The sequence below is a fragment of the Cyclopterus lumpus genome, chromosome 11 (assembly GCF_009769545.1).
Source record: "Cyclopterus lumpus isolate fCycLum1 chromosome 11, fCycLum1.pri, whole genome shotgun sequence".
NCBI lineage: Eukaryota > Metazoa > Chordata > Actinopteri > Perciformes > Cyclopteridae > Cyclopterus > Cyclopterus lumpus.
In genome coordinates, this window is record NC_046976.1 from 8166148 (window position 1) to 8278556 (window position 112409).

Here is a 112409-nt window from a genome sequence, read left to right on the forward strand (position 1 = left end):
GGCCTGTGACAATATTCTTCAAACAGCACGGTGATGACAGTGACAACGTGAAACGAAAAGAAAGTTTTGTGGGTGTCATCACAGGTAGATGTGTCATCCACAAGCAGGATCGCTGCACTATAGTATTACCTACACCCCCCTATTGTTGAGTGCAGGAAACAAAAGATGAAGATTTTCTTTACCAACGGGACAACATGCGTTTACGATAAGAAAAGGAAACTATGGGACGGGGGTAAACAATCTACGTCTCGAAGAAGTAGTTGAGGAAATATAATGGAGGAAGGCAAGAAAATGGGACATTTTAAAAATAAATCCACGGGACGTATATGTGCAAGACTCGCGCGGCAGGTAGCAGGTGTATTATTTCTTCAATGTGACTTTTTTCTCTGTGGTCCGTCCAAAGCCTTCACCACTCAGGAGGTGGTGGATCCAGCAGTGTTTGCCCGGAGGCTGCGGTATTGCCTTTGTTAGCAAACAAATCTTACCTTTGGCTTTTGAAGGTCAGTGTTTTCAAAAAAAAAATTAAAGATTCAGAGTCCTTTCCTCCCTGTGGGGCAACGGGAGGAGGACTGTGAAGAAAGGGTAAGGGACTTAGCCCACAGCCGGGTTTTCATACCAAGCTAACAAGGGCATATTCATTATTTATGTCACTCCCCCCCACTCCCTTCCTGTAAAATAGTCTTTGATTATTTTTGCATTATGGCCACCGCAAGGAAAGTCTGTAGGCCTGACTGAATATAGCCCACAAAGACATGAATCAACATTTACAGCCACGTACCACTCGTCCGTCAATGGCGTCCGCTGTTGCTGTTTAATTTCTACGTTATGGATACATTAAAAGCATCCTTTTCGCCCGTGGTGTGATTCTACTTTGCACTGGGAATCCTTTAATGTCCAGCATCAAGTTTGTCACTGCACTCATTTTCTGTGTGTTGTTACTCGTGCAGTCGGATTCTCTCAGCACCGCGGTGGTCTTTTGAAGTCCTTTTGACTTCACATTTGACTTCTGCATTTCATGACGTTTTCCATTGAGATCAAGGATAAGTGGTTAGGAACAGACGTAGTTGCGCCATTCTTTGACTACTCAACAGTGTCCCAGCTGCGCTGCTGCCTGCTGGAAAAAAACACCCTCCTCAGGTGCAAATCACTGCACCTTAGCCAGAGGCTTTATGCTGCGTGCCTACTACGTTGTGTTTGTCTTCTAACTTCATTTGATATTTGATTTACTTTCAATACTGCACACAATTTCTGTTGAAATATATTATTTAATGTTAATAATGTGTAAACAAGAATGACAATAAAACACCGTTGTATTTTTTACTTGTACTCCTTTGACGAGCAATGAGGTTGAGAACCTAACAACCATGCAAAAACGAGTTTTAACATTACCTAAATTATATCTACAGACCATCACAGTAGATGCACTAGCTGCCCAAGATGAAGTAGATTATCATTTTACATATCTGATGGAGATTTTGATCCCACCGGCCCAGGTGTCATTTGCCCTCGGGGAGAGGTAGTGATACCAGATAAGAGTTATTAATATGTATGCACATCTGATCTTGCTGTGTAGAGGAGAAACCACATCAAAGACATTTAACACATTTCTCAATAATCAGATCACCCAAGTTTTACAAGTGAGCTACAAAGGTTATACAACGCGGTAGTAAGATATTTGCATATGGTTCATTTTATAGGTTCATTAAATGGTCTTAAATTCTACCAGTAAAACTATCCAACAGTTGCAATTACATTATACTGTAAATTGTAGAAAACTGTAGAGTTTAGATAGTGAAATGAATATCTAATTTAGTAAATAAAGTAGTATACGTTAATATGAAACATCATTGTCTATCTTATTTTTCCTATTAACCTTAAGCTTGCTGTGCCACAAGGATATGATTAGTATGAATCAGAATTGTAATCACATATAACTGAACAATCTGAAGGGGCTATTCTTCAGAATGCTTCCTTTAGTTGTGATATTTTGGTACATTTTGCTTTTAATACTTATATACTTTTGAAAGCAGGGATTTTATTTGTAATGGAGTTTTGGTTATAATAATGTATTCATATTTTAACAGTGTGTATTTTTGCTGTACGTTAGATGTTAGTTATACTTCCTCCAATGGTAATAAATAGCCAGTGTGTTATATTTAACACTTAAAGCTACTCTGTGTAGTTTTTCCAGTAGTGCTGGAGAGCAATGTTTTGATGATCGGCTCCTAGTATTTGTTTGTATAATATGCTGTAACAGAGCTTAATGTGCCCTGGTGCACACATGAAGGACAAGAATACAAATCGACGTAAACAATGCAGGTTTCAAAACATTCAGAATAGGAAATATAATGAATATAGTATTACTTGTTATGTACATTATATAAGCCTGAAGGGGGGATACTTTATATGTGTAATAATTGCTGAGAGTAAACACAAATGTTTACAATTCAAACGTTAGTGTTCCTTTAATTTAAAAGAAATTCAGACTGCACTGCGTGTCAATTTAGTCAACTCTGTTACTACCCAACAAGTAGTTTATATGTAGTAAATTATGTTATAACATTTCCTATCACTTCAGTAGTGTTTGGGCTTTACTATTATTTGTATGAATAGATTCAATAACAGTGTGTGCCACTTTAATAGTAGGTGTTCTTAATTGTAGTAGTTGATTTGGTTTAGTATTAATGTGTAAATATACATTACAGTGTGTTTCACTTTAACTCTGGCTTCTTGATTTTGCTTGAGTAGTCCTGGTTGATTGGTTTCAGAATTGCGTAAATACGTGAGATGACAGTCAGTGTCCCTTTAAGAGTCAGTGTTTTCTATTTTAGTGTCGTAATTGTACTAACTGCGTAAATAAGTGCGCTTACAGTGTGTGTCACTTTAAGAGTCAGTCTACGGGTGGCTTCTTGATATTAATAGAGCTGCTGTGTCTTCCTCCTCTGACGTAATGCCCACAGCGTACAGAGAGACAGGCAGAGGTCCTGTCACAGCAAAGCGATAACACGAGTCTGAACCAAAGAAACCCACAGATAACGAGCTGCTCTGCTTTGGTTTGCTGTGGCCAGCAGGTCCGGGCTCCGGGCGGCTAAATAACATACTATCACATCGGAATATTGCAATACCAGAGCCAATCTCACCAATCAGTCGCTATCAGCCTAGTTTAACGTGCTACTTGTCGCGAAGCCTTAACTATCTCTCTCTCTCTCTTTCTCTCTCTCCCTCCCAGACCAAAGAAAAAAAAAAAAAGAGAGAGAGCGACAGCCAAGACACTGTCACCCCGTCCGACATCATCAACAAACAAAAAACCCCACAAAGAGACGAACCGGCCAGCCAGCACAGCCAGCACAGCCACCATCTTAACAGGCTGCTGAAAGAGACACACACTGAGAGAGAAAAAGAGGCTAATGCTTATATTGATCAACAGGTAAGCGGCACCAAAAGGAACACTACCAACACACAAATGCACACCATGCACACAGCCCTCTCTACTCGTTGGTGCAGTGGCATTGTAAACGGCACCAACAACAACAACACTCACACACACACACACAAATAGCATCGGCGATGCACGATTTGGAGTTGTAGATGGCGAAATGCATGCTCTCGGACAAGTTGTAAGATGAAACGTGTTCGTCTTTGAAAAAAAAGGAAGGAGAAAAAAAAGAAGAAGGAGAAAAAAAGAAGAAGGGGAAACCGGGCTATCAAACGCTGCGTTTGGGAGACAAAATGCTGCTGTTAAGCCGTTGGTAGTTTTTACGACGGGCAGTAGTCGGTTTGCGTCTTATGTAACTAACGGCCTGAGCAGCGTCGGCAAGGAAAGAGGGATCTGCTGAATGAGAGAGAGGAAAAGAGCAGCGCCGCTTTGAATTCACATGGCAACTTACGTTTAGGTTAGGACACCCAAACGCCACACTAATACAAATTGGGGGGCTTCTTTGGGACGACTACTGCTCTGAATTGAGACGGAGTTTGAAGTCAACGGCAAGGGGACGCGGAGTGACTTAGTCGCCTCAAGTAGGTTTGTGTGTGTGTGTGTGTGTGGTTTTGTTTGTAAGTTTTGTTTCTTGTTCTCTTGGCATTAATTCACGATAAGTGGCATCCGGACTAGACTCGCTGTACACGCCGGAGACTCCCGGAGTGGGGTGTATTTCAAACAACTTTTTACCACTACATAGTCGCCCTCGTGTAGCCGCTTGTGTGTAACTTCTAAACTTTGCTTGTTTTTTCATTGATAACTCCCCCCCCCCCAATCACTATTCTGCCTGCAAAAAAAACAACAAAACAACAACTTGATACTCAAGTTCAGATTTCTCGGTGCCGCCGAGTGACGCACGTCGCAGAGAAGAGAGGAAAGAGATTTGTGCAGAGAGATGAACGCAGTTTATTCACGCTGAACGTGGGAAAGCGGTGCCGCTTCGAGATGAAAGAGATTGTGTTTGTCAAGTGGCTTTTTAACAGCCGATATGGCGCTGTTTTTTTTGGTGTTTTTTTCCCCCTTTTCTCCCTTCTTGTTGCACCTCTTTCATTGTTGGTAAGCTCGAGGGCGCATGGTGGATGGGAAATGTCGTAAACGATACGCGAACATCCTCTTGTGTCAACTAAAGTGCTTTAATAGCTCGCATATCGCGCATATGTATTTGTTTGTTTTGTTGTTTGTGGTTGAACTTTTTCACGAGTGATGCCGGGAAGCCTGCGTTGCATTTCCACTCAACTTTGGAAAAGTTTCTCTCTCCCCCCCCCCTGCTGTCGTAAGAAACTGTGATGTTCCTTTGAGATAAGGGAGCCGGGTAGGCATGACAACTCTGTGGGGAGAGCAGAGTATGTAAAGGCAGCACAATGAGGCACACACTGCAAGGAAGCTTTTTACACAGTCCTTCACAGCTCTCCAGCTCTGGCCCCCTGAAGCCCTGCTTGTGTGTGTGTGTGTGTGTGTGTGTGTGTGTGGACCGACTTTTATTCAACAGATAACCTCAGTCATCAGGTCTGGACAAAAAAAAAGAAAGAAGCAGAGCGGCCCGGGAACCCTTACTCTGACCCAACAGTTTGTATTTCATCAAGAGCATTTTTAGCCAAAGTCCTTTTTTTAAAAAATATATAAAGCATGTCCATCTACATCTTCATCTTCAGGGCTTTACAAAAAGTCGAGCATGATGATTTGATGAAATGCCACGCCGGCTTTTTAAAGCCCCCCCTTTTTTTTCTTTTTTCTTTTTCTTTTCTTTTTATATTGATAACATTAAACACTCGCTTCCAGTTGTGGCTTCAACTATTTCCTTGAAAAGTTACAAAAGATTCTGTGACAAACTTGTGCAAGTTTTGTACTCTCGGCCACAGCGGGAGGGGAACGGTTACACACTCGCACACGCAACGTCTCCAAAACTGTGGGGATCATTCGAGGGGAAAAATAGAAATCAGCAAAATTATTCATGAAACTTTTTATGTTTTTGTTTGTTTTTGCAGGTTTTTTTTACAAGCAGCATACAAACACAAATCTAATTTGGAGGCTTATAGACGAGTGTTTGTTTGACTTTTTAAGCACTTTGCTTCTTACACGAAAGCAAAGTAAGCCATGCATCATCTGTAAGAACTAGGATTTCCACAAATGGTTGTTGGACTTTACAAAGTAACAGAAAACTTTGCGAAGCACTAGTTTGATAGCTGCCTCAGTTAAAGGTCAGTGAATTTGTGTCCGGTACAGTTCTGTTACTAAGTTTTATAAACGGTGTTTTAACATGTGCATGCTTTATGGTGCCCTTTTTTTATATTCCACAAATTCCTACAGATGTAGGAAAGTTTTTCTACTTTTACATTTTACTTTTTGTTTTTGCTAAGCTGACACGTATGGTTTTAATTGAGGAGTTTGATACTCGCGCTGTCATTTCAAGGCACTTTGTCAGTAAGTGCTTTTAACTGACAGCGACTCTAAATGTAGTTCCTTCGCTTTGTTGTCTCCTCTTTGCGGTTTTCTTTTCCCCCTGAAGACGCGACCGGCCTCGCGTAGTCGTCGCTCTTCACTTTTGAGCAGTCGCGTGTTCTTATCATGCGTACAATATATACTGCTTTGTTAAACTTTTGCAAACATTTAACAAGCTTCTTTAAAACGTGATCAGGCAATGTATCCATCTAGTTCTATAGCCTTTAAAAAAAATGTTTCCTTCGTCCAGACACTGGATATTATTGTATCTCACGGCCTTGTTCGTAGCCGCTATTAAACGTCAAAACAGTTGACGACTTCCTAAAGAGAACCTCTGCTTGTAAAACTCTTTCCCGTATGTGTGTGTGTGTGTGTGTGTGTGTGTGTGAGAGAGAGACAGAGTGGGAGAGAGCACAGCACTTTTTCCTCTGTGTGTGTGTGTGTGTGTGCTGTGGGGCCAGCCATGGCTTAGTCATATGGCTGCAATATGTGAAGTCTCTGCGGTGGAACTGGGAAGAGAGAAAGTTTAGAGTGAGAGAGAGCACATGGAGTTAGGGAAGTCAGAAATGTCCTGTTCGACTTGCTGGAATGTATCTCCTGTGTTTTATTGCTGGTTTGATGCTCTGTAAGACACGGGGAACAACTGTAGTGATTTTGTGGGCTGCCACGCATTTGTCTTTGGTCGTTTCAAAGCAGGGCTGTGTTACAAGGCCGGTTTGAGATGGAGTACAATTCTCGTCCAGTCCAGGCGGGTGGAGGGGTGATGGGGGAGGGGGGGGACTTTAGTGATTTCCATTGGTGCACATGTGACTGATCTTACTGCCTCAAAGCATCATGGTCATGAAGGTGTTTGGAAAGAAAGAGACAAGTTTGTTATGCAATGCAGTTTTTTTTTTAAAACTCCTAATGATAGTCATCATAATGGTTAATTATCAAGGTAGAAAAGAGTTTGCTTTTTGTATATACACTTTTTTTTTTGGTGTATTCTGAAAAGGGCAAAGTTATTTGCAATTTGAAATTATAGGCAGGGCTGGGCGATAATTCAATACGATAATTTAATGTCTTTCCACGTCTAAATTGGTAATAACAAGCACATACTCAGATTTCTCTGAGCAAAAGTTTAATCAAACTATTGTCTTCATCCAATTACTCTGTATTTGTCTGCAAACATAGTCAGTGTTTAGGTGGAAATATCTATTTATTTATTTTCCATAATTTCACCCCAAACAATACTTAATTTTATGATAACATACTCTGTACTTTACAATTGTCAAGTATTTAATTCAAACCATGTGGTTATTTTATATTGACTATTTATTTATATATTGAATGACCAGAAAAATCATGCTACATTGTGATATAGATATTGTTACCGAGATATGTAATGACCCATATCGTGATAGAAGATTTCGGCCATATCGCCCAGCCGTAATCATTGCCGAAGAAAGCATCAGAAAAATATGAGCAGACGTGTACATGAAATAAAATATGTAAATGGTGTGTCAATATCTGGAGAAGTTGTAGAGACCTGAATGTTACGCAGCAAAATGAATACCCTCACCCACAGACAAGAACCTAGACATCAACAAAAAAAGTGAACAGGATTTATAGAAGTTTATACAACTCATGCCAAACCTCGACCTGATAATGTGGGCGTGTTGGATGAGGTTGTGTGTTTTTATTTGCCTTTCATTGCCTGTTAAAATCCTTCCTCAGTGAAGAGATTTCAAGTAATAATTTCTGCAATAACCTCCGTCTCCGCTGTCCCTTTCCTTCTGGTGCGGACCGCCGCGTGTCCTTTCCCGGAGCGCTGTGTCCTGTTTCAGCTTAGTGTTCAACGCAAGGAACAAAGGGCCGATCTCCGTCAAGCCCTGCTTATTATTGATGTTCTGTAAACTGCTACTCCGTGTGTAGATGGCATATCAAGTTGCGAGCAAATAATCCCATTCACAGACCTGTTGCTGGCCATAGACGAGTGTGTGTGTGAAAGTAAAAAAACAAAAAAAAAACAGCTGTCTCCCTGATTTAAGGAGATAACAGCCCTCCTGAGATCAGTCGAGCTGAATACTTTGTGTTAAGACAATGAAGAGTAACGACTGAAGTGGCACCAGAATTCATTGTTTGAATCTTTGATTTCACTCTTTTAATTAAGGGTTTTTCCTTTTGTGTATTTTGATATGTCAGATAATTGAATAGGACACTTTGCTTGAATAATATAGCGCACGTGTTGACAGCTGACATTCAACGAACATCTCCTTACCTCACTGGTAAGCTCCTGTGATTTTTGCTTCCGTGCTCATCAGACCTGGCGGATTCCACTGTGTTTAAACCGGAGGAGATCGAAAAGGGTTTTAAGTAATTATTTTCTCCATGTGGACGCACTACTATTTTCTGATCCCATTTATTTTCTGAACGGGAACTGTCTTAACTCACCGTTTCCCATAAGCAGGAAAAGATTAGCATCTGCAGTATTAGAGCAATCAGCCGTTATTCATCTCAACCCTGCCTGCAGTTCAGATAAAGGAAAACATCCATTTGTCACGGATAGTTTATTTAAAGAAAAAAAAGAAGCCCCTTTGCAAGGCTTCTGGCTCTCTTGGCTCGTAGCTCTGTAGCTCACACCTCTATACCGCACCGGCTCTTCTTGTTTTGCTCATATCGCAAGGACACAATTGTTTTGATCTTATTCTACTGTCTGGGCACATTGTTCTGGCCCTTTAAAAAAAATTATTTGTGCTGCTTGTAACACGGGTGACACATATGGATTTGAGCCGATTCTCCTGTTGCAGTTACTGGAAGTCACTCTGGAAAAGAGTGTCTGCTAAATGCCCCAAATGTCATCCCCACTCTCCGTCTGTGGTTAGTACAGCCTTGTTTAGGCTTGAGTTTGTCTCTAATGTCTTTGGTCTTTTATAAGCCTGTCTTTTAGACGGCCTGCTTCAGATAACGAGCACATGGTCTTGGTTTAGAGAGAAATTATTCCTTTACTTCTACCCCATTTTGTAGTTTTTTTTTTTGTGGGGGACAGACACATCCTAAATATGGGACAATCTTTCATCCCTTTGATCTGAGAGTAAATAATCCTTCTGTCACGATGGTCTTGTGGTTGTAAAGACAAAGCTGTTACCAAATGGCGCACCTACAGGTGTTGTCCCAGATTTGAAGGGAAAAGAGGAGAAAACGAGCTCAGATGTTTATGATGGGATGTCACTTGGAGAAAAATTTGACTATCTTTAAAACAGTAGACGGTGTGTTTAGTCGTCGAAGCCTGATCAGATTTTATTGGAATAAAACAGACTTGCATGTGTTTTGAATGTCAAAGTGATCTTAATATGAAACGTTTGGGGGGCACTGCGTTATTCGTTTCTGCTCTGCATCATAAGATGATGGTCAATTATTTATTCATGTATTGAGACTTTGTAAATAAAGTCCGTCAGCTCGGATGGTGCTTTAAAAGTTAGAATTATCTTTGATTTATGTTTTCCACCGGCATTGTAGCTCTTGTTGTGGCAGCAGTGAATACAATCTTCCCCTTAACACTTTCACATTTAAAAATAGAGCGCCTCATTAAAATGTAAAGTCTCATTACAATAACTTGTGATGATGAATATTGAGCCGAAACATGCAGCAAAATTCGTGAGGGGAATCAATTTTCCAATTGAGGTGATTTATTGTGCAATTTAAAAAAAAAAGTTTTGAACCTTTACAAAGCAATATTTTATGAGGTTGTGGTTTGTGTGTGATTTGACCAAATGTACTCGCAACTGTCAGTGTGTACTCGGCAACAGGCATTTCTAGTTTGCTGTCATCTGCCTTAATTTCCTCTCTTTAACAATAATCCCAATGGGGTTAGTTTACAGAAGCGGAAACTCAAGCTGGTTTTACCACCCTAGAAAAAGACGACTGTTTCGAAAGCTAATCCATCATAGGGAAAGTGCAGCTTAAATCTGGTTTTCTCAGAGATTATGTATTTCTTCGTGCCGGTGCCTCCCCAACAGGAGTATGTACCGTCCTAAATAAGCTTTGCTCGTTGTCAGCAACGACAGGGAGTTCTGGACGTACAGTCACGCATGTCACCTGTGCGTCTTTATATTTTTAAAATGAGTTTTAACACCCTTAATGTTTCTTTCAAGAAACAAAAAAAGTAATACAAAAAACTGTTAAAATACATGTCGCATGATGTGTTTCTGAGAAATAAACTAGCACTAGGAAAACATCTCTAAATTTATAATAAGAGGTCAGAAAGTAAATTAAGATGTATGTAGTTCCTGTATTCCTGTGGTACATCACAGAGTACAGTATATTGAGGAGATGAAGAAGAGATTATACACAGAGTGATTGCGATATGCTCTACGAGCTGCAAAAAGGCATTCAAACTTGTGATGCTATGGATACATTTTTGTGGACTGTGTTCTTCCAGTTTTCACCCAGCAAGACCAGACAGCGAAAATGATCTACGGAAAATCTGACAGCGACACAAGTGGCATGAATTTTAATGTGATTTATGTTGTAAGCTTCTTTGTGTTGAGGCTGAAAAGGCTGTGTAACACGCAGATGGAGAGAGTACTGAACCGTTTCCCCCCCCAGTACTGTACGTTTAATTCAGCGAGACTTTTCTCAAGAAGAGGTGTTTCTTTAGTTTTTTAGTTTTGTTTAGGTTTTTTTTTTTTTTTATCAGGAAGCTACTTCTCTTTAAAAGTTTACTCAATCCAACTTGAGGGCACCGTCCGTTGATGCCAAATGAAAGAAAAATAATTTGGTTTTATGCACGTAAAGGGGAAATTGCCCACTGGCAAACAACACATCTATCTGTCCGGTGGTACAGAACTAAGTATTGTCCACTTTTACAGGTTCAAGATTTGTATTTAACCAATAAGTTCCAATGTGTTCGACAGCTGAAGGCCACAGTGTCTGTAGTTCACGTCACCTTCCCTTGAGCTACTTCTCTGAGCTTTCTGCAGAACTTTACAAGTGGATGTTGTCTGTTCACAGGTCATTTCAAGCCTCTGCAGCTCAATACGTTTCATTAATATGACATCCGCTCCTTCTGTTTATCAGGAATGAATCTGAAATGCGCAGCTCCTTTAGTTTCTCCTGCGTTAGATCAATGATCAGACAGTTCAGCATTGTTCTGTTTCTGTGCCAGTCTATCAGCACTTCTCTCCGTCCGTTGAGGTCAAATCTCATTCTCTGCTCGGGTATGATCGAATTCACTCACTGGTTGTGTATTTCTGTCCTGAAGGTTAACTGCCTGTTCTGTCAACAGTCAAAACAAGACCCCGCCCCCCACACACACACACACACACACACACACACACAAACTGTACACTCATTTGTCTTTCTTAGCTGACGAATATGTTGCACTGCGTTTGACATTTTCCTTTTCTCTCTCCCTCCATTTCCGGTGCGTCTTCATCTCTAAATGTCTGCCTCTCTCATCCTCACCGTGACACCAGAGACGGTGCAAGATTGCTCCGTAACCATTGTAACAAACTACTGCATTTGATTGCTATGAGAACATTTCAAGTGCAAATGCACACTGACATTTTCATGTGTTTTATTTGCGTGTGCGATAGTCTGAAATGTGATTTATGTCAAATCTGAAATCGCACATGTTGCTTAGTTATAACTACATACCTGCTGAGGAATGGGACTCATTTGTGCTGCTTTTAAAACTATTTTAGCCCCCTCCCTGCTCGCACACACATGGACATACGCATGCGCGCGCACGCACACACACACGCACACACGCACATACAGCCCCATTAGTATTGTAGTCTGGGATCTGGCTAAAACATCTGGTGGCTGAGTAACTTTTCAAAGTAGTCTTTGTCCTCACTCTGTGTGCCTGCATGCGTGTGTCTGTCAGTGTGATCGTGTGTGTGTGTGTGCGTGTGTGTGTGTGTGTGTCTGTCTGTCCATGTAATAAGGGGCAGACTTTTTACGGCGTCCCGTCAAATTAAAACTGATTTAAACAACTAACATGTCCGCAATTTTTTTTTTTTTATTAAATCGGATTGCCACACACCGGCCTCTGCAGATTTGTCGAGCCTACTTTGTACTTTGTAGTTTGTATTGTAGCAGGGACATTCAAATAAAGATTACTTGTGGGTTGAGTAGCTCTAACTCAGGAGCGGCTGGTCTGGCCGGTTGTGTTATTTTATCCATGTAACCCTGGCCGGCTTTCCCAGAGCAGAGAGACGGCAGGAAGAAAGCTCGGGGAGGTATGACACCCTTCCAACTTGCCTCTGGTCCAGCTTGACATTTGTGCCCACATTTGAAAGACCCAGTGGAATGTGGTCCGATACAGCAAAGTGTCACCTGTTCTTCACGGGATGGGGCTGTGCTTGCTTTTGTTAAATAACCCTGCAGTAGCAGCTTTGGGCTTCAGGGGGTACAGCCCTGCAGACAGTTTGAGCTGATGCCCTCAGGGCTTCGCCTCAAACCACATACACTTTGAAGGAAGCAGGGATTCATCTTCTCTTACGGCAGTTAGGAGTGCCTAATCGGCAGATTTAAAGGCGTAGCACCATGTCCTGGTACAAAAAGTTTAGTTTAATGTGTTTGTCATATATAATGTAGGGAATACTTTGATGTAAAATGAAGCGGTTGACTTTGGGCAGTAAGCCACGACCCGTTGGCTCAGCTGAATTTTTATAATTTTTAATGCCAGCGATGGGGTCGCCACGCTGGCTAACACTGATGGTTGTGAATAGTGATCAGATCACATGATGTACTGTTTTACAAAGGAGGAAAGGTCGTCTGGTTTTATTAGTCTTCTGTGTTTGTTAACTGAAGATCTTTGGGGTTTGAAGTTGATGGGACATTTGATGGACATTTCACACTATTTGTCTGACATTTTAAAGATAATCAATGAATCTACAAAATAATCGTCTGATGAATTGATTTAAAAGACTGTTTGTTCCACCCTAATCTGATGATTGGCTGTCATCACAATGGACTTCTTGTAATGACTGTACTAAACTACATAAATAAATAGGAGTTAAGGATCATTTAGGTACTTGTGTGCGGTAAAATAAAAGTGAAATAGATTCTCTGAAGGAACGGATTTATTAAACATTTCCAACGTAGCTGACATTAGGAAAGGTTGGTTTCTGTCATTTCTTTTGATTAATGGCACAGTCATTGCAAAAACAGATTAGTATTAAAGGGGAAAAAAAATCAAAACCCCGTTCTTTGATGGTCAGCATGTTAGAAAACAATCTCTCTGAAAGGGGAAATCTTCCGTTGGTAATAGCCTGTTCATAAGTGCAGCACTCGCCTTTTAGGATCTAATAAGTGATGTTTTTCATGGTTGGCTTTTCATTACATTTATTTTATTTTTTTCTCCAATTTTGTCTCACGAAAGAGAAAGAAGTCTGCTTGCTGAGGAGTGCATGTGTTTTTGAAGTGTCTGCTGTGTGTATGATCAAGTGGATCCATGGATAGATGGATGATGGAGGGAGGGAGGTGGTTCTTTTTTGAAATGGAAATTAAGGGGGCGCACATCTGGGGGTCTTTGAGACTTTTGTGGAGGGAGAGGAGAAGGTGGGTGTCAGAGGCCCACAGTCAGAAGTGTGTATGTGTGTGGGATGTAGGGGGTTGGGGGTTTAGAGAAGAATGGATGAAGGAAGAGGGAAAGGGTGTTTTTTTTCTTCTTTTTCTGGGGAGGTAAGAGGGAGAAGATAAGGAATGGGGATAAAGAGAGGTGTCTATGGTCAGTGTTGGCCTGTGGAGTGGGGAGAGACGGAGACGGGGATGGATGGAGCGAGGGAATAAGAAAGGAAGCGAGACAAAGGGTGAGGAAAGTTAATAAAACGAGGCTGTGATGGACTTAAGAAAAGAAATGCGTAGAACAATAAGGTGGAAATGGAGTAGGAAAGGCAATAAAGAAGGAAGGAAGGATGGATGGACAGATGAGGAACTCATTTGCATGGGCACAGGAGTGGGAGGAGGAAAAGAGGGGAGAGGAAAGGGGGCAAAAGATCACTTGCTATAGTCGAAAACTTTACGGCTGACAGTTAAATTTACTCGGGGCCTGTGTGTGTGTTGGGGTGGGTGGAAAAGCACAGTGGGGGGGCATGGCGTTTGTTCTGCAACATGGCTTTTGGGCTTTTTTAGTGCTTCGCACACAACGTTTTTTCTTTAGTGGCTGATTTCACCTAGCTGTGAGTATCCCCCGCTTGCCGTCTCTCCTTTTCTCTCTCTCTCTCTCTCTCTCTCTCTCTCTCTCTCTCTCTCTGGCTCTTTTTAGACGAGTCAGTGAGTTAAATGATTAGATTATACAAATGTCAGTTTCGTGTCGGCGGAGCATTGGTTGGGAGGAGGTTAAAGAAACTAGGGCACATGACGTGCCTTAATAGATCGCCCGTAAGCCTCTTCAGTCGGCCACTCCCTCTGTTGTCTTGTGTTCTGTCAGTCGCTCGGACGTCCGCCACCTTCACACTGCTGTAAAACATAAGAAGTGTGTGCTTTCCGATACTTCAGGTGCGTCTTTACTAGATTTAAATAAAATACCGTGGGACGCGTCTGTTGAGTGGCAAGATAACACGAGCGCTCCTCGTGTTTTTGTTTTTCAAATAATAAAAATCCTTTCAGGATTAGTTTGTGAAGTAGGGGAACGCTGTGGCTTTATCTTGCCTGGTACTTAAGGCAGCCTTAAAAAAATTGGAGTCATGTCTTGAAGGATAAGACCAAACAAGTGCTTCTTGCTTTGTTTTTCAGGATGTATTCCAGCAATATTGCACCACAGGCCCACAGCTTCACTTCGTCTGTGCATGTGGGGTTGTGAAGCAAAGGGTGCGAAGTCTCTCCTGAATAATCCTGCCGAGTGAGGCAGCTTCAACAGCGTTCACTTTTCTCGGATGTAAACGGAGGAGAGGGGAGAGATGGAAAAGAAAAGAGTGTGAAGAAAAACAGCGTGTGGGGTGAAAAGGAAAAGATCTGAGCAGATCACTTATCAGCGGCGGTTGAAGAAAGTGAATCAAAACAAAGGTTATAGTCACTCTGCCTCCAAGATTTAGAGAAAAACCTGTTGAATAGATTGAATTTGAGGAATCTTTGCACAATCAACCAACCCGAAGCTCAAAACCTCCGCGGGAAAATGATCTGGAGCGATGAGGTTACTTGGTTTTACTTGCAGATATTTCTTGTTGTTTTTAGTAATAATCTGATGCAACTTTGATTTGTGGGATCTGAATATTCAACTTTGGCTATGTTGAGAATCATATGGCTCTGTGGCATTAAATCAGCAATTCAGCAACGCTTCATTGGAAACATTCCTTGCTGCAGTCCAGGAAAGTAAAGGCACAAGATCAGTATTGTAGTGTTCGACGACGCATCTTATCAAAGGAAAGTATATACCACTTAAGCACTACAAGTATCTTTCATTGAGAAATTTGAAAGAATCTTTTTATAGCTGTGTATTTCCTGCATTAAAGAAATTACAGTGGATTGCCGCGAGCGTATGATCATATCTTGAATTTTGATTAAAATCCAGCTTTTGAATCGAGTCCAGCGCGGCGTTGACATCACTGAGGCCCCCCGAAAACCTCCCAGTCTCGCTTCCCAGCACTGTGCGACAGGGAAACGCTGCTTCACTTGGCCAGCGTGCAGATAGAAGGGCTCTGGAAAGGAATATAAAGTCAACATTGTGGCTTGAAAATGTTCCGCTGTGTGTCTGCACGCGCGTGTGCGTCTTTAGTTTGTCCAGACATTTCTTTCCCGTCGGGCCGGCCGCTTTGCAGAAAATGTCCGATTCTCCAGGAGTGGAAAGTGTGTGTGTGTGTGTGTGTGTGTGTGGAGCTGTGCTGCGAATGTGTAGCAGTATGTGCACGGTCACATGTATAACTGCGTGTGTGTGTGTGCACGTGTGACTGACATAATGTTTGAGCTTACCCAGACAGACCATCCAAACCATGACACACACACAAGTGTGTGTGTTTGTGTGTGTGTGTGTGTGTGCGTCTTTTTAAAATAATCAGATATGCTTGGCGGACCTGCACAGGCTGGTGAGACGTGTGTGTGTGTGTGTGTGTGTGTGTGTGTGTGTGTGTGTGTGTGTGTGTGTGTATGTAAAGTGTGTGTCTCTGACAGAGCTGTGGTTTGTTTTCTGTATTTTGCTTGGGGGGGCGAGCGTCAACAATCAACATGTTGATTTATGCAGCTACCAGTTCATTCCATTACGCCTACAACTACCACTGAAGCAGTTTGTTCGCCATTATTTTTTGATGTATGAGAGTCTTGGCTGTGGAGCACAAGGTCAAAATCAACAGTCCCGTGTTGATTTATGCAGCTCCGGGTTTCCTGCTACTAACATACATCAAGGGGGCACATTAACGCCATCCATGCAGGCGAAGGCGGATGCTGTCCTGACTGTGGTTGGTTAGTTTGTCACTACCAGCCGCAGCAGCAGTCAACCAATCTGAAGGAACGACAGCGCCTGACATCTAGCAGTCAGTCGCCAGCAGAGCAAAAATGTTTTCTTTCCAGTTCACGAGCTTAACATCATTTTATTTGTTCCATCGGCAAACTTTGTGCAGTGTATTTTTTTGTAAATAAACAGCTCTTTTAGAGGCGCTCTTTATCTCTTTAAACATGAGCTGCAAGAATAGTTTCAATTCCCCTTTTTAGGTGTTATAGATGCCAACTGGTTAAACGTTGAGCAGCCAGTATCAGCTGATTATTTAACATTATGTACCATTAACACATTTCTGTAGTGTCCAGGGACCTTTTGTTGCATGTTATTCCCTTTCACTTTCTCCTCATCAGGGGCCATTCCAGGATTTCTTAAATTAGGTGTCACAAGGGTAAGGGGGGTGGGGGGTAGAAAACAATAACCAGTGAGGCAAACTACCCCCAAAATAGTCTTAATAACTAGTCATTCTTAAACTAACGGCTGCATCTTTGCGTAAAGGATGCCTCCGTCATCAGATTTAATAGTCATGAGTTTACCCTCCACAAGAAAAAGTCCCTTTGATTGTTTAATAGGTGCTAAGAGGAGCATAACTATGACGGGAAAGTGACAGCAACTTTGACGTGTCAGAGCCAAACTTGAAAGCTTTGGGCGTTGCCTCCAGTGATGAATAGACAGGCCACTCCCTCAACCTTCACCTCGGCAGCTGAAAGATCTGGTTGGTCGAGGTATCTGATTGATGTCATTCACAAGATGGTGAAATCGGCAGCATGATTTTGTTATGACAACAAACCTGATGGAGGTGTTTCTGCTCAGTTCGCAGCAAACCCTCGCACCAGACAAGCCTGTGGGCTCTCTGCTTTTACAAATTGACATTTATTATTGCAGATTCTTTCTCTGATTAGTGAAATCAACAACTAATTTGTCTTCTCTGTTGGAACTCTGAATTTGAGTCGTCAGTCAAAAGGAACTCATGAGGAACTGTGAAATATTCAGTATGTAACCGTAGACCGCCACCCGTACACCATTCAGCTCCTCACCTGCTCATACTGGGAGCTCTCACGGTAGTGTTTTGTAGCCAAGGTCGACAGGGTTGTGTCTTTCTCCTTCATTAATTCACATGGCAGAATGCTGTTGTATCGGAGCTGCCACGCACTGATTTAAATTGGCATCGGTATCACCGTTGGGGTTACTGTGATAACTGTAGTTAAAGCTGTTTAAAGAGAAGATGATACTTTTTATCATGTATGAAACTGGCCATAACAACACTTCTTCTTTCTCCTTTTAGCTCATGATGTGCATTTTATGCTCACTTTTGAAGGCTTCTGTTAATTTCATAGTTCATGTTTAGTGGAACGATGAAGAACAGATGTACCTCCTCTTGCCTCGTCTGCCTGCTCTTTTGTCTCTTATTCATCTTTTGATGTTGGATTCGCACTGAAGTCGTGATGAGTCAACAACTGAAAAAAAGGGACCTACTTTAGCATTCCTGTCTTTTTTTTGTGAATCCAGGGCAAACATAGTTGTGCTGTAACAAGTACAACCAGTTATGAACTTTCATGTAAAATAAATACATGCATGTGTACTTTTTGATTTTTGATAACTATGTTTGGACCACAAGCAGAGCAGGCACACCCACAACAACAACAACTTTCAGATGCGGCGATGAACTAGTGTAATCATGTTCTCTTCAGATGAAGCTGTGCTCTACAGTTTATTTTATTAGTCAAGGGTAAACCCACAATTTTATGACTTTGAAAAACAAGTGTAAAAAAGTCTGTCTTAAATATCTTTTGAGACTGAGTCTTTTGGACGCCACAATACAAATAGTCAAAGCAACTGAATCAACCTTTAGATTTTCATTCGTGGCGTTTGAATAAATAACGATGTGGTTTCCTGTCAGTCCACTGAGCAATTGGTGGAAGGTGGAACAAAAGCTTCATTACTTCTAAAAACAAACCAATGCGCTTCCGAAAAAAAGCCCTGTCTGTTGGCTGTTTGTTTTTATTGATACAAGATAAACTTTTGCATGGCAAAGCTCAGTGTTGTGTATTTGAAATCCAAACAACAACAGTGACTTAAATAATCAGTTTCGGATGGAACAGTTGAGTTAAGTATAAAACAATGTGCTCTCTGTGCCCTAATTGATGGAACATGGAGCTCAACACTGTCGACATGACATCGAAAAACGCAACGGGACACATAATAATAATAATAATAAAAAAAAAGGCCTTTCAAAGACAATATTTCCGGGTGACAGAGGGGTAAGAAATCGCTGAAAGACGAGGAAGAAATCCAGCATAATTAATTTGACCGCCGTGTCATTTGAAAAGCTATTAGCAGAAAAACGCTAAAAGATGAGAACAAAGATAAATTAAAGGGCTTGTGTTTCATGGTAAATAACATTGATGGTTGTCAGCGTGCATGTACAGTGTGTGTGTGTGTGTGTGTGTGTGGGTGTGTATATTTTGATGGCAGTGAGACGGCATGTGTATATGGGTGCATGCATACATGTCTGTGTGTGAGGGAGGGAGAGTTGGTGAGTGGGTATTTGTGTGTAATCATGTACGTCAGGCCGTCATGAATGGTGTGTTTGAGACCGAGCGGAGTGTGGAGTTCCTCGGGCCGGACCAAATTGGAACCAGAAAAACAAACATTCCCTAGGAACCCCCGCTCTCCATCTCCCCCCCCCCCCCCAACCCTCGTCTGCCGGCTAGTGGCGCAGTCCAACCTGTCTGGGACAATGTAACGGTCTATAGCCGGACCGGACCACACACATTCGCGGAGGGGGGTCGGAGCACAGGAGGAGGAGGCGGCGGATCTCAGCCGTAATGACAGTTGGAAAAACAGACAGGAGAAGCATATGACAATGACAGAGGGCTCAGTGATGGATTGATGGGAAAGACAGCGGCGTGTTAGTCGGAGAGTTAACATTAGATCTGGAGCGGAGAGATGTTACAGTGAGGGAAACAGAGACGGAAGAATGAGAAGTCATTGTGGGGAAACAAAGAAAAAAGAGAGGAAAGTAGGCGATTTTAAGTTTATGAGTGGGCGATTTTAAGTTTATGAGTAAGCAGCGAGCTCGCCTGAGTCAGAGCTTCACAGGGGAAATATTTAGAGTCACGCTCACTCTTTAAGCAAAAGAAAAACTCTCAGCCTTTTCTTTTTGCTGTTGTCAGCGCCACTAATGAGCATTCTTTTTTACTTTCTGTCGCTCTTGTTGTAAGCGTTCTCACTTTCTCTCAGCTGTGACAGCTAATGCCAAATATGTGGTTAATCACGTAATAACTGGAAGTAACGTCTGTTACGTGTGATCAGTGAGTTTTCACGGTTAGTTTTTTTTACATCCTAGAGAAAACCTCCCTGTGAATGTGCTTGTGTGGGTGTTTACGTTCAGTCCTCCTGTGTTTAGTGACTTATTAGATGTTCTCATTGAGGACACTTAACACGATTACATTGGGTCTTATAATAGGTTTCATCCCAGACGTCTACCGACCATATTTATATCCTCAAAAACGCAGTTTTAACTCTCTGTTTTAAGAGGGGAGGGACTCTTAAAATGACTCATCATTTCAGTAATGACTCACAGTGTGCTTTACTTTTCATGCCAGCAGTTTTTCTTTTTCTTTTCTTCTCAAACAGCAGAGATCCCTTTTCACATAATGACACGCTCCCGTTCTCAAACGGCTGGTGTGTTGATTTTCTATCTATAGTCCAAGCAAAGTTAGAACAGGACCACACTGCACCAGGTGAACCACTCAACAGGTATCCTGGAAGATCACGATGACGGCCCTTCCTTTGCTTGTGCTGTCTTTCTTGCTAACTTTACCTCTCATCTTCTTAGGTCGTATAGTGCAACTTCTTTTGGAAACATAAAATAGTTCCGTCATGTCCAAAGAGAGGCGGTTTGATATGCACAGCCTCAGAATAACAAAGGAGATGCAACGGTTGCTTTATTAGCGACCAAGAAATCTGAAGAGTGTGTGTGGATAAAAGACAAACACACACACACACACACACACACACACACACCTACATGTGCCCACTCACACACACACACTAGTTTGACTGACCCGAGGAAACGGCTTTGTATAAATACAGACTCAGATTTAGATTTGCGGTGAGAGGGAGAAAGAGGCAAGATGGATGGAAAGAAGAAGAAGGGGTGTGAGAGAGAGAGAGAGAGAGAGAGAGCAAGAGAGCGAGAGAGAGAGGGAGGTGATTTTTGTGGTTGGGGCAACAAAAGGGGGAACTGGAGTCTGGAGTCTGACATTTAACACTAGAATTACCGAATAAAGAAAATACAACTGTCAACCGTCGCAGCTTCTGGAAACGTAATATGCAACAATGAATGTAGTTATTAATTCCTGGAAATTGGTCATTGATGACTTCTTTGTTCCGACTCATGAAGCAATCAATATTGAAATGGAGTGAATAATAATTGAGAAAGCAGAGAAAAAGCGAAGTTGTGTGCTGATGCCGCTGATTGCTCCCACAAGAGTTTTCTAATGGATTCATTCCGTGCGGTGTTATCAGTGGCTTTTGTGTCACACTGTGACTAGACCCAACATTTAAAGTGTTTTGAGCGGCTTGAATATGTTATTACCAACGTGTTTGTTTTCTAGATAGTTGCTCTTAGATTACACCAACATCTATAAGGCTGGCCCCCCCCCCCCCCCATACGCAAGAAGTCTTTGCTATGAATTGAACTCCCTTGAGTCCATGCTCCCTAAATGCTTTTTGATAAGTCGGGTGGCGAGCAGCTTTCAAACGCATTCCTTTTGTTAATTGCAGATTTTTAGAGAAAATATGAGGTTTAAAAAAAAAACATTTTAAAATAACAGGTTTCCTTTTTTAAAAAAGCTGCTTGACGCTTTCCCTCGTCAATGGCTCACATATTTTTGACCTTTTTCAATACATAATCAGCGGCTTTGCTTCATCCCGGGGCCTTAAAACAATCTTCACATGTGGAAGGCTATGTCAGCTGTCAACTATGGTGATAAAACAAAATTGGTACAATTAGAGCGTTTGACTGGCTGGGGTCTCAGCAGGGCAGTAAATATTTGTTTGCGTATCATGCACCTTTGATCAGCCAGTCAATTTGGATGTCTGGACAAAATTGTTTCCCGTATGCGTAAAATAGACAAAATGTCTGGCTCATATATGTATGTTCCAGTAAATGTTGCACAATGTGCACTTTTCTAATGTTATTTGTCTTTCTGTCATTTTCCAGGTTGTTAAGGTGATAGTTGACTCTGACAGCCGTGACTGAGGAGCCAAAACATAAATAAAAAGGTCCGGACAGCAGGAAGGGCCGCCTGCATAATACGTCTCACACGGATCTACAACACACTTGATCAAACTCAAAGCTGTGTTGCCCAGCTGTTAAGCATAAAGGAGCAGCAGCAGCCCAGGACCAAAGGTTGCCGATGCCTCGTGGAGTTTAAGACCTTCTCAAACAAAAGTCAGAGAAGCCGAAAGGTTTTTGCTCTGATGTCCACGGACCTGTGTGGAGTTACGTGGACCTGATAAAGAAATGGAGGGATATTAGTTTGGGCCCGACGCCTGGTTTCTGCTTCCCATTATCGCGTGGAGTACAGGCGGCCGGTAGCCGAACTGCTGGCTGCTGCTGGACGGTCCGGCGCTGAGTCCGATCAGACCGCTACAACAGAGCTGATGCCAAGGCCAGTCAGCCATGATGTCTTTATAACCTGATGATCAGCAGAGGTAGGACAAAGAGGTCTTTATTCATTCATTATTTGTGCACGAATCCCTCAATATTATGGTTAATCACTCGGATTACATGACATGCATCATTTGGCAAAATGAATCAATTTTAATACCGTCACTATATATGTAGGACAACGTAATGTAGAATTCATTATCATATGTGTTTTAAATTACACGTCTGCATGCTTAATTAGAGGTGGCATTATATCCCTTCTATTGCATTAGTTTGTATTTCATCCCTTGTCATTTTATATATTCTATCAGGGGTTTATTATGTATTATCATAAATTGTTCAATTTAATTATTGTTTGATGACTGAAGTTTAGCGAGACTGCTGATAAAATGGCGTTTATGCAGAGCAACGGTGCAGTTTTCTGAAACGCTGCTCTTAGTCACCGCTGTTGGAGGAAGTGACTGTGTTAGCTGCTTTGCTCGTGTGGGTGGAAAAACTGTGTGTGCGGTCATTATCCAGGAAAGAGCTGATGAATGGCTTTGACTTTATCGAGCATTACCTGCTCCTCCATCGTGCCCACTCCGGTTCAGTAAACCTCATTAGGAACACAGCTCGTTAGTTCCTTACACTCTGTAAAGTTTAGTGGTTGCCACTTGGTCAACTGTTTGATCGGCCGGGTAAGATCATATGTACTCCGAGCAAAATATGTCGGCTAGTAATTGTTACCAGGCGTGTTATTGATTTTTGACTTGCAAACACTGTAAACCTTTACTGCAAGTGTTGATAAATGTCAAAGGTTTAAACCTGCTAGAGTAGTGATATTGAGCGTGCAATTACTGGACGATGACACGGACGATTTGTTTTGCCTGCTAATTTAATTTAGAAAAATAAGTTATTTTGACTTCACGACCGATGAACGATTTGAGAAAGGCCAGTGTTTTGAAAACACACACACAGTTTGTTGTACGACAGGAAATGCAAATGTATTTGGTTGATGTTATTATTATTATTATTATTATTATTATATGGGTGTGCGCACAAAGCTGCAGCCCTGCGTGGTGAAGGGTACATTATAGCTATCGCTGGATCACAACTAGGTACACACACACACACACACGCACGCAATCACTGACACTTTGTTTAGGACTGCTGTGTTATCCTTTTACACCTGTGTCATCCCACACACACTGAAGCGCTCTTCTAATGTTTCCTCTTTTTCACACACATTCATACTCGTTTTTTCTTTTTTTTTTCTCCTTCTTTCCGTCTCAACAGATTTCACTGTAAGCTGTTTCTGCCGATTTTTCTTCTTTTTTTTAATGGTCCACAGTGAGGTTTCTGTATTATCCACGATAACTGGGATATAGTATCTGGAAAAAGATGAAGTTTTACAAAATGTATTTTGAAACCAAAGTCACTCTAATGGCATTGGCATGGTGGCAGAAGTCTTAAAGGAGAATTTCTCCAAATCTCTTCAAACAAAGTTAACTGCATGGCTAAAAAAAAAAGAGCTAAGTGGAAAATTTTTTTTCTTTGAGTGTAATTCTAGTGAACTGACCCTTGAAGGGAGGTTCGTCGGCTTACTTTGTGTTCTTGCTCATTTGTGATGGTATCAGATTGGGCTTTTTTAAACTGCCGTTATTTCTGTATTTAAACAGAGCTTTGGTGTTTTTTTTTTATGGATGTCTGTCATTTCCCTGTGTTTGCATAGTGCACGTCTGAGTATATGATACTGACTACGTTAAGCACATGTGTGCGGACATATGTGACATGCATGTTTGTCTGTGTGTTTGAGTGTGTTTCTCATCATGCGGTGTGGTGGCTTCGCTCGCTGATGCTGTTCAGCAGGGAAGATTGCTTTGAGCTGCTCGATGCTTTTAGCTGTGGTCTGCGTCTGTGAAGTGTCTGACTGTCTATGGTGTACGCGTTTGCATGCCATCAACCGTGCACACACACACACACACACACACACACACATGCATATATACGTGCACGCTAGCATGTGTGTGTGGTGTGGTATATGTCGCCTTTGATGTGCTTGTACGAGTCAGATTTGGCAGAGTTTTAGAAAGCTGAGGAATGTTGAGTAGGGACAAGCAAGTTTCATTTGCATGCTGCACTCAAACACACGCGCGCACACACACACACACATGTATACACACACACGCGTTACTAAAATAGTCAGTTTATATCTGTGCCCTCGTGACCCACAAAAGAGTTGCGCTCCTCCCAGGCAGTGGGTCCCCAAGCGTTTCTTTTCTTCTTCTTTTTCTGTCAGTAGATCTCTTTGATTCTATTTCTTTTCTTTCTGCCGTCCCCTCCCCGTCTGTCTCTGCGTGTCACAGTGGAACCTGGTTCAGGGCATGTCATTGTTCGTACGCGAGCTACCTGTTGACCTGTTTGAGCAAAGATGAGTCATCAGGTAGCTCATTGTATGTCCCACACACACACACGCATACACAGAGGTTTCATTCTGTGTGTGTGTGTGACGGTAACAAATACCCATTCATCATTCCGTACAGAGCGCATTACACCTCTGCCCCTCACACACTCTGACACAGCAGGTTTTCCCATTTTGTCCCCCACATCCCAAACCGCAATTAATTATAATTAATTCCATTTAGGGCTTATTACTTATGGCGGCAAAGATTAATAAAGGAGGTGTCAACAGCTGCCATGGCAATTAATGACTTAATTTGTTGGTTTGTTAATGATCGACTCATTTAAGGTCAGCGAATCAATCAAAAATCAAAGTGACAGGTGTGTGCGAGTGTGTCTGTATATCATGCCCCAAGTCTGGTTTTCTGTGTCTGTTCACATTCTTGTGTTAAAGTTCTTTGTATCAAATTGAGGCAGCAGGCTGGTTAGTTTTCTAGTTATCGACCACCACCAATCAACTAGTAGTACAATTTGGCCTGCCCTAAATTAACCAACGGCTTTACTTTGGCCAGACTCTTGACACATTCATATTGAATGAATGGCTTTACCTTCGTACACGTATGAGTACGCCCACTCTGATTCTTGGGGCCACGTCCATGGGGCGTATGTGTCCCAAAGCTAGCCCCAGTACTGCTAACTGGAGCGCATTCTCGGCCCAGGTCGTCCCCACGTTTGCACTCGCAAAATCTTGTCGAAGCTGGTAACCACACATGGATCCTATTTGGATGGAAAAGTCGACCGAGTGTCGGGCTGATTGCATTAACGCACCGCACAGTCGACACGACTTGTCTCCTGATTTACTCGTACAATTAGACTGTGTAACGCCGCAGTCGCCTCTGAAATTCACTTACTTCTCCTCGTCTGTTAGGACAACTTTACACAAAAAACTCAAAACTGCCATTTGTTGGCTGCTTAATTTTCCACCGCTGTTTCGAGGGTGCCTTTTACTGTGCCGTTTTTCGAGAGGGGGCGGAGAGGGAGGGAGGGGGGGGGGGGGGACGACGACTAAGCAGGAGTAATGGAACCAACCTAGTTTTCAGAGCTTCTAGCAATTGATCTTTGTCTCTGTCTGTTTCTGCAGGGTTGGGGTTGAAATCCATTAATCAGATTAGGTTCGCAACTGAGCACATAGCTACAAGGCCCCGACTATTGGTTCAGTATTTCAGTGTTCTTGTACCACAGAATTACTGTCTACTCCAAGCCGGTTCCCTCTCTGTTTCTGAGGCAGAGGATTCTTTTGTATGAAAGTCTCTAGACCCATGTGTGTGTGTGTGTGTGTGTGTGTGTGTGTGTGTGTGTCTACATGAGACTCCCGACAGTGAAGTAATGCTGATAACTGGTTAGGTGTTGTACCACATTAGCGCTCAAACCCTTGCTTTATCAAACGCTTTCTCCCCATGAGTCCATTAGTCTGTGTGCCTGTCCGTGTGTGCTTTCCAAGCCATTAGACCTCCGTGTGTGTCACTACTTGCTCCCGCAATAACCAGCGCTACACCCATCCACAGGCAAATTTACTCTTTCGGGATGTTTGCTTGTTTGCGAGGCTACCTTTTTGAATGCAATGCGGCTCGTGTGGGTGTGTGCAGATATGGGTGTGTGTGTGTGTGTGTGTGTGTGTGTGTGTGTTTTGTTCAGTTTGGCTACAACAGTGTGAGTGTGCCGTAGCCAAGTGAACAAGTGTTAACAAGCTCTGTGCAGACTGTATTTATTTAATCCATATGCTGGTGAACTATACAGCTGTGTGCTGCTTCTGGTATGTCTGGAAGGAAAAATCACTCTGCAGATGCAGCCTTGTCTAAGAGGTGCAGCGACTTATGCCAAGTCAGCTCGAATGTCACTGCCGATTTTGACAAACTTTTTCCTTTTCTTTTCTTTTTTTCTTCCTTTAAGTTGCAATGAGTCCAATCTGTTTTGACATTCAAAAAAATTAACTGACATTATCAACAGAATGTGAAAATGTGACCACAGTCATGTCAGAGACATATTTGGACTGTTTTGCAGAGATAGCTACTCAAGGGAGCATCCTAACCGACGAGCCTCAAGCCTTCCTGCATTGTAACACCACTTGTCCCTCCTGAGGCATGAGTTAGTCACTTTAACGTCCAGTCTGGCCTCAGTCCAACACGACAGGGAGTCCAAGAAGTATCTCTCCTCGAGGGTTATGGCCAGAAAGGATACGTCTTGTGTAAATATGATGTCACATTCTTGTTGTAATCGTAGCGGTCCCAGGAACACATCAAACTCAAGGGCGTATAGCACCTTTTTGGGGGAGAGAAGATGGTTACTGTAGTATTAATGTTGGATGCAGAGCTCAGCGCCTGCTGAGGCTTTCCAAAGGGACTAACGCAACAACACTACCACTCGTGTCCACAGGGACCGCCAACATCAACACAATATGCAGGAGTTTTCCACAAGACGGATCCTTTTTCAGGGCTTGTCAATGATGCATCCATGGTCTGTGTCCGTTTTGATAGCTGGTGTATTGGATTTCAAAGCGGCAGAAATGGGAACACCACCCGCGCCATCACCTTGTGCTCCTTGCAGAGGGAAGGCTGCTTCCCTGTCAGGAGAGCAGGCGGCAGCTCTGGGAGATGTGCCATAGCTCTAATTCAGCCAGCACCTGCAGTTAGTTATTAGACACATTGCACTTTCTTCATGATATTCAAAATGTTCTTCCGTGTATTAGTCAGGGATGACATGCCTTTACGGGCAGTACTTGTGGATGTTATCTGTATCACTGTAGCAACTTTCACCACTTATTTGTATACCCTGACATCATAAGACATGGAGTTTGACCGGGATCAGCCAGCTGCCAATTATACATGCACAGTGGCTTTTATGGATTACTTCACATATTACAACATGTTGTCAGACTCTATGCAGATTTGTGTGAGCCAGAGTCCACTACTGAAGGGAAATGCAACGAAGACGGGCAGAGCCTCGGGCTGCTGCTGCTGCTGATAGTCCTAAGCCAGATCGGCAGCACCAGCTCGGCTACCCGAGACGATAAAGACGAAGCTGCTGGGAGCTGACAGGCTAGTGGCTAGCGGCGACGCTGCCGCTAGCAGCCAGCACGCCCGGCTACAGCAGCCAGGCCGCCTTGCAGCGTTGGCACCTCTTGCCAGAACAATATGAACAGCGTAGCTGGGGGCTGACAGATAGTTCCAAATGTTAGTTTTTCTTCTTCTTCCAGATCCAGATGGCCCACTAAAGCCAAATGCAAGCGAGACAGCCACCGCACTGCAGTGGGTGTCGCAGTAGAGCGGCGCGTGCGTTTGACTGCGTTGCCAATGCCAGCGCAGAGGGAGTGCTGGTGTGTGGAACAATGCGGGCACAGCATTGTCCTCAAAGATGTAAGCAGGAAGAAATAAGCAATGCCAACAGGAACAAGAAGCTGAGGTGGTGAACAATGTGAGGTTATCCTTACTTAAGCTTCTCGCAACAGACAGTTTGACTTGTCTTAGGTGGTACAGCATGTCTTGCTTGGCCTTAAAAAAGATGAATGATGATATTTTTCTCCACTTTGCTTTGACTTGGAACATATTAATGTAACTTTGATTAGAATGGTTAACTGTGCTAAAACTAACCACATTTAAAATACATTGCATGTTGTTGCCATCATCCATACATGTAAAGTGGTATTTCGTAATATTGTATCTAGTTCTTCTTATGAGAGGGAGTTTAGCTCGGGCTGAGGTGACTCAGTGCTGCTCTCCTTCTCTGCACCGTGTCTTACAGAAGTCACTTATTGGGTCTTAATGAATCACCGCTGAGTAAGCCGACCTGGAAAATCGGACGTTCTTGCTGCTTTGAGTCCCTCGGATACGTTTGACTGCAATAACAAACACTGTTGAATTTAACTCCTGAATCCTTTCAGAGCCAATTGTCAGTAATGGAACATGAAATGTTCCATATTGTTAAGAATATTGGCACCCCTGCTTTGTCTTTGATTACAAGAAGGAAAAGAGACATCGAGAGACTTGCCAAGGAATAGATTTAAATACCTTCACAGATAATAAAGCTGTGACTGTAAGACTGGTTAAAAATGTTATTTTTACTGTTAATTCCTTCCAAAGCTTTGGCCATAATCCATATTGATGAGATTTCTAGACCTCACTGAAGAAGGGAAGAAAGATACAAGACTGAAAGTATCAGCATCAGGTTCATGTTATGATGATCTCAAAGCAGACTTAATAAGGAGGTGTTTCTGCTTTGTTTAGTTAAGATCTGCTTAAGTTTGGCATGCAATTCAGCACCAGAAGTGCTGCTGTTAAAGCTGTCATGTAGTAGTTAAATTTGAATTAAAGCTCCTATATACAGGATTCAGAGGATTAATATAGCAGCAAACTATTTGCCATGTAGAGATCTAGTTAAACAACAGCGCAGTTGCTCATCTCTGACGTCCAATCAGATCTGGCAGTTGTTTTTTCTTGCTGAAGTGAAACTTTCTCATGATACAGTCCATGTGAGCTATAGCAAGATGCTAATAATACTGTAGTAATCTGTCAACATAGTTTCTACTTTATAAACGTTCATACTTTAAGCTTCACTATCGCCAACCACTGCAGATCCCTGATCAGAGATAAGATTCACTTTGGCAGTCCGCAGAAGGTGTTAATAGACGTGCTATTTAACTTACTTTTCATTGTTTGTTTTTTTGATAGCACCATTGTTTGATGCAAAACAAGTACAATATTAGCAGTTCTATTCGCCAGGATAACTGTTGCTGTCCTGAAGACTTCCATCTTTTCACAGACATCTGCCCCAGCTGCTTAATGGAGCAGATTTACTACCGTTGGAATATTAAGTTGAATACCTACTTTTAGACGAGGGAAAATAACTAACCCCTCTAATGGGTAAGTGCCCTAGAATGCTTAATGCTGAGCCTCTGCATGTTTATGTGTGTGTGTGTGTGTGTTTGAATATGTGTGTGTGTGTGTGTGTGTGTGTGGTAATCTCCATGGCAGGTTCCTTGCCATTAGTGCACCACTGAACAAGGCAGCAATTCATTCAGCAGGTTTAACTGTCGAGTGTGTGTGTGTGTGTGTGTGTGTGTGTATGTGGTATGTCTGTGTGTGTGTGTGTGTGTGTGTGTAGCAGGTTTCTAAGTGCAGAATGTGTGTTGTTTTTAGAGAATTGTTTCCGTGCGCCTGTCTGCACCATATGGCCCAATGTGGAAAAAGGCCCCTTTAGGGGTGTGTGTGTGTGTGTGTTTGTGTGTGTGTGTGTGTGTGTATGTATGTGTGTATGTGTGTATGTATGTGTGTGTGTGTGAGAGAGAGAGAGAATATATGCATTTGTGTGTGTCCAGCGGTCTGGTCTGCCCAGAGTGAAGCTGTAAAAACAAAAACGTCTTGTGAAAAAAAGAGACGACATGGCAGTAGAAATGTCAAATAACACACCGTTCTCTCACGCTGATATGCACACACAGACACACACAACACAGTCACTGTTGTGTAGTATTTTCTTTTGACATTTTTTAAAAATATATTTTGTTTTTCTCCTCTGTTTAAAAAAAAAAAATGTATTCTTGTGATTCTCATTTGCGAGTCTGTTTTACTCCAATGATCGTTTTCTATTTTTACTTCAATAATTACTCGCTTTTTTTGATTTGCCCTATTCTCTCGTCATCTGTATTGCTCTCAAATTCGTGAACATACAATAACTTTAATTCCATCCCCACTAATCACTTTCCTTTCTCTTGTTTTTAATTTGTCAGTTATGTTTTACACTTGTCATTTATTTTTGCCAAATTGGCGTAAACCTCAGGGCTGTGGTAATGACTTCTGAGGTTAATGAGCACGCACGCACAAAAAAGAGGCCAGTGAGAATATGGTGCGATTTCAATAGAATAATGTGTACTGGCCCAATTTCTGTAACATGTATGGTTCATCTACACCTGTTTATTCCGAAATATCTCAGCAACTCAATCCAGTAGAAAGAGATGAACGTGGCTGTCTAACTTAAATACGAGCTCCTGTTCATTACCAGGGAAGGATGGAGAGCCTGACTCTGTTTTGCACACAGGGTCAATCTTGATTCAATCGCCAGCTATTGCAGACATTTCTCTTCACAACTGCAGTGACGCGGCAGTTGTAATTACTATCGCTCTGATTTGCATATCTGACTGTCATCTTTTTTCATAGTGAGTCATGGGTATTGTTGTATTCTCAGAGACTTCTGTGTTAGTATGTAGAGGGACTTTGACGAGATTGTTGAAGGAAAAAAGAAGGGAATTAATTCAGACTGGGGAAAGCGGCTCCGTCCACTTTGGAAATGTATATTTAACCGCCTAAGTTCATTGCTACTTCCAGGATCATCAACCGTCATGTGATTTTTGAGCAGCCTTAGACGATGTGTTGCATAATCTGACCGTTTTCATTATGTCCATGATGCAATAATAACTGTAACAGAGGGAACGGCCTCCCCTGAATTCAAAAGGACGTTTGTGAGATTTTAGCAGTGCTCCAATACACAGTTTCTCACTTGGATTACTTTTAAAAATGGCAGCCTCTGTGTATTGCTAAATTAAAATGTTATACTGCCTGCCTGTGAGCAAGAAGCCCTGGAGTAACGCAGGGTGTCTGGTCAGTCTTTTCAAACTTCCCCTACATTCAGCAACAGATTAAGGATTTTGGATGTATAGCTTTGTGATGCTTAATTCCACTAAGCTTTATTGATGACTGGAGTCTGACTTGAGTCCTGCTGACTGCAGTCTCCTGCGAGTTCTCCTGGTGTGAACTCTGCTTTAATCTCTCTCTCTCTCTCTCTCATCGCTCTCTCTGGTATCTTGATATGGTCTGTGTTCTGCTGTGACTTTTAAACATTTACATTTCTGCTTTCAAGTGCTGTTTATATATGGCTCTTATCTGCTATCTAACACACACACAGCACACCGCCACACACTCAGGCACACACACACACACACACACACACACACACACACTCAGGCACATTCAGACAGGGACGGATGGTGAATCAAACCGTAGGTCTTCCTGACAGCAACACTGTTGCTATGTCCATAATAGGACAGGAGGAGAGGGAAAGAGGAAGGCCGTAAGAGAAAAGAGTGCCACATAGACAGAAGGAGGGGGAGGCAGAATCATTTGGCCACCAGAGTGTTGTGTGGTGAGGTGAGGCGTGGAACTTTGGTGACTTTAGCTCACAGGCTGCTTCTCCATTGATCCCCAGTGAAATTACCCCCTTAGATTGCAGCCTTCGCGGCAGAACATCACCCCTGGGACTTGCTCAAGGACACTTTAGCAGGGGGGATTCTCTGTCACAGGGGAGATGACTTGGCCTTCTGGTTGAAGGATGGTTCAGTCTGTTAGTTACTCTGCCACCCCTCTCCTGCTACCCTTGGCCTGTGTGCTTGAACGCTGCCATATCTTGATCAAGTCTTGACAAATTTCCAGTGTGGAAAAATCACCTCTGGGATCAGTGGCGCCACCCTCCTCTCCACTCTGTAGAACAGGATGGAACAAAAGGTACCAGAGTTCTACACTATGCATATAAGGGCGGTTCAATTACAAATCCAAATATTCTAGCTTCAGTTTCACAATCCGGGGTTATTTTCTTGCATGGGTCTGTTTTGGATTTTTGTTGAGAGGTAAACGAGAGATTTGAAGACGGCACTTTTGTCTTTTGATTTACATTTTAGTTTAAGGTGGGTTTGTCTGTCTCAACGACTGCCTAGACATTTTTCTACACTCAGATGTCAGCCTGATGGTGGTGCTTGAAAAAAAAGTTGAAGGAATCAAGTTATTAAGAACATCGTCTGGGGACCACGAATGTCTGGACAAGATTTCATGGCTAGATATTTCGGTCTAGGTCAAAGTGGTGGACTGACCCTAGAACCATATCAGTAATACATATTTCCCTCACCAGAACTGCACCAGGTTTAGGTAAATTAGTCCCTACCGGCTCCGGCACAGCTGATCCTGACCTCTGACCTTCCTTTTATTATACCATGAGAAGAAGGCCAATTCTATTGGAGGGATCAGTGGAGTATAACATCAGACAGGACCGCTTTTCATTTTAACACCTACTGACACGTTGCCAGTTGGCTACAAATTGACAATATAGTTGTTGTTAACTCTGTTTGACAGCACTAATCCGTTTTCTTTTATTGAGGATGGTTGAATTTATTGCTTGAGGAGGTGGGTTGGCAGGATGATAGAGTAAGGATGGCTCATGGAGAGGGAGAGAGTCTGAAAGCCTTGTTACAGTGACATTGTGGTGAGGGAGACAAAGAGAGAGACACTGACTCCACTGAGGGTGTTCAGATCCCAATTGGATAGTGCTTGACCACATGAAAGTAAATGTACCCAAAACACGATGAAGACAGAGTGTTAGCCGATCGGCCAAAACCCCCTCCGGAGGTGGTCAGGAATGTGTTGTGGCACAACTGAACACAGGTTCGATTGCATTTAGGGACGCGCGGGTCGACCCACAACTTTGTGTTAAGATGACTAGAAAATGTCAAGGTTAAGACGGGCGGGTCAGAAAAGTGACCAAGCAGCATGTCGAGTGAGTTCTTAATACTTGCACGTTGCGTACAGTAATTACTCTCTCTCAAAACACACACACACACCACACACACACACACACACGCACTCTGCATACAAGACACATTTGAATGCGAGGTGTAAAGGGGCTCAGAGTGGAAGGAAATGGCACATAGGTGGAAAGAATCTCATCCCTGGCTCTTGTCTCACACCAAGTTTCTCTTTCTCGGTGTCTGACACACTTCAACGTGTACACACACACACACACACACACCATAATTGAACAGTAATTGAACACTTCTTGTCTGCTTATCTGTCCAAAGAGGTTCAAAGTAAAGATTCAATGCTCGTGTGTGTAGGTGCGTGCGGGAGTAGCCGTCTAATTCTTATCACACTGTTTGACTAAGAGCTGCTTTTAAGGCAATGGAATTTGCATCTTGTCCTCCCCCCCCCCCTTCCTGTTTCTAGCAGTCTTTCTCATGTCTCCAAGTCTCTTCTTGCGTATTAATCTCTGTCTCCCTTGTCTTTCTCTTAAATCGTCAATTTCAATCCCAGCTATCTTCAAGACCGTAGCTGCAACTAAAACAGTTGGCTATTAGAGATGTACAACTTTCCTGCTTGACACAAAGTGAAATAGTATGATATTAATCATGCTCTGTATGAGATATCTCTCCGTTTCTGTCCATCCACCCTTCTTTCTCTCCCACGGTTTACAGCTCTTGTATTCTTTGTTCAGAATATGCCGGTGTAAATTTGTATCAAGAAAAATGCAGAGTTGCAGGTTTGACAGGTTGAGAGATACTGTCTTTGCCAACAATGAGAGTTTTTATTCTGCCCTGTGTCTTTGTGGCTTAACATGCAACCGTATGTCTGTCTAGCTTTTGACAGGTTTGGTTCAACTGTTAGTGGCATGGAGGCTTTTCAGTTGATACGACTATAAAGGTTGAGAGGGTCTGATGTGGGAGACTAAAGCTGCCAAATAGCCTTGATACTTTCTATGTCAATCAAACCCAGAGGATAAACAATTCTGAATTGTCGAGGGTTTCTAGAGTTCTTAGTTTTTTTGGGTGTTTTTTTCACTTTTCAGATCCGAGCATTACACACAGACAACGGGTAGGGATTGACAGCAAGTGAGACAGCCGAAAGGCAGTTGGAGGAGTTGTACCTCCTGACTAATTTCCCCATTGAAGCCTTTTGGTATATTTGACTTTTTACAATACAATACGATCTATGATTTGTCCCCAGGCATATGGAACTCTCTCTAACATGCAGAAGACACGTTCAGCTGTCAATTGCAGTGAACATTGAATTTTGAAGACTGTCTCCACAGCATTTTTTCACCGGCGTGGATCAGGGAGAAGAATAAAGAGGGATGACACTAAGGTAGAGGCAGGGACTGGCTATCAAATAGGAGATGAAAGGATTTAGGGTGTAGTAACAGTTAGATTAAGCACTACACTGTGTGTTTGTGTGAATTTTTTAAGGGTGGACCCGCAGTTAGATGGGTGTGAGAACTAAATATGGCATGCCATTCTTCTTGTTACTGATCCACACCTGAGTCTCTTGACCTACTTAAGGTGTTCAGATCTAGTTGAGGACGCATGACTACGCCTCGCCACGCCCGAAAAGAGGCTGATAAGCTCCGACACAACAGGCAAGCCACGGTGTGTTAGGAGTTGTCTTTCAAGCGTTGTCTTTAGCCACGTCATTGTTTTGAGTCCTGGCGTGCTAATAGCAAACGCCTTTTGGTTATCATAAAGAAGGACTCCCAAGAATGTCTTTTGAAACGATTGCTTAATCCTTTGAGTACTATGATCGATCTTTTTCTTTTTTCTTTTTTTTTCAAGATCTCTGAGCTTTTGCAGACGACAGACACTGTATGCCGCTTTTGTTTTCATATTCACAATCCCTGTACGACGTGTGACGGCTTAAGTAAATGTCTGGGAATATTTAAAGAAGGTACAGATGGCTCGGCCTCATGTAGGAAATCGGTTTGCGGCATAGCTGTTCATTTTCAAGGCCTGCCTCTGCACCAGTAATCGTACATGATGAAATGTGCCGCGCGGATGAGGCGAGTCAGATGTAATGCTGCGTCTGCCCTCGGGTCAGAATATGGTAAGAAACCTAACTGATGTCAGGTACATCAGGTGTTTAAAGCGAGCTCTTTTGTGCTCAGTTATCATCCAAAGTGCATTGCAGAGGGGATGCCACAGCCCGCGCCACAATGCACTATTAAAGGTCAAAAACATTTTGTCGATATTTTCAGTCAGGGGACCCGTGTCAAGACAACACTCCCCGAATAATCGCCACCTTCATCCCACTTACAAAAGCCTCTGCTCCTCCGTCCTCCATAAAATCATCCCGGGACGGATAATCGCTGGGGATCGATTTTAGTTTATCATGTTGAGAATGAAGAATCGGATCAAATCAGGTCGATGTACATCGTGTGTGGTGTGTGTGTGTGCGTGTGTGTGCGTGTGTGTGAGCGGCTGTGCAATTTGATGTAGGCAGCCATAACCAGTGATTTTAGGTTAACTTGATATGTGTGATTGGCAGTTTATATGCCAGATATAATATATAAAATACACGATGCATGACATCATCTTTATTTCATATTTGGATTATGCTTTTAAACCATCCTATTTATAAACGGTCGAAGCCATATGTATGGTGTCAGTCTACTATCTTGTATTTCGTTTGATCGATTGCTTCGCATTGCATTGACAAATGTGAATCGGCTCCACGAGTGAGAAGGTGATACTTTAGGTCATGTTTCCAGTTCTGTAATCTGACCTACAATTATTGAGGATATTTCTATTGTGATCAGATGTCTCGTCTGGACCTTGAGTGGTAATGTCAGACATGTGAGACTTCGTGGATGAAACTGAGCCACTGCATCTTTGGGAGACATCTTCGTTGGCTTGATGTGTTGATTCAACATCTCTCTGCGTTATCTTTTTTCAGTAGACAACCTCATGACTGCATTACATTTCACATGCAAGTGGAATCCTAACTACTATAACAGTACAACAATACAACATGTGGATAGTACTGTGATGTACGAACATAGAGAAGTAACTCTTTGTTAAAACCATTGAACTCGACACAATCCCATACATGGGCTTACTGTGTTTGCTGCCAGCTTCTTTGCACATTTAGAAAGTTCTGGTTATTTAAAAAAAAAAAACTAAAATAAAGTCTTCAACTGAATCCTAGTTGTGTAGACGTTTGTTAAGGAGCTGTTATCTCAAACACTGATGTCGCAACGACCTGCAACTTCCCCTAGCACAGGAAAGGTGTGTGTGTGTGTGTGTTGTTTGTGTTGTGTGTGTGTGTGTGTGTGTGTGTGCGCGTGTGTACCCAGGCAAACCTTCTCCATCACTGCACCACCAGGCAACAAAGTAGAAGCTTTAACTAGGAAATAACTTTTATCGCCTCTTAGAGAAAGAGAAGATTTTCTCTTTGAATTTCTCGAGGAATCACCTTGTGAAAAACCTGCTGTTGTGAGAAAGATGATGGGCTCAAATCAAAACAAAAGCCTGGAAGAATTTAAACGCTTCAGACTTTACCTGACAGTGTCGCCCCATTCTTTTGGTGAACTACAATCCATGATTATCATTCCTTTGATCTGATTATTGTTTTAGCAATAATTGTGCGGTAAAATATATCTATTTTGTTACTGATGTAATTATTTCTTGGTAATTTAATCCAAGGCCAAATAATATTGTTCAGTCTGTCTTGTTGAAACTGGTTTTAGTACCGAATTGTCTTTTGCAGTAATTATCTTAGAGCTAGTTGTCTACAGTGCCTCTGTCGTCCCTCTGGCTAGGCCAAAAGTCTCATAACCATCCGCTCTCTGTTTGTGTTTGTGTGTGTGTGTGTGTGTGTGTGTGTGTGTGTGTGTGAATGTGCGTGTATATGTTGGTTGTTATGCAGGATAGAGGAAATGAAAGCTCAGACTGAGCCTGAAGGCTTTCTAAACTGTCCAGTGTCCTTCACATGCTTGTGTGTGTGTGTGTGTGTGTGTGTGTGTGTGTGTGTGTGTGTGTGTGTGTGTCTCAGGCTGGGCACATCTGTCCCCATGTAAACGTTTGTGTGAAAACACGAGTAAGTGACGAAAATGAGAAAAGAATACACTGAAGTTGGGTCGTCTCTGTAACGCTCAAGTACCTAGACGCACACATACACACACACACACACACACACACACACACACACACACACACATGCGTTTTGAAGTGATTGAATCTCAGATTTGATTGTGAAATATTGGGCAGTGCTGCCACCTCCTTCCTCTTTTTTGTTTGTGTGTCTGTGCTCTTTGACTATTGTCTAATAAGTGTAAGAACACACACAGAGGGAGAGGCACTTCACAGGACTTGTTTTTATAATGCTTGCCGTTGCATGTAAACTATTGTGTTCGGCAAGTGGAGTGCCTCAAGCAGTTTTTCGGTCGGGCAAGTAAAAAGTACATTTTTGAATCGTTGTAGGGCGATATTTGATAAAAAATATGCACTCAAGAGATCAGCGTTAATGGTTTGTAGTCGCTGATCCTCATAATGCTGCATTGTGAACTACAAATCTGTTGTTTTAAAACTAGCAGGAGGAGAGCTAGTGAATGTTAGCTATGGGCTAACGCTAATGGATGGTGACATTGAGTGACGTTAAGAAGCGTTCATGCTCCACCCAGTAAAAAGTGAGTGTTGGGTGAAAGTAAATCATAGCGTTATCATGATGGTTTTATCAAAAGCAAATATTTACATAAACATCCAATTGTTTATTTCCTAGTCATTTTAATTGTGTGTTTGTATGCAAATAACCACTATAAATAACAAAATAACAGGTAGACCGTTTGACCTTTTTAAAAATCTTGTTTAATTGTCAAATTGTTTTTAAAAGCCTACATTCTCTGTGGATGTAAAACATCTCAGCTACTCTTCTCAAGTCTCTGTTTCTTTACATTGCAAATAGGTGATTGCTGCTTGAATAGTCTCCGAACATATATATATATATATATATATATATATATATATATATATATATATATATATATATATATATATATATATATGCATAACCATTCACTAACTAAAAATGAATTGCATTAGTTTATTGTGTGTGTGTGTGTGTGGTGTAATTTTCCTGGTTGTCCCCCAGCAACCCCCAAGCTCTGATCACAGGAAGTTGAGAGGAAGTTGTCGTGTCTCACCACACACACACACACACACACTCTACCTCCTTCCACACTTTTACAGTAGCAGGAGAAATGACAGTGGTGAGCGAATCAAAGAGTGAAGAGCAGCAAGAGGAGGAGGGTGTGTTCAGGTGTGATGGTCTTTTTTTTCATGCGCTGCTCTCTTTCTTCCATCATGTGTGAAAAGTCTGTCCATGTCTACGCCGCCACGTCTCACTCTCTCATCTTTTCCTTTGTGCTCAGTCCTCGGGCCTTTCTCTCCTCTCGCACGTTTGGACTCCTTGTAAATGGGTGTAGGACTCATTGTGAATGGGGTATATGGGGACCTGTTGTTGCAACCCCGTGGTCACCCGCTGACCTCCCGGAGATTTAAAAAGGTGCTCTGCAGCACTTCAGGGGAAAGTTGAGAAAGGCGTAACTTTATGCAAATGTCTTCTCACACATCGTGAGTGACGTCCAGGTGACAGCCAATCACGCTTGTTTTAATGCTCATCGAATCAGACCCATAGAAGCGTTGTTTACTACTGGGACAATTCAAGAGCAGATAGTGGGCTGCATTCTCCAGTGTTGCCCGCTCCAGCAAAACCACATTTGTGGCCATCTACGACAAGCTTAACTGTTTTTGATAATGGCGACACACCACGCATGCACAACACAAAGGCCAGAGCAACAGCCGGTGGTCCAAAATAATTAAATCCTAAAAAACAAAATGTCTTGAAAAAAAACGTTTCCACAGCGGAACATCCATTAATCAAAGTCAGAAAAAAGCCTCAACGCAAGCATACGATGCAGCTCTGGAGCAGTTTTAAACTGTTTGTGATCCCACAGGAGATCAACATCTTCACACTGACTCAGGCATTGTGTCTTTGAACACAGGCACAGAAACTTCTTCATAAATATTGGACTGCCCTCTTAAAACAGGTGTTTCAGGGGTTTTAGATACACCAGTGCGTCCCGTGTCCTTTAGACGTGTGCATTAGTTGAATAGGTATTTGAGCATACAAAGAGTAATTGTTGGCAGTCGTTTGCTATGTTGTTGATATTGTGGGTAGTTCTTAATTTAGTATTCTGGGGTTTTGTTTTCTGAGAGTTATCTCCTGTTTTCATACGCGGTTTGTTGTCGTTTTTTAAAAAGGCTTTTTCAAAACAGGCTCTCTAATACAATATTTCTAGGATTATTTCAGTTATTTATCAGACGCTGCTTTTGATAAGTTATTCTATTGTGTGCATATGATGCGTCTGTATTGTGTATCTCCCGTATATTGTCAGTGTATTTCCTTCTGTATTTAGGCTGTGATTTAATACCTTTATCATGCCAGCACAGCGTGTCTTTCTTTTGGGTTTAAAGATTTCCAACACATTTCACCAGAAAAACACCTTCATTTATTGTTTATTGGGTTTGTTCTGAAGCAGGAACAGATTTTAAAACTGCTGATTGGTGTGGTGTGTGTGTGTGTGGGGTGTGCGTGTTTTATGTGGTGCTTAGTTGATGTGCAGGAAGAAACTAAATGAGGATTTAATGAAGCTGGATTGTTTTTAAATAATGTAAATGATTCGACGAAAATGGTGGAACTAATCTTTTAACGTACTTTTCATCATTAATTATGATCGTGTAGAATTTAATTGGATGTAATTGTTGTTAGGTTGACCAATCCTCATTGGAGGTGTGTGAACGTGTTTGAAGATTTGTGACTACATGTTTATGTGAGGCACTTTTCTGTCAAAATAAACTTGTGATAATGTGACTTGGTATGTTTACATGCGTCTTCTCTTTCTGTGCATCTGTGTGAGCGCAAGCCACACGGATCTTTTCTCTTTGTCAACTTCTGACTACTGGCAGCTAGTTGAACAGTAATTAATTAAACACCCTCCTTCTAGTCAGTGAGTGTGTGTGTGTGTGTGTGTGTGTGTGTGTGTGTGTGTGTGTGTGTTTGTTTTCCATACTCCACGTGTGTGAAACTGACAGTAGTGATTTATCACTCAAGTTATGAATGTGATTTCACACACATGCCCACACACACACATTTACTGTTGACCACAATTTGCTTACCTCAGTGTGATGTCATCAGCGATGGAGAGAAAGAGAGAGAGAGAGACATTTTAAAAGGAGCTTTCTTAGACGTGACCACACACACATGGTATGCTCCACAGACATATTCACACACAGACAAAGTACGCTCTAAGGACCATAGCAGGGGAGCTGTGTCTCTGTGTGTGTGTGTGTAAAGTTAGAATCCAGACAGTCATTCCAGAGGCCAGACTATTGAGTCTTATAAACTCTCAGGTCACAGATTATTGAAATAGCAGAAGAGATATATAGTCTGCGTCTGTGTGTGTCTTCTGTTGCACCGTTTTACTAAAACATCACAAATTGCTAAGACCCTGAAATACACACGTGCGCACAACGCACGCACGGCGCTCGAGCACACACACACCACACACAACACACACACACACACACCACACACACACACACATATAACCACACACCTACACGAGTGTCTGTATTTATGTGCATGAATGTCTGTGATTGTGTGTGTGTTTATTTAATTTAGATTCAAGGTGTGTTTTAACTAGCAGCTTGGATCTCTGTGTGTGTGTGCACGGGTGTGTGTGTTGTAATACTGATTTATTTGAGCATCATTCATAGCCCCATTGGGAACTGAACCGGCAACCTCTTGGCAGTAATAGTCTCACACACACACAGGCAGTCTACTGTGGAGGCCAATCTAACCAAATGTACCTTGTTTTAACCTGCTAACCTCCAGAAATGTGGATAGAAACAGCTTGGACAGCCTAATAAGTTCCACGTATTCCTTTCAAACAAACGGAGGCAACCTGTTTTTAAACTCCCTCTGACCCACCTGTGGGCCCACACTTTAAAAAACAATTTTATAGAGTGTGGGTCCCAGGGTTTTCGTGTGGCGCTCTCAAATGTGCCCAGATGAAAACAGCTAGTTTGTCATGCTGAGTAAGTCACAGTTGGAAAAGTGGGTTTTCTCTCACTTGTAACGCGTTCTTTTTCACTGTCTTTTGTGTGTGTGTGTGTGTGTGTGTTGTAAAGTTAAAGAGTTAATTGAGCTTGAAAGCCGACCTTTCAGCTGTTTCCATTTGTAGACCAGTGAAGAGAGTGTCCTGCGGCAAAGTGAGACAATCTCTCCCCATTCTCAGGAGTTTTTTTGAGGTGCACTTGAAGATACCCCCAAAGAGCCCTGTAGCCAAAAGACCATGGTTCCACTGGACAGCCCCCAGTTCTGTGTTCACGTCTGCGTGTAACCAGTGTGAACCAGTGCTCTGCCTTGAACTCCCCAGAGGGGTAAACAGCCCTCCTACAGAGCATCACACAGACTCACAGTAAAGTGCTTCCCAGACCCTGTGTGGTGTAGTAATCCAATGTATTTATTCCAGGTCAGGCTTGTAATAAAGTGTATTTGGGGGGGGCAGTTGTGAGCACTTTGCGTTTGTGCACATACATAGTTTCCTCACTCACTTTTTCCAAATGAAAACACTAGTCTCATGAGTAGCAAGTGCAACAATATTGATCAGAATGATAAACACAGTTTCTTCATATTGTTGATCAAAATCCAATTATCTTGTCTCGACGTGCGTTTGTAAGACGTAAGCTGGTATCATCCAATTTCAACCGATAGTATCAAAACATCATCAGCCATCAATCAATCTGCAAGTTTTGGCAACAAGGGTATGTGTGGAGCTCATTCTAAGCCCGCCCACTTTCAAATATGGTCCAATCAAATGCAAAGGTAGTAATTGAAATCACTCTCGTAACTGAACACTGCTCAGATATTCTGTTTCCCCGGAGAAAAGCTCCTAGTGTAGAAGCTTCTTCCCTTCATTGGGTCTAATTTTAAGTAGCATGCTTTGCTTTTACACCCACATGTACACCTATATATACTTAATATATATATACACACACACACACACACACACAAACAGAAAACAAACGCAAACACACAAGTCTCAGAGTCTTAGCTTGTTCCATTTATTTAAACATTTCTTCACTGTTTATTGAATCCAAAAAAGTCTGTCAATCACACGGTGATTGAAGCCGTCATGCTATCAAACACACAAACACACACACACAAACACACGTACACAAACCTACAAACACATCGCAGTTTATGTGAGGACAGCCCAGAAGTAAGGGGAGGTTAGAAATGGAGAGAGAGAAAGGAGGGAGGGAAATGTATCGGAGTGGATGGGAGCGAGAGATTAATAGATGGAGCTACATGAAAAGATGGACAGATAAGATGGGTTGAGGAGCAGAGAGAGAGGGAGGTGAGTTTACAACATCGGTTAGTGTGTGTGTGTGTGTGTGTGTGAGCGAGAGAGTGTGTGCGTGTGTGTGTGTGTGTGTGTGAGTGAGAGAGAGAGTGGTAAGCAGACAGGCAGCTCAAGTGAAGGAGCAAGGCGAGGGAGTCTCATAGCATGAAATGTGAACCTCTGATTAAGTTTGACATTTCAGATGACATATTTTGCATGCTGTTACCGAATTACAAATGAGACCTACACAGTCTATACGTGTGTGTGTGTGTGTGTGTGTGATTTGACTTGATCCGTGGCTGGAATGAATTGGGCCCCCGCTACCCAGCAGATAAAGAGTGTGTAGGTGTGTGTGTGTGTGTGTAAAAGACTTCTGGCATTGATTTAGGGGCCTAGCAGCGCAGACTGTAAGCTTTTAGTCTTAAAATGGCAGGGTGGAGACCTCTGTCTCGCAGTGATTTTACGTTGTCCCCCCCCTCTCTCCCTCCTTCTGTTTCTGTCTCGAACCCCTCCAATATCTTGCTCCAATTAGGACTCCTGCCTCTGCAAAATCAATTCCAAGCTGTTACTACCCCAAAACCAAAAATGTTCCCTTTAGCCGACTCCCCCCCCCCCCCCCCCCTCCTTCATATTGTTTTCACCATGCTCCATAGGGAGTGGAACTGAGCCTCACCGAGCACTTGTGGCCGATTCCTATTATTATTCCATCGCTCCAAATAGGCTCGGTTTCACGGCCTGATCTGTTTTGTCTGTGTGCTACTAAAACAGTCACGTGGGCGCTTTCATTAATATTTCCCTCAGCTGCTTTCATTTACTGACACGTAACCTGAAGGTACAAGTCTGTTCAGCGTGACTGCCATTTTGTGCTTCAGTGGCCTTCCTAGAGATGGTAATCTGTGACACTTTCATAAAAATAAATGACTGCTGTGTTATACAACACAGTCATGAAAGCTTTAACATTTGCAGCAATAACAACAACCGCAGCAGCTGGTGTCTGCCAGGTACCTCCAGGGGAAATCCTTTTTATGGTAAGGAAGTGATGCGCTTCAACTTTCTTGCAGCAACTTGGCAGCAGTGGTATTTATTTGGTGAAAAGAGACACTATTTGATCATATACCTCTTTCATGACAACTGTAATGAAGCAAATTGGACTCTAATGTAGACGATCCATTTTTGGTTGCAGCCATAATTAAGATAATCACTTGACTGGTTGATAAGTCATTTCTTTATATATTAACTCATCCATTGAGCAGACTGCAGCAAATCGGAAAGTGAAAAATATTTAGTAAATGTTGCATACATGTACCTAAAAATACTCTTTAAATGCTCATCTTACAAGTCGTATAAATATCGACTTTAAAACACGTTGAATGTGAAATAATAACTTTTGCTCACACGTCCAACCTGTTTAGAGGGAATGTAAGGAGGAAGTAGTTAGTTTTTAGTTCATTACATTATTCGACAGGGACAGGTGCGTATTATTATCCTTTCTAAATGATGCCATAAAAATGCAATCGGCGAATAAGAAAGAGCGTGCACCGCGTAGACTTCCTTTCTTCAAGTTCTCCATCACCTTAAAAAACAAATTCTAAATTCAAAACGCGACGAATTTGCAAAAGAATTATTTTATGATGTGTGGTGTGTGTGTGTGTGTGTTGTGTGTGTGCGTGTGTGGGCTACAGAACCAAGCCGCTATGCTGGTCAGTTAAAGGGCAACCAGTCTGGACGCCTTCTTTCACGTTTTGGTCCAATTACAACCCCCAAATTACTTTTATCGCAGTCATTTTGAAGGTCGAGAAGAAGTCGTCCTATGAGATTGGGGGGAAGTTTTAAAGTAGATGTTCTTTATAGTCATCCACCTTTTGGGATGCTTATTATTATGTGGAGCTCATCCTGCTCTTTGCTGCCTTCCTTCTTTCTCTCCTCCTGAACTCCCTTTCTTTGCTCGCTTTGCTGTCTATCCGTTTCCCCAGACAATCTCTCTCTTTTTTCTTTTTGAATGAAGAGCATTTATTCTCGTTCCTGTCTCCTCCTCTCCAAGCTCCTCTCCGCCTTCCGTTTATCAGCTCTGCTTTTTGTTTTCATGAGGAGTCCTTACTTTCTTTTTCCATTTTCTCTGCCTTCCACATTCTCCTCCTCAATGTGCCCTCTCTTCTCCGTTCATCTATCTTTTCATAAACCAACAATGCATGGGAGAAAGAGAAAGTGACAAAGACTTAATACAACAATATGAAGAGGCAGATTAAGAAGCAAAAAGAAAGGCCTGACAGAGATCTCTGTCAGGCCTTGGCTTTCGCAAAATATCTTCATGTGTTGCCCATTAATCCTTTTGTTTATGAACGATGGAGATGCCAATTACAGCTGACCCACGGGATGGGGTGGGGCAGAGCAGTGATATGTGATCGTGTTACAATTATGTATGAAACCCGTCAATTACAGTGACTTCATAATTGGCATTTAGTTTTGGAGTGACTGGATGTTGAGATTCATTAGTGATATTCTACTTGGTCTTTTGGTGATATGTGATGATCCTGTACAATAGCTAGCCCAACATTATCCCTGACCATTTCCTGCAGGGAAATGAAGAACCCCGATGCCAATTTTCTAACATTTTCTTTATGAATGACCGATGAAGTGATAATGACAATATGTGTTCAGCTGATGCGAGTAAATACCTTGTGGTCAAAGCTTTGTCACCAGGATGAGTTTCAGTGCAACTGTGATTAAAAACCAAGCAGCAGAAGAAAAACAGCTTTTCATTCATGACACAATCCAAATGCTCAAACGGTTCCCCTTTCCTCATCCAGATAGCTGACTCTCACCCCTCTCACTACATCCTCAACGTATGTCTGGGGCGGATTATTGGCAATTTCAGACACAAGCCTCATTTGCATTGGGGCTAATTGTAGTTGATGGAAATGATTAACCGTCACATTCATCCTCTCTGTGGCATCGGGGCCATTATGGTGTATAGGGGCTAATTGTAGCTGGTAGCAGTAGTTGTTATGTGGTATGTTGTGGTGGGTTGTACCTAATTGTAGTTGATAGTAATGGTTCCAGTCTGTGTATACAGCCTGAAGCAGACAAAGGCTGTACTGCGACACACACACACACACACACTCACACACACACACACACACACAGACACATATGGTAAACACACACCTCTTCTTCTTTCCCACACGCTGGATTCGTACACGCAGCGCAGCGGAAGTATGCAAATTAGCATGTAATGCCAGTGTAAATAAATGACCCATGACAATATCGCTTTTACTAATTCCCGTTTCCAAAATCCAACACAATTTTCTTCTCGTCGCTTTGATCAACTTTTGAAGTCCCACTGAAATCGTTCGGGGCAGATGGAAACACAGTTAGGTCAGTCAGTGCTTCTTACCGTAGGTCGGCATTTCAGCTTTATTGCTTTACCACAACGATCTGTAGTTTTCCACTGTGTGTGTGTGTGTGTGTGTGTGTGATGAATTTTGACTGGGTGTGGTGAACATCAGATGAGATTTTCCTCTCCTCCCTGCACTCACTGACACACACATAGTGAGTGCCAGGGCTGGTCTAGGCGTGGGCCCTTTCAGACATAAATTGCTTTATTTTAATAGTTGTATGGTGGAGAAAGAGGGAGAGAATAAATGGTAAAATACTAGAAAGGCCATCGAGAGAAAATTTAATTCAACAAAGAAAGCAGCCCTCTCTATGTCATTTCTCAACTCTGTGTGTGTGTGTGTGTGTGTGTGTGTGTGTGCCTGTGTGTTTTATGTTGTCTTCCTAATCCACTAGATTTCATTACAGGGTTGTTTAAAAACAACCCTGTTTTTAATTTGTTTATGTTCATCTACATGTGTTTGTTTGTGGTCATGTGATTATCTGTTGCTACATTCCCTTGTACTTGTCTTTCTTTAGAAGTGCGTGTGTGTGTGTTGATTCTCTCCAGCTTTTACTGTTTTCAGTTTGCTATCAGTAAATAACGACTAGTGTTTATCTCTCACGCTAACAGTTACAGGGTCGCACGCACGCTATCTCGCTTCCAATCCACACACATCATCACAAAGGCATTAGTCTCATTCAGACACACACACACACACACACACGGTGTCTGTACCCCTCATATTGCATTGATCTAAAGGTGATCAGCTCTTGGTATCTATCGGGCATCTTTTGGCTTTGACTGTTTACTACCACTCACACATACAAACATAGCATACGGGTCAATGGGTTGACTGTGTTTACAACTGAATAGGAACTGAATGACCACAAATAAACTCGCTCGTACACACACACACACACACGCACACACACATGCTCGGAAAACACATCCCTCAGTCATGACTGTTGTGAACAGAGTGACCACAATTGTTCTCTTTTCAAACAAAAGAAACATTATGTTTTAACATAAAACACATGGTTGGTTATTTGATGGCTTTGTATAGTGATTATAAGGCAGGGGTGGTGTGGGGAGGGGGGCGAGAGAGGGTAAGACCGGGAAGGAACTGAAAGAAACATTTTAATGATCGAATTACTCAAGTTATTAAAGCAATTATTATTGCCTCTGAAAGAGGGCAGTAGAGAATAAAACAAATTACTTTTTTTGCAAGTTAATATCGATTATAATGGTGGTGAGAGGAGGGTATGAAGGGGATTTGAAATGATAAAGAAAAGCAGAAGATAAAGAATAGAAGGGAATAAAAGAGGGACGGGAGGTGACACAGATAGATGGTGAGAGATGAGAAAAGGGAGGATTTTAGGGGCCCAGAAAATGAATGAAAGGCATGCAGAAAGAAGAAAGAAAGTGAAATTTGCAGTGCTGGAGGGGATGAATTGCAGTCTGCCGCCTCCCTCATCCATCTTTCTGATACGGCAGTGTGGTTTGATGTGGTTGTCTGTTGGCCATTCTCCCCGTCCCTCTCTCTGCTCTCTCTGTCTCACCCATTTCTCTCTCTCTCTCTCTCTCTCTCTCTCTCTCTCTCTCTCTCTCTCTCTACCACCCCTCCCTCTGAGTCTCTCTTATATGGTTTGGGTTTTGATGTGGCCCTTGCATTGAAGATTCCCATGGATGCTTTCCATAATGATAAAAGTTTCACTCCCTGGTTTAAGAGGGGGGAGAAGAAAAAAAAAAAAAGGAAAAAAGTTGCACTTATGGATGCAACAAACATCACAACATAGACCCCTGAAAGATCTCTCACAGCTGACATGTTTCTGATTTGCTGGGGCTGTTTTTCTTTGACGAGGTCTGCGGTTGAGGATCGTCACAGATTTTCAGCGTTCAAAGACATTTTTAAATTGAATCAAAGCTATTCTGTACACATACATCATTGTCAGTGTGTGTGTGTCTGTGTGTGTGTGTGTGTGTGTGTGTGTGTGTTTGGGGGACACCTTGTATCTCTTAGTGTCTTGATTTCAAGGGATTATGAAAACCTGCTTTATATTTTCTACTCCCAGTTCTTTCTGTATGCGTAAACAATATATAGTCTACATGCTCTTGGCACAAAAACATATCAACAATAAAACAAAAAATCTTTTTTTTTTTCAGAGATGGTGAGGAAGAAGAATCCCCCTATCCGGAGTGTGGGAGGTGAGGAGGAGGAGGAAGAAGAAGAGGGGAGGAGGCCTGCGGGAGAAGAAGAAGAGGAGGGAGAGGAGGAGGGTAGAGTGGGAGCAGAGGCCGAACGCATAAACCGACCCTCTGAACCAGAATCCTCCGACCGGATCAGGGGAGATGAGGAGCAGGAAGAGGAGGAGGCAGAGAGCGAGTGCGTATCCTCATCTGTCTCTCCCTCGTCCGTTGGCGAGCGCTACAGCAACGAGGAGAGAAGGGGGAGGAGAGGGAGAGGGGGGCGAGCCAACCAAGGGGGAGCGGCGTTGACTGACAGACTCGAGAGCCAGTCGGAGCCCGAGGACGGGGAGAAGGGGGTCGAGGAAGGAGAGAGGAGGGAAAGAGGCAGAGGGGGGGCAGACCACCTCACTGCTCCTCTCCTCTCTGCTCCCCACCTCCTCCCCAGACAGGAAGGAGGGGAGGAGTCGACAACGGACACCCCTCCGCTTTCTTCCAGCCCCTCTCCGAAACTCCAGGACTTCAAGTGCAACGTGTGTGGCTATGGTTACTATGGCAATGACCCCGCCGACCTGGTGAAGCACTTTAGGAAGTATCACCTGGGTCTACACAACCGCACACGGCAGGATGCTGCCCTCGACACACACATCCTGGCCCTCCACAACATGGCTCCCCAAAACACACCCCTAGGTAAGTCCTGCTCTCTGCTGAACGTGTTCCACTTGTGGGGATGCTTGTTGTGTAAAATAGATGTGAATGGAAAATAACATGGATCCAGAGCGTTACAACTCCAGCATTGTGTCAAGGTTGTTCAGTACACTTGGGGTCCACCTGTTTCTTGCAACAACAACGTTCTCCTTCTTCCCAGAAGTCGGACATGTCCTGAGATTGTTGTCCCTCTGGCAGTCTTTGTTTATCTGCTTGTAAAGCTCTGAGCCTATTCTTGTGTTTGTGCACCCCAGATGTACAGGCAGGACAGGGGCAGAGGAGCCAAGCCAAAGAGTCGGGGAAGACTAGACCAGATATGCACATTCAGCAGCACAGGACAGTTATGATGAATGGCACATATGACGTACAGGTAAGCACTTAGGAAATACAGACACATACATGATGATGCCTCGCTTTTGTGTTAAAAATGCAGTCGTGCATTTTAGCAACATATTTACAAGACGTGCATATTGACGTGCATATTGCATATTTAAAAGAAATGGGCATATTGCATATTTAAAAGAAATATTGCATATTTAAAAGAAATGGGCCACAAAACCTGTTCACGCAAAGAAGCAGTAATAATGCTCCACAATTACGAGTAAAAAACGAGAAAAAACACACACAAATGAACATAGTAGCCACAAATACAGCCACACAATGGTTATTTTGGTGTGACAACATTGAATACATTAGAAGGAAGGTAAAGTGTAAAGCTTTGGTTTGTAGCGTCTTGTTTTCACCTCCTCAGTCCAATAAAAAGCCTGCGTCATTGGAGCCGATGGCCCTGAGTAACCCTCAGTTTCACAATCCTGTTCACGACTTGAACAACGTTATCCCCTTATACGGTTTTGTCTATTGATGTTCTCAGATTTGGCAAACTACTTCCTGTGAGCATTATGCTGCAAACACAACCTACGTGGTCATTGGAGTTCACGGTTCAAGAAATCCTTTTAATGACTTAAAAAGTTCCAAAGATAATGTGCCGCCTCGATGTCACCACACTGGTCTCAGGGCTACAGAGAATTGGGCCCTTAAATATATCTAATAGGTCAGGCAACGAGCTTTGAAACTTTAAGCAGTTTTAAGGAGTTCATTAGAGATCTGCAGATGAAATGCAGAAGTCCTAATATATCTGTTTTCCATCTTTGCATCTGCTTCCATAATTACAGACAAAGGGTGTTCCTTTCTGTTGGAGAACATTCTGAAAATATGGCATTCTTTCAGGAGATATTATTACAAAGTTATTAATACACAGACAATCATATTCTTCATATTTTTCATATTTGGGGACTCTGTCAAAATGAGACACTAACTAACCACTTACACCAACTGGATAGAAGTAATATTTCCAGCATTTTATGAAAAAGTAGTGCAGGTTGTATTAAACTTTATATTTGCTTAATAACTACCTTGAAGTAATGAATACCACTAAGAAACATTGATTGAGTTCACTTTTCACCATAAGCATTACTTGTTGCCATAAATCTGTAAATCTAGGCCCGTAACTTAACTGAGTAATTTATTGGGTCAAACAATCTGCAAGTAATTAGTAACATACGTGTGTGTGATTTGGACAGTGAGGCATTGTGGGGCATGTTATAGAATTTAATAGACACAGAAAAATATGCAGAAATAATGGCTGCATGCACAAGGACACACAGTCTGCTTCATATAGCTCGTTCAGGCATTGCCTATGCACATACAAGTGCACTGCATAGTGTTGTAAATCATGCCTAATAAATCAATATTCTGTATTGTGTATGTATATTGCTCAAATGGCAAAAAATATAAGTTTAGTATCTGATGGGGGCTACTTTGCAGGATATTTTGCAAACCTTCTGGTCCAATTATTTATTCCTTCGAGATAAGCGTCATCCATATCCTGAAAAATGATTGACTTTGACCTCAGTTACTGTAATTATATTCCATCACGCCACATTAAAATGTCTGACGGAATTTGCACCTGCAGTCTGGAAATCAACAAATTAGACAATCAATTTGGGTCTTCAATGATTTAGTTTTATTGAAGGGATACTAATCAGTGAAATCAACAGCTGTAGACCTGCCGAGTTTCTGCTTAACGTTGTACACAGTTTACTTATAGTAGATAATAAAGCCTCAGACTTTATATGTCATCTGTATTTGCTTGAAACTGGCATTTCTCAGCATGCACACACATTATTTATTGCCTCATGTAAACTCGTGCAAATCTTCAGAGCTACTTTTAATAATGCATTTATATTTATATATATTGGAATATATGCAATATATATGCTTCAATGATTGAGTATTTATCATCTGTTTTTTTTGTAAGGCAGCAGAAAGGGCCGTTTTAAATGAAAGTGTCTGCCAGACCTTCATCAGGCCATCAGTTGTAAATTAGACGTCAGTAGGAGACATTGAGGTGCTCTCCAGGAAAATTAATCCACAAATTGTAGACTTACTAAAAGCAATTTTGACCTCATCAAATTTAATGAATACTTTTACCTAGAGAGTTGACATTTTAAGTTTTATGACTGCTGTAATATGTTTGTTCCATATATCACAGGCTAATTATCAGGTCTAAACCCAGACTGGTTCATGGTTTTTAGTATTGTTATCACGTCCTTTAAAAGTCCTGTCTCTCAATAGTCAATATGCCAAATAACAAGTAATTATACAAATAACTACATTGACTGTAAGTACTGAGGAATACATTTTTGAATACATATTTATTTCTGAGTTCTGTGTTTCATGATTTAAGCACATTGTCTCATCATGCGGCAGAAGTTTCAAATTTCAACATTTCATGAGTAATATATTCACAATTGAATGAATATTAATGAATTTGATGTAACACAACATTGATTGATTGCATTATCACAGAATGTGATCCAATGCAGTTATAAAAAAAAAATCATTTAATCCTTTTTGTAAAAAAAGATCAAATGTAGCCGTTTCTGCCAAAGCTCAGTTTTTGAATGACTTATTGGCGAACCGTCTCCTGAGGCTTGCGCTCTGATTGGCTGGAGCTCCCCAACAGGTCAGATGTTGAGCCTGCTAGGCGATGCATCAGCGATCCTCCCGGCCTGCGCCTTTTAACAGCGAGTGCCGAGCCAACGGCAATGCCTCTCATCTGGGGAAGCGTCTAGCAAACCAGGGCTGAAGACGTGTAGTGTGAACTAATCCAGCCATCCCAGAGGGCCACGGGATATCATGGGGTCCTACAGTACCAACCTACAGTTGTTTAATTTAATTAATTGTAATTCTTCTGCACTTGGACTACTACAGTTATTGGTAACAATGGGGTCGATGTTTAAGACTGGTGTGTTTAAACAAGATGATCTAATAAACGTGTGGATTTTTCATATATTTGTGTGTATGTGTGCGTATGAGGAATTGTAAAGGAGTTTCATTTCACTTAAACCAGGACTTTGTAATTGCCATAAGTCACGTAATGGACAGACACACACACACACACACACACACACACACACACGTACGCACAGTCAGAAATAGAAAATCCAGTGGGTTTAAGTCGTCATTATGGAGAAAAAGTGAAAGTATAAAAAATAAAAAAACGAATGAAAGGGGTCTCTATTCTCTCCATCCGTCCTTGCTCGATTTTTCTCTCCCGCCCACGTTTGGAAAATTCCATGTTGTCATTTGCTGAGGCGAAATGCCCTGTCAACCAATGACACTGCGGGGAAAAAAGACTCTGGGAGGAGAGGGACAGAGGAGAGTAGGAAAGAGCAAGAGAGATGGAAGAGGAAAGGGGAGAAGGGAGTGAAAGAGACAGCGAGAACGGCTTTGAAACCAGTAGTTATAATCGACTCTTAGGCAGGGTAATGAAACAGCTGTCAGACACATTTAACCTTCTTTGTCTAGCTGGGTTCTCCAGTTGTCTCTCTCATCATTTATCTTCGTCTTTTCTTCACCTTCAACTCAGCTCTGCTTTTTTTCTTTCCTCACTCTTTTTTTACTCCATTTTCCTTCTTTTTTTTTAAAATTCTCTCCTCAATTTGCTTTTCATCCATCTTTGGCCTCGTTCTTCTCCACCTCTCTTCCTCAACTTTCACACTTTCCCCTCAACTTGTCCCACTTGTCCTCGGCCTCTCCTCTCTCTCTATTTCCCTCTCCCTTTCATGTCCCTCTTTGTGTCTTTCTGCCTATTCTGCTTGCCGTAATGACTTGATGTTTGGCTCTTCTCTAATTGCCCAGACAGGGTCTGTGAGACGTGATGATTGGATGATTGCTTTTGCGAGATCACACACAGTAATAGCTCTCATTTAGCTTTCTGAAGTCATTCTCTTCCACAAAGTTGAAATGTACCATCTCACATTTTTATAATACTTTTTGCACTCTTTTTGTAGCACGTATAAATGTTTTGCTCAGGCAATAGCCGTTAGGTATTATCATTAGCCGTAAGTGGTTTATTGACCGAGATTTAATTTTAAAACAAGGAAAACAAAGCAATTGTCACTGTTATTCTCCCAAAAGTACAGAAGTACTCACCTGGATGGAAGAATTAATTAATAGAAGATTTCTTGGGAGTTTACAACCATGTTCAAGAGTTAAAAACACAACAAAATACGTACAATAATTTGATATTCACGATTGAAATTAGTTATATAACAAAAATTATGAAACCATATTTCTTTGCTCACTAAAAATGCAGCTTACCAGTTGCATTTCGTTCTTGCCAAACCTCCCATTACAAGGCTGCCAGCAGTCCGCCCCAAACCACAGATCCATAAGGAGACAAATCCATATTGTGCTGTAAGTCTAATGTATGTCAGTGTAAGACTCTCCAGGTCGCCTGCTCACCAATATAACAAGCAGCACACGATGATCTCCGGCAGACGAGGAGCTAAGCTAATGAAAAGCAGACGAGTGTCAGGTTGCTCACTCGGTAATCCATAATACATAAGGCCCAATTGCATACCACAGTAGAGCCTGATAGATGTTATTGGTCAGCTAATTCGATTTTGAGCAACCTTTAATAGTTAGTTAAATATACAAAATTGTGGATGATGTTTGTCGTAAACTGAAGCATAAATGTAATATCTGCTGCATAGAAATAAAACATGACAATTTAATGAGATTTTCATTTCATAACTGAGCTGCTCACGGTAGTGCACAATAAAAAAAAATGAGAACGCAACTCTGTTACTACATTCCTTGTTTTGCCTCCCCCTGACTCAAAACATAAACAATAGAATGAGATAATTTGTCAATTACATTTACTTAACAACGAATACTTCCAGTGATATGAGACAAAGAAGAAGCATACTGATTATTACAATTCAACAGTCCCTGACCTCTGAACTAACAACTTTTGTAAATGTCGTACTATACTACAAAATCTTTTATTTTCAATGGTCGGTGTGTCCTCGCGCATCCACCTCATGAATTATTTATACTGCTCTTTTCTCTAATGTAAACAATGGATTCCATAATGAACGTATTCCTTGGTGGTGATCGTGCTGTTGCCGAGTCGCGTTTCCTTTAATTCACGAACGATCTTTCACATTTGAATCGTAGTTATGATATGTAAATGTATGATATTCAGAGATCTATTTTTAAATCTGTTGTCACAGAATCCTCTCTTTCTGCTCGTCAACAGGTGACGCTGGGTGGCACGCTAATTGGGATTGGCCGGAAGACCTCCGATTGCCAGGGCAATACCAAGTACTTTCGCTGCAAATTCTGCAACTTCACCTACATGGGCAGCAATTCCTTAGAACTCGAACAACACTTCATGACCTCGCATCCAAATAAAGTAAAAAGTCCCTCAACCACACCCCTGCTGGCCACCAATAACCTGGCAATGCACGACAACCAGGGGAAGGGGGGGAGTCAAATCTTAGACGGGGCGGAGAGAGTCTCGGTGAGAGCGGAAGACGACTCTTTGGTCGGGTACGCCATCCCAGTCAGGGCGTCTCCGGACCCGTCAGGCTGGGCGGGGGAGCCCGGTCGAGATGCTGTGCAGACGTATTATTGGTGTAAATTCTGCAGCTGGAGCTGTGAGTGGTCAGGGGGCTCGGCAAAGCTTTTAGAGCACTATGAACAAAGACATAGAATGACCACGGGGGGTACGATGAGCCCCGGCAACTCTACTCCCGGGGGGATGGACAGAGAGAGGGAGAGAGGAGGGAGACGAGAGGGTGGAGAGAGAGGCCACACGTCGTCCAAAAGCCGCAAAGATCTATCATCCAACCCATCCGGCACCAGCCAAGGTAATGAAGTGGGAGACAGTATGGTCACATGTGGTTGTGCATTTCTGTACATGCTTTTTAGTGGATCAAGAGTAGCAACTTTAAATAGCAGTCTAATAGTTTTTACTTCCTCTAGTACTGTGATGCTCTTCCTACAGACTCTGACACTGCTGACTTTTACTTATCGACTGGTACAAATACTTCAACACTGCTCGACCACTGCTTTGTTATCACTTCTGGTGCTTCATACTGCCATACCATAACTGTTTTATTTAACAGACCTTTGCTCTTTGTTTTCTGCCCCTAGGAGACCTCAACACCAGTGATTCAGAAGCAGTCGTGACCAGTTATAACTGTCAGTTGTGTGATTTCCGATACTCAATGGCCCACAGTGCAGACGTGATCGTGGTAGCACCTTTACTGCTGCACTACCAGCACAACCACTCCATCCACAGATGCTGCATTCAGCACTGCATGTATTGTCCGCAGGGCCTCTGTCAGCCGCTAAAGCACCTGGGGGAGGTGAGATTAATAAAATATTCAAATGTTTATTTGCTTCGTGTATTGGTGTTTGCTTGGCAATTAGAAGGAGAATTGTGCTGTTTTGCAAGCACAAATAAATAAAAATGTAATATGTGAACAAGTGTAAAGTTAATTGTTCCAATTTTCCAGCCTAGTTAAAATTCCCTCGCTTCCCCCAAACCGCCCACACACACCCCCACCCTCCTTTTGTGCCAGCTGCCAAATGGTGCCGTTGCAGCTATTAAAAATGCTAAAAAAAGAAAGGATGGTTGACAGCCAACCTTGGGCTTGGCATCGTTCAGTTAATGATCCACATTCATACCGATGTCACCTGCACAGACAAAGACGGTCGCATCACAACAGAAGAAAACACATTCTTGACGTCTAGATTCACCTTGTGTGCACTGTGATGAGTAATGCATGCACAGACCCATGCTACTCCTCCCTGATCTCTGTCTGATTCCTCCACACAGGTGTCTCACCCCTTTGCGTGTCGGAAGCCCAGCTGCCCGAAATGCTGTTCCAAGTTCCCTTCGTCCACCAAGCAGCAGCAGGACACCGCCGGATCGAAACCTGCCACCGCCACCTCACCCAGCATGACCCCTCCTAATCTTAGAGGTGACCCAGGTGTGATTTCGGGTTCAACTTTTCTCGCCTCTAACCCTGCCCATCCTGTTGTCACACAAGGTATTCACATTCTTTTGATGTCAATAGATTCAACGTGATCCTTTTGTTTCTCGCTCCTGATTCGTCCCGTTCTCCTTTTCTGATCCCAGGCGTCACCCACTTGTGTGACCAGTGTGCGTTCGCCACCACCGACATCGACGTGTTGCTCCAGCACTACGAAGGCTGCCACACCCTGATCAACCTAAAGGGGGCACCGCCACATGTCAAGGCTGAGGAAGAGGTTGGGGGAGACAAGGAAGGGGGGAGAGGAGGAGAGAGGGAGTACTCTTGTACAAAGTGTCACTTCATCACGGAAGTGGAAGAAGAGATTTTTAGACACTACAGGTAAGAGAGGGAGATTAGAGAACACTGATTTAATACTAATATTTGTTATAAGATATTACTGTATGTATGATTCCACATAATAGTGTTCTTTTCACTGGGTTGACTCTTAGACATGAAAGGGTATTACATATTATTTTGGGAAGACTCAAAAACAAACATCGAGTTTGCCACCTTTTCTAAAACAAGTGACTGAATGTGAAACTTGATGACGTGTCATATTCCATGACTAAATGTTCTTGTTACTGGCTGACTGACTATACAAAGCTAACGCCTGTAATTCACTTTTTTTTATACCCAATTACCCACGTACCCGTTGACTGAGTGCACTCATTTTCAGCAACAAGCCATTTAAGAAATCATATATCTAAGCTACTCGTAGATCCTATTTAGACAGCTACAACTGGAAGCAACTAGGACTTCATTGATAGTCACAGATTTCTCAGAATGACAGTTTAGAAGAAGGAAAAAAAAGAGGATCTTTTATTCTCATATTATTCCTTTTCCAAACCAAATTACGCACAATGCTACTTGCCCAGCTACATTTAAGTCAGAGATTAAGGTGTGTTTTATTAGTTATGGCAAATATAGCCTCGAGCCGCTCGCCTCAAGCAAAGATTTAACATTTTTACTTTTCAGTTTTCCCCAACTGATGCAATTAGATTCCTCTGGAGCCACAAAACGGCTTTATACAACTTTACATATGCAGTAGTACTCGCCATGACTGGTAAACAGACTTTGAGCCGTAGAATCTGTCCTTATGCTCTATTTCAGAATACTTTTAGTATTTTGACTGACTTTCCTTCGTGGAGCAGATTTCTCCAAAGGGGATCAACCTGTCTTTTTCCACTTTTTTTGTTTTTAAATGATGCTAAACAGTAAAATGTTTTTGTTTTTTTGCTTGCACATGCAAATGTCTGTGTACTGTGTATACTGTACCTGCTAAGAAAGACTTGCTCGGTTGCACAGACCTTTAAGAGCCTGAGGGGTCCGACAAGGCTCCACAGCCAATTTGCTGCCTACAAAGAACATGAATACACATGTTCACTGGGTTTTCGGTGACATAGCAATCTCTATAATTTGCTGGCTATAAGTTAGGGTGGGAAAGAGAGAGAGAGAGCGAGAGAGAAGAGTGGTAGTGTGAGAAAGTTGTGGCTGAAGACAGACTGAGCAAGAACTGATGAGTGAAATATTTGTTCAAGTATTGTGTATGCAAGTATTGATCCAGATTGCAGATCTGGATTGCTTCTTGATATATGCTCACAAAAAAGGTCACACAAACACACACACACACACACACACACAATTACAGTCTGACGGCGCCATCTTAGTGAGTTTCTGCTCAGAATCAATGCAAGATTTAAAAGTTTGCTCCATTTCAGGCAGAGAAAAAGGAGAAGATGAGGAGAAAAGGGATGAAGATACGGCCGGAAAGGAAAGTGAAAAAGAAAAAGAAGCTATTGAAGGGAAACGTGAGAAAGTGGAGAGAAGAGGGAGACAGGGGGACAAAGCTAGAGGGAGAATGAGACAGTGTGGAGGGGAGTTAACAATCCACTCACGCACATAACAAAATCTTGGAGCTCAAATCAAATAAAACTGAAATAAAGCCAGAAAGTTTTACACCGCCACCAACATCAACCAAACCTTAAAGCCCAAGTTTTAGAAAAGCAAAATTCAGGATTTAATTATAGGTTTCTCCCAACAAAGGACCGGGGTGTTTGGGGGGGAGAAAAGTTACCGGCTGAAACAAACTAATCAATCTTCCTTTCAACTTTTACACCCAAACACTCTCACTGAGGTTCTGACTCTTGTGAAGCTAACACCAGCATGAGCCTATGAACACACACCTTTGTTGTGATGGCTGAGAAAGTGCATTACATACATACAGTATAATTGTAGTATTTGTATTTGTTACAGATGTTTGGGCTTCAAAATAAAAAGCAGGCCTTTTATTACACTTTCTAAACAAATGTGTAAAGCTTATTCATAAACCATGCTCTGATTGTTTCTCGGGACCTGTCACCGATTTAAAAGTCCTTAATCCACACGAAGAAGCAAACCAAATGTGAAGGTGCATATTTCATGATATTAACAAGTTATATGTGTGATTCCATATAAAGCCTAACCCACTGCTGCAAACAGAGGCCTTTTAGAGAGGTTGTCATACCAGACACAGACATTGGTATAGTATTACATTACATTGTGTATCTTCACTGAGGGATCCTTGCTTTGCTCTGTCCATTGTTATGAGTAAAATACAACAGACCTTTCTTTGACACAATATTCTCTTATTGATTAGTTTTCCTCAACAGATATTTAAAAATGATGTCTGCATTTTTTCCAAATAATTCCCACCAAGGGCAGAATTATGCAGCGACTTCTCATACTTTTGGGATGCCAGCTCGCTGTTCAAAAATATCCTAAGCTTTGATATTACATGTCCGCTTTTCACAATTTGATGTATGTTAGGTTGCTGTTGTAAGTGTTCGGGCTAAAGCTGGATTGGATCAGTACAAACTTCATTCATGCCACTGTGTCTTTGTTCAGCATCTGGAGACATTTAAGTCCACTAGGTACATGGTGCACTTTAGTCACACAATAATTATTACAAATTTCGACAATACCGAGATTAGTGTGATTTGATCAAGATGTTGTTTAAAGCCCCTCGTTTAGGTTTATTTTCTTCAGTAATTCATAGAGGTCAATAGATACACAAAGAAATATAATATATACAGAGAGAAAGAAAGAAAGATATGTATATATATATATATATATATATATATATATATATATATATATATATATATATATATATATATATATATATATATATATATACGTACCTCACATCGGATCAGGAAAAACTCCCTAAAAATAACCTTTCACGGGGAGAAAAGGGAAGAAACCTTCAGGAGAGCAACAGAGGAGGATCCCTCTCTCCGGATGGACAGAAGCAATAGATGTCATGTGTACACACACACACACACACACACACACATGCGAGTGAAATAAGTTGAAAGACTGTTCAAACCCTATTTTGAGTCAAAGTTACACACTTGACTTATTTGCCCAATAATGGTCCAAATCAACTCCTACCTCTCACACATATGCCAAGTCAAATCATTCGCAAATAATAAATAAGTAAACTCAAATAATTGAGAATTGTCTTTCTGTCATTGTCTTTAAAAGTCTACTTTCTAGCTGAATCGATTAATACAACAGTCAGGTAACTAGATTATCTACAGAGTTGTATTATTCTACTAAACATGTTTTTATTTGTATATTTTTGCTGCTTCTAGTTTGTATCTTCCCTATAATGCTAAATACAAAGCAGCTGCCCATTATGGGCCCACCAAGAGTCGCCACAAACAGGAGTCCAAGTCCTTGTTATCGATGCTCGATTGGTTGTGCTTGTTGGCCCACACAAGAGGCATCTAAACAGTTCCCTAGCCAGGAAACCCTGATGCTGTGCATCGTGTCAGTGGGGGACTTGCCAACAGAAAAACCAAGGTGGTTTGTTGAAGGGTGATTCATTTCTTGTGATTCAGATTCATTCACATTCCTCACTGTGTTCATGGTGGTTTAGTAGAACACTGAGTCACTTTTTAGCTACGCACTCGGTGTTCCTCCTGACTGGCTGGAGGAAGTTGGGAGGGGGCAAATGCACTTTAAATGCAATTTAGTCCAGGGAATAGATTTTCTTCAAAATTACATCCATGACAAACTTTTTCATTGAATATCTGTCATACGCAGCCCATTAAAAGCTGTTAAAAATGAATTTTGTACAAGTTTTAAATCGATGGACAGGAAAACAAACTTAAAATGTTAACTCTTAGCTCATCTTAGCTCATTCTCATTTGTGTTACTGGTCTGGGTTTAAATAAGCTTTAATGATAAATAATCAAGAGGTTAGGTTCACAGTGTGGTCCAGTCATGGTTTCACAAACCTAAGAATACACCATTGATGTTTATATTTTAAGCAGTGTTGGTGATTGATTGAGCTTATCAAAATTAAATTGTCTTCATTCTAATTCAAGTACTGCCCCCTCCTTCTCTGCAGGCGTGTCCACGCATGTTGCCGTTGTCGACGCTGTGACTTCACGGCACCTGATTCGTCAGCCCTCCTCGACCATTTTAACTCGGCCCACTGCCAGGACTCCTCTCCCTCACTAAGCTCATTGACAACGACCTCCTTACCCACCTCGCTGACGCCTTCGCTAACGCTCTCAGCCAATGGGTGCTCAGCTCCCTCTACCTTGGCCATCAAAGAGGAAAGCAAGGGGGATCTTCGCCTCCTGTACTCCCTCGCACCGCCTGAGGGCCGGTTGGCAGAAGGAGGCAGAGAGGAGGCGGGTGGGGTGGTAAAAAGTGAGGGAGGTGAGGAGAAAGAGAGAGAGCGGGAGAAAGGCTGGGTTCTTGGGGAGACAAGAGGACTAGGAGAAAGAGGAGGTGAGCAGGCCCACGGTTTACTCTGGGTGCCCAAGGAGCGAATGGGACCTGAAAGGGGAGTTGAACGAGGAGCAGGAGGAGGGAGCCCCTCTCTTTTCTCCTCCCCCCTCTCTTTGTCGTTTGTTTCAGCCAATCATGAGTCCTCGCAGCAGAAAAGAGGCGTGACTTCGCCAAGCATGGTTTACCTGGGAGACACCAAGTCCTTTTTGGGAGATACCAAGTCGTTTTTGGGAGATGCCAGGCTGTATGGAGGAGGGAGGTCAGGAGGTGCCACTGCAGGTGGAGGCGGAGTGGAGAAACCGAGCCGGATGCCTCAGCAGTACACGGGAGGAGGAGGGAGTGGAGGTGGAGGAGGACAGGAGAAAGGAGGAGCCGCGAAAGAGGAGTCCCAATCCCTTCTACGGGTAAGGTGGCGTGTGTGCACACCCTCCAACTCGCCTCATTCTTACCGCTCCTCTGTCTCACGTTCACTTCATTCTCTCACTCTAACACCCTAATCACCCTTCTCTTTTGTCCCATTAACACCCTGATTTGAGCTTTTAGCTACGACTCTCGAATGGAAGGCCTTTGTAGCTGGATCTCTATGGCCAGATTCTACCTGCTGAGAGCATTAGTTTTCAGAGGGCTTCTATTAATACGCCTTCATCTTCGTTTCCTTTGAATCAGATGTGAGGATTAGACCCCATGCAGAGAGCCGCTTCAATGAATCCTGTAATTCCTCCATCATATTTGGAGTACTTATGTAGATTGTCATTTGCTTGCAAAGTGTGTACGAGCGTCCTCACATGCTTGCGACTCCTCATATCTCTGAGCTCTTGTCCATGTGCGTGTAATTCCATGATGTCGTTTCCTTTCCCATAAGTTGCATTTGTTGCCCTTTAAAATTAGATTTTAACTCGCAACAGGGAGAAACTTGCTTGTTGCTACAGCAACGGGGAGGCAAACTGACAGTTCCCATGGTTACCACCTGTCAGTCTGTTCCCTCATCCTACTTTTCAGGCCACAATGCTTTTCACTTCAGTGATGTCATGGACTGGTAGGAACAGACTGTGGTTTGCCAGTGCTGCACAAAGCTCATTGGCTATGATCACATTAGATCAGAATAGACTTAACTGTGTGTGTGTGTGTGTGTGTGTGTTTGCGTGCGTGCGGTTTCAGGACACTCACACGGGTCTATGTAAGTGGTAGTATTGAGTGTGAAGTGGTGTTCGTGAGTTTAGTGTGTAAGTTGACTGTATGGCGTCTTTGTACAAGTTGTGGGTCATGTTGTTGCGTGTGTGTGTGAGGTGTTGGCAGTAACTTGGCAGTCCGGGCTGGGTGGGGCAGCAAGAGGTTTACTCATTATCGTGGGTGGGGCAGTGTGTGTCTCTGTGAGAGAGAGAGAGAGAGAGAGAGAGAGAGACTCTATGCGTGAGAGGAAAAAGGGAGGAAGACTGAGATGAAGATAGGGAGAGTCAGATGGAGATAAAATCGTGTCGCGAAAATAAGTTAACCCCTTAACATGCAGCTCGTCCCTTTGTTCCCCAGATAAGACAGGTTTCTAGGTGTTGGTCGCCGCTTTGAACAAAGCCAGTTACCAAATGCTTCCAGTCTTCATGATGAGCTAACAATGTCCTGACTCTAACTCCATACTTAACGCAGACCTGAGATTGACATGAGTCTTCTCATCTGAAAAAGAAAAGGATTTCACCGTCCGACACTATCCTTTGAGTCACTCGGTAACAGCCTGTTCTAAACTCTTCATTTGAGTTATATGATGAAATAGTCCAACCAGAAGATGCATATGTTTAATGGCCATTCAACAAAATGGTAATTTTTACTCTTCACCCCAAACTTTGGGATCTCCACCTGAGTTACAAATATAGTTCCGTCAGTTTGAAGACTTTGGCTGCACGCCGTGAGTTTGTAATGGTTAAACCATCAGTGGGTCAGTCCGGGTTGAAGCTCAAATTATAGGTTCCATGTCCGCGTGGACTTAATGCTCCGACTGCACGTGTGAACACATCTGCCTCCGAAGGATCATTCCAGAGCATTAAGGAGGTAATTTGCTCAATGAGCGATAGAAAGAAAAGACGAAAGAGGAAGACTGGGAGGGAACAATTTATTCGAGAAGATGCTGAACATGACTTATTACTTCAATAGCTTTGATATGTATATATGTATATATTGTGTATGTATGTATTGCCTTTGCTACTATCTTCCTCTCCCTCCCCTCAATACTCAATATTTATTCTCAGTTTCCATGGCATGCTCTGACACGTCCAACACAAACACACACATGTACCACATACACACAAACACACACACGTCATTACTCATCAATGGGCAGGGTAAGGGAGGGACACTAATGCAGAGGATCATATGAAGTAGCTTGGTACACACGCACACACCCACACACACACCCACATTTTGACACTTAACACAAGCAGACGTGTTGTTCAATTTAAATGTGGCCTTTGACGTAACATGGCCGAGTCAGAGTTATAAAAGGCGAATCCGCCCAAATGCAAATTGACTCTGTAAATGGCATGTGAGAAGTGGAGTGAGGGAGAAGGATGGAGGGAGGGCTGAAGGGAGAGCGATGGTGGGAGGATGCAGGAAGTGGTTAAGTCGGGGCGAAGCGAAGAATTAAAGAGACAAAAAGTCCTATTTCATCTCTACACACGTGTGTGTTTGTCTTTATATGCACTTGTGTGTGCACCTGTTCTTTTCTTTTCACCTCTGCATTGATCCGTCTCTCCCCTTTTTCTTTTCGTTCTCTTTCTTTCATTTGCCTCCTTTTCCTCAAAGTACATCTCACCTGATATGCAGGGATCGGTCCACACCTCACACACCTGGCTCACACGAAAGCTTTCAGGCGTGTACACACACAGAAGTTCTTAGTATTATTATGCGTTTTGCTCTGTAGACTGAAGAACATATTTTCTTTTGAAAGGCCTGATCTATAATTACTGCTCAGTGTTACTTTGTTGAGACATTGTCCAGCTATAGGATTAGTTTTCCAAGTGATGTATTACATTTTCAGCCTGATTTTATTCTCTGACATTTTGAGTGACTATATGAGGCAAGGATGGAAAGCATATGAGGTTTAGAGATGAAATTAAAGTAAAAGCTTTGGTTAGCATTTTAGTTTATAAATGGAATGAGACAGACTTTGAGTAATGGTGGTTTTTCGAGTTAAGCAGGGCTGAGGAAGGTCCGCCTCCGAGCCAAAACACATGTGAACACGTGAAGATACCCAAACATATGTGAATCGACCCAAAACTTAGATCATTTAATACATTCCAGACTGCGCTTTCAAAGGGAATTCCACCCCAAGGACAGCAGAGAAGAGTAGATAAATGGACGCAAGCAGGGAGAGGAAGAAATTGTGGATGTGACCTTACAAACACAATATAATTGTGCTCATCTTATGTGGTCATAATGCAATACTGGAATGTGAACCTTCAGGCTTTTAAAAGTCCCATGCGTGACATTCAATTCCATTTGAGTGGAGAGACAGAAAATGGAGACGAACTGAGAGAGATAAACGGGAACGTGTGCTTTCAGCAGATCAGAGAAGAGTTTCATTAAAGTTTCTCTCGTTTACATTTCTGCCCGACGGAGCTAATTATGTTTTAAAGACATACACACACAACGCACACAGACACACGCAGAGGTATTTCCATAAAGTCCTCATTACTTTGCGTTATATTTCCCTGCATTCATGCGTGTCAGTGTACATGTGCGTCTGTGTGTGCGTTTCACTGCTTGTGTACTTAATTATGTGCGCTGGGTCTGCATTTGCATTCTCTGAGTGTGTGTTCATGTGCGTGTGTGTGTGCGTGTGTGCGTGTGTGCATGCCTGTGTGTGTTTTGTAAGGAAATTAAAGCATGAATTGAACTTATTTTCCATGCTGATAATTTAACATCACTTCATATCCGCTACAGGAAATTATGGAGCTTATGCTCAAGTGTGTGTGTGTGTGTGTGTGTGTGTGTCACTGTGCTGTGTTTGTCTGCCTAATGCTTTTTGAAGACAGAAAAAGGGGAAATAAACTTTGGTGATTTAACTTATGAGTTGTGTTCTAAGCTGCTGTGCTATTTAAATATCCTCTATTCTATTTCCTGGACCATTCTGCTATTATGTGTTGCACTCCTACCATAAACTCATTTGAATAATCCTTTCTAATTGCCTTTAATGTACTTTTGTGTTTTGTACAATTTCTTCTGTGGGCCCTATATATTGAGGCTAGAAAAGCTCTAAAATAATATATAGTGATATGCTATCGACTCAGCCATTAAACATCCATACAGTCATCGATTAGCCATTACAATATGTTTTTGAAGTTGTCAAGCAAGACACAGGAACTCTGCTTGGGTCTTGAGGAGTTTTAGCATTTATTCACAGGCAAGTAAGCTGCGCTCATACTGCACCGCTCCGTTCACAGCTGTAACGTCGTTGTTAACGTCCTACTCATTGTCACACACATGGTGGGCTGCCGGGTTTGCGTTAGCTACACCAGTGGAAACCCCGACCCAGTCTGCCAGGGAGACGCACGGCTGACAACCTCGGAGCTAAACTGATTCATGCTGTGGGGACTTACTGGGAAAAGTGGATCTATGTGTCCAAGACAATGCACGCAACACGGTGGCTGTTGACTGTCGTTGCAGCCGGTCGGATCGTCAGGTCCTTCAAACCGCGGCAGCCCCTGCATGCACGGCACTAATCTTGTCTGTGAACTGTTAATGATCGGTTGAAGAGGGTCAGCTATTGGTTAGAAAAAAAACAAAAATAATAATTTAGCATCCCTAGTTGTGAGGAGTCTTCGTTCAAAGCTGCCTTTTCTCGTAGATGAGGATTCTCTGCTACAGCCTGTTGGCATCAAACATACGGTCCCTTATAAGCAACGGGGAAAGTCTTTATTCTTTCTGCTTGCTGAAGGGCAGCTTGTAAATGCTCGCATGTGTCTGTGTCGGAAAAATGGAAGACGTACTGATATTCACCAACCTGCTCTCCCACACACACACACACACACACACACACACACACACACACACACACACACACACACACACACACACACACACACACACAGAGACAGACAGAGTTGACTGTTCTGGGCCGTTCAGTTTGTTTGTGGAGCAGTCACATTTCCCATCAGGACGCAGACTCAAATAAACACAGCCATGCTGGAAAGAAATATAAAAGTGTGTGTGAGGTAGTGCGTGTGTGTGTGTGTGTGTGTGGTAATGTGACTAGTGTATATAATCTAGGCTGTGTTTAGTGTAAGATAAATATAATCAGACAACCTGTTTGCATTAATTTTGACCTGTGTGTTTGTGTGTCCATCTGAGGAGATACTGGTGGATGGGCTTGTGTGTGTGTGTGTGTGTGAGCGTGTATCTGCTTCTTCGTGCTTCTTCAGAGTGTGTGTCTGTGTGTGTGTGTGTTAGTGTTAGTGTTATGACCCATGTGTGGCTTTACGCTGTGTGACTGTCCACTGCAGTCTCATTGTCTGCTAGGAATATTACTTTTGGTTTGAAAAACAAATGACACCATTTTGACCACATTTAGACCCATTTGGGATATTCCACACATGCCATGCTCACCCGCACATATTACAACTGACAACATGCGTCGTGGGAAGGTCACAGCTTGGCGTCTTTTGGCTCTCATTAATCAAGAATCAGCGTATTTGCTTGACTGTACCTTGGCTCGTGTTTGGATGTTAATCCTCTTTTCGAGTTTGAATTGTCCGATTGACTGATTCCGACTTGTGTTTGAAAAAGCATTAAAAGTCGAGTTTGGGAAACTTTTTTCCACATCATACCACATCCGAAAGGGTTTATGTCAGTCACCAGTCACAGAAGAGAACATTACATTGAGTTTGAGTTTAGCAGCAGGGTGGTGTGGTGATTAGTCACATGTCCCTCAGCTCAGGCCTGATCTCCGCTGCTGAAGTGTCCTTGAGCAAGACATTGAACCGATAATTGCTCCAGTAGCTGACCCTGCAGTCTGACCTTCCTGTGGAGGGGACGCGGCGAGGAATTCCCCCTGCTGGGATCAGTGGAGTGTTAAGAGACTTTCCTGTGATTGCCGGAGCTTCATTGGCACGCGGTGAATCGTCTCTTTTCTGACAAACAAACGGCACCAAACTGGCACCGATGTAGGAAAAAAATCATATAAAAGCATTCGGATAGTTTTTGCTCCAGCGTCTAGATTAAGTATGATTAAACAAGCATCTTGATCTGAAAAGCATTCTCACAAAAAATGCAGTGGGTTATATCCTGTTCGTAATATGATATGATTAGTTTGACTTGACATGCTGTCCATTTAGATATCTCCTCTTTCCACTGAGCATTTCATTGGTTCAGACGTGTGCCGCTTCCACACTCACAGCCTTTTCATTGGCTCAACCAGTCACCCATGGCACAGATGTTCCACCCTCTCCGCCAGTGAACAAACCAGGTGTTTTTCATCATGTCGACATGGCAACGGTAAAACACAGTGGTTATTTTAGCTCCTAGCTGTAATTTAGACGTTTACATCAATTACTGTTACAATCAACTTACACACACACACACACACACACACACCACAAGACGCGTGTGTGTGTGTGTACACGCTTGCACATTTTTTTAAATGTTCCTCAGTGTTTTTCTGCAATGGCATGCACACCCAGTCCCTCAGTGCTTGTATGTTTCACTTTGTTGGTCGATCTCTCTCTCTCCCTCTCTCTCTCTCTCTGCCCCACTCTCTCTCTCTCTTTGTGTAATTTGGGAGCAATTCCCTACAGGCTGTGTGTGCGTGCGTGTGTGTGTGTGTGTGTGTGTGTGTGGGCGCGTGTGCGCATATGTCTGTGCATTCAGACGTGCATATGCGTGTGTGTTCACACATGGAACCAATATTGAGGCCAGATGATCATTTTGCTACAACAAGACCTCTACACGCAACACTAGCCAGCTACACACACACACACACACACACACATAAATGTATTGGGTACACCATTCTGGCAGCACTTGTGTAATTAGGAAGCTGATTGGTTAGATTAAATGTCCATCTGACCCCTGACCAATAGTTAATTTGAAAACCCTGCTTTTCCCGTCTCCTGGCTCTCCTGGCTCTCCTGGCTTTCCTTTCCTTCCTTCTTCTCTTCATTTAATCTAGCGTTCTTTCACACAATCAGGCCTTTTGCTTTGGTAAAAAGTGACTGACGTAATTTGTCAAACAAGAGAAAAGAGGCTAGAGAAAAAGAATAGTTTACATAAAACTGCTTCCAGTAAATGACTGAAAGTAGATTGATGAATGACTACAGTTTGTATCCATCAGTATATTCAGTATGTAATAAAAAGATGTCCAGCCAAGCAGAAACACCTAATGCACATGAATTTAACAGATCAGTTCTATAGGTTTCCTTTTCTTATTGTCTTCTCTTTTCTCTTTTGTCTTTGGTCCATTCTCTTCTGTACATTACATTCACAATGTAGTTCAGGAGAAACATTTCTCGACCTCATTTCAGTGAAGGATGCGACTATGCGATGCATTAAGGCGGGCGGGTCAGTATTAATACACAGCTGTGAATTGTGTCATGGTATGCAAGGTAGAATAAACAAAGAGTTGCCAATTATTTAACTTTTGAGGAGGCGCAGTGCAGATTAAGTCCAGTTAATCCAATCTGCATTCCCATCTGCATTTTATTTCCTGTCAGTTGCCAGCCATCTCTCCTCCCTCATAACACATCTAACATCTTCAGTGTGTCTTGCATTTTGGCAAAGTTTGAGTATTAAATATGGAATCTTCACCTCAGCAGCACACCTGCTTCACTGCAACGAGAAAGTGGATTTAGGAAAGAAGCTAAAGGTGCAGCACGCATATTCAGATTTACATAAACACACACACACACACACACACACACACACAGACAGTAAAGACATTGAGAAAGTGTAAATGTGTGTGTGTGTTTTATTAGCAGGCAATGCCGTGGCAACGTTGGCGGTCCAAGGCCCTTTTGGCTAGGTAGCAAGATGGCTCTGGGCATGTGCGCGGACAGCAGACGGTGCCATTGCTATGTGTGTGTGTGTGTGTGTGTGTGTGTGTGTGCGTGCGTGTGAGAAGAATGTTAAGTGGGGATTTTAACTTTTAAATCCTCTCGGTGGACACGCACATCCAGCCCCAAAACTTATAATACACTCACAGTGCCATGCATACTTGATATGGGGGTGAAAGCTCGAAAAGGATCCATCAGTTGTCCCTCTCTTCCTCTATCTGTCTCTCTCTTAACTCCTCCTTTTCTGTCTGTCTGTCTCCCGCTCTGTGTCCCCTGTGAGCTCTTCACTTATTAGGAATTCTCCACTAGTGGGTGTGTGTGTCTCCGTGCGTGTGTGTTTATGAATTCTGCTCCACTGGCATGATGCATCTTGTATATTCGATTTCCCTGAAGACCAGTTCTCTTCTGTTCTCTCTCTCTCTCTCTCTCTCTTTCTGTCTGGCTGTACAACACAACAGGACCAGCCTCAACTGTTCAGGACTGGAACACTCCCAGTGTGTATATATCGAAGTGTAGTGTGGTTTCGTGAACCCAGTGGGGAGAGAGCCAAAGCTAAAGACATTATAGACCGGTTGAGCCTTGTTTTGTTCAGTCTTTGCAGCTTCGAAGTTTTGGTGAGAGCCACAGAGGGACTTAGTTTGCTCAAGTTGCAACGTGAACAGAAATGTGGGGCTTTACTTGTAAACCTTGTGTGTGCTCAAAAAACGAAGCCTTGAAAGATGAAGGTTTTAATATGCAAGTTTGGATGTCAAGTCGATTTTATTTATCCAGCCCATTATCACAAATCACACAATTGCCTCAAGGCGCATAGGACCGCCTCCGTCTTCAGACCCTCGCTTCAGATGAGGAGAGATGATGGAAAAAACTTCAGGAGGAGCAGCTGATCCTTTTCTTGTTACCATGACTCAAGCATTTATGTGCTAATTATGTGCTAAGTGATGAGACACTACTCTTTTTGTGTTTTTTGTATCCTTTATTTTTTATTGTAGCTTGTAGATTGTAGTTCATAGTAGAATGATACGATTTCATTGAGCAAGAAGACGCAAGGTACGAGTACCGTGCTGTTAAATATCAGCTTAATAACTGCAATAACTGTGTATATGGTTTAGTATGCACGTGCGTCCGTGTATGTGTGTGTGTGTACTGGTACTTGTGCTTGTGCCATTAATTAGTGTGTCATTGCTGCAGATGTGTTGCTGCTGATGTTTGAAAATCATGCACTTGCGCACGCACGCACGCACACACAGACACACACACACACACACACACACACACACACACACATATTTACTCTGACACTAACATTCACACAGTCAGATCCCCTGGTCCCATCTATCCTGTTCCTTAATAGACCAGGTGCAGTCAAACAATGGTTATGTGCACGTGTGCGCGCATATGTGTGCGTGTGTGTGCGTGTGTGCGTGTCATTTTGAGCTAGTGCTGTGTTCACATGTCCTTGAGCATTATTTTTTAAAGCTGTTTATATGATTTTGCGGCATAAACATCAAACTATCTCACAAAACATTCACAGGCACATTCAGTCACACGTACATCCACACAGGGTCTATTGAGTCTGGCTGTATCTGTGATCTGTGTTTGTTTCCCATTAGAGGAAACCTAGCAAACAAAGGCTTGTGTGTCCCTTCGCACCAGATCAACATGATTACAACACGGTTATCTCCTCTTGGAAATATTGGAACCATTATCCATTTTTCTAACCGTAACAGAATATTCTTCAGTTATTTAAGTCCGAACAATTAAAAATGTTCACATTTTAAATCGTGTCCCGTTTTTCAATGCCGTTGTTGGCTTCGTTTAACGGCACATGACCACCAACCAACCCTTGATCGCTGTGATGCTGTGTGAGCGAGCGCTTTACAAAGTACAAGCACCACTCCCATCGCGCTAGTGGTCAAACAGGTCCACGTGGCACCTCATCACAGGCTGCAGTTCGATTGTGGCTAGAGGTTCGACTTTAAAATCGCATGACAAACCTGCCAATGCTGCTACAAACTAAACAGTTTGACTAATTGAGTTAATGTGTTTTTTTTTGCTGCATACAGTTAAACGTGACACACAACCACACATACATGCGTGCGTTTCGACAACACACCTTGCAAACAGATGAACACATGTGAAGGATCACCATTATGTAAAGCCCCCTATTTGCAGATCAACAAGGAAACAAGTGTTACATTACCTCAAGACCACCGAGAGAGTGAGCAGTCGAGAGAGAGAGAGAGAGAGAGAGAGAGAGAGAGAGAGAGAGAGAGAGAGAGAGAGAGAGAGAGAGAGAGAGAGAGAGAGAGAGAGAGAGAGAGAGAGAGAGAGAGAGAGAGAGAGAGAGAGAGAGAGAGAGAGAGAGAGAGAGAGAGAGAGAGAGAGAGAGAGAGAAAATGAGACAGAAGACACAGGGTGGAGGAAAATAAAGGCAAACAGAGAGAGAAAGGGGAGCAGCTGCCAAGCTCTGAGTGGGGTTAAGCATCACCACAAGTACAACCTAATAAGGTCTGAAAGTGCACACACACACACACACACACAGAGACAGACTGACTTGGACCATGTTCAACATCAGTGTTTCTGCAGTAAGCAACCGTGAGCAGTAACTCACATCTGCCTCCAAAGCTAAATACTGTTGTGATGCATCGTGCTTTCCTTTCCCTTTTCTTTTGATCCCCATCTTGCTGCTGGAAAAACGAAACGTATTTCATATTCACCGTGAGTCTTTAGTCTTCAACAAAAAGCAGTTTACGCTGCCTCACAATCAATTACGACGGTCTATTCTGTGTCTGTCGAAGTGTGTGACATGCACAAATGCAACAGATCAAAATATGCTTTTGACTCCCATGTCGATTGAATGTCACACGTTGATGGTCACAGGATGAGTTGCAACATCAGCTTGTGTGTGTGTGTGTGTGTGTGTGTGTGTGTGTGTGTGTGTGTGACCGATTTATTAGTAAATGTGAGAGTTTACTTTAAAATGATTACAATTTGAGCGTATTCTTTATCTTCACCATCTCCTGAAATATATGACCCCCCCCACCCCACCAGAACCGGAGACTTGAGTGAGAAGAGCTTGCATGTCTTTCCAATCTGTTTCATACCGTCAAGCCCCAGCAGCATTTTGCACCTTGAAACCCACACTGTTCCTGCTTCATAATCGGGTACAAAATCACATTCACCAGTCTGAGCAATAAGTAGTGATCTAGTTCTGAAGCCAAATGCAGGAGAAAGGCTCCGTGATTCACTGTTATAAGGCAGTTTTAACCTCATTTAAACTTCTTAATGTTGTAATTTAAAAGTTTTAGGTGACACTTTCGCCACCTCTTTGTTTGTTGTGATTTTTACTTTGGGGAAATGATTGCACAGACCGAAGGCCGAATGATTAGATGAAAGGGTGTGGCGTGTTTTCCACCATTTAGATTGATGGCTAGTACGATGACAAGGTCTCGCACACACAAGACTTCAATGTTTACATATTATTCCAGTATCCACATGCGATGTTGGACCGACGGCTCTTCAAGACGACTATGAAACAAACATGAACGTAACGCAGGCTGCAGCATTGCAAAGTGGACAGCGGCAGTGGAGTGGAATGTCTAAACAAACTTTGCAAGCAAAGTAATATGTGTTGAGTTCCTCGCAAGCACTAAGCGAGGAATGAATGTTGACAACGCTGCCTGCAACCCCTCCTAAGTAACCTAAGAGGCCAGGAGGAAAATCGTCAACTCCCACAGTGTTCAGACAATAAAAAATGAAATCGCACATACACGCATGTAAACCAAAGTAGACAACTCCTGCTCGCTCCGCCCCCCCTACCCACGAGGCGGGGGAAAGCAAAGGGGCTTTCAAAACAAAATGAATAATGGGTGGATGCAGAGATGGGGGATAACTTTGTGCCTCCCTTCGCTCACTGAGTGGTTATCACTTTCTCTCACTGAGTGCCTATTCTCTCTCTCGCTCTCCCTCTCTGTGTCTCTCTCGCTCTCCCTCTCTCTCGCTCCTTTTCTTCTGATGAATGAGATTAAAAGCTGATAGGAGATTGCAAAGACATGTAGCACTCCTGTTTCTGTCTCTCACACACACACACACACACACACGGAGACGGTAACATTAGCTCTTGTTTAGCTGGGAGCTCTTGATGTAAAACACATGTTCCTACCTCGGCAGTGTGTGCCGGTGTGTCTACGGCTGTTTAAACCAACTTTATCGCTCCATCAGTTCAGAGACAAGGAGTGATTCATTCAGAGGGGAGGGGGGAGGGGGGGCTAGGAAAGAGGTGTGTGTGTGTGTCTGTGTGTGTGTGTGTATGTGTGTGTCGATAGTTGTGTGTCAGTAGATGTGTGTTTGGGAGACGGTGATTGACAGAAGTTCTCCATTTCTCCTTTCAGTATTAATCAGACCGTACACACTGATTTTCAGGCTGGATTCTCCCATATGACACCTCTTTTAATTAATGTTAATGATGGATGACAATGGCTCTTATGTGTAATAAATCTAATGGATCTGTATCAACATCGATTATGTCAATGTTAAAGAAAGTGAAGCTTTGGCCGTTATGTTCATGATCAGGTCTCGGGAAACCAACCGTATGAGCATCTCTCCCAGTGAACCAAACAGAAATAACAACCCATAACAGATCATCTGATGTGGAGACAGGTGCTCAGTAATTTGTAGCCTCCTTTTCCCACCTCTGCATGCACCTCCTTAAATTCTGAATGAGTTCCATTAAAACATCAGAGCGACGCAGCAGTAAACACAGAGGACAGGATGACGGCTGTATGAAAGTTGTGTTTCAATGACCGCTGTTCTTTGTTCTTTCTTTTTTTCAACCCCCCCTGGTAGACTGATTTGCCAGATCTTCACAGTTCTTCAAATGTGATGGAAAGATGACGCGACGGAGACTGTGACTAGCTCCTGCGTTTAGTTCCTTTGGCTTCTCAGTATCTGGAACCTCTCCGCCAGAACGGGCTAGAAGCTGACTCATGTCCCCTAAATTGTAGCTATGGGATCAGGTCTGAAAAAGAGCAGCAGCCCCGACGCAATGTCTGCTTTCAGGTCAACCACCAGCATAGGTTTAGTCTAGTAGAAGGAATAAAATACAGGTGACTTCAACATGTACACATATTTGACTCTGGCTGCTCTGTGTTGCATCAAACTCCCAATTATCCCATCCTGTCCCCATAGGCATTAAAACAAAAGAAAGAAATAACAGAGACGGCTACTTGAAAGGTACAATCCATCACAGAGGGATCTGCAAATAAACATCTGAGCTACTTTCTCTCTGGCTTGTGTTGATGTGGTGCCCTGAGTTGTCCCCGGGACACCGAGTCCGAACTGGAGTCGCATCCAAACCAGTTTGCAGAGTGCTTTGAAATTAAAGCAACGAAACGCACGTTAACGTTGTGTTAAACCGCTTGATGGGACGGCCAACCACGGGGGGTAAAACCACAGATGTGCTTGATAAAGGTTTCTTCTTTCTGCCAGTCGTTCGAGCAGACTGAACTCATCTACATTTAGATTCACCGGGCAATGTGTGTGGTCATCCGTGCCTTTGATTTAGTGTGTGTGTGTGTGTGTGTGTGTGTGTGGGGGGGGGGGGGGGGGTTGTGTGGGTGTGGATGTGTGTGGGTGGGTGTGGGTGCTTTATTGACCAGCAGATGAAGGCTGTGTGTGTGTGTGTGTGTGTGTGTGTGTGATGAGAAGCAGGCGACCAGATGGACTTAAGGGAAATAAAAACCTTTTATTTATTTATACGCTTTGATTAAATGGCATTTGTTTCTGTCTCTTGGTGTGTCCGTGTGTGTGTGTGTGTGTTGGGTGTGGGCCTTGTATTTAACGACAAAAAGAATAGAGGGATCAGAGCAATCAAGTTCGAATGATTACTATGGGAACGAGGGAGAGGGCCTGATCGGAGGGAGAGGAAGGGAAGGAAAAGAGACACAGTTAGATTACAGAATCAACTAATTATTACACAACAGAAATGATTGCTTCTGTTTGTTGTCCTTTTTCTCTTTCATGTCTCATTTTGTGTTGAGTCCTTGAGTCTCTCTTTACTTATGCCAGTATATCCTCATCTCTTCCCCCTCCCCCGTCCTCTCGTTCCTATCAATATACAGTATTTCTCTGAGTCAGTGTTTCTGTAATAATGCCATTAATACATTTTTTTGTATTCTTTTTTTTGAAAGCTTTTACAATAATACCCTTGGATATGTTTTTTTTTCTAGTTCCTGTTAATACCTATTCACATGAGCTGTGCCTTGTGTATCTTCCTCATTGGTTGATTGACTAATTGCTTCAGCGCTAATGGTCGTCATTGGTAACCATCCCACATGTACAAGTAACAAGTATTTACTGCAGTGATGTTCAGTGCATAAAGTGTCAAGTGTGTAAGTCTGCTGAAAGACATTTATTTGGCCTTCTGATTTAATAGTCAGCGGCTGCCCTTGTGCTTTACAGTGCAGCCTGCAAATGTCAATACCCATTCTTGCCAGTTCATAAATATTTGGTGAATAGTGCATTAATTCCAGTTTGAGAGAACTGAGAAGTTTTTTATGCACCGTCCTCATTAGTCCGTCCAGCTGTAACTGAAATGGCTTTTTAGAAAGTGAAAAATCAACTTGTAGAAGCTTAACTCTAAAATTTAAATGTTGTTTGTGTCGGCGCGAAGACACAAGTGATGCCCATTGACACATTGATCAAGGAATCGCAATGGAAAGTGTTTTAGTAATACATATTGTGATACGTTTTAAACATGAATTAGTTCTATGTTTTTGGCTGTATTTTACATTCCTCATTTCAGAAACATTAGATTGGCCGACGCTACCAGCAAAGGCTAAAAACTCTACAGACGAGTTTATTTATCAAAAACACAGTGATGATCAAAGTAGAGGTCAGTTAAAAAAGCGATTGTTAGAGAAAGACTGTGGTGCTTTTTGTCCTGGTGGATTTTTCTCATTAAGATCATTTTGGGCTGGATGCTCTTTTAGTACCGATTTTTTGGGATGTTAATGCAACTGTTTTAGAAATATGGTTCCCCAGAGGAGCTGAAGGTTTCTGCCTTAGCTTGCCAGTATACTCTGTGTGTGTGTGTGTGTGTGTGTCGTACACTTCATATGGAATGGCTGTAGCTTACAGAGGACGCAGTGTGTGACTGCTCGATGTGTAGCTGTCTACTGTACACCGACTAACAACCTGAATCTTGCTTGACACACTCACTTTGGCAAGAGTGTAATCTGTGTGTGTGCGCACGTGTGTGTGTGTGTGTGTGTGTGCGTGTGTGTGTGTGTGCGCTAGAAAGAACTAACGAAAGACGAGGAGTGTCTACATATGTTCCAGCACAGATTCCAACCTCATAAATCACTTCAACTGGTGTTCAACAGTCAATCTCCGTCTCTCTCTTTTCCCCTCTCTCTCTCTCTCTCTCTCTCTCTCTCTCTCTCTCTCTCTCTTGCTCTCTCTGTAGAAACACGCAGTACTTCCTCTGCCAGGAGAGATTTGTGTTCTATGTCTCTGTCGTATAGGATTAGAGAAGAGACAGAGAACAGAAGGAGGGAGGGAGGTGAGAGAGAGAGAGAGAATGAAGAGGATAAAGATATAAGGATGGATAAAATGGAAGAGAGAGAGAGAGAGAGATGTTTGCCTTTTTCTTGGCAGCATTTGAGTTTGTGCTCTCTTTTGGCCACTTCTTTTCTTCAACATCATCTCGGTACTTCTCCCTTACTGTGTGTGTGTGTGTGTGTGTGTTTCTTTATCTATGCCTATGTTTCCTGATGTTATCCAGATGTGGAGCTACAGTGGGCTGTAAAACTCAGAGTTATTGTCAAAACACTGTTGTGTGTGTGTGTGTGTGTGTGTGTGTGTGTGTATAGAGAGCGGACTGGTTGGACACACACTCCAACTCACACTTTACACACGGACAAACTGCATGATCAAACACAAGTGAGTTTTCTGCGGCGCAATTGGCTCCGTTATATATTCACAGGCTCTTTACTCCATCTGTGTCCGGGGTGTCCAGCTCTTGCTCTATTTGCTCATCTGTGTTGGTAGATTTAAGATAACTGGCAGGGATTTGGAATCAAAAGTTGTAAATCGTCTTTTCTATCATGGCTTTGTCAGAGAGGGGAGGCACAGGAGGTGCCAAAAAGGGCTGAGCAATTAACCATTTTTATATCAAAAACATGATTTGAAAGAGGACCGTTTTTGAACATCAAGAGCCCTAAATTCAACTATAACTTAAAAGTAAGTTGTGTAACAATATATAGCTCCATGCTCGATGGGCGACTGTTGATTCCACCTGCTATAGTGAGTTTATACGATTCAACTCTTCAAAAGAATAGTTGTCTGGTTGTTGTGGACACTATCTGCAAGGAACAAGTGATCTTTAACTTTCCAATTCTGTGAGTGAGATGTGACGGAGTGACAGTGGCGAGTCATTTATAGCCATGCAGCTAGCAAGAAGCTCAGCAGCTGCCAAGAGGAAATTAGCGGTGTTCAGAACAGTTAGAATCGGACGTTTTTCTATAAAAAAGTGATTTAAAAAATGACACCTAAGTGATGCTAAATTCATACCGAGCGTCTTGTTTTCCAAACTGACCCGCCTGATGGTTTGTTACACAGAACCACTTGAGAAGCCTTGGAAACCGTCTGGAAAAAGACGGGCACTTTTAAAGTGTATATATATATATATATATATATATATATATATATATATATATATATATATACTTGGCAAGTGATTGGATGAGTCATCTGTCAAATCAAACCGCTCTTTATTCTTCACGCTTTAGCTGCAACTCACGCTGTTTCTGCATCTACGCTAACCTTGTCAGGAGCCGCCATTGTTGTTCGAAATGAACCGTCGCCTGAACCACACCCGCATCTGCAAGGAGCTCCTCCCAGGAAGCTGATTGGTCCTCGCTCGGGCTTACTGGACACAAACTTAATGCAACAAGATGGATTAGGTAAAGGTAAATGTGCTTTCCTGCATCTTTACGTGACGCCTGCTGATCTCCTCCCGCATTCAGACGAAGCCTTTCGTGTTCCGTTCGCGGTGACTAATCATAACCTCAACGTGGTTTTATTTCGTAGTTTTTCTTTTTGCCCGACTCCGCTCACTGGTAATCATTTGATACCTGCAGGTGGAAATGGAAAGCCTCGCACTGAACGTAACCCCACAAATACGTGCGTCCACTGGTGACATCATCGTAAACGGAGGCACTTCATCCCAGTTTAGGTTTGTCGCCTCGAAGGCTGGAGTTTGAGAAGAATGATGACGTCACATACAGTTGCAACAAACAGTTGTGGACAATGTACAGGCAGAGCTAATCAGTGAGAGCCACTTTAATTATACGACGCACGTTTAAGTCGGGGAGCACGGGGCTCTGCGTTTTGAACCACCAGAGGGAGCAGCGAGCTCTGGCGTCCTGTACGAATAAATAAAACCGATATCCCATGTTTGCTCAAGTGCACACGCCGTGTGTGCAGAGAGAAAGCGAGAAGAACTCGGGTGGTGCTCGATGAAAGCGGTGTCTTCTTCAGCCCTCAACCTTTTTTTTCTTCTTTTTTTTTTACTGATGCAGTCTGTCCATTCAGGGGACTGATGCCAATGAACACACAGCCCAAGTGCATTGGATTTCAACTGCAGTAAAAAAGCCACGTTTTTGGGGTGTCATTACATTTGAGATTGCCTCGTCTGTCTATGCTGTACTTCCGAGACGCAGCTGCTGTTGTAAATGATCAGCGTCTCTCCTCCTCTCCCTTCTGTTCACCCCTCTCCAACCTGAAGTGTCTCTATTGTTTTCATTTGTTTTCTCGCTGTGACGAGATGAGAGAAACGATAGAGCCGGAGATGAAATAATGAAAGGAGAAAAATAAATAAATAAGACTCGGGCCAGAAACGTCTGCACTTCTCTGCGTCTCCCTCTCGATCGCCCTCTTCCTCACACATCCCTCTCTCCCGTCTTCTTTCTTTCTCTCAATAATTACTTGGTGCTAACTATCACTTTTGAAGGTCTTGGTATTTGCCAGCTGAAGGTGTCTTTAGCGATTGTACAAGCGTGTGTGTTTGTGTGTGTGTGTGTGTGTCTCATTATGAAGAGTGTCACAGTGTGAGGAGAATAAGTCAGCCTTCGGGCTGTATCCGGATGAATGTTGATGGTGTGTGTGTGTGTGTGTGTGTGTGTGTGTGTGTGTGTGTAATACCAAGCTGTTAGCACCAAATCTTGTTCACTAGCAGTAATTTGTTCACTCTCTTTCCCTGTTTCTCTTTCTCAGTTTCCCTCTTGTTCTCTCTTTCTGTTTCTCTCTCAAGCAGATTGCTTTCTGCAGGGGTGGTAGAGAGGAAGAGATAGACGGAGAGAAGAATTGAGATTCCTTGTCCTTGAGTGACCCAGTTACATTTCTCACCAAAAATGAAAAAGTCTGCTGTTTTCTATTACAAGGATTTTTACCCTCCGCCAAGGAGATTATGTTTTTTTTTTTTTTGTCTTTCTTTTTTTTGTCAGCAGGATTACGGCAAAAAAAAAACTACAGGCCCGATTTTTATGAAACATGGTGGAAGTGTGTAGCCAAGGAAGAACCCATTTCATTTTGGGGCAGACTGGCCTTGGCTGAGGTTCTTTTTAATTGAATACATTTTGCTCCCTTTTTTCTTCTTACCCTTTTTGAGCAGTCAGAGTGTTTCTTGGTGCTTGAGATCAAACCAGCATATTGACTTAAATAATGATCACTATCATACTAGCAATTATGTAAGTCACGCAAAAAAAAACAAAAAAAAACAAGTATATGACTGCCTATGGAGGTGTCAGAGGAGAGCGAGATTCTAGGCCGGGTTTTTAAAACCTGTTGATGGATCTGACCGTTTGGCTGTGTGTGATAAGACACTTCTTGTAATGTCCAATTAAGGCCTTTGAAGCGAGATATGACACCGCTCGGTGTTCATCCTGTTCTCTCAGTGGATGCAGGGACTGTGGGAAGCACAATTGGGAAAACTGGTGATATTCCCCAAGCGACCATTTATTTATTATCTCTGATAACATGAGGGTTATCATACATGGAGCTGTCTGGAGCAAATGGAACAAAGATGAGACATTGATTACACACACGCTCACACTCCTTGGAGGGCAGCTGATCTATCTCTTGACAGCTAGAGCGTGGGCATGAACACTGCATAAATGTGGTGTGTTTGTGTGCGTGTGTGTGTGTGTGTGTGTGTGTGGGGGGGGGGGGGGACATATTGATGTGTTAAGCTCTAACTCCACCCTGAGGGCCTGTCAAGGTGTAAAATGTGAAATGGGCCCCGGGCCGCGCCACTTAGCATCGCTGGAGCCTCAGTGGTGTCAAAGACCAAGTGCACACAAAGCGGCGCAGAACTACACTCGGTGATTGCATTAAAATACATAGTAAACTCTGAAATATGCACACACACTCACACTTAAACCTGGTGGATCATACAAAGCAGCCTCTTCTCAACAAACTGACTTTTCCCATCATTGACACTGCTCAGGCCCAATGTCAGCGCACAGTCAACAGCACTGCAATGTTCTGAAGGTTTCGCTGGCGGTCGTGCGCAGTCATATTGAGACTTGCATAAAGAAATGCTACAGCGCTGTCTGTCGCACAGCAATGGTGGTTAAAGGTCACAGCATTGTATTAATTTCAGGCACCCTTTTATAACTTGCACACAGTACTGAGTGAGAATCTGTGGGTACATGGAGATGGAGTCGACAGACAGACAGACAGACAGACAGACACAAGTACAGACAGACAGACAGACAGAAGGACAGACAGACATACAGACAGAAGGACAGACAGACAGACAGACAGGACAGACAGACAGACAGACAGACAGAAGGACAGAGACAGACAGAGGGAGTGAGGAAGATGTCTGAATTGAAGATGTTGTTTGTTTCCATCATGCTCCTATCAGTTTAAAAATATTGCCATAACCTCTCTGAGGATATTCATCATCGTTTAAGATTCAACTCATTTCGACACACTTGCATTTAAAGCCGTAGCTTGTTTTTGCTCTTATTATGCTGCGGAAGCGTTGTTCATTTGTTTTGCTCGGCGTCCAGTGTGGCCTCTGCATTTTGATGAGTGGGCCTTAATGAGCTGGCTAGCCTTATCATGTGTCCTTTTGCCTTCAATTTCATGGTGCACTTTGAAGATGCCGAACGGCTCACTGGGCTTTGGAGCAGTGTTGCTATTTTACACCATTAGATACAAAATTAAAGTGTTGTGTTCTCGATTTAATGACTGAACACTATTATTAACAAAGTAGACAAGAGGTGCAACTGGTTTGTTTTCAGGGATATTTGTTTGAACGTTTATGTGCATGTATGTGTGCAAGACTGTTTGTGTGTGTGTGTGTGTGTGTGTGTGTGTGTTTACATTGACATCTCCTGCCCACTCAGTGTTGCTCGTTTCCCAGTACCATGACCTCTGACAGTAACAGGAACACACAGGTTCACACACACACATGCACATGCTTACTTACATGAGGAGAAAATACGCAATTTACCATCTGACTGAGGCCAATCTGCAACTTCACCAAAGACCCTTCAACCATCTCTCTCTCTCTCTCTGTCTCTATCTCTCTCTTTCTCTCTCTCTATCTCTCTCTCGCTCTCTAATACACTACTTGTATTGACAGCACACAGATAAACCGACAGCAGGTTGCTGGGTAGGTGGATAGGTCGACAAATTGGGTGACGGGCAGATAAAGTGGTTTGTGAATGTAAAAGTGCAGTTAATATTTCACTCTGCTTTGTTGAGACATACATTAAAAGCTATCAAGAAGAGCTTCTTTTAGGACCCCTGTGGAATTTTAAATATAACAAATGGCAGTTATGTTGGAAATTCCCTTCTGTACTTGTAGGTTCACCATTCTTTCCCTTTACTCTCCTCCCCTCCTCTTCTCACCTCCCAACTCATACCGACTAGGGCTAATTGGAGAGATACATTTGGTGTGTGTGTGTGTGTGTGTGTGTGGGGGGCGCCAAGTGTGTGGTATGTGTGAGGTCATTTTGAGGTGCAATACTCTAAAGTGCCATCTATTATGCAGTTTGGCTTTCTCACTTCTCTTTCCTCCTTTTCTTGGTCATCTTTCCGTCACTCTTTCTCACTCTTCTTCTTCTTCCTCTCCCCGAGGAGGGAAATCGTTCCTGTCCAAGGTCGTTTGGCAATTAAGATGCATCGCCGCTCGGCGCACATCCTTACCTTGTTTGGATCAAAGAACAACAGCAAACATTTAGCGACACAGCTGTTACCATAAATCCAAAATGGAATTTAGGCAACAGGTTGTTTTCACGTCGGTGTTAACAGAGAGAAATGTGTTCGTGCATGTTTGTGTCCTTTCTGATTTTGGTTTAAACTTCCTGCCGACCGCAGTTTATTGCCTGTCAGGTCAACTTACAGCATGCAAGGTTTATTGTCTTACTTATGAATGTGCACGTCGTTGAGCTCAGGTCTGTTTCCCAGATGACACTGGCGATCATTACATTAGCACCATAGTTCAGCGGTTCAACTATAATAATGATCAAATCACAACTGCCAAAACAAAGAGAATGGAGGGTCTTTCTGATAATTATGCTCAATCAAACATAAGTGATCAAACACCTCTGCATGCACAGCAAAAAAAAAAACTGGTCATTAGTGAGTTCTCTGACAAATACTTTGTGTTATTTGAATTAAACATTCAAGAAATGGAAAATGCCGAATTGGCTATAATTCATATGGGAAGTCCTCAGGCCATTAGCCAAACATTTATACATTGTTGTATTAAATATACCATATGTATTCACATAAACCTCAGTCATTATCTTGTTATTACAGGATCACAAGAGGGACTGTGATTTTAATTTTTAATGACAACCCTCGCAGCCTCAGAGCTGTGGCTCTAACAGCACAACAACTCTTTTGCAAACATCCTCTTGGTAAATATTGCTGTGGCTGTGACATATGAGCTTGAAATGTGTAGCCCTTGGTCAGAAGTTTTACTACAAGAAAACAGACACCTAAACTTCCTCCTTTGTTTTGATTCAGAGCAGTGACTTGATATTGGAGTTGTAACTGTTCATTGATAGATGAGCATTAGGATGAAATATGTATCTTTCAGGTGAATATGCATCAACTTAAGTTGAAGATACGTCCCGACTTAGTGAGGAAACAGTTGTAAAGACCTCCACCATTCACGAATTCCCATTAAAAGGACATCTGTTTCCCTAATTAAATGGTACAGTTTAGTGTTTTAGGTAAGCTGGTGGACTCGCTGTTCTGGCACTGTGGATTTCAACAGCACCTGAAGGGGTCATGTGGGTCTGTCTTGTGTGGGAATCAGCCCACTGAACTATTCTCAGAAAAACAATAAAATAGAGTCTAAGACCGTTAATAAGACCCTAATACCAGTGGATAAGACTACAGGTATTAAGGATGCACATTATAATAACTCCCTCTCCCCCCCTTACTCTTTGTATGTCTCCCCCCTCCCCCCTCTCCCTTTGGGCAGTAGGGTGAGTTGAGACTTCTCTGTGTGTGTGTGTGTGTGTGTGTGTGTGTGTGTGTGTGTGTGTGTGTGTGTGTGTGTGTGTGTGTGTGTGTGTGTGTGTGTGTGTGTGTGTGTGTGTGTGTGTGTGTGTGTGTGTGTGTGTGTGTGTGCGTGCGTGTGGCAACCTGCAGGGCCTTCCCACAACCTGCAGGGCCTTCCCACAAAGACACACACATACTCATGGCCCCTCTCACTCGTATATGTTCCCTTTCACACACAAACACACATGTCAGAACATGTTGCTTTGCTGGTCACTGCTTTCCAGACAGAAATATATATATATTTTTTAAAAGTGTTCTTGCAGTTTGATATCCTTTTTCACAAAGTGTTCACAAACCGTATCGATACAAAAGAAGTCTCGCGTCTGCTTCAGGTCCAATGTATGAACTTCTCTAGTGTTCACCCTCTGTTTCCCCTCAGTGTGGTGCATGCTCTATTACTGCACAAGGAGAGTCCAAGGTTGAATCCAGAAAACGTCTATTACAGCGAGAAGAAAACACACACTGTCTATCTTTAGCTATCTTATCAAAATGATAAGTTTCAGCTTTATAGAATCAGCTGCTTGATAAACACAAAGCCATGTAACTGGATATCAGTGCTCTCTACCACTCGTATCCAGTTACATGGCTTTGTGTTTGCACACACATAGAAAACAGCATTACAGCACACGCACCAGCACAGAATAACACGCACACACACACACATTTTAAGTATGCATGCATTGAGGCCGTTTATCAAAATTAGATCAACGTGAAACGGTTTCCTTTTGTCTCTGTTTGTTAGTGTGCTTTTCTCTCTGTCTCTCTCTCTCTCTATCTCTCTGTATATCTCTCTGTCTCTCTCTGTCTCTCTCTGTCTCTATCTTTCTCACAGTTCACTGGTCGTCATCTTTTACCCAGAACAAACATTTGTAAAGTCAATCGTTTATCAAAATCGGATCAATGAAAAACGATTTTACATAAGTGCGTCCCAGTCTTAGTGCACAAAGTTGTGCACTTTTCCTGCACAGAAAGAGACTCTCCATAGGTCCAAAGCAACAAAAGGTAGCAACGACTGTATGCACTGAACACAGAGGGTTGAAAAGACCATGGAAGAGGGAGGAAGAAGGGCCGGAAAGGAGTGATAGCTGAGTGAAAGGCTGAGAGAATGAAAGGAGGTTGAAAGGAGCGAAATGGGCCACACACTGTGTGTGTGTGTGTGTGTGTGTGTGTGTGTGTGTGTGAGTGTGAGAGAGAGGGGGAGAGAGAAGGGGTAAGACATTGACCTCACTCTCCTGTTGTGCCAAGTAGAGGTGTGTGTGTGTGCGTGCATGTCACAGTGATGTCATCTTTAGACGCTCAGCTGACACTCTTGTCTCTTTTGTCACTCTTTGTCACACACACACATGCACACAGGCATCCAAAATGACATGGCTGTTGGGAAAGCTAACACCTATTTCACTATTGCACGGAGTGAAATAGGTGTGTGTGTGTGTGGTAGTAGCTTATTGGTAACAAAGGATGTGGCTCGCGGTATCTTGGGCTCCCTTATCCAGATAGAGACTATCGCTACTTTTTATATTTATGGAGCAGTTGCATCTGTATACTTGCAATATTCTCATTGCTGTTATCACATCCCATTACATAACGCACTTATCAAGTTTAAATTTAAATTTTAGTTTGTCCCAGTTGGCAATTGGTTCTGCAGCAGCTATGAGAAGCAACTTGAACATGAAAGACTAAGAGGCTTAGCAACGGGCAGTCACCAAACACAAGGTGCTGATACAGAGTTACAGGCCGGCAGCATAACGCAAATTACCATCGTCATCATTACCGGCGTCTCCTCGGCCATCGATACCGATCAATGACAGGCAATCATCACTTTCCTCGTGCTTATACCATCAACCTAGAGGCCAAAGGCAGGAGTCGTTACACATGATTATGTTGGCAGAAGGGTTTGTGAGGATGTAGCCTGCCCCATTGGGTGATTTATGAGTTATTCATGCTCTCATATAGCGAGATGACATGTGTTAATAAGAACCATCATTTACGTTTACCCTGACCCTCTTTGGTACTGTACCCAGAGCTGCAGCTGTTTAAAGTAAACCTTCGAGGGTCCTGGCCTCAAACCCGGCAGCGTCGTCATCGTCTATGCGTTTATTTATGCGGAGTAATACGCTCGGCAGTGCTGTTGCAGCGGATGACTACAAATCCAGCATCTTAACGCAGGACAAGAATCTTCCAGCTCCTCTGCTGCCGCTCACTCTGTGTGCAGCTATTGCCTCAGGAAGGATTTTATCTGGCGAGCCTCGCTCGCGATCGCTCCCAACCGCTAGCCTCGGTTGTCTGAGCGGTCCCGTTACAACACTGAGGTTGCGGGGGGGTTTGATTTTCTTGAAGTTCTGTCATCGCGCGGCCTCTAAAGAGGAGGGGGGTTGGGGGGGGGGTTCTGCTGAATGTGCTGCAGTGGTAGCGCTGTGCTGGGAGCGTGAATGCTGCCGGAGCAGCCTGTTAGAGGAGAGCTGCGTGTGGAGGGCCAGTCGCACGCTGAGCTGAAGGTCATGCTCGGTGTGATCGGGCAGGAGGTGCTGTGTTAGGACACAGACGGGCCATTTTCAATCCAGCAACGGATTCCAGCCAAGTGTCTTACGTGGGTTTTTTTTCTAATGTGTTTGATGTAGTAAATACATACATTTGGTATATTGTGTTAATATACTGCGTCAGAACTTGACTCGTGGTGGTGCGACTCTAAACGCTGCCGTTCTGTTTCAGTATGATTGGCTGATAGTGTGTGCTGGACTACGACTTAAAGGTTAATAGGAGCCACTTCAAAATAGGAGTTCATTTGTGGGAGTGTTGACAGGGTTAAGTTTAATTTCCGTTGAGAGGGAAGAACCACACCACAGCCTATTATGTTATCGTGATCCTTTTTTAAATGTCTGTGGATTCCTTTGGTCGCACCCCTTTCCAGAGTTACCGGCAGGCCATTTTTTTGCTGCTGAATTAGTTTCTCCCCACCTCACTGATAATGTCATCTGATTAGATAATCAACAGGAAATACAGCCTCTGTTACACGTCGCAGTTGGGCTGCGTCCATTATGCCATTAAGTAAAGCAGACATTCAGTTGTTATTATATTTTTTCCCCCAAATCACAGATTGTCTGTAGTGAATCTTTGTCCTCCATGTTGACTTTAACAGTTCTCACCTGTTTCAGTGCCATTTGTACCTCTGCTACTCAAACCTTGTTGTATTCAGGCTTATTATTATTTTAATAATCTGTTAATTAGTTCGTTTTTTTTGTGTTACTCTGTTGAATAAGAATAAACTAGCAGAATAAATGCAGAATCCTTTCCACTCAAACCCAATTTATTCTATTAGAGGCAATTTAAATGCACACAGTAGTCTGAGAGTAAACCACACAGATGGACTTCTGCAGCCATATGCGTAACACATACATAGACCTACACACACGTGCACACACACACACACATATTTGATGGGTGGTAGCACCTATAAGGGGGGTCTCTGTTAGATTTGTTCCAGATGCTCCTCAGTGTATGAGTGTGTGTGCGTGTGTGTTGGTATGATTACATTGGTGAATCTTTAGCTGACACCATCTCTGTGCACAGGGTCTATTTCCTCTTCTTTTTTATATGTGCGTGCGTGCGTGCGTGCGTGCGTGCGTGCGTGCGTGCGTGCGTGTGTGCGCATTAGAGGGAGAGCGAGTGGCTGATCCACTGTATAGGATATTGGATTTGGCTGTATGGAATTTAGTTAATTCCTCCAGCTAGTCTTCTAGCGTGATTAAATAATCGCTGATTTAATGCAAGGCAGTGCGTCGATCAATGTAAGTGTGTGTCTCTCTGTGTGTGTGTGCGTTTAAAGCATGGCTGACTTACTCTTTAAGTGAATTAAATGTAATTTCAATTTGAAATACTTTGTTACGAAAGCCTTCTTTTTTAATTAATTTTAGACCGCAGGCCGCCTCGGATCTATTTCGTTATGCTCTTTCTCACGTTCTCTCTCTCTCTAGTTATTACTCTGCGCATCTCTCTCCACATAACGCCAAGGTTAACGGCACCTTGACACTTTGATGTAAGTTCAGTGCACCACACACTGTGCAAAATGAAAAATCTGCGTGTTTTGTTGCAAACTGAGTGCATCCTTATAAAAATGTGACCCGACTTCTCCCGGCATACGAATTCCAACAATGGGACTTCCACTTGTGAGATCAGCAAGCATTACTGGGAAATGCCGTCTTGCTTGGTATATCCTCAACAACAACAACAACAACAACAACCTATTTGAATACGCTGTGAGATAAAAGATTAAGTTATTTTAAAAATGCATATGAAGCATTTTTTTTAAACATGGCTGCTCTCGTGTCGGCCACCAGCCTGCCGAGCCAGATTATTTTAAGTGAAGCTATTCCACCACTGCAGTTTGAAGATGCCACCGCACATTGGTTGCAGATGGAAGCTAAAGTAAATGCGAGGGACTCTTTATACAGAACCTAAACCAGTGAACGCTTATCTGCTTCGGGCAGCTCCTCCATTAAGATCTGAAAGACCATGTAGTGTAAACAGTTTGTACAACATCTGTACATTTATGGCTTCAGGAGACTCTGAGTGGACTCAAAGACACAGCCGAAGGGTTCAGCCACCGTGTGGTTAGACCATCTGTTTTGATGTTGAATAAAAATCTGATTCTCCAGAATGAAGTTATAATTTATTAGTGCTTTTTATGAGTCACGAAAAAGTCACTGAGAAACAGCTCATGACTTCTGTTTGAATTTAAAAGATAGCAATCACTTTGACCCATTTCATGGAAAGTTGGCGTAGCATTGTGAACCCATAAAAGTCTCAAAACAAAGAGTCTTCAAGATGTTCAGACACGGAAGGGAGGAGTACAAATGTGTAATGTAAAATGTAGCCTATTTTCCCAAAGTGCATATTTTATCCCCCCAAAAAAAACAACAGTCGGGTTGTGGAGCCTCTTTTATGCGTTCTTGCATGAAATCTACTGCCACAAGGGAAAAAGGGCTCTCTGTTAAAGCAGTTTGTGCATTACAGCTGATTGTGAAAGTTATTAAATCAATAAATGCTGTTTAATGTGCAGCCTGCCACTGAGTATATTGTAGTCTTATTGTCTGCAGCCTTTTCATGAGCATTGTTGGACAAAGAAATCTGCCAATATTGTCAACTTGTCAGTGTTGTATGTTGATGCACACCCACTGTTTCTGGACATCTGGCCTGGGGATAGTACAGCCTTGTTTACATTGGATGCTCAAATGCACTTCCTACTTAAGAAGCCTCACTTTGTATCTCAACATCAAGTTTAAAGTTAGTTTGTGGGCTAGATTAGGAGGAAGTTGATAAATTCTTTAATTTCCTGATTAATGAATGCATTTTTGTTTGTGTGTGTGCCTCCGCGTGTGTGTGTCAGAGGGCGTTGTTGGTGGTGCTAATTGAACGGTATCATAGGCCGCAGATAAATAGATGTCATTAAGTCCCTAAGGTCTAATTACCTGCAGCCCTCCTTTGTAGGCTGAGGTGAGTGGGAGAGGCTAGGTATCAGTAATCCATCAGAAAGAACAAGCACTTACACACACACACACACATTGTCGATATACACCAATACACCCAGCAGCACACATGCATAGTTTTGAAGCCACCAAAAGATGTACTCCCACTTACAGCAAACCCACGTAAAGTCTGGATGTACAAAGCCGAGTGTGTGCGTGTGAACTTGCACATTTCCACACATGTCAAGCCAACTAGCTGATGATTGAAAGGGAAGTTAAAAATCATGAGCCAGATTTAGTGTGTGTGTGTGTTTGTGTGTGTGTGTGTGTGTGTGTGTGTGTGTGTGTGTGTGTGTGTGTGTGTGTGTGTGTGTGTGTGTGTGTGTGTGTGTGCTTGTGTGCGTTTAGGAAGGTGGTGGGTGGGGGGGCTATTTCTGTACTTTCCTGTGTAATTGACACTTGAACCTCGCTCTCCTACCAACACACAGATGCACACACACTTTGCTATCCTTATACCATGGTTTTGGGGGAGCCAAGATACACCCAACACGCATGCGCGCGCGCACACACACACACACACTCTTCTTCGATAGCAGCCCGTAATCTAAATCTTGCATGCTTTCATTAGCCAGGTGGAGCAACTATTTGTTGTGTGTGTGTGTGTGTGCGTGTGCGTGTGCGTGTGTGTGTGTGTGTGTGTGTGTGTGTGTGTGTGTGTGTGGCGATGAGGGGCAGCTGTGGGGCCATATGTGAGTGATTTGGGTGCTCGGAGGGAAACTGAATTCTGATGACAGATGCACTGTTTGGCTTGCAACACTAGACACACACACACGCACGCACAGACACAGGAAACGTACATCAATCAATCACCTGGCTCTGTCTCTCTACATGTGGTGACCGTATGTTGTGTGCGGCATACACTACACACATAGGCAGGCAGGAACACACACACACACAGCAGAGGATGTAAGTGTTCTGATGTCAGATGTATTAGAGTACCATAAAGACTCTAATATTAGCTAAGGTGTTTATTACAAACAGCATTATTGTAAACAGGATGCTCTATTGTACACATGTTGAGACTGAGAGACTCAGAGTATGAATAAACACATCTACGGTGTTCCTTTTATATAAAATCTTAATACAATCTAAAAGTTTGATGTTGTAGCTCAATTCCAGACAGTATGAAGGATATCATCGTAAATGTCTCTTTATGAGCTCAAATTGTAGCAAGGGGGAAAAAAGAGGAGCTATTAAACCACTTTTCATTGCCAGTAGAATTTGACCTCTAAACTTTTCACACTGTCTTGTACAGATGTTTGATCAGTTTCTTATTTTAATGTTCATTATTTTTTGAGAAATCCTTCACTTTAACTTCCTCGTGCAAACGCAGCTTTAAATAAATATTATATTTGACTTTGCTTATTACATTTAGAAGTTGCGTGAATTCTTCTACACCACAACATACGATTAGCATTTGCTAATGTCCACAGTTGCCATACTGAGTATCTCTTTATTAAATGTATATTGCTCAGGCTGTACGTGCGTGCGTTCCCAGATGAATGTAAATTGGTTAATTGTGCTGTGATCCTTGCAGTACATCAGATTGCGAAACACTAAACTGAACAGTGCTGTGTCCACTGGGCTCTTTTGCTTTTAGCTGGCAGCCTGAAACAGATGCTCAATGGAAGTGCTGGTCGTGGCTCCATCTGTAGCTCTGAGACTACAGACCCGCCTGATTGATTGAAGTGCGGCGCACTTTTGTGAAAAGTTGAAATGTTTTCAACTTTTATAGCACTGGGTGCGCTGAGCCCAAGGAAAATCTCTTGGCACTGTCATGAACATAAAAACAACAAGAAACCAGCGCTGAAAGGAGAAGGTCCCAGTGGATGTAAAGTCCACGATGGAGGAAGAGAGACGGAGAAACAGATTGGGATAAAAGAGACAATACAAGACAGAGAGAGGGGGAAATATGGCAGACACGCAGGCAGGAGGCGGATTTGTACCCATAGTACAGTACGCGGCCGTTCACTAGAACAACCATCGAGAGAGTATCAATGCGGACGTCACAACCACAACATGTTTTCTTTTCCACTGCTATTCAAATCAGTACTAAAACTAAACTATAATTTCGAGGAAATGAGGAATTGAAGATTGGATCAGCAACAATGCTTTTTTTCATAATTAAAGAGCAAAAACTGGTGGGATAGACAGGCCGACAGGGAGACAAACAGAGTCATGGAGGAGAAAGATGAGGTATGCTGTCTTCTCCGGGTCATAAAGGTGGTGAATGGGGCCAGAGACTTAATGGGATGGAGAAACGTTGTGATTGGCTCATTACTGTGATGGAGCACGTTGCCACGACAATTGGCCTTTTCACCCCTCCCTTCTTCCTTGCACACACTACTTTTTCATGCACCACTGCAGGTGTGTGTGTGTGTGTGTGTGTGTGTGTGTGTGCGTGTGCGTGCGGGTGTGCGTGTGTCCTGCAGTTCAGATATATGCTTAAACAATCTTCAAGGTGAACGTCTTTGTCGAGTGGTACTTGATTAGCCACATACTTAACACCCACACAAGGTATTCAACGCAACTACATCATTTTCTTTCCATTGAAGTATATTTTGTTGTTTTTATTAACCTTGTTCCATGCAGAGGGAATCGGTGTAGAGCAGAACAATGGTCTCAATAGGATTTCCCATTAGGCATGATAAATGAGAGCACATCATCTCTCTGCCACCAAGCCAATCTGTTTCCTCTCTCTCTGCTGACCTTACGTCAGTGGTGTGAATATTAAAAAGGTATCAAGACTGAAGTCAGCGTTTTCAGCCCCCCACCCCCACCTCCCCTCCTTCTCTTTTCGCTTTATGACTTTTCTGGCTTTCTAAGTTTCTTTAGCGGTCTTTATTTCTTTCTTTGCTTTCTAATGTTGTCCGTCTTTCTCCATCCGTAGCGACGCAGAGGCAGCGGGGTCTTCTGTGCAAACTGTCTGACCACCAAGACGTCTTTGTGGAGGAAGAACTCTAATGGAGGCTACGTCTGCAACGCGTGTGGTTTATACCAAAAACTACATTCGGTAAGTCGTGCGCATGCAAATTGATGCTGTAGCTGCACCGGCTGTGCATTTCACTGCAGAGCATATTAAGCAAACTGTAGACCTGTGAGTGCAGAAGTGGTACAGGAGGAAGTTGCTGTGTATTAGTGATTCCCCCAAACCAATTAGAAGAGACACAAGAAGGGAGCTATACATTTCCAAAACAAATAAATATAGAGGGACAGAAAGCAATCCCTAGAAGTGAGCCGAGACTCTGGTGTATCATCACACAAAAGTTAACTTGTTATGCTGAGCTCCTACACACACACTCCTACACACACATAGGAGACCGACATACACTCATAACGGTTGTACTGGATCGGGAACCCAGTGCGTCAGACTATTTTATAGACTGTGCTGTGTTTTGATAAATCCACGGGGTCACTTTGACCACTAATTATCATTCCTCCTGTCTGACCGATTAGCACACTACGCAAATTAAAGGGTGCACACTGCAGTCAAGTCCTTGCATACATTCTGTGAATCCCGCTGTGAAAACCTAATATTGTGGAAGCTGGGAGTTACAAACCATTTCAGTGGTCACTGGGAGCCAGCTCCATGGAGTGAGAAAGTTGACAGAATGAATCAATTTTACCATCTAAGCCCGAGGAAAGTCCATGAAATTCTCAAATCTAATTAAACTGCATGAATTACAGATGAGATAAAGACCCGGCCCATAATTTAGTTGAATATATATTTCTCACCTCATATGTTTGTAAGTAAAAGAGAAGTTCGCACTTCAATACAGCTATTTAAGGCAAGGGTTTATAAATATTACCTGTGTGAAACACGCCTTCAGAGCGTCAGTGTGTACACATATATACACATATATATATATGTGTATATATGTGTACACACTGACGCTCTGAAGGCGTGTTTCATATATATATATATATATATATATATATATATATATATATATATATATGCCAGATTCATGTTGGCTGTTTAAGCTCAGCTTGTAACATTTCAAAGTGAAAATGTTTCAGTGTAATAAATCACAGTGTTAGTAAATGCATCAGTGGGTTGACCCTGTTACAACCCAGAGATCTAAGCTGCAATTATGGGATGGAGCTTTAAAGACCTTTCACAGGATGTCAAGCCACGGCGGTTTACTCCTTCCTGCCCCTGCAGATGTCCTTGTGTCAACCCGTTCATCTCATCTGCTGCTCCAATCACGTCCCAGCCCCCTCTGCATCTTCACGACAGTCGTATTTTATATCCTATAATAAAGGTTTTATATGCTCTACACACATTATTAGAGAGGATAGCAGCTAGTAAAACACTTCAGAGTGAGAGTGGGGAAGTGAGAGTTATGAATACGGAGAGAGAAAAAGGTAGACATAAAGGGAGGGAGGAAGAGGAGAGGAAGAAAAGGGAGGAAGACAAAGAAAGAGGAGAAGATTAAGGTAAAGAGTGAGGGTGGAGATAATGAAAGGGAGAGTGTAAAGAGCCATAGAAGGAGGGAGACAGATCAGGAGAAAATGCAGATGAGATTTCAAAGTAGAGAACAGTAACTCCAAAGTGTGTGTGTTTGTTAGGGCGCCTCACAAGATTGTAGAAGCAGCAATGCGATAATTGATGAGCATCAAATGCTTCTTATGTACAACTCCATTGCAAACTATACCGTATGCATTTAACAAATACATGAATAACGCACTGTTTAAATAAAATGTTACATTAGTTGGTTTTCGCTCCAGTCCTTCTCTCCTTCTTTTTCCTCGTTCCTTCATGTCCCCTCCCTCCACCTCTTCCCCCTCTGTTCCCCACCTCGTTCCCCCTTCTCATTCATCTCACCTCCTTTGCTTCGGTCTCCCTTTTGCTCCTGTCTTTAGCTCTTCTTCTACGCACTCCTCTGCAACTAGAAACACAAAACCAGAGCGCCATAAAGAATAGGAAAAATGTCAGTGATGTGACTGACATTGTTTCCACTGTTGAGGCTGTCAGCCTCCTCCGTGATGGACTCCTGTTTATTGTAATGATCCAGGTGTCTAACATCTTCTCTCTGATTAACAACAGAGATTATTACCAGTGTGGCTGCTATGTGGAGGCAGCTGTCTGGATTGCGTGTGTATTAATTGATCATTGAAACCAAGCGCTGTCCCTCCTGAGGATTTATGTTGACCTAGTTTGGCCATGAAAACTGTTGATTGTCAAAACAAATGAGGTAATCATTTTTTATGTTACACGTGCAGCAGGACATCCTGGATTGATGCTGTGACCCATTTCTCCTTAAATACTTTCAGTAGCAGCTCTACAATGACGGATGATGACTCGGCACATATATAGCGTGCTTCTACACACTTACCTTGAGAGACACACTGTCAGTCACAGATATAGGGCTATCCGTAAAGGTGCACAGATAACCATGAATACATTCACACAATAAATCACTCCCAGCATCGACATAGAAAAAAAGCTCCCTAATTTAGTTTTTGTATTAATCTCACTTATTACTATTTATAATGTGTATTTAGAGAGGGAGCCTAAAACAAGCCGGTTCTTCAATAGTGAAAGGCTAGCAAGTCATCACTTTTTGAGTTGAAGCGTAGACTTTAATTTACTTTAGCTAATTTATCAGGAAATGTTTTAGATTGTTTGGATTTTGTTGTAGAAAGTCTCATCATCTTGCGTATATCTTTATAAGTACTTTGTTAATTCAAATGGGAAATCAAATAAGTTTCATAAACTGTGTTGTTGTTGTTATCTTCTGGAATTCAGCTTAACTGTTGCCTTTTCAATCAAACAGTAGAAATACTGTATACTTCAATAATTAGGATCCGTCAAGTAAAAGTTGAGTCTGCAGGGCAAACTCCATTTACATCAGATGTAAGCGCTCCCCCTAGTGGTCAGGGCAAACAAACACAGTCCTCAGGATTGCTAGGCATGTTCGTCTTTTATTATCATGTCACAGTTAATTACACCGAGATCGAGTCCATATGAATTGAGACTTTACAAAACTTCAAAACTTTGATCTACCATCGGAAGCTTCACTGAGTGACTGTTTTAGTCGGACCACCTTGCCTTCGTTGTTAGAAGAACAATAGCTGCAGTTGTCGATCTTGGTCAGTCCAGCTTCCTTAGCATTAATGTGTTTGTATATTTCACCAAATATCAAATTACTTTACGTTTAACTGGGATGTTTATTGGTCATAAGTTTGAATGTTATAATTCCATCACAATCAAATAATGCTTGGCTATGTATGTTTGACATCAGTCATGTCAGATCAGTACCCTACAAACAGGAACATCTTTTTATCTTACATTATTCGTTGTTTTCCTCTCTTGTAGACACCCAGACCTCTAAACATCATCAAGCAGAACAACGGTGAACAGATTATCCGACGCCGGACCCGAAAACGCATCAACCCTGATTCGCTGTCATCTGAGACCCCCGCCCCCAAACAACAACGCATCACCAGCGAGGAGCGTGTGAATGGGGAGGAGTCGGACAGAAGTTTTGCAACAATCAAAAGCCAGCAGCCTTCACCGCGCTCGCGCTCACCCCGATCCACTCAAGCCTTTCTCGCCAATCAAACATTGGAGATCCATCGACGAATGCCTCCCCTGCTCCTCCCCTCACATCCCCCCTCCTCATTGGTAGCTGAAGGCAATGGGGGCGTTGCTGAGGGAGGGATTATATCAAAAGGAGAGGGAGGAAAAGGAGGAGGGGGGTCAGAAAGAGGCAGTCCGATTGAAAAGTACATGCGTCCATCCAAACCGTCTAGTTATTCGCCTCCTGGATCACCCATTGAAAAGTACCAGTACCCTCTTTTCTCCTTACCCTTACCATTAACCCTCTCGCCCGATTTGACCCCTGAGTCGGATTGGCTCAGATTCTGGACCAAGTATAAGATGGCAGCCGCCTCTGGGGTTCCTGGCAGCATCAGTAATCTCAGTAGCCCCGTTGGCCTCGGAAATAACGCTCTTTACCTTGGTGCAATGGTGGCTCCAGGACCGCATCATCAGCAAAGCTACACGGTGCCTTACTGCGCCTCTCCCTACTCTCCTCTTCCCCCACCTCCAGCCCCTCCTCACTATCCTCCTCCTCCTCTTCACTCCCAAACGTCATCGCCATCATTAGAAAATGATGCTCCTTTGGATCTCGCAATAAGACAAAGAGATACCAGCGCTGTAAATGCACACATGTCTACAAATGGTGCGGAGAGGAGAAGGCAAGAGTCACCACTAGCTGAAAGGTTGAGAGAGAACTGGAAAGGAGAGAAAGAGGAGGACGAGGAGAGCATAGATGAAGGAGGAAGCTCAAAAGAGGAGATGGGAAGGGAAGAAAAGGATAATTTGACAAAACGTCGGCCAAGTGTCCCATCGACTCGCGCAATGGTGGAAGTGGCCACGCAGGACGACCTGACCAACCGCTGCATCCACTGTGGGATCTACTTCCTCGACGAGGTCATGTATGCCCTGCACATGAGTTGTCACGGCGACCAGGGACCATACCAGTGCAGTTTTTGCCTCCACGTGTGTGTGGATCGCTATGATTTCACCACACACATACAGAGAGGCTTGCACAGGTACTCGGACAAAACGCCACACAAGAGGGGCCACGAGCAAGATGGCCTCACTCAGGACGCCACCGTGATGTCGGAGCAAGAAATCGTGGCGCCGGAGGAAAACGATGAAGGCGATGATAGCGAGATCACAGATGAAAGCAACGATGTTGTCGGAGTTTGTCACGACAACCAAGCAGAAGTCACTACAGGCAATGAGGCCGCTGACATTGAAACAGAAGTTGAAAAGGAGGTAGGAGGAGAGGGCCATGACATCACAAAGCAGGCGTTGGAAGAGGAAATGGTGTCAGATAGTGATGATGTCATCACCAAGCCCACGGAGGAAACGACTGTTGCTGAATCTGAAAACGTAGATGAGAACACAGAGAGTAATTAATAATCGGATGCCTTTGACTCACACAAACCTTTAAGAACGTGTTTTATTGAATGAATAAGCTGTCAGCCTCCACGTTCCTGGGGGCTAGCTCATGTCACAGTGGGCACTAAATGGAACACATCCTTATGCTGGAAGCACTCGGCTGTCAAATGGTCAAAAATCATTGTAGGATCCCGCTCAACTGCTGCAGGGACAGTTGGGAGAAATAGCCCCCGAATCCTGCGTTGAGTGACGGCCACGTGACAGCTCTGTGGCAAGTCTTCAACGACGGAGTCCGGGCATGCAGCTGAAATCACCGTCAACAAACAGCCACTTCATGCGCTTTCCGGAGAAGAGGAAGCGCGACTGACAGTTGGACTGCTCTCATTTAGGATGAGTTTGAGGAGCTCAGCACTTGCACAGCCATCATACAGCAGAGCAAAAAAAAATAATGAATAAACAATGCGAGAAGCAAAACACTTTACCTGAGCTGATCTGTTATGCAGCACGCTAAACTGATCCCGGAGCTGGTGCCAACTAGTCTGATGCATCATTCAGACCGTTTAGTCAGATCTGATCTGGTGAGAACTCCTTTGTTCTGGTCCAGAGCGTATTGTTGTTGACTGTTTCACACGCTGTGCAGATGGTTTCGAAACCAAAACTTATTTTGACTCTTGGAAACTGGTCAGAGTTAAACCAGTTTAAACCTGGTGTTACCTTGGTACAAAAGGATCAGTTGGTTTCCATCACTCGTGCCCTCTTGTTTCTAAAACTGGCAAAAAAATCCCCCCTCCTCCCCCACCCCCCCGTGCTGCAAAGTGGCCCAAACTGGGAGACTGGTTGGGTTTGATTTGACCGAGACTTTTTGAACTGCTTAAAACCAGTTTCAACTGGTAAGACCGGAGTAATTCCGGACCGAAGTGTTCTCTTCATCCATTTGGATCAAACCAAGTGATATTATTTTCTACCTTCCTCCGTGCCATGATACTAGCTACGTGCCTGGCTGCCTGCCTAACAGAACATTCATCTATTAACCTGCTTAACATTTATAATGATGATAATGGTAATAATAATGATTATGATGTTATAGTACAAAACATGCAATTTGCTACACCTTTTTCCTATATATGTAATTTTGTAAAGGCAAATAATGCTTTTTTTTTGTGTGCAGGAAATGGTACTATAAGGATTAGTGTATTTGTGTTTTGTTTCTTTTTTAGCTATTTGTTGTTTGTGTTCTTGTGGAGACTTGTTACATTGTTCACGGCCGTCTAACAGAAATGGTACAGCAGAAGACGGGGGTTGGGTGTATGTGTGCATTTGTGTAATAGTGTTTGTGTGTAAGGAACAAAGGATGATTTAAACATTATGAAGGCGTGCGCTCGATATTTCTGTCCTCAGGGGTCACAAGTGTTGCACACCAACCCGCCCGTTTGATAGCATGTGACACATCATTTTTACATGTTCAGTGGCCTAGCGGTTTTAGCATGTTACATAACGTTCTCTTGTATATGTTCTTATTGTGTTCATTATGTGTTATAGGTCAAAATGGTCTTAGTATTTCTTTCTGTATGTCTTCACATGGTTTAATCGAGAGACTTATGAACTTCGGGACATCAAATCTTAATGTTCTCGAAAGGATCAATTATTTGCGTTGACTGTATGAACTTGTGCTCTGTATTGAGTCTACAGAGCTCCTCGCCTACAGTGTTTTACTCAGCCTATCTTGTATATCTGAGAGTTCGGTAGGTTACCTCTATGTAGCATGTTAGCGTCTTATTAAATACGTTGCCTTTTCTATGGATGGAAACTGTTAAACTTTAGACCTAAATGATACGGAACAAACACGAGACGACATTGTAAAGTTGAGTTGTATAATTTACTGAAGGGAAATGATCATGTTGCTTCAACTAACTCGTCCCCCTTCTCTCCCATTCATTACCGACGTTTGGCTTCTAAAATCTTCTTAGTTAAAAGAAAAGACCCGCCTGATTCCCTTCTCCTCGTTTATTTTTCGACTGTCAGGTCTTTGAACGTCCCCCTTTTCTTCGGAACGGAGCAACGCGGCGGCCATTTTGTTTATTTTTATAAAGAGAGAATCACTTCTTCTGCCTTGCTGCCTTAGTTGCAAAAAAACATATATATATACAAAATCACCACGAGACTCCTTTTGAAGGAAGTAATAAAAGGCCGAAAGAAAATAAAAGACAAGAAGGAGGAAAGAATGAGAACAAGATATTTTTCTATGCCTATCCAAAATGAATGAGAAATGTTCCGCCTAGTGCCTGGTAACTTGTACAGTTTTTCTAATAAGTATAACTGTCTGTGTCGGAAAGTTATGTAATGAGTCGGCAGAAGTTGGTCAAACAGACTGCTGTATTTAATTTCCATGCACCAAGATGTCAGTCATCCATTATAATGCTTGATTTCAGCCTCGCTGTCTGTTGGTCAAATACCTGTTCACACTTGGCATTTCCAGCCCACGAGAAGACCCACGTGAGCTTTAAAAAAAAAATGAAGTCGGTTGCTATCGATCACTAGTTAACTATCTCCAATTGTTGTATGTATGTTCATGACTCTGTGGAAACGTGGAGACAAACGGAAACTCTGTAACTTTTGTATGAAAGACAAAGAAGCCAAGAAGTCGGTCTGTACTGTGTATTTGGTTTACATGGAGATGAATGATGGCATGCAGTCATGTGACCAGAAGGCCCATATCATGCTGAAGGTGAAGGTTTGAGTCTGGATTTGACACCTTTTACCGTGCATGGCTCCACTGTCCATAACACACTGACAAAACCAATTCAAAAAGCATTATGTAAACAATTCAAATGGTCTTCATTATAGGAAATATCTTGTGCCAATGTGTTGAGTTTTGTTTATTATTATTTTTTTGTATTATGGTGATCTCCTAAGGGGCTGCTATAGCATAATGAAATACGTTTACATTTTAAAATGTAGCAAGTGCTTTCTTAAAAGACAGAACAAAGGAAGGACTGAGGGATACGTGCTGAGATGGATAGATGGGTGCCTTTGAAGAAGATATGAGAAGGTGGATGAACAGAGTAGCTCATACAAATAGGTTTATGTATCCATTCAGCCACTCTTCTGTGGTCTCTTTACCTCCTTCAGCATCACCTCTCCATCTCCATCTCTCTTTGTTTCTATCCACCTGTTACTCCGACTCTTCTGTGTATTCTTCCGCTGTCCTGCATCCCTTCTCTTGATTAACGTGCTCTGCTGGTGGGAGTTAGGAGTCCTGAAGGCAACTCGGTCCCCACAACTGACAACCTTTGTGCTTATGTTTACTTTGTTGCATTTCACTCCCACTTGAATGGGCCTCGGCTTTGTTGGAGGAAATTGTCACCAGCAGTGAAATTTCCAACACTTGCTCGAAGCAAAGTGTGGATTCTTTTTTTTTTTTAGATTTAGGTTCATTTGTTTGCCAACGGGACTCACATTTGATACATTTGATACAAATGTGAGTCCCGTTGGTAACGGTTTTCAGGGGACTTCTAGGAAAAGTAGGACAAAGATGTGAAAAAGAAACTGGATGAACTAGGTTGTTGTTTTGTTAAATCTGGGTGAACATCTTGATTTCTCAGCGGGCTGGAGACAAATTCTGATGCCAAAATGTTTCAGTCGTTAGGCTTTCGAAAGAAAATCCTGTCACCGAACTTGGAAGTAAAAAGAACACAGCCACGATATTTAAGAAAAAAGAAGAAAGAACTGTTCATGCACTCTTTTCATATAGTTGGTGCTCTGCAGAACCCTTTACTGTCCAAATATCTTCTTTTTGTGTATCTGCCAGTTTAACGTTAACGTCTCCCATGGGTCAAGTAAGGATGCCGTTTATGTAAAACATAAATAGTTATTAATGTTGATAGGGAGAAGATTTCAGCCGTCGTTTGTGTTTTAAAATGGGCACGAGCAGCTTGGTGATGAATGAGGTACTGCGGGACACATATGCCGTGTTTTCCTTCAATAATGAGGTTTATGTTTTAGGTTTGATGGCATTTCACATCAGAGTTTACATTGAGTGTGTGTGTGGGGGGGGGGCTGGCTTTACAAGTGTTTTAATTTTTGTCTTTCTCAGAATGTGTTATAGAGAATTATGCTGTTGCTTGCACTCCATTTATTATGTTCTTATTGCCAAGGAAGGGACAACACATACAGACACACTCACACAGACACATTCACACACACACACACACACACACACACACCGGCAGTGGTACGGCTTGAGTGTACATTTTGGGATGTACAGTATTAATCATGGGAGACAAGGGAGCTAAAGGCCAGTTTGTTATTGGTCAGACACACATGCATGCACACACATCAACTATGTACATTTAACCAATATATTTTAGTAGCATTTTGTCTCCTATTCAGTTGAATGGCTTTGATAGAATTTTGTTTTTTGTTTTTTAGGTTATTTTCTTTCTCATGTTGTATTTTATTCTGAAACCTTTCCGTACGTTGTTTTTAGGTTTCATTTCATGCAAAAATGATAATTCAACATATTTTGACAGCCAAGAAAAAGTTTGTTCCACAGCTAAACTTGAAGAATAATGTTGACGATGATGATGACGATGATAATAATTAATAAAAGTAATAACAAACATACTGAAAATGGACAATGTGGGTGTTTCATTTATTCGTGATGGACTGAAAGAGAGGAAGACCTGTTCTCTATGGATCCGTATGGATCCCCGCACGGTGCGATCAAAGAGTTCCAACCGGAGACACACTTCAGGCTTTTGGTGGTGGCTGTGGGCCCGACACATAAAGCATAACGCTTTCATAGGTTCAGTTGAATTTTTCTTTCAGAAAATATTTGCAGTAGAAAATTGTTAAAGCTCTGAACATCCCTCCTGCTGTGCTTGTGAATCCACAGACTTCATGCATTTCTATTCTCGTCTTTCCTTCACTGCTGCCGGCCGGCTTTCCCTACTTTACAAGCTTGCTTTTTGTCCTCATATAACTATCAGATTTATATTTATATTTATTTGTCACTTAGATTATTTAGTGCACACAACGTACCTCTGGAAATCAAATCAAATGCGTCGTTGCTGCACAACATGCTGTTCACGTCAAGTATTTTTTCATGCGAAATACGCTGATGTGGCGTTAATAACAGCGATGGCCGACGTTCTTCCTGAACAATGCCGGTCCAGAGAAAAACCTTAGTTGATCAGATAGCCATGATTTTTAGTATTGCTGTTTATTGTTCCCCGTGGATGATTCCATTTGATTTCTGTGACCGACTCGGATCACATTGTTCTGCACATTCAACACGAGGTAGTTTACGAGTGAATGTTTGTATCTCATGTCCCCCAGAGGATACATTGAAATGTTCTAGTGACCCCCTGACCTTTCCTTCAAGACTATCATCAAGCCAGGGTTTCAATTTCCAAATAAGAAATATCAAATTTGATTTAGAAATTGCAATTTAGTGATCCTTTTGGACATCCTTTGAGCTTTACTCTTGAGCTGCTGCAAAAGGTCAAAAGGTCAACTTCACACACAAGACAAAAGGAAGATTTCCATAATGATGTTGATCTTACCGACTCCATCATCTTCCTCCAGCATCACACCAGCACTAAAGCTCTAAAACTTCCATTTAGTACGACTAAATGTCACTTATTTATATCTTCTGTTTATTTTCACGACAAAGACATACAAAGCATTTGGCCCTCAGCCAGAGGCTCATTTCTCACCAACAAAGCCAATTCCAACTTTCCCACAATCCTCATTTGGGTCGGGAACTGTGACGGACTTAATCAGCGCATCGGTGCTATCTGTCACACGACAAAGGCTTCTCATCTTTGGTCTATTTAACGTTCAGGATTATCAATTCATCTTTGTTTTTATAAGATGAACATTGACTGGAGGTGATTAGGTCTGCTTTAGAGCCTGCAGCGGGCCGTGTGTGTGTGTGTGTGTGTGTGTGTGAGTGAGTGCACAAGTGTGTGATGATCGGCCACAGAAAGTCGGGGACAGACTAGAATACTAAGAACCTGGGTGTCTCCTGGAGAGGTCAACACACAGACACATGCTGCTGCACATAATTATGAACCAGTTGAAGGCAAAAAGGGGACAAATCCATCAAATGAATACTTGGCAAAACAAAGAAAGAAGGAATGTGAAAAACAACACGCAGCAATACAAGGACACACAGACTGTTCTCAGTAAGAAGGGGACCAACACATCAGATGGCAGATGTACAAGCTCACATGTATTCCCCCCCACCCCCCCCACCCCCTCTCGCCTGTCTGTCTGTCTGTATAAACAGTTCGCAAACATAATTTCTGTTTATTTCAATTCATGTTTATGTATGAGTTACCTACACTGTTGACTGAGGGTGCCTGTGTGTCAGAGAGCAACATGGTAGTGTGTGTGTGTGTGTGTGTGTGTGTGTGTGTGTGTGTGGGTGCGCAGGTGGTTTTGTGAATGAAATGGCATTGTTGTTGTCATGTCTTCATGTGGGTTGCTTGAGATGTACTTTGTTTAAATTTCATATTGTGACGGACACAAAGTTAATTGATGGATGGATGCATGGTTATGTAAATAGATGGATAGATATGATCTAGACTGGGCACTATGAATTATGAATGTGGCTCATGTGGACAGCTGTGAAGTGTGTCACTACCAGCATGCACCGAGAAAGCGAGTGAGAGAGTATGTGAGAGAACCACGGAGAGAGACAGTAAGGGATAGAGAGAGAGAGAGTGAGAGAGAGAGAGAGAGAGAGATGATCTGGCTGCGAGGCATATTGAATATTGAATGATTCCAACAGTGGCTGCTCTGTAAACTGGTTCCATATTCATTTTTTGGATATAAAGCACTCATGTTATATAGATAGATGGATGTTGGTATTCATTAAATCCATCATTTATTACCACATGGGCTGCTGTAATATGAGCAGGATCTGAGCCTCGAACTAATCCCAGTCCCCGCTGAAAGCAGAATTACAGCTCTACACGGCCTCAGTGCATCAGCGTCACAGTGAGGGCCACTGCAGAGGGATTTGATGTGTAATCTCCTTTCCCTTTTATTTCCCCCGTACGACTCCAGCTGCTCCACACTTTGTCTTCCCTCTTCTGTGCCTGCATCTCTTCTTTTTTTTTCTCCATCTTTCAAATTCAGATGCACTTCATGGGAATGGAGGGAGGGTTCACATTCTGCAGAGAGAAGGTTTGGAGGCCAAAGGAGCCGCTGACACTCGAGTATCAACACCGTGACACGAGAGAGAGGAAGGGCGAACGGGAGCGATGCACATCGCCACATGCTCAAAGAATAAGTCCGGCCTCATTCAAACACACACACACACACACACACACACACACACACACACACACACACACACACACGTCAGTACTTCCACACACATAAGCACAAAAAGAGTCATGCATACACACATTGTATGCAGTATGCAAATACAATGTGCATTTCCTGACAAGTCTGCTTCTGCAGCAAAACTGACTATATAGCCACACACACGCACACACACACACACACACACACACACACACACACACACGTACGCACACACGCACGCACACACACGCACCGCTTCATAGAGAGTTTTTCCTTGCCCCGTCCTTCACTTTAGGGCGCGAGAGTTATTTAATAATAATTCAGTTAATAATATCTCCTCCTCACAATAACACTGATAATGGTGTGTGTGTGTGTGTGTGTGTGTGTGTGTGTCCATTTCTGTGGAAAACTCTGATAAGCGTTTGCTCAGCTTCCTCACCTGCAACCCACCAATCCTCCGCTGAATAACCTTCCCCCCACTTTTCTAATAAAATGCATTCTAATTCTCACATGAGGGCAACAGGACATGAAGTCAGAACAACTGAATATAAAAAGTTTTTTTACTCTATTTCTGCCAGACTTTTTAAAATCTCTTTTACCCATTTTTGTCTTCATCCTTGTTGAGTCTTTTTCTTTAGGTTTTATTCAGGGGAATCAGCATTTCATAATAGGGTTCTTGATGTGTCGGGTAAGTGTCTGTGTGTGTGTGTGTGCGTGTGCGTGTGTGTGTGTGTGTGTGTGTGTGTGTGTGTGTGCGTGTGTGTTCCTTCTCTTCAACCATCAACAGAAACTCAATTAAGCAGGAAAGAGCACATCCAATCTGTGTGCAACATTTACATCATTTCTTTTTAGAACAACAGTTTTCCCCACAAACAATTTGAGAAATAATCTCACCTTTCTGTTGAAGTCCCAGTCTTCACTTAATCGTTGAGCAATCCAAGCTGTGACCCGTCGATGCTTCTGTTCCGACCGGTTTTATCGTCCCCACAGTCTCTGCTGTCCAGTCATCGATCCGCTCATCAAATTTGGGAGAGTTATGTATCTCACCGTTGCATTCATGCACCCTCAAAGTTGAAATGATCAGCCAAAGCGGCACCATAAATATAAAGTCACGACGGGATGCATCAACGTGGTGCCGTTTGTTCGTGGTCTGTTGTTGCTCTGGAGAAATCTGGTCAATACATGGACTCACGGTTGGATTCGTTGATGATGAAATGTGAATATATGAGATTGACGAAATAGGAAAACTTTGCCCAACTTTCTCTTCTCATTCACATTCACATTTTAAGCAAGTGGCTGAATCAGCTTTCACACACACACACACACACACACACGCACACACACACACACACACACACACACACACACACACACAGCCCCAACTGAAATGTTGTCTCACCAAACCTGAAACTTTTATCCAATGCAGTGGCAGCAGTTAATCAGTTCCGAGGCAGTAGAGTTAAAGATTTATGAACGGGAATAAAAACATTCAGGTGCCCCATAACCATCATTAATAAAGCAAGTAACACACAAAGACAAAAGTACAGCATGATGGAAAAAAAGAAACAAGAGGGTATCAACGGAGACAACAAACAAATTATGTATGAAACATGAGCAAGCATCTTTATACATAGTCTTTTTTTTTATTATTAGTAAGTTACAGCAAAGCATTGTTGCAATTGTATAAAAACAATGCGACACACTCAATAAAACAAATAAATATCAATTTCATCTGTAAATTACAACCAAGAACCAATAAAAGAAAAATTAGAAGTTTGAGGCCAAATATTGTGTTGTCAACTGGCCTCATAAATAAGATGAACGAGCCTCTCCACTGAGAACACCAGCAGTGTGTGTGTTTATTCCACTGCGCTGCGAGAGATCGACAAAAATACAGTAATGACCGACTTATTGAGTGATTTAATCCTCTATTCAGGCTCATCAGACTTCTAACTGCACTGACAAATCACAGCCGAAGGCAATCTCACTATTTCACTCCATGATTGGCAAATGTCCCGATGATGATTCAAATAGTTTGTATACATCTCAACTCAGCTTCAGGCCACTGACAATTCAATCAACAACAGCCCCTAATACAGCAATGCCTTTAAACACCTATACCAAGATCCTCTGGGACACTGAAGGTCTACTTATTGATAACTAAAGGTTCCTTCATCATTCATATTTCCCTCCGGAGGCAACATAAAGCGGTGACGGCGCTTATGAATACGGATGTGAAGTGATCAGCGAGCTCCACGGGCAGAAAATTAGAAATAATTCTCAGTATCTCCATCAGTTGCCACGTGAGTTCTCCTGGCTGCTCCCATGCTTTGTTGAGAAAGACTCGACGTGTTGTACAAAACGCTGCCCGAGAGCGAAGCTAAAGCAAAGATTTAAACCCTTCTAAGGCGTCTCTCTACAGCGCGTCGTGATCCTCTCGACATCTCTTTTCTGTCGCGAGGATCTCAAGTGCAGCTTTGGACAGGTACTCTCATCTCCTGGAAATCCTTGCAGCCAAGAGATGCATCCAAGAGCAGCCTGAAGTAATGTGGAGGCGCTGACTGGAAACGGATGGACAGGTCGACTGTTCTAGGCCGCAAGGCTTTCAGAGAAGATGTCTTATTGCTTTATTATTATTATTATTATTATTATTATTATTATTATAAGTGTTTTCACTAGTAAGATAAAGAAGTAAATGCGTGCTTAGAATAGCGCCCACGGATGAAATCCTTGGGCATTTCTTGTGTCTGAGATACCAATTTCATCTACTCTCATTGGCTGTGAAATCATTTTCATTCCCATCATTGACTGAGGAAGCACGACACCAGAACCGGGTTTTAAAAAACTCTCCTCATGCCGCCAGTGGCTTCTTTCCAAGAACCCCGACGCCTCTCTGGCGTGGGCCGTTGGAGCATTGCGGCCTTAACCTTTGTGGATCCGGTGTTGCCTGCTTGTAATCTTGGCAATCCCGGAGTTAAAGCTCATTCTTGTGTTCCACTAATTGAATACATTTCGCAGTACCTCCATTACTACGGCGTTATCAGCTTCAGGCTTTAGGATTACAGTGTTTGCATGGGTCAGGGAAGCACAATTTCAACTTGGTAAACACAAATTCATTTAATAACTGGTGTACAGCTCATCACTCCAGTGCACTCCAGTGGTTTGCTTCAATCCAACACATGGGGCGAAGTCCACTGACCTTTGACTGGTTGAAAAAGCTGAAGGGGTTATACTTTTAAAAAAAAATCTAATGGCTAAAAAAAATATGCTGTTGTCATCTGTTTTCTATGATTATGACCGTACACTGATTATATGCACAACAATGTAATCCTGTTAATGATCTTGAGTGCGTTAACTAGATCATTTTAATATAAATATGCATGTCAACGATCCCAACGTGAGAAAGCAACTGCCTTACAGTATGTAGTGTCGATGAAGAAGGAGAGGAAGAAGAAAGGAGTAAGGAAAAGAGAAAGGAAAGTAGAGAATGATGGAGGCTCCCACCTCTCCTCACCCTTCGCTTCATCCATCCATTATTCAGTATACCTGCAGGTCCAACTCTCAGCTTCTTCTTGACATCTGCACTTTTCCTCTATACTGTATCTCCCACTCTTCTTTCCATCTCTCGTCACCCTTTCAATTCCCCTCCACACAAGGTTTGCCTTTCTGGCAGAAATCTCCTTTGTGTTCGGCAACAAACCTTCTTGGTGAGTTTGAGGAAAAGATCATGTTTTGGGTTAATATAAACCCTTTCTGACAGAGAACCCTGGAGGCAAACTTCTCCCACGTGCATACTCCCAGACAGTAGCTGTAAAATGTCAAATTTGTATTTTTTTGTAGGTTTTTAACTATAGGGCATATATTTCAGGAGGCGAGGCGTGTTTTTTTTGGCAGTAAAAGAAGGTTTTTGCCACTTTTTTCTACTTCTCTCTTTTGTTTACCTGCACGGTTCAATAGTAACAGTTTCCCTCTTAGGCTCAAGCAACAAAATCGAGAGACATGAATTTCAGGTTTTGTTAATAAATGTACATTTCCTTTGTAAATTCATAAAGTATTGAGTCGGCATTGGCCTTTGCATGTGTGTGTGATACAAGCGGCCGAAATGAGCTTCCTCCGTAGGGTGGCCGGGCTCAGCCTTAGAGATAGGGTAAGGAGCTCGGACATCAGGGGGGAGCTTGAAGTTGAGTCGCTGCTCCTTCGTGTCGAAAAGAGTCAGCTGAGGTGGTTCGGGCATCTAGTCAGGATGCCTCCTGGACGCCTCCCATTAGAGGTTTTCCGGGCACGTCCAACTGGTAGGAGGCCCCGGGGAAGACCGAGGACACGCTGGAGGGATTATATCTCCCGGTTGGCCTTGGAACGCCTCGGGATCCCCCAGAATGAGCTGGAAAGTGCTGCGGGTGAGAGGGAGGCCTGGGTCGGCCTGCTGAACCTGCTGCCACCGCGACCCGACCCCGGATAAGCGGGTGATAATGGATGGATGGATGCAACAAGTGTCTCTTCAGACACTTGTTGCAAGTCACAGTTGCCCGTCAAGACTGAATTGGAGGTATAACACTTGAAAAAGATTTACTTGAAGAAAGGCTCAATTTCAGACAATTTCCATCCACCTAAACATTCTCATTTCTCACTTGTCACCACAGCCCCCTATAGTCTTCAGAGAAACATTTACTTGACATCCACGACTGTTCCACTTTTATTTTTTGGGAGAAAAATGGGAACATTTGCCACCAAGTCGACTCCCACTCTGTGTTATGCACACACAGTGTACAGTATGTAGGGCCTCTATAAAGCCCCTTCAAACACAAACACACGCATGTGTGTTTGCATTCAGTTTCTTACAAATGAGCGATATTTATTGGCATAATTAGGCACCCAAATATTGGGGTACTCTATTGTATGGTTTAGTGTCTAAACAGATGTTTTCCACCTTTCAGTCATTTTAAAGTCTAAATAGAGCATCAAGACGTGACTCGTGTGTGTCAGCAAAAAAAAACAAGTGAGGAGGAAGAGACAGGATATGGAGACCAAACAAAGACACAGTGTGCGACTCCACAAGGCGACTTCGTTGACAGCAGAGAGGCGAGTTAGTGGAAGCCATGTAGCTTATGAACCACATACACGTGGTGCACTCTTTGAGCCTCCATCCATCCTATTTATCATTTTACTAACAATATTTATACTGATCTCTCTGACACAGGTTGAAAAACCCTCATAATGTCATTTTATGATTAACAAGGCAGATTCAGTCATGTGCATCTTGTCCACGTAAACAATCGTAACTTGTGTATTGAAACAACATCAAAAATGAAAAAAGATCAACACGTGTGAATGAACGTGGAGCCAGACATCTTGCTAATCCTTCAAGTAACTCTAGTACAGTAGCAATAACTTTCGTATTAAGTAATCCGTCTGTTATGTTTTGACTTTATTGCTCCAGTCTATGAGCAATAAAGTCTCAGTGGTCTAGGTGGTGAAATATGTCCATCACAAGCACTACATGATGGCAGATTAATTAGCTTTTAATTGACCTTTTTCAACTAAATAAATCGTTTTTTTACTCCATTAAAGTCCTTCTAATTGAATTCTTTCTTTTTCCATTACTTACAACTGTCATTACTTAAATGCAGGTATGGAGAGCACTGATGATCTCCATATGCTATTGAAAGTAATTGCACATAGCACAGAGGTTGGTTGTTGGAAGAAGAACAGGACGAGAGGAAGATTGAATGATAAGAAGATGATTGATGAGTGTGCGATCAAATATTTCAATTCTTCACTAAACGATAACGCTGTGTGGATAAAACCTGCGACGAATGCTGAAGAGGCATTATAAGGCTGGCTCAAATTGGAGGGAGAGCAATTGTGGCGTGAATGAGCGCTTGAAAATGGAGCTGATGAGGTGAGCAAAATGAAAAAATATCTAAAAATGAGGAAAGAAGGAAAGTATGTATGTCTTTAATATGAGAAAGCAGAGTAAAATCCAGAAAATGACGAGGTGAGACAAGAGAGACAGAGGAGGAGCATAAATGATGTGGCCTGCGTGACAGAGAGGGAGGGAACATGACTTGTAAAGTGAATGAAAGCCCCCACCAATGCACTTGAGGCCTTTCAAACTAGTGAGGTGGAGATGAACAAAAGGGATGAGACAGAGAGAGATGGTGAAGTGAGGTGGGGAAAGAGAAATGGGGAACAGAATGCATCGGAGGGAGTTAAAGAGTGATTAAATGCAGCAGCAAGAGGAAGCATGGAATGATAATGATCCTCGTGGAGTTAAGGGGGAGAGTATTAGGAAGGAGCAAGGTTGAGATAAAGTGAGTGACTGATGAGGGAAGTGCCCAAGAAAAGGGAAACGAAAGGGAAGTGAATGGCGACGACGCGATGACAAGAGAGATAGAAAGCTGGAGGTTTTCTCTTCTCTCATTTTCTAATAATTTATCACTCGCTGCCATTCCATCATTCAAGGGCTTCTTTTTCTCTTTTATGGCACCTTACAGCTTTTCTTGTTCACCTGCTCTTCATTTCGTCATCCCTCTTCTCCATCTCTTTGCTATTATATGGTAAATTCCTTGGTAAGTAAGCCAGAAATACATCCCGTCTCAGAAACATAATGTCACATTTTAAGCCACCGTGATTTTTTTCAGGGCCACTACGTCTACCGCCGTCACTACTGGTAACAGTCTGTGTCGTGTGGATTGTCAAGTTTATAGTTCATTTGTTTCTCAATGGGCAAGTTTGAGTAAATGGAGTTTGCAGACACATGTATGTACACACACAGCTTTTTACACATCAAAAAACAACTTTAAAAAATGGAGATAATTAATAATGTCAACAGCCAATCCTGTCCAGCAATATCCAAACAAAAGGGGCATTATGTCTAATCTCTTGTGTCCAGGACCTCCTAGAAGGAACCCAGGAGGCACCCTGATCTGATGCTGGAAGCACCTCAACTGGCCCCCAAATCGGACACTTTTTCTCCCCCCACCCCCGGCTACCCCTTTAGATCCTCACCTTAAATATTCCAAGGAGAATCAGTGAGGAGGGACAACCCTGGTGGAGGCCAACACTAGAAACGTGTTTGACTTCCTGCTCTCTGCAGGAAGCTCTCACTCCGGTTGTATAAGGACCAGTTGTTCCCCTCAGTAGCTGCTTCAGCTGATGGGCGCTCACCACTGATGGCGCCGTGTGAGGTGTCGGAGGTCTTTAATCACGACGGGGACCAAATTACAGAGGAGATTATTGTTGTGTTGCCCGCTGAGCATACGGCATACTTTACATACAACTGGAATCACACTTCTGCCTTTTGAAACGGTTACGAAAATATCATAAACAAATACAAAATGTTATGCTACGTCTATTATAAGGCATGCTCTTATTATGGGGAATAATCATTTGTCAACTACTCTTACTTTTATGTTTTTATTTAAAAGCACAACAACAATGAAATCTGCGACATAAAAGATTATTAAATTATTGGCAATTTTAAGATATTCAGATGGCATAATACTTTGCTTTGTAGGGCCTTTTTTTAACAAGGCTGTGTCTATATATATATATATATATATATATATATATATATATATATATATATATATATATATATTCAAGGGAAATTTTAGCCAGTACATATTTGAATATCAGTGAAGCAATTCCAGAGAGATAAATCAAGAGGCAACCAGTGTGAGACGGAAGGTGAGAAGAGGAAGATGGAAAGAGAGATAGAGATCGGACTGAACAATGTAGAACTAGACGGCCATGGCAGATACAAAGGGGGTTGGGTACGCTCCATCCCTCTTTTCCTCCCTACAAATGTTCTTTGCTGCTGGCATGATGCTCATTTCCTGCCTCATCTCGCCACACCGAGTCGGTCCCTGCTGGTCTGTTCCGCTGAATAACTTTCACCGTCATTATTATTTGCAGAATGCTCTGCAATTGTCTCCCTGTAACCACAACACAAATAGCCCAGGATGCTTTGTGGAATCTGATGCGTTCTTTCCCAGAACCCCACACTTAATGTACTCATCTCACACATGTACACGTGCACTGCTGCTGTTGTTGTTGTTGTTGTGTCAGTACGGTATGTTGCTGTGTTGTTGCGTGTTCCTTCACCTTTGCATTGTACCATCTATTCTTTGCAATTGCTGAATGAGT

The 112409-nt window shown here is 42.6% G+C and overlaps 1 protein-coding gene across 9 annotated transcripts; it reads left to right on the forward strand.

The window, feature by feature from the left end:
* The first annotated feature begins 2967 nt into the window (after positions 1 to 2967).
* trps1 (trichorhinophalangeal syndrome I) lies at positions 2968 to 101547 on the forward strand. 9 transcript variants are annotated; one of them, XM_034544695.1, is made up of 12 exons: positions 3602 to 4017; positions 21565 to 22058; positions 47975 to 48685; positions 48958 to 49073; positions 54312 to 54924; positions 55211 to 55425; positions 55899 to 56112; positions 56202 to 56436; positions 60494 to 60882; positions 61012 to 61286; positions 91917 to 92039; positions 95349 to 101547. In XM_034544695.1, the coding sequence occupies exons 2-12, from the start codon at positions 22046 to 22048 to the stop codon at positions 96960 to 96962; spliced, it is 4518 nt and encodes a 1505-aa protein (XP_034400586.1). In that variant the 5' UTR covers positions 3602 to 4017; positions 21565 to 22045; the 3' UTR covers positions 96963 to 101547. The 9 variants fall into 9 exon arrangements, with proteins under 9 accessions (XP_034400579.1, XP_034400586.1, XP_034400580.1 ...); XM_034544688.1 differs by lacking the exon at positions 3602 to 4017 and adding an exon at positions 2968 to 3427 and having other exon boundaries at positions 60494 to 61286; XM_034544689.1 differs by having other exon boundaries at positions 3604 to 4021; positions 60494 to 61286.
* The last annotated feature ends 10862 nt before the right edge of the window (positions 101548 to 112409 follow it).

Bases quoted from the DNA above. Each gene is read 5' to 3' on its own strand.
- trps1 (XM_034544688.1), top strand. The intron at 54,925-55,210 runs GTAATGAAGTGG...TTCTGCCCCTAG, and splicing joins CCCATCCGGCACCAGCCAAG to GAGACCTCAACACCAGTGAT. The intron at 92,040-95,348 runs GTAAGTCGTGCG...CCTCTCTTGTAG, and splicing joins TATACCAAAAACTACATTCG to ACACCCAGACCTCTAAACAT.